Source organism: Microtus oregoni, unplaced genomic scaffold (genome assembly GCF_018167655.1).
Source record: "Microtus oregoni isolate MIOR12 unplaced genomic scaffold, Mior012 000013F_ref0000133, whole genome shotgun sequence".
Classification (NCBI taxonomy): domain Eukaryota; kingdom Metazoa; phylum Chordata; class Mammalia; order Rodentia; family Cricetidae; genus Microtus; species Microtus oregoni.
Window position 1 is genome coordinate 14,119,678 of NW_024543072.1, and position 144,179 is coordinate 14,263,856.

Genomic DNA, 144,179 nt, shown 5'->3' on the forward strand with positions numbered 1-144,179 from the left:
TTAAAACCATTGCTTGGCTGTGAAATTTTTTGTATATGGAATTTAGCTGTTCTCTTGAAATATGCGTTTTGGCTTTCCACACCAATGTACTTTGGATATGAAGATGTACCATAAGCAGACCGTCATAGCACCGTGGTGTCTCAGACACTGGCTAGGGTCAATACCTTACCATATTTTGTTGACCCTTGGACTTCTACAGCTGTTTTGTGCTATGACTTTCTGCATCTTTCTTAAGTGTTGGAAGTCATGGTTCCCTTGTTTCCTGGTAGCTCTGCAAGTAGGACTTCCCTACTACCCGAGTCACACACTCTCAAAATAACAGCAGTCAGAACAAGGTCCAAGTTTCACGGGTGCTCTCAGCAAGTCCTTTCAAGGGCACCTCCCTGGGCTCTGTCCAGGCCCGGATCTAGCCAAGATAATCACCATTACCTGGACTCTGACGGTCTCATATGCACATTAATCTGTTACACACTGTGTTCCTCTTGCCTGTGCTACTCACGTTTGCCCTTCACCTACTTGAGTCCGTCATATATGTGTAAAACGTCAGCTCCAAATTGTCATGGAAATGTAGCTTGCTGCAACTGAAAACAACTGGGAGACAACGTGCTTACGAAAGGCTCACATTGGTGAGCGTGCTGGTATGTGCTATTAATCTTACTTTTGTTTATCTGTCATTTAAAAAATCCCAAATGCAAGTAGTATTTATGGAAGAAGTCGTTTTCACAGTGAGTTACACAGTGGCTCTGCTGGTTCTGTCTGGGCTGTGGAGTCTGTGCTGCGGGAGCTCCCACAAAAGCTCAGGGAGCCAGACACACAGCAAGCGTATTTAGTGTTCCTTTCACAGTAGTGGCTGACATCGGAGACGTGGTGATGCCCTAGAAAACAGCTTCTATAGTCACTTGAAATATTACCAAAGGAGCAACTGTCAGACCCCAAGAGGCTGTAGATGATTTAACAAGTCAAGCTTTAGAACCTGGGAAACAGCAATTCTGTTTATAGTTGAGGAGAGACTGTGAGGAAGTTCCTTGTATCATTTTTACACAGCATAGACATTAAAGGCAGAGTTATGATGGGGAGATGACCCAAAAATGGAGGAAAGGCTCTCTAGATAACCCAAGTCTCTCCTCAGAGATTCGCCTGGGGAGTGTGGGGAGGAAGGTCTTCAAGATGTTAGATTTTGTCTGAATAAGAGGATGAGGGAGAAAGGCATGACCACAGATCTGAACGCCAGCCACAGCAAGACTTCAGAAATGGGATCTGTGGTATGAGGTGGCAAAAGGGAAGAAGGTTTAGAGAGCCTGAGAAACCTGCTGAACTCTGCAAACCTACAGTAGCAAGCAGGATACCATACCATTGTTATACAGCTAAAGAGTTCTTGGATAGAGCTATGCGTGTTTATTTATATTCTTGAAATATATACATATATGTGTATGTATACCCTGTTTTCAGTGGATAATGAGGGCATAATAAATACCAAGAACATACTACAACATCAAACAGAACTGTGTGGGAACTAAAGCACAGAATGAAACAACGCTGGAGTCAATGTAATGTTGCTTTACTGCCGTGTTCAAAGGAAGGAACAGGTCCTGAAGTGGTGGTCTTCAGCTTCAGACAGGGGACCCGCTCAGTCCCGACCAGCAGCCAGCAGAATCACTGGCTTCTGTTCCTTCTGTGGGGAAAGACTGTTTTAGAATGAAAATATAGACCCAAATGCATACGTGAGGGCACTGCAGCAATGCTGCTCACCTGACTGGAAGATGAGTCACTGTAAGCCTGTGATCACTAATAGACCAGAAAGCCTTGAGGGTGAGAGAAAGAGAGCTTTAGAGGCAGCCAATGTTACTGCCAAACTTATTAATGAAGTTTTCCTCAACTCTTTCTGGGACACACGGACACACACACATCCACTTTGGATCAATACAATGGTATTATCCTATACAATTTTTGTATATCTGATTAGGAAATAAAATTTCCATTTTTGTATGCAAAATTATATTAACAAGTTTCTGATTCAAAGTATTTTGTATATGGACTGTTTAAAAATGAAAATTAAAATGTCATTTTCTCCCTTGCACATCTCCCTAAACAAGGTAGTTTCTTCAGATACTCACCAAAGTATTTTCTTTAAGCAGATATTAGGTCAATGGGAAACCAACACACTAGACTAGACAGTGAAGATGTGAATTCGCAGTCCTGAAATTCTCAGGATTAATGGCTTGAGATATACCGTGTATATGGATAAGTTTGTAAATAGATTATCAGAATTTGAAAATGATAGTACTCTATATCTTAGTAGGGAAAGACATTAGAGAAAACAAACTGTGGAAAGACAAACACATTCTTATAATTATGAACTTTATTTTTTATTTACTAAGCCAACACGTTCAGGAAAGAGACTTTACATCTGGTTTCCATAATTCCTTTACAGGCAAATTCTAATATACAGTATGTACTCTGAACTGGATTGTAAAATCAGTGGGGAAAACGACATTGCAGACACTGTTTCCGGTTTTAGTCATGACTAAGTTCTCAAGGCCAGCATTACTCATCATGGCAATGCACTACCAAGAAGAAAGGGGGCACCTTTTACTCCACAAGGTGAAGACACTATCTTTAATCAGTTACATAATTATAGAAACCTCATTATCATCTGTCCAAATGTATCTTCTCAAACTGCTGCAGCAAAAACTTAAAGAAACCTGTGGAAAGACCAACAGAAAATAGAACTCAAGCATCAGAATCAAGAAAACAGCAAGGCCATCATCTCCAAGGGAAACCTTACATATTTATATTACGGCTATACTTCATTTTCAAATGTGTGCATAAGCATGCAGAAGTAACTACCCAAGTTAACTCAGCAACACGGAAGCTACAGTGTAGGATGGAGGGTGTGGGAATGGAGCTGCTGTCTTCCTGGCCTTCAGCACAAGCACAGTTGACCCCAAAGTGCATCCTCAGGGAAGCTGGTCAGACTACTCTGGTGGCAAACAAGAACACCTGTGTCTGGAACACCATCGGTGGCCCGGAACCTTTCCAAAATGACAGTTATGGGGATGAAGTTGCCTTTGATACATTGAGTAAAATACTAAAAGGAACAACGGACATTCAAAGAAAACTTAGTGCTATCATGGGCAAAGTGGCATGCTGGGATACAGTTCAGTGAAAGGCTCTACAGCTTCCTTCCCACAGCAACATTTACAGAGAAATTCATTTCACTAAACAAAGCCACACCCACAGGAGGCAATTTGATATTTCAGGCACAACTATAAGCAATTAAGCTCATTTAAAGTGCATATCTGATATTTTCTTTCATACTCAGATTTTTACTTACTAAAATGCTTAGTAAGTTCCCTAACATCTATATAAATACAGCGATCAGCAGTTGATATGCCTGAAAATACAGTACAAATGAAAAATGAGACTCCAAAAGAAAAATAACAGGTAGATGGTCTAAGATTAGAAATCATCTATAACCCTTTGTTGCAAACCTTGGAATCACCTGTACCTATACGAATAAACATCTCAGCCCAAACTTTCTTTGAACAAACTCAGGGCCACATAGCAAAACTCTAGCTCAAAAATCAATCGTCTGAAACGCACCCTGTTAAAATCCAAATGAACAATTCTATATATTTTCTTCCCACACATGTAAAAACTGCCCAACTTCCCCTTGGCACTTGGAACTCGCCCACTCCCACTATCCTCACCGAAAGAACAAAGTGAGCTACGTTTCTGTGAAAGACAGTTGGCGGAGTGCTGGTTTACAGATGCACTCAAGAGATCAAGGCAGATGTGAGAGTGTGACCTCTGTTTACACAGCAGTGCTGTGCCCTCATCTCCACTTCTCAGTATTACTAGGAGCAGACAAGATATTCTTGCAGCTTTTACAGAAAACTGCAGGCAAATATTCTGTGTTGATTGCAAATGCATCATAGATGTCTTCTCTAGGTAATGTATTTGAAGCATACATTGTGTTTTAAAAGTATACTGATGAGGGATGGGGATGGAGCTCATTTGACAGAGTGCTTGTCTACCACACGAGGCTCTGGATTTGACCTCCAGTGCCACATAAAATCAGGTGTGGTCATGCACTCTTGTAATCCCAGCACTCTGGTGATGGAGGCAGGCGATAAAATATCCAAGGTTATCTTTGGCTATACAATGAGTTAGAGCCCAGCGTGGAATATGTGAGGCTCTTGTCTCAACCAAAAACAAAGGAGAAGAAAAAAATATATAATAATGAGCCTACCTATGTTCTATCAAGACCGAGGCCCAACAACGGTATAGAGGATAAATTGGTGGATGCATATTCCTGCAAATTCATCAGGGAGAAAAAAAATTAAAGGGGCCAAAGATTAAAATAAACAAATTACCGGAGTCAACATTTTCATCTAATAGACAATGAAGACATTTCCCTCAAACCAGAGGGTTATAAATAAATTTAAAAACTGAAACTTTCCCTTAAGGATAAGGCCAACTTGCAAAAGCACTTCACAAAAGTCTATACAAACCTCCAATTTAAGAAACAGACACTAGTATGTTCTACTGCAGGAGCTAGAGTATGATTGTAGCCGATACGCAATGATGAGATTAGCTTCTCTTCCCCACAAGGGCAAAGCACATGTGCTCACATACAGCTGCAAGGAGCCTGGCTCTCTTTCATGAACAAAGAGGTGCTTCTGCCCACAGCAGTGATGACTCCATAGCATCTGGCCTACGTCAGGGTGTCCTGAGCTTGTGTTCTTCTGACTAAAGTGCTGTGGTGTGAGACTATGCTCATCCACTCCCAAACCCAAGAAAGGTTGGCATCTCCGAGGTGAAGACTGCCCCTGGATGACTGAAGCCTTCCACTAACCAACTGGATACCACGGTTCTCTTTGTAACCTAGTGACATTTAAAAAAAGAAGCCTAGCAGCAGCTTAACTGTTTTGGCTACAATTACTTTTGATAGATTTTTTTGGTCAGCTAATCAGATACTGATCCTGTAAGGTTATTTGTCTGAAAAATCTTAATTTGAATTAAATGACCAGCCTAAAGATGGCATGCCTTGGACAAACGTAAGGTAAATTTATCAACTGCTTGAGAAATGGTCAGCAGCAGGGGTACCCGGGTTTCTGTAGCCCCACAGCTACCTTCTGCAGCAATCCTTCAGGAAGAACAGCTTCCTAGCTACAGTTTCATCCTCCCCCACCAAAAAAAAAATCTACTTTTCAAGAAACCTTCATTCAAAATAGAAGAGGGAAACTCAGGAAACCCAGAAAAGCAACTTAATCATGATATTCTTAAATTTATATATATATTTTCTCAAAGTGTTTTAACTCATTTTTATAGAAAATAAGCTTTAAATTCCTCTTATATCGCATCAAAATTTTGTGCAAATATTTCAAGTCCATTATTCCAGTCTTCAGATATTAGCAAATAGTCAAAAATCAATACAATTATTACAATAAAAACTTAACTTTAAATTTTCCATGTATGTTGTGGAAATTAAAAGTAATATGATGGATCTATAAGTTAATAGGGTTTAAAACTCAATTACCAGCAAAACTCTAGCACCAACAGAGGTTACAACTAATATACCCTTAGGCATCTCAAGCTCTCCAAATTTACCCAGTAGCAATGTAAGCATATAGTACATGTGTGTATGAAATAAGGTGTTATAACAACATCTATTTGGCTTACATAAAATAATGAAAACTGTCAGCTTGGGAAATTTGTCTGAAAAAAAGGAGAAACAGTAAGACTATATTATTGATCCTAGAAAGGAGAGATAAAACTTATAAGGATTCCCCCATTAAAAGCCTGGTCTTTATTCATTGTGGAGATTTTGCATAGACCACATAAATGTACAAAACACTTGGCCAGAACCCTGCTTATGGACAATCATCTTCCATCATCACTATGGATCATTAGTTCAAATAGTAACCATATTCACAGTAAGAGTAACCAAAGGGTGAGCTTTTAATAACCAGTCATGGGCCACAACAGGACTAAATTAGCAAAGTACATGTGTTGCCTGGTAAATGGAATATTGACTTTTCTGGTGTGCAGAGAAGGGACTGGATAGTATGACTTAGCCTCTGAGATGGAGAAGTAAACTTGTGTTTACCTGAGACAAGAATGTGCAAATGGTATAAAGTTCAACTAGAATAGAAAATGGAAGAGCCAAACTAGTAGAAGCTTCTGAGTTTTAATTTTAAGATTTGCTGTAATGGAACCTCCAACATAGTAATAAACTGCACATAAAGCTATCATAGAGCAGACTGTTTTCGAAAGACAAATTGGCAGGTGATGGCTATGCACTTAATGTATCTTTGGTTTAGGAAGACGAGAATATCGATTAGAGGCCACACAGTCCCCAGAATGCAAACTGCTGTGTGGATTCTGCAGTTCTTTTGGTCGTGCTAATGGCCTTGGTATGCTTGTCTTGGCCTGGAAGTTTTGAGGCTCTAGTTGGGAATTGCTGATTTGTTTTTGTTTCAAAGTGCCAGAAGGGGGACGGAGTTTAGATGTTTTCAGATTCAAATTGTTTGCGAGATTGTTTTGATTAGACGATGGCTGATGCTTTGAATTACATGGTGCGATTACTGGTGACTTCTTATATGTGGAAGTCCTACGTGGTGATGAATCAGAATCTGGAGGTGCCAAAGAACTCAAGGTGGATGGCTTTAAATGCTTGGACTTGGGCTGAGGAGACTGGTTTCTTCCAACCCTCTTAGTCTGGTCCACTGTACTTGACTGGGAAGGTGTCTGAGGAGGAGGTACAAACTGCATGTCACTAGTTTGATTCTTTGCTAAATGATGTGGCTCTTGAGCATTCACAGCCATGCTCAGGCTCGTTTCAGAAGGTATGTCCTTCACCACATCCACTGTGAACTGTGGGCTTGGCGACAAAGGACGCTCTTCCAAATCATAGCTGTTTTCTTGTTGCAAGCCATGTGTAAAGCTTCCATCTGGATGTACACCATCCTGGCACATGCCTTGGACTCTGTGTTCACTGTGGGCCTCGGTATGTTGTGGCTTTATTAGTTTTCCCTGGGCGTGGTCTGTAGATCTGGGATGGCTGCTGGAAGGCTGTAGTACTTGAGGCTGTTAAAATAAAAAAAAGTCAATAATTTATATTAGAAATTTACTCAGAATGAATGCAAGTACAACTGCACTTATGCAAATTGACACCTATTATATTTTAATATGGAAAATATGATTTTTTTAAAGTAAAGAATGAATTGCAGAATCCAAGCAAACTCATGATACATATCAAATGAAAAGGCAAACAAAAATGATACAGGCAGCAAACACCGAACAAAATCCAAAATTAAATGGGACAAAAGAAAGTCTTTAAATATTTAATGAATAGAAAAATCCCTGTATCATTAGATTTATCATCTTCAACATTATCTACAGGGCTACAGAGGAAAATTTCATTAGTGCTTTGATTCAATGTCCTTAAGTGGCACTTACATTTAATGGTAAACTTCAAGATATTGTCTGCTTTATTTTATGCACATCATTGTTTTGCATGTATGTGTATATGTGCACCAAGTGTCTCTTGTGTCCTTGGAGGCTAGAATGGGGTATCACTTCCCCGGAACTAAAGTTACACATGGTTGTAAGGTGATTGCTGGGAACTGAACCCTGGTCCTGTGCAAGAGCAGTCAGAGCTTTTAACCACTCAATCATTTCTCCAGCTATTATGCATTTTAAAGTTCATTTTTATGCATGTTGCCAAACGCTATATCTCTTTTACCAAGAGATATACAAGGTTTAGTAAAGACTACCATGTTAGTTTATGTTAAATTCTAAAGATTTACACAAAAGTGTCCAATACACTTAATCCAGTACATGCACAGCACTAAATTCAACCCTTAGAGGCCCCAGTCACTCAACAATTTTCTCAGGGACAGCTGAGAGAGCATAAACATGCAACCACCTGGAACCGAAACCAAAGCACAGCAGCCAAGTTCTCAAGGCCTTGCAGCTTTGCGTGCCCTCAACGGCTTAATATGATACTAACTATACAAACTTGAGAAAACATGTGACTCCTTTCTTTGGGTTATCCAGTAAAAAAAAAAGTACAAAGTGACATAGGAGTCAGTTAATAACGATCATTTCTTCTCCCATATACCTACTTCCTATTTAATATTTTGAGCTAAAATGTCAAAAACTTTGAAAATGAAATGTGGCTTTTTAGCAGATCCTTTTCACTAATAAAAATACTTTTTAACTATGCTAACCTACACAGTATCTCTCACATTTCTGCTGAAGGGACAGACCTAATCGACTGCATCTTTGTGTTCTTTTACCCCTTGACTAGCAATAGAAGTGGCTGCCCAGGGTCAGCAGTGAGAGACTGAGTGGCATAGCTGGGAGTCACTGGGAACAGGATCACCACTCAGCATGGATGACTGAGGGCTGACCAGGGCTCTAAAGTGGGCAGGAGGATTTATAAGATATCTTGCCAGTCAACATTCCAGCATGGAGGAAGGAGGAGCTAGCAAGTCCCAACTCCCGAGGAGCTAGCTATGCACAGCTGATGGCTTTGGGAGAGCACTTGTCTGTATTCTTTAAGGGGTATTGCCTCTGACAGTTAGCTAAGCTCCAGTGGAAAACCCTACACCAGGGAGAACATGGGAGACAAAAACTGGATGAGGTTATTTTATTTTTAGTCTTTAAAAAGAATACAATGTTGGGAGGGGATGAAGAGGTAAAAGTAGATCTCGGAGTGCTTAGTGGAATAAATGAGGAGGTGAGAATGGTCAAACCACACTGTATGCAAATAAATTCTTTAAGAATAAAAATACTATATTTAAAAGGCAGAACAATAATCAAAACTAAACTGTACAGAAAAATGAATGTTAACATTAACTCTAGCTCTAGAATGTTTAAAATAAAGCTAGCCCAATTGCTGCCTAATGCTAACTATCCAGACTTCAAAGACAGTGGGCACTTTTCAATACATTACCATGGAGAAGGATGAACTGTCCTTAAAATTGAAAGGCACTAAAATATCATCAGTAACTAATTCAGTAGATTCTACTAAAGGTTTCCCAGTGAGCATGTAAAAGCAATCACAAACACCAAAAATACTGAAGGAAAGATCAAGCAGGGCCTTATTAAGGCAGCAGCCTGGAGAAGAGCAGCACTACCGGTCAAGGGCACCGTACTTGTTCTCTCCTTTCACCTACAGAGTAGTTTTCCCACATCAGTTTAAAAGATCTTAAAGCAATGTAAGAACTGAAACTATCAGTGACAATTTTAAAAGACATTTTTTTTTTTTTGTATTTTGAGACAAGGTTTCTCTGTGTAACAGTCCTAGCTGTCCTGGAACTAGCTCTTGTAGACCAGGCTGGCCTCCAACTCACAGAGATCCACCTGCCTCTGTCTCCCGAGTGTTGGCTGTTTCCCGAGTGTTGGGATTAAAGGTATATGCCACCACTGCCCGACTAAAGATGACTTTTCTGAAGTATGTCTATGGCCCTAGAAATAAAAAGATGCTACTAGCCTGCAAAAACTTTTTTTCTTATTAAGGCAAAGTAACCAGAGCACCAACCTTCCAGAAAAGGCTCACTGTGATCTGAAGGTGACACAGCCATTTGCCCTGCTAATTATTCATATTCTCCACTTCTCATGGAGAAACACAGAATTGGGAAGACCTGCTGCATGTATTCAACATAACAAACTCCATTTACAAGACTGACAATCGGAAAATGGCAAAACTGCTAAGAATATACAATGTTCAGTCTTCTAGCTCCATGTCATGATAATAGGCCGAACCTCTAAACTTCAAATGAGCCACCACAATTAAATGTTTTCCTTAAAAGAGTTGTTGTGGTCATGGTCTCTCTTCACAGCAATAAAACGCTAACTAAGACAGAAATTGGGACCAGGACCGGAGTATTTCTGTGATAAGCCTGATCGTGGTTTTGTTTAGAATAATATAGACTTTGTGTTAGGAAACCAGTGGAATGCTTTAAGCACTACTTAATGGGCCATACTAGTAGGAGCATGGAAGACAAAGGTGCTAAGACTTATTTGAATTGCCAGGGGCTCACTCAAGAAGTTTCAAAGGAGAAGAATTTTAGTATGCTGCCTATAGCTCTTTCTTGTGATACTTGGTGAAGAAAGTAGTTGCCTTTTGCCCTTATCCAAAGAGTCTGCCTGAGGCTAAAATGAAGAATTTTGGATTAATTCTCTTGGCAAAAAAATTCTCAAAACAATCTAGTGCAGACTCTATCGTGGGGATATTAGTGGCAACTCTAATGAAGATTTAAAATGAAAAGAGGCAAGCTGAGTAGGGGTAAACTACAAAATGTAAATTTTGAGAAGAAAAAGAGCACTAGAACATGGACTAGAGCTAACTCTTGTGTTCAAGGAGATAAATGATAAATGTATTAAGAAATGGAATCAAGGGAGTGGTAATATCAGGGCTAGATCCCACACAGCTAAGATTCCTATTTGAGAAAAAAGAAACTAAAGTAGAGTGTGGGGTTTGTCTAGTTGATTTTTGTTCTTGCTTTGGTCAAGTATTTCCTTGGTATGCTCACTTTCCTGCATTTTGGAATGGTAACGTATATCCTATGTCATTATATGTGGGAAGTATATGATCTGCTTTTTGATTGATTTTTTTACAGGTGATTAGAGTTAGATTGCATGAATCTCATAAGAGACTTTGAACTGTGGTCTTTAAAACATGGTTTAGACTGTGACAGATTATGGGGACTTTTGAAGTTGGACTAAATGCATTTTTCCTTATGGCATTATTACAAACTTATGGGAGCCAGGGGGTGGAATGTAGTAGTTTGAATGTAACTGGCCCCACAATCTCATAGGAGGTGTCACTATTAGGAGGTATGGCTTTGTTGGAGTAGGAATGGCCATGTTAGAGGAAGTATGTCACTGTGGGGGTGGGTTTTGAGGTTTCCTATGCTCAGGATACGACCTGGTCAACTTCCTGTTACGTCTGAGTCAAGATGTAGGACTCTCAGCTTCAGCACCACATCTGCCTGCATGATGCCATGCTCCCTGCCAAGATGATAATGGACTGAACCTCTGAAACTATAAGTGGGCCCCCTCAATGAAAGGTTTTCATTTATAAGAGTTGCTATAGTCATGATGTCTCTTCATAGCAATAAAACACCTAAAAAAGACATCATCTAATTGAAAAATAATCAGTTATTTCTATAAGATAAATAATGTAAATTTTATACTTCATGCAAAATTATTTTTAATAATATAATTTTCCTATTCTAGAATGAATTCCCTATGTTTGAAAACTGTGATTTGGAAAATTCGACTGTTATGAAGAGAAAAAGTCTCTTTTAAGGAGAATAAGAAGTTGCTACACTGTGAGGTCTAAGGCAACAGCAGTGGAGGACAACAGGAGAGGCATCCTTCCATGGTCTAGATTGCCGTAAGCAGACAAACTACCCAGTAACTGTTACAAAGCAATTATGTCCATCAAATCACAGGACTAACAGTGAGAAGACCTGGAAGTGAGCACAAAGCTGCCCCTGTGCTTTATGGAGCTTGTAAATAAATTACAAAACCACTTCCAACAACATGGAATCAAAAAGAAAACAAAACCCTGACTGGAGCACAAACATAAATTGTACAAACAATCTGGACTGAAGTTTTAAATCATGAGCAGGAGTTGCCAGGTAGATAGGAAGAGGGAACTCTAAGATGTGAGCTGGGACAAGGCCATGGCTAACAAAGAACTTGATGTTCTGTCATTTAGATGCCATGAGAATGTGGAGAGAACACCGCTGGGAGAACAGGCAAGGCTGGTGCCTACAGGAACTTTCCAAGCTATGTAATGCTAGATTATGAGAGCTACTGAGGAATGCTAAGCAGGTCAGAGGATACAGAGTGCTTCAGGAGCTCACTCTGATGGAACCAGTGAGAAATTCAATGAGGGGAAGAAACTCTAAGGAGATGTAGTAAGCTACCATCAGCCCAAGTGAGCAATCACCAACAGCTCAAATAAAGCTTTAAGTGCAAAATGAACATACTTTGGGGGAAGAAGACAGGACAAACAGATATGAGGAGAGGAAAATTCACAGAATTTCCTGTCATCTGGGCAAGGTATCTGGAAAAGTACCTACTAGTCCATGCATTTCATGGCCTTAGCAGCTTACACGACTCATAACATAAGGTAACAAGAACCATTGGGGGATCCAGGAAGCCTCCTGTAGTCACAAATTAGTGAGGCTTAGTACCCTGGAACTTGTGGAGGGTCTGTTAGGACAGCTCTGAAATCCAGACCAGTGTCCAGTGCTTTAATGGGACTCAGCAACTGCAAGTCTCACATAGGAGTTTTAGATAAATACATGTCACCATACCATTCTACATATTTTCAGGTCACATGGTGAAATGAGAGCAATAGGCACTACTCAGGGACTGCAAAGGCATGATGTTCATCATCAGTGATAACCTCAGATACCTATCTAGACTGCTTACAAGGATAACCCGGACCATGGAGCTCCTCATGCGAGCACACTCACACTTCATTTTCCATTGTAGGATTTGTCACACAGTGGTGATTAAATACACGCTTGCTATAAAAATGAGCAAGTGAATATTAGCTGTGTATCCAAGAATGACTCAACTGGCCATAAACTAGCAAAGAAGACTGGTTAGATCATTAACAGATAATTAATGATTAAATAAAAATCAACCTCTAAAAGTTAAGGAACAAATAATTATGGATAATAGGAAATACACCTTTTCTTAAAATGTTTGATTTTATTACATATGAACTTCAACAGAAATATCTTTCATAATGACCTATAAGCTTAGCCATCAAGTGCTTTTTCTACTTGAATAGGCATTTCTGGCTCAGAACACTGGGAAAACTATCTCAACAGGTATTTAGCTGTTTCCCTATTCCAGTAGCAACAGTATAACTATGCATGCAAACCTCTTAAGCACCGGACTTTTTGACACACATCACCTGTGATAATTAGAAAGTTAAGCATGAAAAGTTCAAAGTATGGCTCTTTTATAAATGGGCCTGGTAGAATAGTCAAGCTATCTATCATATGAAAATGAATTAGTTGCTATAGAACATGAGGTTTCTAGGTCTAAATGCATAGTTAAATAACGTTTATCACGGTTATGTGTTTTAAATCAACAGCAGGCATATATGGCCGTTACGGCGAAGAGACGATTCCTTCAATTTCCTCTGGACAGAAGAACTGGATTTAGAACATAAAAAGTATTAAAACTTTCCAGAGAATTACCAGATGGCTCCATGATAGAGTTAGTCAAACACAGTATTAGATTACCTAGCATCTATAATCAGACTGATCTAAGTCTGAGTTCTGGATCTAATCCTTACAATCAGTGAGATACTAAGCAAATGATCACAGTGCCCTGAAGTGGAATTTCATAAATAATAGCAAGTCTACTAGATCTAGCTAGGCTCAGCAACTGCAAGTCTCACATAGGGTTTTGGCACTTACAAATATTGGAAAAATCACAGACAGGGAAGCAGAGGCTCCCTTCTGCCCAAGGGCAGAAACCACAACTCTAAGTTTGAACACAGGTGGACTACTTTTCCTGAGACTTTGAGTGGAAGGTTTTAGCCTCTTCTTTTACTAAATGAGGGCACAGACACTTAATGAAGTAAAGTTCAAATTTCACTTTCAGCAAGTGGCAAAGGTCCCTTTTAAACCATCCAAAAATTGACAATGCAGCACTAAAATGTATTACTGTTGTATTACTTGGGTACTAGTTATAAATTCCTGGGCTTTCATAATATGCAGTTTAACAGATGATTATCTTAACATTTTATAAGCAAGAAATCCACACATAGTTCCTATGTGGTTCTTAGTTGACTCCCCAACCAGACACCAAGCCCAAGCCTGTTGGTGGAGCAGTCTCTCTGGACAGAGGTGGCTGCACAGTGACCACTGGAGGGAACCCTCTCTCATTCCACCCCAGAGGTCTCTAGAATTATCATGCTGGGTTTCATAAGCATCCTTCCCTTCTAGTCACTAGCAAAAAAGATGGCAGCAAAAATACCAAGTCCTCAGTAAAATGTTTCATAGTCTGTAAAGTAGAAAACATAAAATATTCAAGTATAAAATGCTACTGTTTAACACACATGAAATATCTAAAATCATTTTTTACCTACATATAGGCTTATTATTATTATTAAATACACTTTAATACTTCAAAGGAAGATGGAAATGGAGCTACCTGTAACATGCCTGTACAGATCTCATGCATGCACGCTGACATGCACCATGCAAACTGGGAGAAAACAGAAAAGCAAAAAGTGACCATGAGGAAGGTGGTAGGAAAAAATCTGAAATTGTACTGTACCACGCTTTGTCAGAGAAGTAATGGACTAACTTCTCAACTCCTTGCCAAAGGCACAATGGGAGAGCAGAGACAAGAGAAGAGACAGGACAAGGGTATCAGAGACCAGACAGAACACCAAGGATTGCCATGACTAGGTGGCAGCCAAAGGTATCTGCTCTGCTTGTGTTTTCCTAGGCATTACTCATTTCTGAACATAGTATATTGCAAATGGTAAAGCATATTTAATAAGTTTATATGCCTTTTATTTGTTAAAGTGGCTTACACCCATAGAAAAGTATGTTTAACACATCTTACACTCTTACCAAACACTATACTGAAGAGAACTTTGACCCAATTTAATACTAAAATTCCAAAGACCTAAGGAGATTAGCTCCATATAAATCCCTATGAAGAAAGGAAAAAGATAATATTTTTTAGTAATTAAAAAAACTTCTAGCACATTATAAAGGCAAATAAATTTAGTAATTGCTAGTTTTATTGTTACAATGGCATTAAAGACCTCTTAAAGGTATAATTGGACCTTAATTTAGAAATATTATAAATTATATATGAAGTTCCACACATCACTGTAAAGACAAATTCTTTAAAAAGGCCCCTCTGTGACTAGCTTCAAATGAAACCAATCATCGTTCCCAGTGATTTTTGGAAATCAGGAATACTCTTTTGTCCTTTAGATTTCAAAGCTTAAGGGGACATATGATGTGTGTGTGTGTGTGTGTGTGTGTGTGTGTGTGTGTATAAAACTACAGAAACATGGAATTCATAGATCCTCTGAGCTTACAGCCAATAAACTGCTTTTAAATTATCACCATGTTTAGAAGTGACTGTCCGGAGGCAAAGTCAGTGAGACACAGCTGAATCCATGCAACTATCCCCTAAAGACAGAATCTGTCCTGACCTAGCAGGTGCAGACAGAGCACTCTGGAAAAGAAACTTCTAAACTGCTTAACAATAATACAATTCCACTGGTGCAACCAATAGGCTAGGGCGTGCAAGTGCAATGCCTCAGCAGCAGCAGCTGGCTTAAGAAACATTCCCATCATCTGCAGAGCAGGCGCCACAAACCGCTTCAGACAGCAAACACTAATTGCTGCACCTGCCACAACTGCAGGTGCTGACAGAAACTAACACGTGTCTAGGCTTCTGGAAAGTCATACTAGACCATGAGTTAGGTGCACATTTCTCATTAACCAAACAATAACTATGCTAGATAGCATCTGAAATTGACTGCAAAATATATGTATGTATAATATTACAGAAAAATGACTTAATATACAATTGACTTAGTTCAGTTTCTACAAATTATTCTAGTTTCCATGGCAATCAAAATATTTTATTTTTATGAAAAGTCACTCCCAAAGCAAATTGCTCATAAGAACACAACAGCTGAAGCAACAATGCATATACAATTGATCAAAGTCACATCTTGGAGTCAGTCAGATTGGGCTATGTAAATCAAACCTAGCAGCATGTCTGGAACAGTAATTGCTCCTAGTGAGTGCAGAGGCTTTAGTAAATGATGTCCTTCCAGAGCGCTGCCTGAGGAGGTGCTGGCATGGGGTATACACAAGGATAAGCTGCACTGCAGTACTTTACAAGAACTAGAAGACAAACATTTTATCAGAAACTGCACCCAAGTGATAGATAATACATTGCCACAAAAAGAGTGGTTTCAAGTTATAGCAACTATGGGAAAAATGTTTACATGATTCAAAAATGTCTAGAACTACAAAAGATCCTTATTTTATGAAAGACTTGAAGGAAACACATAAAATTATTTTAGTTTTTTTAGCTTCTCTATAATGTATCACTATATTGTATGTCAGAGGAAATTTTAAAGAAAAGGTCATCTCCAATAAACTGCAAGATGTAGGCTCTGCCTGGGCAAATTACTACATCACTCTGATTTATTGATTTGTTTGTTTGTTTTTCAAGACAGGGTTTCTCTGATTTAGTGATTTATATCTTTAACTATAAAATTAGGATAATAGCTCTGGAGATCAAGTGATAATTCAAGAAAGATGCTTACATATTCAATTCTATCTTTTTCTTAAATATGTGGCTATATTTATAAACTATACATAAAATTTTCAAAATATTTTTAGACATACTTTCCAAAGTGCAATGTTTAATTATTAGATAGTAATTCCTGAGTCAAATGACAATGACAACTCCAATAGTGAGCAGGCTGGTGAAAATAAGCAGGTTAACAGCAGGTGAGGCAGGGACGCCGAATGATCATTATCTGGCTGAACTTAGGAATGGCTCTTGCCCAAGTCTCAGCATCTTCAACAGAAAGCATTCCTGGCAAATGGGTGTAATCCTTAGGGGAAAACACTTAAAATGATAAAGATATTTCTTTAAAAAATGTTTTCTATGATGACATAAAATTTATACAAAGCTGCCCAAGCTCTGTTTTCCTTCTTATTTTTCACATGTGGTGCGTACATATTTGTATATGCATGTTTTTGCCTGTGCATATGATGCTCAAGGTTGATGCCAGGAATCATTCCTGGTCATTTTTCCACGTAATTCATTGAGGCAAAGTCTCTCAGCCAAATCCTAAGCTCATTTATATTGCTAGTCTGCTAAGTAGGTTGCTCTGTGGACCCCTGTGTACTCTTTCTGAGGCTGGAATTGAAGGAGGACCAGCAGACCCACCAATATTTACAAGGGTTTCTCAGTATCAGAACTCAGGTCCTCATGCTTAAGTGTCTTAGCTGCTGAATCGCGTTCCCAGCTCCTGTCGCAGGTTTTTAAGTCTCCATATTTAAAGTTGGTATATTAACCCTATATTCACTCAGACTTATATGGAAGACATATTTAGGGACTTCCCTATCGCAAGCTGCTAACCTTTTTAGAAAAAAAATTAAGTCACTAAAGAAAAAAAATGATTATACTATGTTCTAAAAGAAAGTACTATTTAAGAATCTTCTGACTGACCCTGTCTCGAAAAGCCAAAAAAAAAAAAAAAAATCTTCTGACTGAATATGTGCTTGCATCCAATAAATATATACTGGGCTGGGATGCAAAATAAATTTATCATCACTTGTCAAAATTATGTTAAGTGTTACCTGAAGGTTACACAATAAAAAGAAAAAAAACAAAAACTATAAATTCTGTGATTTCAATGTAATTCAGGTAAATATAATTATTAGAATATAAATTTAGACATCAAGCAACACATCCAGAAATTGCTAGATGGATGGTACAGATGAAGATGGACTTCATATAGTCTGTTTCCTTTCCTTCCCATCTAAGATGTTTCACAGAGAAGTCAGAGACACAGAGAATTTCTAAGTTCTTTCACGTAACATAACCAAGAGAAAATTCTGAAAGGGATGTTAGGCGTAGCAACAAATGGACGTTGTTCTTAAGTATGATTTTGAGGCACCAAGTGTGGCAATAGACTCCTCTATGTGCAAGAAGCAATTCTTACTGTGCCTCAGGTCACTCATCACTCAATCCACTGTAGGTGGACATGAGAGTAGAAGCAGTGACCACTGCCAGTGAACCAAGTCTCCACTGAAAACAGGAAGGTCTCCATATACCTAAGCAGAAACTATTCTCTGCTAGCCTGTAAAAATTTTCCTTGAAATCAGAAGAAAAACAGCACAAAGTAAACATCAGTATTCATTTTTATTTATTTATTTTTTTTGGTTTTTCGAGACAGGGTTTCTCTGTGGTTTTTCACAAAAATATAAATATTTCCAAAGAAAATCATGTAAAAGTCAAGAACTTCTATACTTACCACCATTTCCTAAAGTTATTTTTAAATTTAGCAAGGTGATTTCTGGCCAGTGCAGCTTTGTGAAATGGCCTGGGTTACACACTTTATAAGCTTAGGCCAGGCTATCTTTGCATCTACTCTTACAATCAAACCAGACCACCATTACTGACAGCTCAGCCACAACTCCTGACCTTTGCAGTGATGATCAACACAGTGCACTCTAGTCAACACTCGTGTAGGAATCAGAAAGAACTTTTTAAATGAAACATTATAATGAAAGAGAAACTTCTTAACTCCCTTCTATTATTTATAATCAACTCTAAAAAATTGAGTGCTGGGAACCACACACTACTTAAATATATAAGCAGGCATTATCTGGTGGAATGTTCATTTAGTATACCAAAAAAAAAAACCCTATTTTTGTTGTTGTTGTTTTGGCTTTTTAAGACAGGATTTTTTTTGTATGGGTTTGGATCCTGTCCTGGAACTCATTTCATTGACCAGGCTGACCTCAAACTCAGAGATCTGCCAGCTTCTGCCTCCTGAGTGCTGGGATTGTGAGTCACCATGGCCCAGGCCAAAAAAAAAAAAAAAAAGGCGCTATTCTTACTCTCTGTAAAAATCACTGGATTCACTGCTATGATTTGATGGCCTTACTTCATCACACAAATGGGGGAGGGGTATAAAAATAACTTTTGTTACCACACTGCATCATCTATCCACAGGGTGACTCTCAGACAGTGCATTGTTAAAACATATATCTCTTCCAGAAGAACCTCTTAAACTCAGTGAGGGTTGCTGAAGGATGTGGAACGACCCTGGAGCTCTGGTTCAACAAGACTCCTATGAGCATCTCTAGAGAAAGACACATCCACCCATCCCTGAGTGGCTAGCAGGATTAAGGCATACAACTGACCCCTACTTTTTTCCTAATCTGGAGATGCAGAAAGAGGTTTGACCTAGAAAAATCAAAGATCAGTTTTGATCACAACACTGCAGCACACAATCAGAACCTAACAGCACTGAAACCATGAGGAAGAAGAAAAACTGCCAACAGAAGGCTGTGGCCTGAGGAAAGGTTAAGACTCTAACTGTTCCAGTTAATCAGCAAGAGGGATAATTCCAGATACATGATTTAAAAATATACTTTTTAAAAAAGCTCATTTGCAATACAGGATACTTAACCTTACTTCAGTTTCATACTACAGCAGTGGAGAGATGACGAGGGAACACGTGGTGGGGAGGAGGAGGAGATAAAGGGGCTTCAGTGGGCACAGAGGCAAACCGTCAAACACTGCTAGCTAATGAGGACAAGCCTCAGAATCCATCACTTACTCATCATTTTCCTATTATCACTAGCAATTCTGCATGGTTCCCCATATGCTATGGGTTTTAAACAGAAGAAATGGATGCGGCATCTCTAGAAGTGAAACAGAGAAGACAGTACCGCATTATTCCTCTTCTCTGCTCCATACAAGAGAAACAGCTGCAGAATTACCTGTTATAGTCCACAGGCTCTACAGACTCTTTATTTTTCATCAAAACAAAAATCAAAAAAAAAAGAGGAGAGGCACCAACCAAACCCTGTCTTATCTAGAACTCATGTTAATTATTTACAAGACAATTTTTTTAAAAATGAATTTTATATCCTTAGATAAAAATCCCCTTTGAACTTCTGATATTTCACATAAGGAAAATTAGGGAAAAATGGTATGAATCACAATTAGAATAAATCCATGGAGGAGGTATAGAACTAACTCTGATGACTATTTTACATTAATAATAACTTTTTGGGGGAGGATGTGACTTTTCAAAAAAGATAAAATACAGCCAACTTACCAGGTATACTTAAATACATAATCTAACGCAGTCAACATGTGTGGAAGGTCTAGTGATAACTGAATCATTAAATGTTAGTAAACATGCATATTCCAAGTCATTGCTTCTGTGCTGTGAAGCAGCTAACAAATTATAAAGACATATTAGTGGTTAAAAAATGGGGGGGGACTTGAAAAATTTTAAAAGATTTTTTAGAAGGCAGTTAAATACAATCAAAGCCTTTGATTAGGAAATATTTAAAGAAGTGTGCAATGGTCTAGTAAGCCTGATCCCTAAACAGTATGCATCTGTCCATCAAATGTGTGGATAATGTGCCCATTTTATAAATAAGTAAAAAACAATTTCATTCACATCTTTCATGATCTTATTAGATCTAATTAAAGACAGATGCATGTCAGTAGGTCTAGGGTCACCAGCAGAAGGTTTCAACAGTGTTAAGGTGAAATTAACCTCTGCCAGCTTTCAGGACATAAGTGGAGGTTTGTTTGCATGCGTCAAGGAAGTGTTAAGAGAGCAGACCAGAGGGAGTGCTCCCTAGCAGGTGCCTGCAGATAGCTCAGGAGGGAAAAGAAGGTACTTGGGAAGGACAGGTCATGCAGACGGGAAATACCATGAAGGGGAAGCCAGAGCAGGATGGGAGTGAGAGACACAGACTCACTCTGTCTGCGGTGCGGTGGAACAGTCCGTGGCATCCCCTGGAATGAGCCCTGCCAAGGAGAGAAGGAGGGAGCAGAATACCCACCCTGTGCAGAAAGAGATGGGGTAGGGAGGCATAATAAAGAAGGGAACCAGAGAAACCAACGTCACATTTGTTTTCACTTAAAATAACAAAGCAACAGTGTTAATTAGAATTACATTTCATTTTTAACGTACAGGCAGCTCAAATTATTAACACATCAGAATTCAAAATCTAGTTGTCAAATATTTGTACAGAAAATATCATTCTATTCTTTGTAATCAACACACAAATAAGCCTTTCTGGTAGGCAGTAACTCCATCATCATATATCTTTTAAAGTATCAAATTATCTACCATTTATTTTTCAGAACAAGAATTGTAAAAGGGAGGATAAGTCAATGTATAAAGGATTTACTGATATACAGAAAACATTAATTTATGAATCAGGAGATCAAACATTATCAAAAAAACCTTTATTTACTTTCAAGTCATAGATTTTCAAAAGATCAGAACATAAAATAAAGCTATGGTTAGAAATAATTAGTATATTGTGACAATAAAGTCTTACAAAGTGTGACATGCAAACCATAGGGGATGCATACTCTTTAGTATGGATAACTAATAGAGCCTTTATTTAACTTAATCATGCTTTATCAAAATTGGAAGGCTTCTGTATGTCAGACGTTGAACATCACAGAATCAAAAGCACATTTTGCCTCAACTCTCCACTGTAACCAAACTAAAAGCTATCCACAGATAAAACTACATAACATAAATGAAATGGTTTTGGTACTAGCAGTTTTGGTGCTGTATCTTTTGTTTTCTATTGTACCACAACAAACACTGTTTCTTCCAACAAATATTCTAAAAGTTTCAAAAATATCTTCCATAGGCCTGGTATAAACCCGAATTGAATACCAGACATTTATAAACAGACTAATTAGTAGATAGTTATAATAGCAGGTATAATTTGTAATTGTCCTTGAAAAACAGTTCCACTGAGTTACTGATTTTATATCTAAATACAAAATGCAAAACACAACTGTTTTAAAAAAACCGCATAAGACATAAAAAATCAATTCTTGTGTGAAGACTTTTGCCTGTCTGAATGTGATGTCTCAAAGGCAGAGGTGGCTCCTGCCAGTGTTTATCAATCTAGTTGATACATCCTATATTCACAACTCAATACATAAAAATGATTAATATTATACCATACAAAAGCAATGTGTGACACCTCACAAATGTTACTTGTTCAAATATTGATATGTGTGTGTATCTTCACACACACACCAACCTATGTGAATGACAAATATAAATACAACAAGAAATAAATAAATAAGACTCCTTGGCAAAGAAATAAACCCTCTAATTCTCCTTGATTATCTATCTCCAAATATACACATAAAAATCTGAGTTGTAATATGGCAACTCTCAGGGGGCAGGAAGGTGGCAAATCGGAGTATAAAGTTAGGACAGTCCTGCAGAAATATTAACCAGTGCTGCAGCCCAGGCTCCAGATCAGGAAAGCACATGAGACAGTTTACTCAAAAGACAAATCTATAAAAGACCCTGTTGTTTTAGTTACTTTGATATACTATTTCCCATGCCAAGGAAAAAGAAACAGGTTTCTTGCTAGTAAAACTACACAACTATAAACATTAACTTTTAGAAGTCACATACATTTAATATGCTTTTTGTGATGCAACTTTGGTAGTTTTCTAATTTTACAAAAATATAAAGGGAAAGCTTGACTCAGTAAGTCGACAGCACAAGCACCTACTTCTTAGAGAAGTGACTGCTGAGGGCACCATATTCCTCTTTTTGTTCTGATATGTTATATATGTCTCTACTATATGCAATAATATAAACTGTCATTCGGTATTAGAAATAACTCCAATAGAACATTCTGAAATGTATGCCAGATCTTTTTTGCCATGACTGTCTCATGTGTAACAGCCAGCTATTAATCCAAAAGAGAAAAGTAGAATTAGGTCCAATTGTGAAGAAGTTGTAACATGTACAAGCCTTTCCATGCAACATAACAGTCTGGATTCCCACACTTGGTTGACAGTAAATCAGGTTAGCTGATTATGGGACAGGACACATAGATCCTTTAGACCTTCTCTGTTGTGTGACGGAGATTGGAGGTTAATTTTTTTAATTATTTAAATTAAAGTGTTTAAACAAATGCTGGTTGGTAAAAAGAATTATGTCCTGGTAATTTTGGAATTTAATGTGCAAATGACTTTCTATCATTAAATGCCTTTAAAACAATATTAGAAGTTTCCAGAAAAATAGAATTCAGTCCCTGTCCCATGTTTTTATTTTACCCCAATTATTTTCGCAATTTTTAAATTAAAGATAATCACATCATTTCTCTCCTTCTACTAACTCGCCCCATACGTTCAATTATTCTCACGTTCATGGTGTCTTTTTCTTTTATTGCTATTAAGTATTAAACAATGCTGCTCTTAAGAAGAGGCTAGTGCATGATCAGTAGAGCTGTCTTTAAAAAGAGCAACACAGTCTGCTAAACGCACAGTCTGGCTTTGCAACTGTAGCCATCCTTTCCTGTCAGCCTCCAAGCACGGGGATCAACTGGACTGTGCCAACCACAGCTGGCTCTATACCATATAAATGAGCTTTTGGCCATGTTTGGTGAGCAACCCTTTAATCTCCAAATTTAGGAAACAGAGGTATGTGGAACTCTATCAAGTCCAAGGTCACCCCGGTCTACATCAGGCAGCAGGGCTAAGTAGTGAAACCAAGTCTCAAACAAAAAAAAAAAATAAAATGAACTTTGGTTTCTCTCCCACAGCATTCCTGAGTCATGACAAGTATCTGAATGAGTTGCTTCTCAGTTTTAGCTTCCTTGTGTGGAGGGAAATGAGAGTACTGGCATCTAAGTATACTGTTCCATCACAGTAAGCAGGAACCTGGCAGGTTGATGCTGTCTTTGTACACACTCAGCGAACAGTTTGGCACAGAAGAATAAGCACCTGGGCATCTATCTTGTGCTTTCCTTTTTCTCTCCTCTCCTTCTTTGCTTATTATTTCTTGTGAGTTCTCTATTTCTGATATTCTACTTGTAGCCATTAGATGCCCAATTCCACTCAGACAAATCTCCAGAGGAAATTCACGTCGGCTTCAAAATGTTAGCTTTTCCCCCATTCTGCTGTCACTGGTAGTCCACTACTGAGGTGTCCGTCTATTACCTCCCCATTTCTTTCCACCTCCTAAATAGCTTCAAACAAACCCCAGTCAGTAAGTCTCTCAGGCACTATCCTTTCCCAACTTTCACTGCACTCATATTTCTTCATGTCTGGATAATGTTCAACTAGAATTCTCACAGAAAGCCCGTGTAGATGCTATAATCAAGTGACTGTAGAACATCAAAAGCACTGTAATGTCCCAAGATGTTAGGAGAAAATATGAAAAGACAGATCATAATCTGCAACCTTCTCAAAGGCTTTAATTTTTTAAATTTTACTAATACTAGAATAATTAATTGACTTTTTCATTTTTAAATTTTCTGCCTAAAAAACCTACAGATTGTCACACAAGGACTGTGCTGCACCCCCACATCTGTATCACCTATGCCTGTCTAAATAAGCTAGACTCCTCCTTTAAAAAGAACATCTGGAACAACATATACTTTTTGAATGAAAAGAAAAGCACTATAATTACAGGAACTGTTTCCAACATAACGCATTTCAAGTGCAATCCATTGAGCACAGGAAAAGATCACAGGGTAAATTTGTTACTAACTTTATACTTAAGTATTATTGAAGTAAATAAACAAGCATTTATTTACTCATTGAGTGAACCTCCATTAAACTACATTATTCACAGATTACATTTTCTGACTTGTACTTACATGAGCTTTCACACTAACTTCACTGCTTTCCTTAGTACACATCTGTGCCACACCCTCCTGTGAACTTAATACCGCCAAGCCCTCTCCTACCTCTGCCTTCACCAGCTGTTCTGTACTTAGAGACATTTCATTCCTTCCATTCTAATCTTCAAAACCTCTCATCCTGCATGGCTCTTCAGTGTGCTTTGGGGTAAGGCGCCAATGACCAGTAGTCAGGAGTCTTAAGTTATAGTACTGTCTCAGCCATTTCTTTACTATAAAAACTTAGTAGGCCATTTAATATTCCTTAATTTTTATTTCTATCTACAAAACAAAGGAATGATGTGGCCAGGTGATAACTGTTAAAAAATAATAATGGAGAAAGCTGAAGTCTGAGCTTTTGATAGTACTTGGTTAAACACCTGACCTTTACTTCCCCCAAGATCACTGTAAAAAATTAACTCGGGGTTGTACTGAGTAGGTTCTGCACCAGTTCCTTTTATCCAGAGTAAGGAGGCAGGTTAATATCCTGTTTCCAGAACAATGAGGTTAGGGGAGCCAGGGTGCTTATGAAGTTTAAGAACTTCCATAAAGATACAAAGCGAAGCTTCTTATACTTAACAGCAAAGCTAATCAAGGATGTCTAAAATTACAAACACTTGGGGGCTGGAGAGATGTCTCAGTGGTTAAGAGCACAGGCTGCTCTTCCAGAGGTCCTGAGTTCAATTCCCAGCACCCACATGGTGGCTCGCAATCTGTAATGAGATCTGGCGCCCTCTTCTGGCGTGCAGGCATACATGAAGACAGAACACTGTATGTATAATAAAGAAATAAGTTTTTTAAAAAATTATAAACACTCTGTGGAAAAATTGGAGACCATGGAAAGATCAAATGCCCATGTAGAGGTGCTGGGCATAATACTTTTCTACACCCTTTAACACCAAAGTTGAATTAGGTTATCTTTGCCTAAGTATTTCATTTGCTTTCTTTGAGTTCTACCTTTACCATCCTTCACCAAGCTAAGCTCTTGATTTGCCTAGACTTTCCATAGCCTCCAAACTCCAGGGAACTTGCACTGGTTTATATTAGTGAGTCAGTAGTTCCCTCAGCTATTTAGGAACCAGTGAGCTTGCATTTATCTGTGCATTTCCTTTTCTCATTCCTCACTTTTCCTCCAAGAACCACAGTGAAAGAAGATCTTTAAACAAGCTAATTTCTATCATCATATCATCCCACATACAGAGAAGGCAATTACACATTATATGGAAAGAAACAAAGTAAAAATTTTATAAAATCTAAGTTGAACTGACTATATTTAACCCATATATTTTCTATTCATCTGTATTACTGGGATTCTGCTGCAATTTAGAACACAAAAGGAGTCTCAAAGTATACCCAGCATTCTCTTATTAATAGGAGCCTATTACCTACTCCATATAATGGGATAACGACTGATATTCTAAAGTGAGTTTCAGGTACTCAGAGTGAATAATATGGTACTTTTAGCACTAAATATATTTTGATACATAACACTTTCAAACACAACAAACAATATTTAGATGGTTATTTCCTATTGTTTCAAATAAGTCATACCCTAACTATGTTTTCACAGATTAATATTTCCTAATTTCCTCAACAGTTTATAATTATAATAATAAAACCTATTTGGAAAAGTTTCAGCACAAAAGGGTATATACTACATCATACACCTTCAAAGTGAGACATAATGTACAAGTGGGACCATGGTATTACTACTCCCACAAAAACATGCAATGAGAAAAGAGTAGACACTTAAATAAGATGGGCCACAATATGCAGAATGGAAAAGCTACTACAAGCACATTCACTTGTATAGCACACAAAAGAGCAGCTTTGGAAAACACATAACACCCAGGAGACGAGGGACAAGCAGCTCATCTAAAAAAAAAAAAACATAGCTATGGCAGGTTCAAAATTATTAGTGGTTAGGTTAAAAAATCAAAGCAACACAACAAAATAGCAAAGGACAAAAGCCAGAACAGGTGACTTACAGGGAGTCTTCTCCAGGGCGTCTGGGTGTATTTATCAGCATATGTACACTTTTCCTCTTTAGATTTCTGGTGACAGTTACACCGGGTGGCCTGAACAAAACCACAGATGTTTAAAATGGTTTTATTCTACACATACAGGCAGTTAGAGGCTGTGTTAAGAAGAACAAGCCGTATCACCAAGCTGCACAGTGCAATGCGGTTCTGGCTCCTTCCATCACAGATATGCCTACATCAAACATCAAAGTGTATTCAATTGTCTTCTCTTTTTCAGGGACTAGATTTGAGATAAAGCCAGAGAACTACAATATTTCTCTTGACAATCTTTTAAACTCTCTAAAAAACTCAGCATGTATAATTTCATGCATATAAAAATACATATCACTTAAATATAGAATATATGCAGCAAATAAAGGCATAAAAAGAATACTTTTGAAAAATTATATCTCTTCTCTGATTTATTTTGATCCTGTTGTAAAGTATTGCCCTCCACCCTAACTGCCATGACATTCATCAGATGTGATACTTGCAAGAGAACGTTAAGGATTAGGCCTGATGACCTTTCGTAAGGTGGGGTAAAGGATTCAATAATTCACCTGAGACTCTAGTAACTCTTTCCTGTGCCCTCCAGCCAGCTATATCTACTTCTGCCCTAATGACTGTGGCCCTGTGATCTTAGGGAGTGCCAGAGTTTATGTTCTGTGGCGCAGGAGAACTCCATCTATGCAGCTACAGGATGAGAATTCCTAGTGGCTGAGTGCTTTGGGCTCACCAGCGCTCCTTTTAACAGCCCCTTGCCCATGCTCTGAAAGTAAATGCAGATGCAGTAAATGCGCTGCACTTGTTTGGTGATGGTGCTTTATAAGGAAGAGTATGTCTGTTTCTAACTCTCCATCCAATGCAAGGGTTCCAGCAGCAGGCATTAAAGACTTTCTTAGATGGCTCTATGACAGAACTCTACTGGGCATTAAATACAAAGAGCCCACATACTGTGTCTGTCTGTTCCTCTGTGCGATGCTACAAAGCCTCTTTGATGATTTTTACCGTACTGAACACCATCAGTTGAAAAATAAATTCTCTACACAATTCCTATCAACTGCCTTTGACCCTCTTTAACCATACCCAATTTGTCTGCTCCTATCATTTCTGAGTTGGATGCCTGTAATATGACCTTAGTGGCTCAGAGTTCACTAGACTATATCCTTGACATTCTCAATCAAAGTATATTTTATAAAGCTGAATTTGCTGTTAATGTTGTTTGATTTTGAATAAATATTCCTTTAATTTTTGATTTTATCCAGTATGTTCATTTTAGCCTAGCCTTTTAATTATTACAAACTGTCCTATAACTGAATTCAAGGTACTATATAAACAGTTTTCTCATGAACATTTGAAATCATAACAATTATATGAAAAGTCAGTCAACCCTAACTCTGAGGAATCACTTATTATCATTCACAGAGATGAAGTATTTCCCTAAAATCCCTTTCAATATAACACAAGACTCAAGGCCAAGCACTTAGTGTCACTCTACTTACAAAGAGAAAAGTCCCAGGTACTGTTTCTCAAAACATGTCTGAAAGAAAGGCATTTACTTTGCACCAATAAGCAAAAGTAAATAAAATGGAGAATTTTAAATCCTCACAAAAGAGGCCATTGATAATGAACCAACACAGAATCATTCAAGTGAATACTTTACATTTCATATCAAGGTTCCATCACACCCTTTAAGTGGAACACACGTACCCTAAACACACTACATGAAACTCTGAAAGCCACAACAGAAGCAAGCTCTTCTTCTGCCCAGTCTTAAAAGCAAACACAACTCCCCCATGAAAAGCCTGTTTCCAGTCCATGTTGTAATACTTACAAGTTGATGCTCTAATAGTTGGATTTTTTCATCTTTTTTCTTTATTTCCTCTTTAAGTTGTTTTACTTCATTTAATAAATCTTCATTCTGAAAATGAAAAAATACTGTTACATAAAATATTCTAATGAGAAGGATAAAGTCAATGAAGTTAAATAATGAATGAATTATTTGTTCATCTAAGAGGAAATCTACTAAAATTTTAGAAAGATCTCATGACCTGATGGCAAATGCCATGCAAACAATGGGCAAAATGGAGGAACAGTCACATTCTCGTTTGAATTAGCATTATGCTGAGCTTGGCTACACAGAGATATATGCTATTATTCATTTGCATTAACATAATAAAAAAGGTCATATAGTAAAGGAAATCACCATGCAAAACTAACTTCCACTAAAATTTCAAGGAACACTTACAAGCAGCCTGTCAGAAAATATCAAGTGCAGGGCAGACAAAGCGAACGTTATAATTAATGACAGCATAAATTTTAGATTGGCTCAGAACTCAGCAACAAATAAATATGCCAGATAAGTACCAGGGAGTGTTTTGCAATGAGCCACTTTCCTGACAAGCACTGACCAAATTAAAGTGAAAGGCACTGGCCAAGTTCATTATCCAGACATATTCAATACTCTAACTATAACGTGGAAGCCCTTGTTGAGCTAAACAATATTCTGATGACATTTCCAAAATGGCAAGTACTGTTAACCTATCTTTAGTGTGTTCTACTACTTAATTATCCACACATATACATATACTGAGGAAGTACTATTAAAATTAAAACGTATATTTTCGTGAAGGAGTTTTCTAGAACAAAAACAGGTGAATAAATAATGATTATGCATTGTTACTAAGCAAAATATGTCACTTCCTTCAGACACAAACAAATTTAGGGTGGATAAATTAAAATACATAACATACATGTAAGAAATTGTACTTTTTAATATTTTAAATGCAATTATTTTAATAAAAGATCACAAATAAACATTAAACAAAGGTTTTTTGGGATATGACATAAGTCATCCAAACAACAGGGAAAAACCACAGGTTAATTAGGAAAGACTATAAAAGCTGACTTGAAGATAGTTTAGGAAGAAAAAACCCATAAACCAAGAAGAAAAATATAGAGAACAGGAAAGATACATGAATATACTAAGGACACATTTCTACACTGTAAAAAAATAAAGGCACTAGAATTTGATGTATATATCTCATTATACAAAATCCTAAACCATACATATCACCAACACATGATGAAGAATTTACTATACATCAAGGGCAGTATGAGACCACACTCAAAGCCCCAACAAAAAAGCCTGCCAAATCTCACTAGCATTTAAGTGGTAACTGTCAGTGAAACAGAAAATACTAAGCACTGTTTTACAGACACTAATGAGCAGTTAACATATCCAATCTAATTAAGATTATTCAAAACTGGTGTATCAGACCTAGCAGTCAAGGTACTGTTTGGACATTTACAAGTTAACAATTTGTTTTCCAAATGAAACATGACACACAACTTGATGGGACACTCTGCAACCACTATTTATGTGGATATGACTGGTTTCTACAGTGATCAAGAAAATATGTCCCAGGTGGTGACATTCAGATAAGGTACACAGCAGGACAATACGTACTACTCTATGGACTGACACTTTACATCACAGGTATATTGAGTGGTTCTGTGTGTCAACTGGACACAGCTAGAATCATCAGAGGGAGGAGCCTCAGGCAAGGAAATGCTTCCCTGACACTGTAAGGAATTTTCTCACTGAGTGGTCAGTGGGGGAGGGCCCAGCTCATTGTGGGTGGTGCCATTTCTGGGCTGCTGGTCCTTGGTTCTATAAGAAGGTAGGCTGAGCAAGTCTTGGGAAACAAGTCAGTAAGCAGCTCCCCTCCACGGCCTCTGCATCAGCTCCTGCCTCCAAAATCCTGCCCTGTTTGAGTTCCTGCCCTGACTTCCTTCAGTGATGAACAGCAATGCTGAAGTGTAAGCCAAATAAACCATTTCCTCCCCAACTTGCTTTTTGGTCATGGTGTTTTCATCACAGCAACAAAAACCCTAACTAAAACAACAGGAAAAAAATATGCTTGTCAGGAAATAGACTCCAAGAAGGTCTCGAAAATGAGTAGAAGGTCTGAAGGTAGAAATATTGTAAACATTGGTTCCCAAATAAAACTCAAAGTATCACACAATAAAAAAAGTGAGAACAAGCATCGCACACTCAGAGAACTACATACAGTGGTTCTGCCACACACATGCTGTAGTAAAAAATAAGAAGTAATTTTAGCTAAGAAATTAGGCAATGGCCACCATCAGAAAGGACCACAGCTGGTAAGCATGGCCTTAGCCAGGGGATAATAGATTCGAACTTGAGATAGCTTGGAGAGTTTAGAGGAAAACTTTAACAATGACAAACTAGGCTAGGAACTGCATCCAAGGCATTGTGATACTCCAGATGAGAACAGAAGCCTGAACCAATAAAGAGATCACAGCCTTGAGGAGAGCTGACAATTTACATCAAGTGGAAGATCCCAAATCTGTGTTTTAGCTTAAGTGACATGAAATATGGTTATGAATCAGAAGAAATGGAGAATACAGGACACAATAAACTTCTGTATCCCAGCTTAAATAATATGTAAGCGATAAATGATTTACCTAGACACAAAGGCAATAGGGACGTGAATTAATGTCAATTGTTAATGTATCTATCATGTAATACTAAACATATGGACAAATTAGAAATGAGAAACAGGGATAACAGAGCAATGTAAAAAGCTGAAATTAGTTTTGTCTCTTCACAGCAAATTCTTGAGCTGGTGTAGTGGTGCATCCTTGTAATTCACAGGTAAGAGCAGAAAGATCTGGAGTTCAAGGCTAGCATCAGCAACACAGCACACTACACAGCATCCTGGACTACAGAAGGCCTTGTCTCAAAATTAATTCTTTCTACAAAATCTAAGAAAATGTTTAATCTGTGAGAAAAAATGTCAGTCAGAATGCTGAAGAAAATTTAGATACTCTCTAGGGTCATCTAAATCACTGGTTTTAAACTGCAATCATGAGACGGTTTTCTAAATAAGCCACAATCTTCCGCAGATCTGCTGATGTAGAACACTACCTCACTACCAGTCACATGCAAACCCACAGCCGGAAGTGACCGAGCGATGACAGGTAGACACCAACGGAAAAGGCAGATTGGCAGTCCATTGTAACTACTGTGCTATATTCTTAGGATTATGATCGCTTCGTATTTCGTCTGGTTGTTGGTGAATTACTCAGACACCTATAAGCAGCCTATGCTTCCCTGTCCAGTATTTTAGGCTAGCCACCTGAATCATGTAGAAGCAGCATCTGTCACAGAATTCCTAAGAATTTCTCAAAGTTCTTCTTCCTTTATATGACAATGCTGTGTCATACCACAGAGTGGATCACTCAATTGGGCTCTTCCACTGAAGACCAATGAAACAGAATTTCAGCCGATATACAGACCATGTGCAATTAAGTTAGGTCACTAATGTTCAGAGATTATCTGTTATTGCAATGACTAGCAAACATGGGCAATTACAGATTGAAAATGAAATGTAAATGCCTTATCTTGGAAATATTAAATGAATCAAGAATTTCTGTGTATGTTTGAGAAATAGCTGTAAAAATCCACTAAAATCTACAGATCATGAGAGTTATAAATATTTCCATTAATTATTAAAACATGCATAAATTCTATAATTAGATTTTCAAACATAGAAAGGATAAACACATTAGCTGAATATTTCATCAATTCTATGAATATATGAAGTACCTCCTACCATTCTAATTTTATTGGAAACCTTATTTTGAGAATTATCATTCACTGTTATAAGCAACAGTAGCAACACGGGGGCAAATTACTTTCCAAGTGATAAGGGATAGTTTAAATTTAAGTATCACAGTGTTGACAGAGGTTTCTGTCATGCCTGGTCCTGCATCTATTCAGTCCCAAGAAACACGTAGAGGCCTATATTAGTTATAACTGGTTGGCCTATTAGCTCAGGCTTCTTATTAACTCTTATATCCTACATTAATTCAAAATTCTTGTCTGTGTTAGCCATGTGGCTTGGTACCTTTTATCAGTGAGGCATTCTCATTGTGCTTCCTCTGTGTCTAGGTAACGTCTGCAGATTGAGCCTTTCCTCTTCCCAGAATGATCTTATTCTGGTTGTTCTGCCTATACTTCCTGCCTGGCTACTGGCCAATTAGCATTTTATTAAACCATACAAGTGACAAATATTTACAGGGTACAAGACCATTGTCCCACAGCCTCACAGGGCTAACATTTTAGTTTCATTCAGTGGCAAAGATTTGGAGAAACCTGATTGTTTTCCCAGAATGCAAAGCTCTAGGTTGACTTGTTTTCTGTAGTAGGGATTAATCTGACTCACAACCTGTAGATGTTAAACAAGTATTTGGCCAATGAGCTCAGACATTTTTGTGGCAGTATCTTACAACGTTGCAAGAGCTGGCCTGTTCAAGGGTTCACCACTGTGTAGCACAGGCAGACTTCAAATCAGCCTAGTGATTGATGAGATCTATAGGCATATGCCACTATTACCTGCTAAAAGCTCTAGGTTCTTAATACCTCTATTATTCAAAACTTAAAAAGTTATCACTATATTGTTTTTATAGTAAAAACTTGGAAATCTTCAGCATAACTCCCTAGCCATACCTTATATATCTGATCTCCATCTTCTGGCTCTGGGCTGGATGGCAATGATAGCTCAATATCATGCAATGATCCACTTCCATCATGCTACCAGGAAAGAATGGTAAAAAAATAAATAAATAAAGATTAATACGAAAATCTCCAGCATTCACTTGAACCACAACTGCCTCTAGCTCAAACACTGGACAGAACAAGAGAAAAAATTTCAGAAGTTCCTCTCACCTCTACACTGAGGAAACAGCAGAACACTGAATGGTTAGAGTTAGGAAAACATCCTAAAGACACTTAGAATTAACTCAGAAAAAAAAAAAACCCAAGAAATTCAATTGAATCTTCTTTGATTTAGAGTATAAACAACTCAGAAATAGTATTTTAAAACTCATCAAAACCTGGCCACAAAAATCATTTGATTAAATACTAGATACATGAGACCATGTATCACATGACTCTTCATAAGACATCTAATAAAAAGGCCAAATGATATACAGTGCTGGAAATCAGGATAGATATAGACAAAGGTACTGAAAGGAACATCGAGGGACACATAAGAGGAAGCTGGAAACCTATGTCTTATTGAGATGGTGCTATATAAACTTACATACTAGGTTCAAGCTTATGATGGGTACATCTTTAGTACTCTACTAACTACAGAATATACTTTGGAGAGAAAAATATAAAAAACAAATATTTTGTCCATAAACACCATAATGTAAATTAAGTTCTAGTCTTTACTGAACTGACTTACTAATAAAAAAAAGTCCATGATTCATAGAGACAATCTCAAGAAAGATAAAGCAGTGCAGAACGAGCCAGAGGTGATGCTGAGGAACTGAGCTGGAGGAGCGCAACACAACTTTAACAGCATCAAGAATATTACCCTCCTCAGTTACATGTGTTCAGAGTTCACACGACCATGGACTTACCTGAACTGAGGCAGAAATGCCTGCATACAGAAAGGGGAAACTTAGGCTATTTTTTATAGATCATACTTATACAATCAGAATCTATACGATGGACTGAAGAATGTATATTTTGCAAAGCTTAACAAGCAATACAAATTGCCGTTAAAACTAGCAAGCATTTGCCAGATCCTCAGCACTGGATAAACTACATTTCTACTAGTGATATTACAGACAACAAGACCTGAGAGGCAGTATCCTGTAACCGCAAAAGTTGTCAGAATTTGTGTGTGTGTGTGTGTGTGTGTGTGTGTGAGGGGGGGGGAGGGAGAGAGGAGAGAGGGGGGAGGGAGGGAAAGACAGAGAGATGTACATGTGCCTACCTCAGGAAGGACATTCATTTCTTTTGAGGCAGTCTTCCATTGACCTGCAATTTATCAATTAGGCTAGGGATAGCCTGCTCACTCTGCCTTCCCAGGGCCACCACACCCTGACATTTTGCATGGGTACTAGGGATCAAGGATCCAAGCATTGTGTTTTCAAGACAAGTGTTTGACTGACTGAACCAGACCCCTTAGTCCCAGAATATTAAATTTTGAAAATGGTTTTAAAATAAAGAGAAAGGGAAGAAGGTAAGAATGGAGTGATAATTTTACAAGACACATCTCAATATAAATTCATCTCTACTCTAATGACATGACACATTAAGTCAGGGTTAATTCTTACAAAAAAGTATATCTGAGAAAAAAAGAGGCTCTGAAAATTTAGCCTATTTCCAAATATCTTCCTGCTTCCTGTACAAAACCCCCAAAGAACAGGAAAAAACACAGCGATACTGTTTTGCAGTGGCTGTGAGTATAGTTGTGGGACGTATGCAGGAGGGCAAAATCAGTCAATCAATCTATCAATCCCTGGGTTTCTGGGTGAAAGAAAACAGAGAGCTCAGCCAAGACGAGGGATTTAAAAAAACAAAAACAAAAAACAGGAAAACCATTAAATTGCATCTAAATTCCTAGGTATACCCAGAGCACAATTGCTCTTGAACAGCATAACAAAGTTTAAAAGATAGCCAAGAAACTAAAAGCAGACCCAGCAGGTTCCAACTGCCTCTGCTGAGCACCTAACTGAACTATGGTTTCAATACAGAGCTTGTAGCCTGAAGCCTACCAAACCTTTCCCTGCTCTAGGAAAGGCACGGTGTGTGTTTCACTATAAAACTTAAACAAGATGAAAAACCTCAAATGTCAATTTGAAAAATGTCAGTTCACACAAACTCCAAAGCCTTAAATAGCACAGAATTTAGAATTAACTAGAAAAGATATTTTTAACAAGATATAAAAATTTTCAAAGGTAAAGATAAACTCTTTAAGTAAATAGAAGAAAATGTCTTCTTCCACGAATAATATGATATATAAGGTAAAAACAACTGAAAGAAATTTTTTATTTACTTTTAAGGTTCACTATCCATATAAGAAAACACATCAACAGAAATGTTTCAATATAATCAATGAAGAGCATAAAGGAAGAAGCAGATGCCAGCCAGACGCCGAGGAAACAAAACATGTAGAAAATGAGGTTAATACCATGGTCACGTGGCAATACACAGACTAATAGAAATGGGTTAACTTAGGATATAAGAGCTAGATAGAAATATGCTTGAGCCATTGGCCAAAGAGCATTGCAATTAATACAGTTTGTGTGATTATTCAGTTCTGGGTGGCCAGGAAATGAAAGAGTAGTCTCTGTTTACATTGACAGGAAAGTGGAATGAACTGTCTGCTCAGGGGTGTGTGGTCAATAACTGAAGCTGTCATATTCAGTCACCGACGTCACAGAACAAACAGGCAAGCATGATACACAGGAGCTGAGAGCTTGAGAAGTTCTGCTCGATTCCAAGAAATGAACACACAAACTAGATCCTGCAAAGACAGGGGTTCACCTCAATAACAGGGAGACTCTCAGCAGCTGGAAAGGAAAGCAAACCACTAACCATGCACTGCTCTAAAGAGGAAGCCACAGGTAAATAAGAGAATGATGCCACGGACCAAAGGCTATGGACTACAACTAAAGCAATGCTAAGGGACAGAGGTGGTGAAGAAGGCTGACCTAAACAAACAGGAGTCACACCACTGACCAGAACACAATAAACCAAGGACAACCAAAGAAAAGAAACCAATCAGGAAGAAAGCAGGAAACAGTGAAGCAACAAGCAATCAATAAGACCAATAACAGTTTCTTTGGCCAGGTGAGTGGTGGCAACTGCCTTTAACCCCAGCACCGGGAACAGCGAGGCAGCCTCTGCCAGGGCTATATAGAGGCCCTGTCTCAAAAACAGAAATAAACAAACAAACAAAAATATATAATAGAATATATATTCTATATAGCTCTTTAGAAACTATGAAAGCTTGTGGCACAACTGCCAAAGGTGGACGGGGAACAGACAAGACTAGTGCCAGGAGTGAATATGTAGGGTCACTAAAATCTCCCCGGTGTTGATAATCAAGAGACGATCACCTGCACAGTTCTATGTATACAAATTTGAAAAGTTATATAAAATGGTGAAATTTCTCTAAAAACAGAAAGTTTTAAAACTTATTTGAGATTAAACAAATACCCTGTGTAAGCCTATGACTGCCACTGAAAATGAATTTAAATTTTAAAGTTTTTAAAGTTTAAAGTGATCCTATCAGTCCATATCCCTGAAAAGACAAAAATAGTGTAAGATATAATCAATATTCTTCACAAAAAGGATGCAAGATTCTTTAACATAACACTGAAAATCAGTTCAACCTATCTAAAAAGCAAAATATATCATGAGCAAATGGGACTAATTCTATAAACGCATGGCTAGCTCAATTACTTAAAAGGAATGTAATCACACAACAAAAGCAAAAGATCTCAGCACATGCCCGTTATCCCAGCACATAGGACACTGAAGAAAGGGGTCAGAAGGCAGTCTGTGCTACACAGCAGAACTTTGGGAAGAAAAAGCAATGCTAAGGAGGAAGATAGCTGAGCAGAGATGGAGTGGGGAGACACGTCACCAAATAAAGCAGAGTACAAAGAAGGCAGAAGTTACAAACTGGTGGTGTTATGTAATGACTCCACCTGTAATACTTTTGAATATACATTATAGCCTCAAAAACTTAACTTCTACAGTTGACAGCAAACTGTCAAGCTCCTGTTCTAGGCTACAAAGGTACTGACACATCCTTAAGAATTTATTTCATACCAACACTGTTCTTTATTATTAGGGTAATAAGATTAGAAGTCAATTTAAAAACCAAAGCCCCTTATATTCATATTTTTCCCAGACAGTGCCATGAAGCCCTAGCTACATTCAAACCTGCTACATAGCTAAGGATGGCCTTGAATTCCAGGCCTTCCTGACTCACCAGAGTGCTGGGATCACAGGCAAAATGCCACCACCAGGGCTTCATGCATGGTAGGCAAGCACTCTACCAACTGAGCTGTCTCTCCAATCCCCAAACTAATATTGTAAAAACTGGGGGAAACTAAATTGTGTCTACATCTTAATTTTTTAAAAATTTTGCCTTCTATCTTTTAAAGCCTGCCAGTTTAGATTTAGAAGATTAAAGGGAAATAGGTTTTTACTTAGACCAAAGCACAAGAGATTAATGACCATCTACATACTCTCCACCTGAATTAATTAGTAAGATTATTTCTCTTTTAAATAAAAACACAGTGGTAGTCTCTATTCAACCTTGAGTAAGATAACAGTATCTGGGTCAAAATTAGAAAGTATTTATGAGACATGTAGAAACATAAGGAAGAAAATTATATGTGAATTGAAAACATTTTATTTTTAAAGATGATTTATCAGTAAGAGCACTTGCTACCCAGCTTGATGACCCAAGTTCAATTCCCAGGAACCACATGGTGGAATAAGAAAACAAACTCTTTCAGGTTGTGTTTTGCCCTCTGCTTTCATACACACACACACAACTAATAAATTAATTAATATAATAACTAATACAAAGAAATAACTTCACACATGATTTTTTTACTTCACATTATACACAATAAGGCAGTAACACACATTTATGTCAGACACTGGAGTATTCTACACAAGCATAGCATACCAACTGAACAAAGCACAAGCAGTTCAGTGAACTGACTGCCCAAATATTCTGCATTTTTACCAAGTGAGGTATCAGCAGTTTCTTTAGATTTTGAATTCCAAATGTGCTTATAATGTTAATGTATTCATCAATAAATTATAAAAAAAAGATGTGTTTTCAAACTGAGAGTTGAATACAGGGTCTTGTTCCTGGTAGGCAAGAACTCTCCCACTGAGTTACATCCCCAGTCCACACTGGCTTTTTATTAAAGATGAATACGCCTTCTCATCTAAAAGCATGAAATGGTTACAGTCAGTCAGCCTTCTTCCAGTGTTTTATTGTTTTGAGACAGTGTGAAAGTAAACTTCCAGTGTGATACAGAACTTCCACATTTAACCACTGGAAAACCCAGTAATGCCATCTTACCCAGGAAGTTCTCCCATGAGTTTGCAAAACCTGGGGTCTTCCTATGAGTTCCAGAGCAGCTGCAACAGACATTGATACTTAAGATAGTCAGCAGAAGATTCTGGGAGCTCTGAGTAGCCTCAGAGGACAAGCATCATCAATGATGTCAACAAAGCCGCTTTGTGTTCAGACAAGCTAGAGTCAGCCATGGAGGCATCTCAAGAAGGAAGCAGAGGAAGGGGAAAGAGCTTCTTTTTAATTTCCAAAGTTGCTGGGCCGTTCGTTTGTAAGTTCAAAGCTATATGAACAAGCAAATCACACTGAATACAGTTCACAACGTCAACTAAGAATTTTAAGTACTAATGTCCATAACTGATCTGTGGTATCTAAAAAAATCTAGTAATTCAAGCAACATTTGATAATGCAAAAAGTAGAGACTTTATAAAGCCTGATTTTCAGTTTTTCAGAAATTAACTGATCTTAACAGATGGTAGAAGTAACACATCTTTTTTTTTTTTGGTTTTTCGAGACAGGGTTTCACTGTAGCTAGGTAAAGCATCTTAAGCAGAAGAAAAATACCTAACATTTAAAAAATATTAGAATGTTGAAATGTATGGAACTCCTCATCATAATATTTTAAGAAAAAACTATTCATAAACCTTTTTTAATTTATTTAAATTAAATTTAATATTAAACCTGATTAACGCATCTCTGAATCTGGACATGTCTTTTTCTATACTACCCTCCCCACCACACATACATACACTTAAAAACATTACTTTTAGCTAGGCATGGTCATGCATGCCTATAATCCTAACATTCAGGGCTGAGCTAAGATATGAAGTTCACCAGCTTGGAGCACCTAAGCATTGTTTAACACCAGTGCCCAAAACACTAAGAAAGGAAGGAAGAGAAAGGGAAGGAAGAAAACATACACACACAATTTTTTTCTAATTTTCTCGATTTGGTATTTTAAAAACACTCAGCTCCAAGCAATCTGTTCTATCCTAGTGGTGTGTACTATTTAGTGAACTCAACATTTCCTTTTAAAATTTTTCTTAGTAATACTTCAGTGGTTTTCTGTTTTCCATTCTCATTCACTGTTCTGTGTTAGTACTGTATCCTTCACTAACGGTTTATTTGTTGATTTTTGTTTCTCTCCTGGTCTCTTTTGATGTCCGCAAACCTATTAACATTTTCAATTTTGTACTCATTTTCAGGAGCCTCAAATGCAATGCTGCTAAGATAGTGGTTGCTTTAAGTATATGCCTGTTTACCTAACTAATGTGGTGTTTTCTGTGGGGAGTAGGACATGAAACACAGAATGAAGTAAACTTTCTGTCACGTCCAGCTACTCTACATATGCATACAAGATATGTATGCATGCAGATCTGTACACATAGTAATATGACAAGTTCCACTAAATAGTGCTTATTCTTACTGCATGAAATGATCAATAATTTTATATTGGTTTACATGACTAAAAACAGAACCCATTTCAACACTCACAGCAAGGTTTAACCTATAGTTTTAAGAATAATGCATTGACTTTAACATCGATATTGTCACAGTCTTTGGCATTCAAATAGTACTTGATAGAGTATGGAGAGTGATAAAAATAACAATTAAAATAACCTTAAAGTAAGCAGAGTACCCTCTGGGGACATCTATGTAACAATTTAGGCAGCTCAAGCAAACAATTACAATTCTCAACTTTTCATACTATAACAGGCCCTGAGACCTTAGCACAAGGACGGCATGATGGAAGTACCATTCAGGCCTTGAAATCCAGCATATCGACATTAATATGTGCCAAAGGAGAACAAAGACCTAATCCAGCAAAGACTATGGTTCTAAGAAAGATCCTAAATGTCCCATTCTTGCTTTCTGGCTTCCGTAGTTCTACTTCTAATTAACTATTCTTGCTGAGATGTGTCAACCCAGGATTTGGACTTTGTACTTAAACGCTCAACTTGAGAAAGGCTCAGGACTTCACTTAGGTCTGAACACCCAGCATTGTTTCCAGCCAGCTAATGAAGACTCTATTGGCTTGAACCTGTTATCTGAGTAGTCTTCCCTGGTGTATATCTCACCAGAGCTGCCCACAGCAATCAACATTTTCAATGCAATCACTATCTAAATGCCAGAGACTTCCTTCAGAAAATTAGTAAAATCAACCCTAAAATGTACATAGAACCACAAGTGCCTGGATAGCCAAAGTAATTTTGAGCATATGCTTACTAGTAGGAAATATACTTTAATATTTGGCTCAATGCAGAAAACCTACCTCATGAACTTCAAGAAACTTATCTTAAAAAAATATACTTGAAATTCTAGCACTCAAGATTAAGGCAGATGGATCATGAGTTCAAAGCCAGTCTGGTCCTCAAAGTTGGTCCAAGATCACCCTGTATGTGTGTACACACACACACACACACACACACACACACAGAGAGAGAGAGAGAGAGAGAGAGAGAGAGAGAGAGAGAGAGAGAGAGATTGATTCAGTGAGGTGGGAAAAACAAAAAATTGGCAACACAAACAGCAATAAAACTTTCAGTTTTAGAAGTAAACTTAATAGTTTTAAACTAATCTACAAAAAATTAAGGAACAAAATCAACTTACCAACATATGTTCATGGACATAGAGATATTCTAAGGGATCAATTTTTCCTGAAATGTACTTACTGACTCAATGCTACTCCCATTTAAATCCCAAAATGCTTTCATATGATCTAACAAATGAAATCAATACTTTACAGAAAAGCAAAACACTAGGATTACTTTGTAGGTAGGAAAGACAGCTCAGCATGGAGGACGTGCAGCAAGACAATGAGATGTGGGATTCCCCTCTGTATGCTGTGTTTTATTATCATTGGTTAATGAATAAAGCTGCTTTGGTCAATGGCTTAACAGAGCAAAGCCAGGCAAGAAATCGGGAACAGAGATAAAGAGAGAAAGTAGGCAGAGTCTAGGAGACACCTATAAATATGCCTGAATCATTTGGCTGAACAGTATTGTAATTAATATAGTTTCTGTGTGATTACTCGGGTCTGAACAGTCGGGAAACAAACAAGCAGCCTCTGCCTACAAAGCCTCTGGGTTCAATAAGGAAGAAAGGAAGGAGGGAGGGAGGGAGGGAGGGAGGATTGGTGGGTTGGTGGGCAGGCAGGCAGGGCACTAGAGAGGAGAGTGGCACTAGTCACAAAATCCAAACTGGAAACCTGCTCAATGTCTGCCAACTGTGAAACAAACGAAATACAGCTCTGAGCATGGGTACAAAACATGAACAATGACTCACAAAGAACAGTGCTAATAAAAGAAGTCAGACAGAAGTGTTACATGGGCTCACTTCATTCCAAGTTCAAAACAGGTAAACAGATTGATGTTTTCAGACCAGATAAATGGTCCCACTAGAACAGAGTAATAAGCTGCAGCCAAGCTCATGTCCTGTTAGTGCTCTGCTTCTAGATGGGTGCTGGCTACACAGACACTCATCTGTAAGATAAGCAATCCAGCATGTGTATTACACTCCAACCAAAAGCTTTTGAGGCAGACTATAGGAAATTAAAGGCCATAAGGCATCACTGCAATTTTTATTATAGTCCCCTAGTCTCTAAGTTCGAGGTTTAAAAATACCATAAATATTCCATAAATCATGTAATAAAACAAAATATCAACCTAAAATAATGCAAAGCTATAGTTAAACAATACACTCTATACAGATAGATACAAATACACACACACACACACACACACACGCACGCACGCACGTACGTACACACACACACACACACAGTACCAAGAGACAAATCTCAAGGTCTCCATTTCTGGCTATCAAGATAACATTACAACTACTACCCTTCCTGTCCCACACAACAGTAAGAGCTGAAGAATGAGATGTACAAAACTCCTATTTAAACTATAAAGTAACCCTCAGCTGTGCAAAACAACAAATAAAAGCACGTTAAAGGCCAAATAAACCAGTTACCAATTTTAAACATTTATACAGGAAGGACTTTGTGCGAACTCATAAACAGGACTTTAACAAAACAGATTCCAAGAGCTGGTCAGTAGGGTGGGAGTGGTGGATGGAACACAGGAGCAGGGAGCTCCCTTCACACCTTCACTCCACACTGCCCCATAAGAGCTTTCCTAGAATGTGCATCGGGCCTCAGGAACAAAGACAGTGAGCACCAAAATCCCTGGCTAGTTCTCACTATTTTCTGAGCCTTCTGCTTAGAGAGCTAATAAGAGAGTTCACTATTTTTCTTCAGAATGTACAACCTTCTTATTCTTGTGGTTTTTTTCCTCTCTTACTGTTCTCTGATGTGTTTCACACTTGGGAAGCACAGGCAGGCAGATCTCTGTGAGTTCAAGGCCAACTTGGCCTGAATGTGGAGTTTCGGGAGAGTCAAAGCTACACAGAAAGACCCTGCCTGTCTCCCCACACCAAAAGGATATATTAATACTAAAACTTAATAAAATTCTGCATAATAAATAAAATAAAATATCCAGACGTTACAGACTGACTCCAAAATACCTCCCACAGATTCATATTTGCAATTTACATTCTCCACCTGTGGCTTATTTTAGCAGAGGGTGGAACTTTTAGGAGTGGGGACTAAGAAATGGAAGCCAGTGACAGAGGTGGGCCTCAGAAGTTAGCGTGTCCCTGGTTCTAGCACTAACCTATCATGAGAGAAACCTCTGGCACACAATCTGCTGCCAAGAACTGAACTGCTCCACTATGCCTTCCCTATCATGATGCTCTACAATCTGCAAGGAAGCTGTTAAAGTCACAAAAGTAATTGATAAAATTTCTTTTCTTTTCCTAAGCAAAAACCAGAGGTTCCTTCTATGGAGATGCTATAGGCACATTAGAAAGAAAACCCTTTATCTGTAGCTGAGGACCACTGGGAGCCCATCCACCCAACACCTTAAAATGAAGACCAGCATTGTTGAGGACCATTGGAGCCCATCCATCCAATCAACACCTTAAAATGAAGATAGATAATTAGCATGCCTGACCCATGTACAGAGTCCAAGAGTCCAAAGCCAACTCTTAATTTCTCACTCTGAAATACTAATAAATAATAATAAGTAATCATAATATATTTAAAGAAAGATTAGAAAAGACAAGAAAAATAAAGAAAAAATGATCCTTTTAAAAAGACATAATAAAAAGTACACTCAGAATTATTAATAAAGAAGGCCAGAAAGCTCTTTACTTAGTAAGCTTCTTTAAAAGGCAATAACTAGTTTGTATGAATAAAGAACTGTATACAATAAAGTTTGAGAAACTGAAATACTGCAGGCAGCTGAATAAAAACAGAACTGGAATATAAAATTAGATAAATACACCAAAAGCACAGTAAATTTCCCCAAAATGGTAATGTCAACAAAATAAAAGGTTATGAGATTTTATTTGGAAGTCCAAGTTTCTGATTACTAGCAATTCCAGAAACACAAGAGAAAATAACTGCTGTCATAACTTGTTACACTGTATGAATTCCAAAAGAAATCATTAAAAAAACCCAGTAACTGCTGAGACATGAAATGAAAACCAACTATAACAAATTCACACTGAAAATCACCTTGAAACCACAGCACATCGAAACTAAAAGATCTTCAATCTCTTGGTGTGGGACAATCATCTATATTCTGTCAATTATGTTTTAAATAAATGCTGATTGGTTAGTAGCCAGGCAGGAAGTAGAGGCGGATCAATGAGAACAGGAGTATTCTGGGAAGAAGGAAGCTCTTTCTGCAGTTGTGAGCCTGCCAGAGAAGAAGCAAGATGTGTCTGCCTCGCTGAATAAGGTACTGAGCCATGTGGCTAAGATAGATAAGAATAATTGGCTAATATAAGTTCTAAGAGTTAATAAGAAGCCTGAGATACTAGGCCAATGTAGACCTCTGTGTGATTTCTTTGGGACTTAACAACTGTGGGAACCAGGCAGAACAAGGACTGGGCAGGACAGAAAACCTCAGTCAACAGAACAGATTTTTTTTTTTATTTGAGACAGTGTTTCTTTGTGTAACCCTAGCTATCCTGGAATTTACTCTGTAGACCAGGCTGACCTCAAACTCAGAGATCTGCCTGCCTCTGCCTCCCAAATACAGGGATTGAAGTATATGCCAGCAACACACAGCCAGATTAAAAAAAGACAAAATACAATGAAAATTGGGGTCAGACTCCAGAAGAGCTAAAGCAAGATCTCAGAAAACCAACATCTTCTATTTTTCTTTCTTTAACTTTAGCCAAATTTTTCAAAGTTATAAACTATCAATCAAATGAGTACAGAATAAAGATTTTTCTTTATGAAGTAATTAAAAATGTGTCATCATCATCTGTTAAAAAATAAATTAAGGATATACTCCAGCAAACTGAGGGCATGTATCAAGCAAAAGAATATGTACCATTCAGGAATTAGTAGATACAGCTCCAGACTATCGCAAAATAAAGTCATACATAACAGAGCTACAGAAACTCTGGTCGGTAACTTGTTCATACAACAGACTGACTCAGGTATAAAAGGCACATAAAGATCTATTTCATATTTCTCATCAAGCCTTCACATAGTATGTGAGCTTAACAAACAGTTTATATACTTCATGATGATATTTTAGTAAATTTAAAAGGGGGCAGCAGCAAGCTGGCTCAGGAAGTAAAGATAATCTGAGTTTGAGCTCTGGAACCATGGTAATAAGGACAGAGTCAACTCCTGACAGTGACGTCAGTGACCAGCACAGAGATGTCGTCACACATTCACACCCACAGTCACACGGTTATATACATGTTACTCATACAAATACAATAATAAGCATTTTTGAATTAAAGGAAAAATGTAAGAGACAGTTAAATAAAATCTTAGATGTGGTTTTTAATTTATCTTGCAACTAGATATCTCTAAAGATATCAAAAATGTATTCTGCAATTTTAACCCCACAATTTTGGTTTCACTACATAAGCAACCAGTCCATGTGCTCAATGTGAACACTCTAACATTTGGAGACTCAAGGGAGAGAAAAGAAGTTCTCAGGGCTTCACAGCCTCACGTACATTAAGTTCTTCAGTCCCTAGGATACTCATCACCTCTTCTCTCAGGTATCATCTTCACTTCATTATTGATGGAATGGATCATTAGGACCTGGTCTTATCAGCTGATATTTAATAATGCTTTATCACTGAGGAATATACTCTAAAACAATGACTATCTCACAAAAGGTATTTAGTGTACTTTAGCTATGTCTTATCCTTTCTACCACATTGTACTGTTGGAACTAAAGCTCATGATCAGAAAACCTTCCTCCCAGACCAGCCAGTAGAGAAACCCTATGGAGCAAAGCCTACCTGTTAGTTACAGTTATTTCTTAACATTTCTACCATCCCATCCTTGCATGCATAGGAGGAGTCCAAACATCACAGATTCCAAAAGGATGCTCTCTACCCTCTTTTCTCCATGCTTAGCACATAAAAGCTTCCACAGGTATTGCATAGCCACAATAGTTCAGAAAAACCAGAACCATGAACTGTGAAACAACATACATTGCTTAGAACTGTTACTCTCAGAGTCAGCTGTTAGGAGCCAAGCTTTACTTTCAGCTAGCCTTTACTGAGCAGACAGATGAGTCTGGTTTTGTTGTCCACAGGAATTCCAAGACTTGGATCCTGGTCAATATGATGCAAAGGCATCCTGAGAAAAGCAACCCAGACAGCAAACTGAGAAGTCATGCTGTTCTTTTTCAACTAAGGTTTTAAAATTTGTTTTGACTATCAAATGCCAAAAAAAAAAAAATAGATTTAAAACCACATAAAAGCTATCTATAGTTTAAAATTGGTATTCTATTTCTTTTTTCTCTGTTAACACTAAATATTCACACAAAGAAGGTATTCTTTTATTTATTTTTTATTGTTTTTTGTTTCACTATACATTTTTCTCCAGTCCCCTTCCTTCCTCTCCTCTCTGCTTTTACCCTTTCCCATGAACCCCACACTCCCACGTTACTCGGGAGATCTCGTCTTTTTCTCTTTCCTGTGTAGAGTAGATCCATCACAATCTGAGACTTTCCATCAGTTTATCCTGTGACTTTATTCAAGCCCTATTGCTACTATGGGTCTAGACTTTCTAAAGAAAACATGTACTCAATGTCTCAAACACAAATCAAATTAATCCTGTTTGCCATTAAGTAGAAATTATATTAGTTCCTGAATGGCCAGTATATTTCTGATAACTGTTCAATTAACCACTACAATTCTAATCTTTCAGAAATCTTACAATAGAAGTACTGTCTATGTAAAGCTTTCCTTTCGTCTCTACCAAGAGTTCTATGTTTTTTCTCTTTCGTCATATGGTATTGGAGATGAACTCAAAGCATGTACTATTTATAGGTTTTGTTTCTACCCGAAACTGAACATGTTAGAAACACAAGTAACTTTTTTAGAAAGCCAATCTGTTCAAGTTACAAAGGAGGCGCTGGAATAATCATTACACACTCACCTGATGCAACAGACGCTTGAGTTTGAGTAACTGTGTTTTTACAGCTGTGCAGTCCTGGACCATGTGCCGGAGGGTCATCTCATCCAGTATCACTGTGTTGTCTGGCACATCTACAAACATCTTCTGAGCCTGGAAAAAGGGGGTCCCTCCATAGCTTTCAAAATGACCCAAAGGGGATTCTCTATAAGGAGAGCCTCTGGAAGGGTGGGGAAGAAGGAAGGAAAAGATATACAATATAAGAAGAAAGAAAAAGGAAAGGTACAACATTATTGTAGCAATTTTTACAAATCAGTTCCACAATGCCTTTGTACTCATCTCAGTCCCAGGTGAAAAATACAATCCCTTTAGCTGTTAGTAAAACTGTTATCTTCTATGATTACCTAACCCCACTCACTTCATGTATTTCACACACTGGCTGAATAACGCTTCCTTAAGAGCCAAAAGAAAAAGAAAATACTCTTAGCAAGGCTCTAGCTATTAGAACTATGTAGAGAGCAGCGTGGAGCCACATCTGATAATCAGCTCCTAATTATGGCTAAGACCTGACTTATGCTGTGATCACGCAATGATTGTCAGCTGCTTGCATATGCGTGGACCTATGGGCAGTGCCCACCTGGCAATCCAGGGTTGGTGGCCCGTGCCTTTTTAAGGGCTGGGAGAGGTTTGCCAGGAGAGAGAGGGAAAGAGAGAGAAAGAGAGACAAGGTCCTGAATAAACTGCTGCAAGAAGAGCTCCGGGTGTTGCGTCTTCCTTGCTGGTCGAAGGTGAACGTGACAAAACTATGCTCACCATTTTCTGTAATGGTCTTCTCTTGTGATTTGGGGCGGCATCTTATAAGGCACACTGTTCTAGATCCGCAGCTAAGTCATGAAGCCACATTAGCTCCCAAAGTAAACACACTCTTAAACTATCATCTCTTCAGTGCTCCACCAGTTAAAGCTGATGAAGTTATTTCTTTGTTTTCTAATACTGCCAAAAAATCATCTTTACTAGTAAAAGTTTAAGCAAGGTTTTACAAGAGTCTGATGTATACCATGCATTTCCTAATCTCAAACTACAGTTTAAAAAAATCAAAATCTACACTTTGAGCCATGAATAGAGTACTTGCCCAGCAAGCACAAGACCCTGGGCTTGATTCTCATCACCAAATAAACTGGTACAGTCCTATAATCCCATCACTCAGGAGGTAAAGGCCAGAGGACTAGGAGTTCAAAGTTAAATTCAAGGTCAGCCTGAGCTACAGGAAAACCTGTCTAACTCTAAAACTTGAAGCCAGATGTGGTGTAGACATCTGCATTTGCAATCATGGCCCTGAGCAAGATGAATGGGAAAACAAGGTCTGCTTGGGCTACAAAGCAAAACCCATCTCAAAAACTAAAATATAAAATGTTAAATATCTCTTCAGTTTCATCACATAATATCCATGCAAAATTAGAGAAAAACTATATAATGCATTAACTAAAATTGATAGCTTAAAAGTTACTATATTCACATTGCACATAATTCCAGACAGTTACTCAAGTAAGACAAGCACATGAAATCTACATATTTAACATAGTGCATTTAGAAATTACTTGTCCAATATGATGGCCATTGTCACATATTAGAAATGAAGCTAAATTTTGTGTATTAAATATGTAAAAATAAGTATGTTGGATTTCAACCACTATGAAGAGAAAAATAGGGTATCTACTTAAGCTTCTATTTTTCAGCAAATATTTCCAGAACTCAGAACTCGCCATATATATTGTAGGACATTTTCACAAGATTGTTTTCTCTGTAACTACTAATTCAAATTTCAGGACTGATGTTCTCCAAATCCAAGGCAAAAATCTTCATAAATTGTTAATATATATTGTTTTGTTTCTCTCAAACAGGGTAATAGTCCTGGCTGTCCTTGAACTCACTTTGTAGACCATTCTGGCCTTGAATTCACTGAGATCCACCTGCCTCTGCCTCCCAAGGGCTGGGATTACAGTAGTATAAATAATATCTTATTTGATGCCATGATTATATATATTTTTCATCCATTTTTAATTTTAAGATTTAAATTAATTTTAAGATTTCACACATCAGCAAATTAGTATAATTTACCCACCTATGACTACATTCTAACGAAAAATATCTTACCAGTGAAAAACTAACAAGAATTAAGACAAAAACAGAGAAAAACCCAGCAAATAAGTAGTAGACATGAAAATAGCTGCACTTCTGAGGGAATAAGCAACACACTTGGAGATTGTCCTAAGGTAGCAAAGTCTTAGGACAGACTGTAAAGTAGGAAGTTAAGAGTTTGAAATGAAAGACTAAGGGTGCTTCACAGGGGAAAAGAGAAAAGGGTAACGGTTCAAAGTAAAAGGAAAATCTTCAAAATAGCTTATGACGCCACAGATAGAATCCAGTTTCTTCTTCAACCTCTTTTCCCAACCCCCCCCCCGACACTTCTCAACAGCTATTTACCCTCAATTCCCAAAGCATACTACAAAGTGTCCTTCATTTCCAAATAACATTCTCATCTTTTCCAGTGATCTTGCTAGTCCAGCCATGCAGCCTCCCTCCACTCATGCATCTCAGCAACTACTCATCATCTTTAGTTGCTGATATTTCCTTCTGCAGACACTTCCTTGATTCCCTGAGGTGCTACTACAGGTATGTTTATGGAGCTCAATATTCTCTTAGAGTACACACCCACAATACACAGAAAAATGACTGCTGAACTTGTCTAAAGAAGGTGAGACAATCCTCCAGGATTCCTGCTTCATAAAAGAGTCTGTGAGACATTCTGCAGGACATAGAAGAAAGCAACTGGTGAACTTTGCTATTACAAGACAGAACAGATCTTCAAATTTCCAGCTTCATGGAAAAGTCTTCCAGATACTATAGGCCTGTAGGCTGAAGATGGATGTTTTAACATTACAGAAGAACTCTGGGTGACTGTCCAGGTAGCTAGATGTTTCTGTCAATTCTAGGGTTTTGGAACTTGCTTACAATGCAATTCCTGTTTACTTGGATAATATTATATCCTTCTGGGGTCTTTGATGGAGTTGAAGGCTAAATAGTTACAGTTTTCCTTATTTACAATAAAAGATAAATTATGTGAAACTTTAGACTCACAAAAACATATTTTAACTGTAATTCTTGTCTGATACCTGTTTTGTTATATGTAATTTTACTATGTTAAAATTAAAACTTTCCTTTTTATTTAGACAGAAAAGGGAAGATGATGTGGGATTCCCCTCTGTGTGCTATGGATATGTTTTATTAGCATTATTTAATAAAGAAGCTGCTTCAGCCTATAGCATGGCAGAATACAACCAGGCTGGAAGAGATATATAGAGAGAGTACGCAGAATTAGAGAGACGGCATGTAGCTGCCAAAGGAGAAGGACCGGGAAACTTTCCAGTAGGCCACCACCTCGTGGCAATACACAGGTTAAAAGAAATGGGTTAATTTAAGATGTAAGAGTTAGTTAATAAGAAGGTGGAGATAATAGGCCAAACAGTATTCTAATTAATACAGTTTCTGAAAAGTGCAGTCTCCACTTACAAGGATTAATCAAAACAAAGGGTGCATTAAAAAGCAGTATGGAAGCCCATTACTTTGTAAACATGTGGGGGAAGGGTATGAGTTTAGATAGCGATATTGTGTGTGGATAGATATGGTGGTTTGAAGGAAAATGGTCCCCCAAAGGCAGAGCACTCTTAGGAGGTGTGGTCTTGTTGGAGGACATGTGTCACTGCAGAGGCCAGCTTTGAAGTTTCATATATATTCATGCCACACCCAGTGAGACAGACCACTTTCTGTTGCCTCCAAGTCAAAATTTAGGAATCTCAGCTCCATTTCCAGCACCACATCTGTCTGCACACCACCATGTCTCACCATGACAATGGACTGAACCTCTGAAAATATAAGCAACACAATTAAATGTTTTTCCTTTATAAGAGTTCCCAAAGTCATGGGTGTCTCTTCACAGCAATAGAAAACCTAACTAAGACAGTAGATAATGTTTCCTTAAGAAGAAATGAGTTACTAAATGAAAATCTCAGTGGCAGGTATGGGATATCTCCCTGTGAGTCAGGGAGGCTGCACAGGTTCCCCAAATAATACAGGCTAATAATTACCATTATTCTTGTTTCCACACTATAAGTGATGGCAAGATCCTATTGTTGAAGACACACCACACTTTGGTTACAGAACAAAAAAAAAACCAAAAAATAAAAGCAAAAAACAAAAAACAAGCTGGAGCTAACCTGGAAAGGTCTTCCCTGCTGGTAGATAGGCTTACTAGGGTATAACATTAATCAGTGGACTTAATCAATGGCAGACCCTGCATACCAACATACTGACCTGTCATGAATGATGTGCCCACTGGAGCACTGCCTGACAGTTACAGGGTGGCTAACAGCCTTCTAATTGGAATCAAGGCCTGTTCCACAGAGGAGAATTCATGCCTGGTACAATAAATCTGGACAAAAGCCTATGGCTGTAGAGGTCACAGGGCAGAACCTATTACTATTGTTTTGCTAGATGAGCATGTAGTCAAACTACCTTCTAAATATCTGTTAACATCAATAAATTACTGCTTCTCTCACCCTTGGTCAGAGAAGCTTTTACTGTAGTGAGTGGCATCAATGTGAGACTCACAACTGGTCACAGTGCTGGGAATGACTGTTGAGTGCTCAACTCTAAATAGGACATACACATCAACCCTGCAAAGGCTCAGAAGTACTGCAGAAGAGGAGGCAGAAAGAATGCAAGAGCTGGAGGATGGAGAAGAGTGTTGTGAAATGATGCTGTCTTCTGGACATGGCATGACCACAGCACTCTTGAATTCACAGGAGTATGGTTACCTGCACAAAACCAAACAAGTCAACATTCCAGTATAGACTGGGGAGGGGCTCATGAGGCTGCACCCCTAGCTTAGGAGTTATTTGCAACTGACGAGTGTGGGGGAAGTAAAGTCATTGTTCTTTAGGAGTTGGGCTGGTGTTAAGTTGCCAGTGTTCTAGTGGATGGCTTCACACTCATGCTCATGCCAACAGCACTAACTGGACTCAGAGGTTATTTCAAAAAGAAGGGGGAAAAAAGGAGAAAAAAGAAGACGACAAAAAAAGAACAGGATGAGGAGGAGAAAGAAAAAGAAAAGAAATGAAGTTGGGTGGGGGAGTGTTAGGGGATCCAGACAGAGCAAGTAGGAGAGGAGTACTGGAGTAGATATGACCAAGATACGTGGCACATATGTATAAAACTGTCAAAGGATAAATTAAAGATATTCTAAAAATTATCCCTGTTAAAAACCATACTACAGTAAATTATTTTGCCACATGAGTAAAAAAATAAAGACTAAACAGGATGAATACTAATGGTGACTAATCAGTTCCCTAGAGCATGACAATCAAGTATGATCATCAAGATTACACTGGGCTCACAGAGATGAGAGCCATTCACACATGGAACTCGGGAGTTTCTAGAGTCAAGAAGCATTCATCACTAATGGGACATATGAATAAATATCTGCCATCTAGAAAAGGCATATGAAAGAGTCTTCCCTTGGATTAGGATTCAAATTCAAGCTGACAATAGTCACTAAAAATACTAAATAAAATATAAGCCCTTGAAAAACAGGGTCATATTTTATTTATTCATTTTTAAATGACTTGCACAGATCTTGAGCTGGAAGTCTCTGCTGCTGTTTATCATCTATGTAACACAGGGCGAGTGACATAGTTTCTGTGCACTTCATTTTTCCTGCCTACAAATTCATGAGGATAGTAACATAGTTACTTATCTAGGCTGGACAATGATTAAAAAAAAGCAATATGTTGAAGTGTTTACAATATTACATGATATATAGTAAATAATAAATAAAACCAAGTTACGACCACACTATTAATAATTTCCAACTTCCTTTGGAACACAAACATCAAGTGAGCCACAAGAAGTCATCACACCCCTTTCATTTTACATTTACCAACGGTGAAAATATGGACATCCACAAACTGACTTTATAATTGTGTTTTGTTGTCAAATCATCTGATTATAGCTCACCAGTGAAACATCTGAACACTGGAGGAAAACACAGACATAACCATGAAGGCCAGGAGGCAGCAGACATGGAAGGAAGAGAAAGCAGGCGTGTGATGGGGACGCTAAAGGGTATCTGCAGGGCAGGAATATGATGGTAGTCTTTGGGTTTGTAAACTGTGAGGTGATACTATTTACATATGACAGAGGATCCTGGAAACAGACAGGAGCTAAAACTCACTTTCTAAGAGAAAAGCTCACATTCAGGAGCAAAAGAATAGAGAGAGAAAAAAAACCAGCATGAGAAAAAAGGAAGTTCTACCAATAGCACCACACTGTCCTTCAACAGGTATAATTAATTCTACAGCTATGCACAAGCCAGCCAGCTCTCACAGAGTCCTAGGAGTAGAATCAGACGATAGCAAAATAGAAAACCAGAGACTCTGACATGACCACAATCTCTGCCAGCTGTGTGTCACTCACACAGTCTATGGGCAGTCACAGGGTGGCAGATAATTCAACCAGTAATGATGTGAACGAGGGCAATAATGAGTTACAGAAGCATGGAAAGAGAAATAAATGCCCATTAGCACCAGTACTACTTATTATTTTCTATAAGTCAGCCAACTAAATAGAGAGAGGAAAAGCCTATAGGATTTAGAGAAGCTAGAGAAAGAAAAGCTTTAAATGGTATCTTTGTTTTGGAAATCCAAATTGAATTTGAAGCATTACTGCCATCCAACCCACCAACCTAAATAAAAAAAAAACAATTATATTACTAAAGATTTATTATAAGTTTAAAGTGATCTTCCCAAATTATATGCCATATCAATAATTTAGTTTCTTATTATTCCCCACTTTCAAAGTACCTTGACTATGAGGATGTATAACTTTGTACTTCAGCCTGGCTGGTGCAGATCTGTGTATATGAGTATATATGTGGGTATGAGAGGTTTATTTTTCTTTATTCCGTAAGGCACAATTTTGATTTTAAATTTAATCTTGATATTTTTCTCACCATTAAAAAATTAAAAAAATTTAACTTCCATGTAGAAGTTAAATAAGCATGTTTTATGGTGACAATTTTATTCTTTAAATACTAGACCTGAAACAATCCTAATCAACATTCTAGGGTATTACCTTGTGGATGCCACTAAAATGATCTGATGAGTAAGAAAAGAACAGCCAAAACTGGCGCTTGCCCACTCTGGAGCTTCCCATCTGAAGCTGTGATAATCACAATCGGATGGAATTGGTGAACAACAGGTGAAAACAGGCAAATAAGGAATACAGTCTGGAAATGAATTCATAAATGCAGTCACCCCCTCCTTGAAAAAGTAGCAAAGGCAATTCAATAGGGGATGACGTTTTGAACAAATGAAACGAAGTAACAAGATATCTATGTGCAACAGAAATGACCTTCACAAAAAGTAATCCAAAATGAGTAACAGACCTTAATGTAATATAAACAACTATAAAATTCCTATGGTATAGGAAAAAACCCTAGAGTATCTTGAGTTTGCGAACATTTTTAGACACAGTGTGTGTGCATGCATACAGACACATATTCCAAGGAAGAAATGTACTCAGCTTTATTTCTAAAGGTCATCTGCAAATTTTAGAAATAAAAAAACACCACTTAGAAAATTAGAAAAGCCACAGACTGAGTGAGTGTAATTCCTATACATGTATCTGATACAGGACTAATATATCAAATATACAAAGAACTTAAAATTCAACAATATGAGAATAACTCGATTTAAAAATTGACCAAGATCTGGACACATCAGGAAAGAAAACACATGGATGGAAAGCAAGCATCTGAAAAAATATCATTGGAGAATTGTCAATTAAAACAAGACACTACTACATAGCACATGGTTAATGTCCAAAGCGCAACACCTACAGCTGGTTGAGGATGTGGGCCACCAGGAGCTCCCACTCACTGTGGACAGGAATGCAAAGTGGCAACAAGCCACAGCAACAACAAATCCTGGAGAGGGGAGAGCTGATTTGAGCACTTTGTCTATTTTATGTATTCCTCTTTCAAACTTGTTGTGACAAGAAAAGAATGATATTCATTTTATTCTTAATGTGACAGAAAGTGGGAAGAAGAAGGAGATAATGAGTAGTGAAAATAAACTGGATGATGAGAATTTCCAAAATCTAATGAAATACCAATCTCCATATCTAAGAAGCTCAAGGGGATGCTAAGCTAAAGGAGAGACAATACTAAACACACCATAATCTATCTTTGAGAAGAAATCAATGTGAATGTCCTCTAAATGGAAAGGGAAGTAGCACATGAAATGGAAGAAGTAAGAAATGAGAGTTGAGGGCTGGAGAGATGGCTCAGAGGTTAAGAGCACTGACTGTCCTGAGTTCAATTCCCAGCAACCACATGGTGGCTCACAACCATCTGTAATGAGATCTGGCGCCGTCCTCTAGTGTGTGGGCATACATGGAGGCAGAATGTTGTATACATAATAAATAAATAAATCTTAAAAAAAAAGTCAGGCGTTGGTGGTAGTGCACATCTTTAAAAAAAAAAGAAATGAGAGTTGATTTCTCATCAGGAAGCAAGGGATCAAAATTTGCAAGGGTCAAAAACTTACTAGAAAGTCTATAAACAAAGCATTCTACATCTAGCAAAGCAATCCTTTAAAATGAAGGAGAATTGAAAGGAGAAGACACTCCAAGTCACCCTTCTCTACAAGATACAGTGATGAAGGAGAATTCGTAAGTTTGCCTTCAGTAACAAACATCAAACCAGCAGATCAACAGGGAATCAACGGACTTGGGCAACAATGTACTCTGAGACCTAACAGGCATCTATAGAAGATAAATAGATATTAAATTATTAATAAGAATATTGTCACAAAGTAAAGTTTAGATCTAATTAAAAGTCAGTAACATTCCTTCACAAACTCTTCCCAAAAATGCTAGTGGAAGGAACACTTCCAATTCATTCTAAATGGCCCATAACCAAAACCACATTCATCTCAACAAAACTAAACTAGTTTTTAGGAGTAGATACATAAAACTCCATAACGTATAGTAATGTAAAAATTGTGTACCATAAGTAACTGAATTGTTTGAGGAATGTCTGGTTTGACATCTAAAAGCCATGTGACATACTGTATTAATAGGCATCTCAATGGACACTGGAAAAGCATTAGATGAAACCCAGCAGGCCATCAGGATAAAATGTACAACAAAGCATGAATAGAAGGGAATGTCTTCAGAGTGATAAAGGAAATATGCTTGAAAAAGATGAATGCTTTTCCCCCAAATCAGAAACAAGACAGCTGTTGGCTCTCACTACCTCAACACCATGCCAAAAACTGTAGCCATAGCAATTGTGCAAGAAAGAAAACTATACAGATTGAAAAGGAAAAAGTAAAATTATCTGTTCTCAGATGACATATAACATAAATAGAAAATAGTAAGAGCTAAGGAAAAAGTTAAAATGATCACTTGCAGAACAATAGTGTTATTCATGGCTGTATCAAAGGTTACAATAATGAAGGACAGAAAACTAAGGGGCCACAATTTTTATAAAGTATACACAGAGGAATAATGAAAAGGAGCTGATTCAGCAAAGTGGCCCAAGTCTCAAAAGAGCAACTTGAAAATACTTCATTCAGGAGTGCCAATGAAGAGTGAGAAGAAAGACATGCCCACCTCTAAAGAGTAAAATACTAGGACTCTTAGAAAATAAAAATCTTGCCTATAAAAATGTGACTATAAAAGAAATACATTTAGTTAAGTGTTAGATTTGTTATAATTAGGAAAATAACCACAAGCAGGGCAAGGCTGTAAGTCTCTTAGGGTTGAGAGAAGTTCATATGGCATAAAAGTTTTAGGAAAGGGGAACTCTTGGAGAAAACGGAAATGGAATATTATGCTGGAGTAAAAGAAAAAAGTGGTATTATCATGAGAATACCAGAGAACATATAGATCAGCAATTCTGAACAAGTAATGCCCCAACGGGCCTAAGTTATGGCTAAGACATAATGCTATAATGAACTATGATAATAACCGTGATTAGACATGAAACAAAAGAGAGCCAGTACTCACGTTAGAGAATACCAAGAGGGACTTCTGTACACTTGATATTAAAAAAGACTTAGAGGTTTGCACTTTCAAACTCTTTAACATTAAGGTGAAAACAGAAAATGGCAGTTCCAAAGCTTGCTGTGGAAAGTTTCTTTCTGTGACATACATCATTGTAAATAGCTTTGGCATGCTGGGAAAACCCAGAACAAACATAGAAGCTTGAAGGAAAACTGAACCAGGCATCTATGAGCCTCAGCATTGTCAGCGTATTCAACCACTCCTTAGAAAACTCTGTGCTGACTAAATCAGATTAACAAAAACACTGTGCATCTCTCCCTCACCACCAACTAGAAACTGAGAATTCACAATCACAAGTGCCTCGAAGTTTATAACCTCTGAGGGGGACCTGTGGTCATGTTTTGGGAAAATGTTAAGCTATATTTCAATAACTTCTGCAAAATCACAATTTATAGAAGCAAACAGACATAACGCAGCCACCGTTTAAACAACTTAATTTGTTCTTTCTTGTATTTATCTGAACTGTTGATACGTAGAAAATTAGAGTTTAGGGTTCTGGACTTTTGGGGAGAGGGGATGTCCTTTCTGATTTTTCTGAGATTACACTCAGCCTCAGTTGGATCATTTCTAAGGACAGAGACAATTAACTCCATGTTACCCATTCTATTTCTGATAGGCTGAATAATGTCTCCTTTATGCTGAAATCCGCCTCCCTTTGTCAAAAAAAAAAAAAAAAACACGCAGATACAACAGTTCTGCTTTTTAGAGTTATAGAACCTATCACTCATTCTTCCAAATAAACAAGAAATCCAGTTATGGTAAACTTGAAGGATGGGTGTCTGAAAATCCCAAACTCTAGCACACAATCCCTGCAACTGCCCTTGTGCCAGGCTGAGTGCTCACTCCTCTCCTTCAGACACTACACTATTGCTCCACAGTCTCCAGTCAGTCCTGCAGACTGATTCAAAAGTAACTATTCAGTCTGTGCTTTCCTAGATAAAACATACAAACAGAGAGAGCCACTGCATGCTCATCATATCCCTCTTCCAATCCTTTATTAGGCACACATTGTCACAGCAGTAACGCTGCATGCTAAGCACCCACATGTTAGTCTCCACAGACTGTATACTATGTATGTGACATGCACATTCATGTGACACATGCACAGGAGTCTTTCCTTCACTTCAATGTAAAGTTGTCTACTTAAACTGTATCAATGAAGAATTCTTCCTCTTTAATACAACAGTCCAAGAACTCATTACCAATGCACAACTTTCACCTCTCATACTATCTTCAGTTTCATACCAGCATAAGACTTGGGGGCACTGCACAACACATAGGCTACCAATGAGTATTTATTAAGTGAATGAACTAATTTTTTTTTTCGAGACAGGGTTTCTCTGTGGTTTTGGAGCCTGTCCTGGAACTAGCTCTTGTAGACCAGGCTGGTCTCGAACTCAGAGATCCGCCTGCCTCTGCCTCCCGAGTGCTGGGATTAAAGGCATGCGCCACCACCGCCCGGCTAAATGAACTAATTTTTTTTAAATGAACTAATTTTAAAATAACCATTTTTATAGTCTGAATATGACATATCTCTCACAGGCTCAAGTTGTGTTTCCAGATGGTACTGATATTCTGGGAGGCTGGACAATGTATACGAGGGGGATCTAGTAGAAATAAACCATTAAGGTTAAGTTTTTGAAGGTTACACCTGCTGGTTTGCAGTGATGTGAGGAACCTCCATCACATGCTCCTAACACCATGAGCTACTTTGCCATGACTACCCTGCCATGATGGATTCAAGCTCTCTGAAACTGGGTCAAAACAAACCTATCCTGTGAGCTGCTTCTGTTAGGATTTGTAGCAACAGTGAAGCAAAAGTAACTGGTACTGAAATGCTTATTACTAACTTTGCTTCATACACCTGCCGTAATTTAACTTGTTATAAAGACACAGCAAGATTAGAGAGAGAAGCATGATCTCTACCTACTGCATGAATTCTTCCCGACTGCACAATCTTATCCTTCTATTTATTTACTCCAACAAAAGATTTTAATTGGATCCCATTTTTTTATTAATCCACAAAAGGATACTTTATTACAATAGAATTTGTTCAGCTTAGATAGAAAAACATGATGATGAAGGATTAAGAGAATTACTGTGCCACTCGGGACTCAGTGTATGTCCAAAGTACTTTTCTTAGAACTCGCACGACCACTCCCTCTGTATTTGTCTTGTATAAATTTGTGTTGAACAAATCCAGGAGAAACAAATTCTTCATCTTATGCACACTGTATGTCTAGTAACAACAGGTCAAGCTTTGCTCTTTATTTTTTCTACAAGGACCCTTAGCAACAACTTTGTTTCTTATCTTAGGAAGTACAAAAGATCATGTTTTCCTTATATCATTTCTTCATCTCAGTTTTGTTATTTGCATTACAATACGCTCCAGGATAAACATAAACCCCTTGCAGAATGAGATATTAAAACTTTTAAATTAATTAATGTTATTGCTTACCATAAACCAGGTACTGAATAACCAACTTTATCCTGATCCATAAACACACACAGAAAAGTGTTTTTAAGCATGCTCATAAATAGTGCAGAGGGTCAAATAAGCTTGCAAAGCTAATCTATAACAGGTGAAGCTCTGACCCCAGGTGTGAATGGCTGTGAGCCCATTAGACTCCATGATCTGATGCAATTTCAGACTACTTTATCTCTTAAAATGGAAAGTACTTCTAGTGTCAATTCACATCTCTTAACAGTATTTGTGGAATTTTAATTTATAAGCAAAACAAAACCAATAACTTAGTAGTTACTTTATACAATATTATTTTTAAAAATAATAAACAAGGTCAATATTCATTAATTCCCAAATGATAATCCTCTCCCCCACAAAGTCATATCACAACTTAAAAGTTTTTAAATAGATGCAAATGCAATTTGTAAATCTGCAATAAAGCTACTGAAACAAGAGTCCAGCTAAGAAAAGATTAGTTATTATAATAATTACATATCATGCATACCCTGAACTGGTTCGGTGCCTCGAAAACCAGGCAAATCGGCTTGGAGAGAGACCTATGAGTCAGGTTAAGCAGAGGACAGAAGTGAAGCTGCAGTTAGAACAGTGCTCACCTGCTCAAGTCACTTTTCCCATGGTGATGATAGTGATCAGGGTGGCTAAGGTGGTAATGCTCCTGCCCACTCCACCTCTGGGGTGCTCTTTTCCAAAATCCATCCTGTGACTGTCGTACATTTCTGTCTGCTCGGTCAAAGCGGTTCATATTGTCACAGTCCACTAGACAGATTAAAAAGTAACAGACTATAAATATGTGCACACTCTATAAAAAGTTAACTACTTATGGACTAATAATTAAATGCTGTGAAAAAAAAATTTTTTATTCTAGAAGTACCAGCCATGTAAACTAATCACAAAATAAAGTTTTCCAAAGGAAACCAGTTCTTACAGTGAAAACTGAACTTTATACATTCAAACTGAAGTGAATTATAATATTTCTGGAGCAGCCACTTAAGTGAACAATTAACTGTTAGACTGTTTTAAAACAAGGAAAAACTTCCCTGAAAATGAACATTACACATTTCAAATACAAGCAATCAGGACCGAAAAATGTAGATTTAAGAAGAGCATAGTATCCATTCTTAGAAATAAGTGCCTCAATTAAGTTTCTCAGCCTCAAGAAGCACAAATTAACCTATCATCATAGACGATCATGGTTTTAAATAAAGCTCACAATTTTAAACAGTAAGCTGCTCCAATCTGTCTGCAGCAGAGCTGGTTCAGAAAAACTGAACCGCTGCTGAAAACAAAGCCAGTACTTTGTAACAACAAATATCAGTCCACTCCTGAAATCCAAACACCACAAAACTCGACAAGAATCCCTGAAGCACCCCAGCTTCTCCACTCACCCAAACGCTCTGCTCTCACATCTCGGAGCACTCTCTGAAAAAGTTATTCGGCACAAGGGAGACATTGTGCTGCCGGCTGCCTACTCAGACATAGTTGCACACAAGGCGCCGCTGAAACAGGCCTTCCTTCCTGCTCCACTCCCAGCCCTCCCTGTGGGAAGCAAGCCCAGCCTGCCCTGTGACTCCATCTTCGCTCAGTGCTTACATAGCTACTGAGTTAGGACTGTTACTAAAAATACTTCTAAACACTAACCCAAGCCATGGAACAGGACGGGCTCTCCACTCCAAAAACTCCAAGAAAAAGTTCAAAATTTCTTGTGATAAAAAACTTTACATATCAATATAATCATGTTTTTTTTTTTAAAAAAAAAAAAGACTTATTTTAAGTGGCTGTTATCATGAACCAAAGACTTAGATTTAAAATAGTTAATAGTTTCTTTACAGAGAAGATGGAAAGGCTTCCCACTTATTAAAGGACAATGCAGAAGAAAACAGCAAATGACTTAAGCACACTTTTAAAAGGAAGCTGAAGCTTTGTTTGCATTCATGAGGAATCAGTACTAACAAATAGCTTTCTTTCATTGTAGCAACAGTTTTTAAAAGAAGTCTAACATACGAAATTACTGCCAATAACTTCCTACTATTTTGTTGCTAAAATTAAGTAGAACTGAAGTTGTTATGACTAATACATGGTATGACGACCACTATGCTGAAAAATATCAGTAGGAATTTTAAGTAAATCTTGAAGTTTAAAGCTAATTTCATTTGGTCCCTTTGGTAGCATCATCAACAACTCAGCTGCATTACCCAGGTGCACGGAGCCCCCCAGAGCATCTCCACCTAGCAGCTCAGCTGTTCTACACTCTGCTGCTAAGGGGCATCTACTCTGAAATGTTTTTCCCTAATTTAAGAAGAGAAATTTCCAGAACCAAAGAATAACCTGATATATTCTCATAATAAAAATCAGCACAGTGCAGAGAGTAGGAAGAGGCAAGCAAACCAGATAAGAGAAGTAAATGTTTGAGCAATTACAGAGCACAAGCTGCCACGCGGCTTTAGTGAACAGACTCCAAATCAGGGCTCTTTATTGAAGCCTTAATTCATCCCGAACGGCAGGTCAGCAGGAGAAACAAACATCTGTCACTACTGCAAGAGATTAAAGTTCAAATTTAGACCTAATTTCTACAGATGACCTTGACTCTCCTGGGAGTGCTGCTTCCTCAGGCATCCATCCATCAAGCACATCTTTACAACCTTTGCACTCCAACTAAGATGGTAATATTAAAATATTAGTGGTGGTTACCTAGGGAAGATTAAAGTGTTCCATGACAGACGAAAAGAAAATGGGAAACAACAAAATCTCAAGAGGGAGATCAATAAAAATCTGGTTCCAGGGCCTAAGAAGAGCATCAGATAAGGCTTTACTGGGAAGTCAGTCCTCCTGAATGTGCAAGCTGCAGGGTTGATGGTGCGTGCAGAAACCTCCGAGAAAAACTACGGGCAATCCTAAAGCTATCTCAACTCAAATCTGTAAAAGTCAGGATGTTGACCCAAAAACACCCTTCGGCCAGACCCGACCTTAACTATGACCTGAAGGTCACTAGTTGAAATGCAAAAAGCAGTGTATTTTAGTTCTAGTACTGTAAAAGACAGACAGCATCAGGGTTCTAACACACTGGAGAGGGAAAGAATCTAATTAGCTAATAGAGGTATGGGATATGAGGATACCTGTTATGATAGTGTCATTTTACCTTGTTTGATAAAGGAATAAAACATGATACCCAATGTATCCTTCATTTTTTTCTTTTACATGACAGCTTTCAAGTCCTGAGAGATAATGATGACCCAGACAGTAATTTTAATTTTTATATAAATAACTGCATGAGAGATAGGATGACATTATGACTGACAAGGCCCAAGGAGGCTTTATGTTATTAAGGAAGTTTTCAATGTAATTAAATGTTAAAAATATAAGTGAAAAAAGCATAAACTGAATTACTTAACATGGTACTAGCACAGAAAGATAAATTTCTAGAAAAAAAAATCCAAGTAACTGGAAGCAATCAAGAATAAGATGATCCTCATGTATCTCAATACAAAGTGCATCGAAAATATAGCCTTATGTGTTTAAACATAAGATAATTTAGTCAGCAATTCAGGAAATAGAAAAGCATCTTTCAATGTCTAAAGTCTAAAGAGAATGGCTAAAATGACTAACAGTATACAGAGAAGATACTCACTAAGGCAATCCACTAACTTGAGGATTACACTCTGACGTGCCAAATGCCAGGTGTGTGTTTGTGGGCGATGGCTGGTCATTAGAATTTCCTAAACAAGAGGTAGAGGCAACACAGCTGCGTTTCTGGCATACCAGAAATACTGAGAACCACCCTACAACAGAAAGGACCAATAGCAAATATCTAATAGCCTTCCAAAAAAAAAATTCAGATTGCAAAACTGTTTCCTTATGAAATTCCTTGGTCTACTAATTCAGGTCAAGGTTAAAAAAAAAAAACAGTTTGCAAAATTAAAATAATCTGTTACTAAGTACAAGTCATCCAACTCCCTACTCAAGTCTCAGTGTTCCACAATTCCTTGCCCCCAATTCCACGCCTCTTTGATTTTCCTCTGAAGCACCTCTCCTTTAACCTGTTGCCATTCCTTTTAAATAAAGGCAATATCTGGTAAAGTTAAACACTTTCAGAACAGGGAAAACTGTATACGCTCTATTCTCAGTTGAGAGAGCATGGCTAAATAATTTAAAAGATCTAAATGGCATTGGGAAAAGTCCCCGTGGAAATCTAGAATAGCACTTAGGAATCATAATCTAGTGCTCACAGATCTGTATCAGCTAGCTCATAATTAAAAGACACTATATGTAAAGAATGTGGCAGTGGTTTATGAGCCTATGATGGGAGGCAGGCATTGTGGTTGTGGTGTATGCCTTTAATCCCAGTATTTGGGAAGCAGACGCAGGCAAATCTTAGTGAGTTCCAAGTCATCCTAGTCTGCATAGCAAGTTACAGGCCAACCAAGGCTACATAGTTAGACCCTATCTCAAACAGTAAATTAAATAAACAAATAAATAAATATCAAACAAATAAAAACCTACAATGGAGTGCAAAAGGCAGACAGTATAGAAAAGGAATTTCTGATTAACTCTTTCCTATGAACACAGACTAAGTTCTGATTCAGGTCTGCAAGGAAGAGGGAGAGAGGTGACAACTAAATTCACTGCAGGCATCAGGGTCAGATGAACACAATTAGAAAGCATTCACAAGATTATAAAAAATGTTTCCCCATCTTCCTCACTAGAAGCAATCAAGAATAACATAATCCTCATGTATCTCAATACAAAGTGTATCGAAAATGTGGCCTTACTGAGCTGCCTTACTTTAGCCTCTACATAAGCTTCTCCAAAAACCAAAAGGTACTTTGCAAATGTTTTATTTTTATCTAAAAAAAAAACACTTTATTGTAATAAACTCCCAAATAAAAAACATTGCAAGCTATATTAAGGTAGCCACTCGAGCAAACATTATCCCAGTGCCGCACTCCACACATCGTATGAAAGCCATGGAACTTCATTTAGGGGCTTTTCACTTTCCTTGTCGATTACATTTCTTTTTATGCTTATCCGTCATAAGATAGGAAAAACCCGCAAAATCTGCAAGCTTTTCCTCCCAGCGCTCAGGAGGCAAAAGTGAATGGACAGGCTTCTAAGCTACAGAGAAACCCTGTTTTGAAAAACCCGAGATAGGTAGGTAGGTAGGTAGGTAGGTAGGTAGAATTAAAAAATAAAAAAAAAAATAGGAAAAACCTATGACAGAGTTAAAATTAGAAAAAGAAACCACTTGGCTTTATATCATCTTTCATGATCCATCCATGTATCCTTTGACCTGCACTCTGTCCTTCCACGTCACCTAATATAACCCTTGCCCCTTCTTAGTCTCCTTTACAAATGTTATATTACAGCACTTACAGCTGTAAATATGCTATGTTTTGCTTACTTATCTATCAGTAAGTGATCGAATGTTTTATTAATATGCATAAACTATAACATTATCCTAAACTTCATTACTGCTATATATCCACCCAAGGGTCACCAAAACACTCAGATGTGGATATCCCTAAATTCTAGACTGTAACTGTTCAAAAAGAATTAGACTAACACACATTGTTTTCTCCCCTGGATAGTACAGAGAAAAAGACCTGCACACAGATGCAATTATCAGATAAGCACATTCCTCATGACAACTTCTTTAACACCATCAAGAAAGGAACTAGAAAGGTAGCTCAGTGGGGAAAATTATCACTCTGTAAGAAAGAGGCCCAGAGTTCAGAACCCTCACATGCCCATGCAAAAACAATGGGCTTGGCAATGGGTGCCTATAACCCCAGCACAAGGTGGGTGGAGACTAGAAGATCCTGGTTTCAATGACCAGCCAGTCTAAGGCAAAATGGGAAACATCAGATTCACAGAAGAGACTCTGTCTCAAGCAATAAGTAGGAACACACCCATTATTGACCTCCGGACTCTGAACTGATACACACAGACAAAAAATTACACCCCCACATACATACATGCACATGCTACCCGATAAACTCTTCTTAATGAGGTCATAGTAACCCGTACCCAGATCAAATCCAAATAGTAGGTCTCACTGGTTTGCCCATCTTCTTGGGCACAAACACCAATAATGCTGGCAGAATAAGTGAAGCCGAAACACCTGAGGGTTCAACAAACCAATACAATCTTTTTCCAAACTAATATAACATCCTCAAACAGAAAAAAAAGCACTAAAACCAACAGTCAACGGCATCTTCAAAGAACCTACCAGCACCTCCACATTCTTATCCCAGCCCAAGAGACCTAAAAAGTTGTTCCTGCCTTCCTGTAATAGGAAACATAAGTACTACTTTATTTTGGTGCATACAAGGAAAACTAACTTAGGCTCACTCTCTGCTTTTTTGTTTTGTTCTTTTAGTTCAAAATAGCCAATATTGGTTTATTTTCTTCTAGAAAAACACCTGTACTATATGTGCAATGTTAATGGATTCCCACCTACTTTTGAGACTGCAACAAAGACCTCAAGGACCTACAATTTCTCTGAGGTTCCGAGGTTCCACATCTGTCTAGAATGAGGGTTAACTAGGCTGTGCTCAGGAAATGAGTTCTAAGACTGATTTGATCTGTGCTTCATGTATCCACCCAGAAATGGAATAAAATTTCCAAAATGAAGTTGTGATAACCCTGTCAAAGTGACATGCACTACCTATGCTATGACTTATCCCAAGGAGGGAAATCCCTCAGCCTTCATTACAAGCCAAAAAAAAAAAAAAAAAAAGCAATCAAGCATGTCAAGCATGTCACATCTCCTGCACCATTAGGTCTTGTTATTGCGTGCTCAGTCATTTTCACTGAAGAGTGTTGAACTTGGTCTTCCAGGTCACTAACTCAGACTTCACAACAGCAACTATGATTTCTGTCACCTACTAAACTGCTATACTGTAGTGGGGAATCCTGTTCTATAGCTCTAGAGAGCGGTGGCTCCCTGCACTGCCTTAAGGCTGGCAGTTCAGCTTTCTATTCATCTGGGTGTTGGCTATAATTTTTCTTTCTCAGGACTGGAATTCCATTCTGGCTGCAGAAGTATCCCAAGTGCCAGAAGCAACACAAGAAAGTCTAAGAGTCCCTACTCCTACAGTAACAATGGACAATACAATACCCTCAGCGCTTCATTTCAACAACTTACAAGTCCCTCGTGGCCTCCAGACCTTTCCACTGTGAGTGGTTTCAGCGAGGTATGTTAGGGCAGAACACTTCTGTCATAGGTAGAACATGGAGACTTATGGATCTTAACTTACCATTGTCAAGAGGCGTGTCCTCCGGCAAATCCACATCCAGCATAAGGTCATCATCCTCAAGGTCACATGACTCAAGATTATTCAGAATATCCTGTGAATAACAGCAGTAAAACACTATGACCTCACCCAAGGGATACAAATATAACTATTCGTTTTGAAAGTATCATCATATAATAACTTGGATTTATTCAACAATTATACTATAAGAATAAAATAGTTCTAATTTTTAAAAGTATTTTTAAAACTTCATCTGTACTTATACTTTAAATTTTGGATTCCCTGCTCAGAAAGGGGAACAGCAAGATGCAGGTGATATAAAGGGGGAAATAGAAAAACAAGGAAGGATCTTTAACTCAGGGATAGAAAGGGAAGGTAATACAGAAGCAAAAAGGTGGGAAAATAACAGTAAGCATGTTTGAAAAAGGACATAGAAAGTCACTATTTTATAATTACCTAAAATTATATATAATACATTATACAGTTTGAATGAAGTTATACCGCATGGAGTGATTAATACTCCCCACAAGAACCACAAGAACAAAAGCCCTAGTGCAAACATGAGAAACCTGAGTTGTTGGCCAAGAGTCCAAGAGACTCCCAAAACACCACAGTATATTGTTGTTGCCCTTGGTTACCTCCAAAAGTCGGAAGTAAACCCCAACTGCTGAAGACAGCATGCGTCTTGAACATAGAACGCAAAGGACTTGAGCGGGAAGTGACCCGAAAGCCTCTTTCCTGAGGACGAGGTACTCAGTACAAGGTACCATGGGATCTGCTGCAGGGGAAACAAGCTGTGATGTCTATGAACCACAGCAAAGCCCAGCATGGCAAGTTAAGGTACAGCTGTACCCCCCATACCCTGTGGTAACCACAAGCCATGGAATGGGGAAGGAAATCCTGGTATTGTGACCAACTATTCATACATAGTGAGATTACAGATTACAGGAGAAAGACTGCTGCCAGCTTCCTAAACCAGTATAATTCTTAATTGCATTCTAAATACTTATTCTTTTCTGTTGTGCTCTGTTTGTGTTTTCAAGACAGGGTTTCTGATGGCTGACGGACAAGAGACAGCTGCTGAGAGACAGGAATGAAAGAAAGACTAACAAAATATACCAACCTAAATATTTCAAAAATGCCTTAGCTTTAAAACAGAAGTCAAAAACTATATTTGTAAAATGGAACTTAAAAGATGTGCCGCTTTGGAGAAGCAGTTTTGCTTTTGTTTCCACAGGAAACAAGAGGCTGTGGATTCGCTCCAGCTTAAGATCCTGAAACTTGACAGGTGATGTCTATCAACAAAGGTTATCACTGGTCTTCCCAGGACTTGGTCATTATCTCAAAATTTTATCAGGGACCCTAAAGATATTTCATCCACAGAAAGCAGAAAGCAGTCTGGAGTAAACAACATACACATTCCCAAGAGCTGGGGTGCATAATATGGATTCTTTGGCTATTTGGTAGGTTTTGGATGTTTGTTATATTTAGGGAAATATAAGAATAGAGAATAAAAATACAACTATTAATCTCAGATATTTTGCATTGGCATTTATTTTGGTATAATGATAGAAATTTAAAGTTAATTTTGTTACACTGTAAATATGCTTCTATTCTTGTTTAAAGGATTTTTGTATATTGATACAAATTTAAGGTTACTGTCTTTATATTGCACATCTGTTTCGATTTTTGCTTAAGATATTACCTATACAGTTTGATAATTATGCAATATGAAGTTTTAGTCCTTAAAATCTATTTGAGATCATAAAAAAATACAGGCTAATAGTCACCCCTACCTATAAACCTGTTAATTAGATTTTCAAGGTAATACAGAGATATATTTCAAATAGACAGGTAATCTCAAACATCTCAAAGACCTACAGAATATGGCAATTAAAATGTTCTAAGAACTTAGACTTTTCTTGACATAAGATGCATTTGCTCCTGGCAGCATCAATTACTTCAAAGAGGAAGATGGGCATTGAAGAAACTCATTACAGAGTTTGCCTTCAATATGAAAAAACTAGTCATTTGGGAAACTGCTCATGCCTGAACTGCTTATAGTATGCTGTATAAACAGGACATGCAGATGGAATATATACATATTAGAGTATTATTCAGCAGTAAGAAACAAGGACTTCTTGAATTTTGCATACAAATGGATGGAAATAGAAAACACTATCCTGAGTGAGGTAAGCCAGACCCAAAAAGAGGAACATGGGATGTACTCACTCATATTTGGTTTCTAGCCATAAACCAAGGACATTGAGCCTATAATTAGTGATCCTAGAGAAGCTAAATAAGGAGAACCCAAAGAAAAACATATAGGCATCCTCCTGAATATTAACCTTCAGCAAGCGATGAAAGGAGACAGAGACAGAGACCCACATTGGAGCACAGGACTGAATTCTCAAGGTCCAAATCAGGAGCAGAAGGAGAGAGAGCACGAGCAAGGAACTCAGGACCATGAGGGGTGCACCCACACACTGAGACAATGGGGATGTTCTACTGGGAACTCACCAAGACCAGCTGGCCTGGGTCTGGAAAAGCCTGGGATAAAACCGGACTCTCTGAACATATCGGACAATGAGGACTACTGAGAAGTCAAGAACAATGGCACTGGGTTTCTGATCCTACTGCACGTACTGGCTTTGTGGGAGCCTAGGCAGTTTGGATGCTCAACTTACTAGACCTGGATGGAGGTGGGGGGTTCCTTGGACTTCCCACAGGACAGGGAACCCTGATTGCTTTTCGGGCTGAGGGGGGGGGGACTTAATTAGGGGAGGGGGAGGGAAATGGGAGGCGGTGGCTGGGAAGAGACAGAAATCTTTAATAAATAAATAAATTAAAAAAAAAGAAAAAAAAACAGGACATGCAGGACCCACAGAAAAATGATAACTAAACTTTGTCAAAACAAAGCGGGATGGTCCTTCAGGGTTCCTGCTTCACAGAAAAAACTGCCAGACATTCTGCAGGACACAGAGGGAAATGACTGATATACTGCCAATATAGGCAAAAGAGTCTTTCAAATTTTCTGCTTTGTGGAAAAGTCCATCAGCCTGTATGCTGAAGATGGATGCCCCAATGTTACAGGAGAACTTGGGGTGACTGTTCAGGGAGCCAGATATCTCTGTCATTTCTAGAGTTTTGAAAGTTGCTTACAATGCATTTCCTGTTTACTTAGATAATATTATATCCCTCTGGGGTCTTTGATGGAGTTGAAGACTAGATAGTTATAATCATAGTTTTTCTTAGTTATGATAAAAGATAAATTAGATATAAAACTTTAGACTAGCAAAAATAGAATAGAGTGTTTTATTTAATTTTGCCAAACACAAATAGACTAAATATTGTAACTGTAATTCTTGCTGTATAACCTTTTAGTTATATGTAATTGTACAATGTTAATGTTAAAACCTTCCTTCTTAATTAGACAGAAAAGGGGAGATGATGGGGGATGATATTCTGTATGCTGTGAATATATGTTGCTGTATTGGTTGATAAATAAAGTTGCTTTGGCCTATGGTAGAGCAGAATATAGCTAGGTAGGAAAGCCAAACTCAACAGAGCAAAAAAGAAGGGCAGAGTTGGGGGAGATGCTAGCAGTTGCCAGAGAAGCAAGATGTGAGGTAACAAGTCACAAACCATGTGGCAAATATAAAATACTAGAAATGTATTGATTTAAAAGTAAGAGCAAGTCAGTAAAAAGCCTGAGCCATCTGTCAAACTTTATAATTAATATAAGCCTCTGAGTGTTTAATTGGGAACTGGCGGGTAGGAGAGAAAATTCCAGTTACATGAGTGGTCAGTCTAGAAAAATATATATGCAGGCAACACTAAATAGATTCAGCAGGATACATTTCTGTGTTAATTCATGTGGATGCATATATAACAACAATGGTTACAGAAGAGGCCATGAATTAGGGGAACATGACTTCTGGTAAGGAGAACAGGAAAGGGATAATATAATTAACTTTAATTAAATATAATTAACTTTAATTAAAAATTTTAAATCATATATAATTCTCTATAAAAAACATCTGACTGTGTTAAGTCTGAGTATGTGTCAAACTAAATGACACTGGGTGTCCCAAGCTAAAAATGACAATTAAGGCCAGAGCAACAAATTAAAGCCAATAAAGCATGGTATTCTAAGTTCAGAGCAGGGCCAAATGAGGTATACCCAAACAACAAAAGCAGTACTACCAACAATTGCTAAAATGGTATCTAGCTTTCAGTATTAACAATGCTGTACATGTCACAAAAATTAAAATGGTCAGCAGTAATGGTATTTGCCACCAAGTCTTAAGGCCTGAGTCAATCCCCAGGGCCCATATTGTGGAAGCAGAGAACCAACTCCCGCTAGCAGTCCTCGGACCTACGTACATGTACTGTGGAATATATGAACACACACACACACACACACACACACAAACACACTCTAAATAAATGTGAAAAAGTTTACAACTAAACTATAATTGCTTTATCTGGGTGTTTTTATATAATTTTGTTTTATAATTAAAAAGTTTTTTTTAAATACCCTTAAAGGCAGGGTATGAGCATGCTATAATGAAAAACTGACAGAATAATTATAATATAACCTCGAAGATTTACTAAAGCCTACAAGAGACTATACAAAGTAAAAGTTATATTAGCAGGGAGGGAAAGAAGTATCAACATTTAATGCTTAGCAATTAATTACATAAGCTATTTCTTGAATCTGTTTTGTCTTATACAAAGATGCTCTGTGAAATGAGAGAAGTCTAGGAGGAAATATTGGAGGGGATTAAATATGCACAGATGTCTACATACCTAAAAGAACACATATCTAGGAGAATAAACCATTCTATGAAATCGTATGTGCTTATGTTCTTATTCTCTTTGGTATTTCTGTAGCATAAATATGTTGTTCTTACTAGATTTACTTAAGAGTAAAACTCCATATTAAATAAAAGTTTTCCTCTCAGTGACATGTAAACCCTTGCCTTGCATATGACTACAAAGCATATCACCGATAGTTTCACAAATAAAATGCTAATACATATGAAGAACACAGGGAAACAAGAATAAATGATTGTCATGAACTGAGAAGTCATGATTTGAATCAAAGAAATGTTATTGTGACTACAATACAGAAAATAGACATCAGTGAGGGCTGAGAAAACAGTGCTGTGACCACTGTAGAATCCATAGGACATATGCTTGCCTGCCAGTGCTGATGAGAACAAAGCAGTCCTGGTACACACTGGGGAGCAAAAACATAATATCAAAGTTACATAAGAAGCTAAGTCATGGTGACTTTGGAGTTAAAAACTGATGCCTACAAACTAACACGAAGTGAAGAACCAGCGGGGTGGTGGTGAAACATGCCTTTAATCACATCACCTGGGAGGAAGAGGCAGGTAGATCTCCTGGTCTACAAAACAAATCCCAAGCACCCAGTGGTACACAGAGAAATCCTGTGTCAGAATAAAGAAAGGGGGGGGAGAGAAGGAGGAGGAGGAAGAAGAAGGAGGAGGAGGAGGAGAAGGAAGAAGGAGGAGTAGGAATAAAGAGGAGAAGGAGAAAGAGGAGGAGGAGGAAGAAGAAGAAGGAGGAGGAGAAGGAAAAAGGAGGAGAAGGAGAAGAAGGAGGAGGAGGAGGATGGAGGAGGAGGAAGAGGAGGAGGAGGAGGAGGAGGATGGAGGAGGAGGAAGAGAAGGAGGAGGAGGAGGAGGAGGAGGAGGAGGAGGAAGAAGAAGAAGAAGAAGAAGAAGAAGAAGAAGAAGAAGAAGAAGAAGAAGAAGACGAAGACAAAGGTGAAGAACCATTTTGATGAAACTAGAAAATAAAAGACTGACCCTCCCCCGCCCAAAAAAAAAGGTCAGATAGAGTAGGAAAATAAAGAATTAATATACAGTTTTAGAACTCAGTAATTCTGATGTGCCTATTCCACCTTTGAGAAGACATGTCTCTAGCAGACAAATGAATATAGAGGCCTGTTAGGCAAGAAGATTTACAGCACAGGAGTCATCAACAAATTAATGAAAGCTGGAAGATGTTGAATAATGACTCTGTCTCAGAATTACCCTTTTTACTGTAACAGTCCATGGGAAAAAAGCCAAAAAAAAAAAAAAGATGAAAAAAAATAAGGATGTGCATTCCTCTCCATTATCTGCACAGGGCAAGAAGAACTCCATTTCTACAGAAAGAGAGGCCATGTGTGTGGAGAGGGGTCATAGCTGCTGCAGTCTCTCTCCCTGCACTTGGACTCAGCATTTACCTGTTCCTGCTTTTGTTTATTATCTCCACTTTTTGGTTATGTGCACATCTGTGTGCTAAGAGTGTGTGATATATGAGTGTTTGAAGTCTTTCTCCTCTGAACTCATTATGCACATCTGTCAGAGCAGACTGACTTTGTATGTGTCCTTGTATTTTCTGATGCTGTATGTCATCGTGTCCTAATGAACTGTGTGATCGCTCTCTTGGCTGATACTGCCCTGACTGCCAGGGCTATAAATTAAGGTAGTGTAATTCTTGAAACTCGGTTAACCCTTTTCAAACTATGTAGTTTGTTTTCCCTAATGTATGTACTGACTCTGTCTCTATTCACAAAGGTTTTGGCTGGTATTACTCTAAATGCCACATCACTGAAGTGTAGAATAATGTCACCACAACATGACATCTCAGGCCCTACGAACACCACATGACTCCACTTTCTTATTTAACTCTCTTTTCATTTCTTTGTTCAACCCTGCTCTTCAGATACCCTGCGAACATTCCATTAGATGTACACTTAGGTATCTTTTGAGATACTGATTTTGTTACTTCTAGTACCTAACTAGCTATCAAGTTATAGAGACTTTTTGTTTTGCTTTCTTTTGTTTTAGAGACAGGGTCTCACTTTATAGAGCTGACCTGGTGTTGTCCTCCTGAGAAGTGTGGGTGCAGTGGTATATTATTTGAATTTTGACAAATAAATCTTGCCTGAAGACCAGAGGCAAAGCTAAAGCTACTAGAGGTCAGTCAATGGTGAGACACACCTTTAGTCCCAGGATTTGGGAGACAAAGGCAGACGGATCTCTGGGAGTTCAAGTCCACCCTGGGCTACACAAGATCATTGCAGAAATAAATCCAGGTGGCAGTGATCTACACCTTTAATCCCAGTACTGGGGAGTCATATGTCCTTAATCCCAGCACCAGGGGAATATAAAATAAGAGGAGAAAGAGGGTTAGTCTGCTTAGCTTGTGGTCGTCCAGTAGTAGAGGTAAGACTTTTCTAGTGGCTTCGCTGCCTTGCTATTTGGGTTTTCAGGTTGAACCCCAATTTCAGTCTCTGGGTTTTTATTATTCATGCTACATGTGGGAATTGCAAGGAAAAGGAAAAATAAAAAATGTATATATTCACCTTGTCCTTAGAAAAATTACAAATATTAGTATTCAAAGATTCCATGAGATAGATATGCTCTATAAACTATGATGTCACTTGAAAATAAAAATTTCAATTGTTCTTTGTACCTTATTGTATTGGCAGAACTTTTGTTCAACAGGCATATGCTGCACGAACCATTGCTACCAATGCATATTAATACAACAGAGGTCACCTAAGATTATACTGACTGATGAACTGTAGCCATCTTAGTTTATTTAAATACACTCTATGATATTCACCAAAAAAAAAAAAAACACCTAACAAGATGTTCTGACGACATCTCCCCATCAGTAAGCAACAAATAAGTAAGTAAGAGTGGTGGACGCTCCATTCACTTATTGCCAAATTAGCACATTCTCAATATAACACGTGCTTTCAAACTGCTTTTGAGACCCACAAGGTAAATAAAAGCATAATGAAAGCCTGGCGTTTCTACCCCCATTTTGCATTTGTCTCCCTTATTTTAAAGTAGACTGTTCCTTGTCTCTAAACAGGCATGACAGTCACTCAAGGATAGAAATGACCCCAATGTGGGTCTTCTCCACCTATCTCATAAGCCTCATGGGAAGGGCCAGCCATAACCTGGAGGTCAAGCTAGAGCTGACCAATCCAAGCCTTTTCTATGGGAGCCCAGTGATGATGGGAGCAATACCTGTACATTTGGCTGTTTAAATTGATATGTGCTTTGGCTCTTTGCTTTTCTTCTTCAAAGAACTGGAAGAGCATCACTCTTCCTTGAACCTCTCTTTGTTGTCACCCCTTCTTACAGAGTTATGTGATGTCCCAGAGCAAGACCAGAGGAAGGTGACATTTATGAGAAGCAAAGCGCTCAGAATTGTGTACTGCTCCTTCACTGTTGCTCTCTGTTTGGGCCTCTTGTGAATATTTCATCTGGTCTCCTTCCATTTGTTTGTAATCAGATGTGGGATCAGTACCAGAATGAGTTTACTACTATTAGTTTTGCTTTATGTATTTAAAGTTCTGGTTTAACATTTACACTGTCCTGTGTTCTTGTGAATTGATCTTTACCAAGATCTAATTATCCATCTTTTTCTGTGAGTGTGCATGTGTGTGTGTGTGTGTGTGTGTGTGTGTGTGTGTATACAGGATGAGTATAGAGGTTGGAAGACAGTTTGTGGGAGTCCATTCTCTCCTTCCAGAATGTGGGTTCTGAAGAACTGAATTTTGCTTGTCAGGCTGGTGGCAAACATCTTTACTGCCCCGGGCCATTTAACTGGCCCGGGATGCTTCTTTTTTAGTGAAGTTATGACTATTAAAATTATAAATTGCATCTTGTACTTTAATTAAAATATCTAGCTTTGAATTAGCAGTGTTCAGATTAGTGCTATGATGTTTTTATGAATACTAAGAGATCACAGCAAATAAAATTACCTAACCTTCCTCTTGACACTCAAAGGTCAATGAAGTAGCAGAAGAAAAACTAAAATCTGGATGTAAAAGCAAATATGTAGAGGGGTTAAGAATAGGTTACAGGACAGTCGAGTCTAGAGGGGTTAAGAAAAGGTTACAGGAGAGTCGAGTCTGAGAACACTCGAGGCAAAGACTCAAAAACCCAGAATGTCAGCCTTCTCCCAGCATGTGACGGTGAGCAACAACACACTGTGCTAACAGCTAAAATTCCTAGAACTCAAATTCAAGCAGAACTGAAGTAGAAACTGAAAACAAGGACAAAAGGTGGCTATGCCTTATTGGTTGGCCATTATTAACCCTTACACATATATCTGCAATATCAAGTGATAGCCACATCAAAATTTACACTTTGTAAAACGACCAACATAATGCTACTAAAGAAAAATTACCACCTATTCAAGGAAAATTCAAACCCCTAAAAAGAAAACAATGATGATGAAATAACTGAACTGGCAGAAAGACTTTAAAGTACTTTCGTTAAAAATTTTCCAAGACCAAGAAGGAGAATCAAATAAACATAAGGAATTTAAATATGACCCAGAGAAATAATGATATGAAATCAATTCAAAACACAGACAAGAGGAGCTGCAGAGATAGCTCAGCATTTCAGGACACTTGCTGGTTTTCCAGAGGGCCTGGATTCAATTCCCAGCACCTACATGGTAGTTCACAACCATCTCTAACTCTAGTTACAGGAAACACAAAATCCTCTTCTGACCTCCAAGGACACCAGGCACACACATGATATTCAGACATACATACAGGCAAAACACCCATACACATAAAATAAAAACATATAAAGTTATCAAAGTAAACAAAAGAATCAGCATCTTCTAGGCTTTCTACTATTCCAAGCAGAGAAAAGCACAGTGGATTTGTTTAGATCCTTTAATGCTTCAGAACCATCAAGGAATGTTGGCTGTACACCCACCCGCCCACTGGTGTAACCAACAGAGCAGCATAAAGGCCTTTGTTTGGGAGACTAAAAAGACAGTTCATTCCAAAAAATACTTGTAAACAACTGGATTCCCAGCAAACACATAAAAAGCCAGGCATGGTGGTACACAGTTGCAATCCCAGCACAATGGAGATGGAAACAGGAGGATCCCTGGAGCTCAATGGCCAGCTAGCCCAGCTGGGCACCAGGTTCAGAAAAAAATCCTACCCCCCACTCTTCAAATGCAGTGAAGAGCACGTGAAGGGGGAGGAGGAAAGAAAAACAAGAAAACACATACACAAGCATACCACACACACACACACACACACACACACACACTACACAAGACCTTAGTTTCATACCCATTGATTAACAAACAGCAGTCCCTACAAACATTAGACTCTTGACACTTCTTCTCCCCACCCCTATGTGTTTTTACTAATATTTTTAGTAAATTTTTGACGTCTTCAAGATTCAAGGAAAACTGAGACAGAATGTGGTAAGATCTACGTATTTTGCTTGATTTTACCGAAGTACACTTATGGCAGAAGTGATTCCATACAAAGTGGACCCTTCATCAGCACTTACCGAGTGAAACCCTGTTAAGAGTCACATTCAATAGATAAATATCCCAGTTTGGCGTGACATGCATATGAAATACAACCACTTTATTGGGGGTCTTTCCACTCAGAGCAGAAGGACAGCTCCTTTTCATGTAAACAAACTCTCCAATAGCTTTTATCTAGCCCATCAGTCACTGTCTAGCAGCTTTCTCCAGTCCAGAGCTACCTCAGGAATAACCAGCTATGCTTCTGAATCCTATATAGACACCTATGCTTGCTCAGTAGCAAGCTCTGCCATCTGGGTCCTATATTAACCTTAATATCTCTTCTACCACAAAACAGTTAAAACTTCTAAATTAGTCACCTTCCCATTTTAATAATGATATTTCCGGACACTCATGATACAGAGCTGAAAACTAAGACAGCACCTTTCCAAAACACCTGGCTCCAGGAATTTTCTTAGTTTACCCTCCCACCAACTGCATACCTCCCAGTACCGTCACTGTGACAGTACTATCCAGTGCTCAGGAGTAATCTTTCCCACTGGGGCGGGGGTGGTGGTCATGGACCTAAATGGCCAACATCATCACAATCAGTCCCAGAGCTCTCCATGGCTTTCATTACAGAAGATATCTCAAGGACTGTATACTTCATTTCTTACTAGTCTGCCTTTCATGTTCCACCCAGAAGAGCAATCTCTACAGGAATAAGATCTCAATCCTTTTACCTTTAGTAACAGAGCACACTGAAGCTATAATTTCTCAGCACAGTGACCAGAAAGTCATCCAAGAATCAAAGGGACCTATCTCATCTGCCACCTTTCAGCCTCTCTTCATAAAACACATGTTACGGTGAATCAAGGTTGATACTCAGAGTATACTTTTTCCTGATACCTACTACAATGATTTTTGGCGCCACCCATAGTTAGGAAAATGTTACGAGGCACAGACTTCCACAGAAACTGTACTTGAGATACTAACTGCAAGGTGAAGGTTTCTAAAGGTCTTACTGAAATTTGACAATTTGGTAGAACTCAAAGAATTCAGGAAAGTGATATACTTATGATTAGAATTATGGTCAAAAGATGAACCCACACACACACCCCAAGAAAGAGCCACATAAGGCAAGGTCTGGGATGGTCATGAATTCAAAGCATCCATGTCTTCTCCTAATGAAGCCAGTACGTGTCATCTTCATGGCACACTTACACAAAACAACACACACAGGGCACTGTTAACAAAGATGCCACCCACGACCCAGTGTCCAGGGGCTTTTATTGGAATTGTCTTACAAAGTCAAGGCTGATTAAATTACTGTCCACTTGAATGAACCCTACCTCCAGCACTTTCTCTTTATCTCCCAGAGGCCAGCCTAATAAAGGATTCAAAGCAACTCTCTTCGCAGTGTTTGCTAATTCTGGCAGAGCAGACCTCTAGGACTAAGCTACCTAATTAGCATAAACTCCCAGAGACCACAATGAATTATCAAGCTGGAAATTCCAAAAATGCAGAGATTCCCACACAGAAAAAGAGATGCAAACTGAGGTTCCACAGCTATCCATGACTATAAGACTCTGATTCTTCTAAGTCGATCCAATAAACTGTACAGTCAGTTACAATATTCAGTGGCTAAGAATCATCTTAAAATCTTAAAAGGAGGATCTTTATAGATCCTGAATAACCTATGAGTGTGACCTGCCAATCATCAATGGTGTAGAGCAAATCATTTACCTGTATTTCATTTGGTGGAAAAATAACTTCTGTAGGCTTTTACTGATGTAAAAGATTATTTCTATGAGCCAATGCCTTAGCAGCCACATTATTTAATAAGTTAATAGCCTGCTCTGTTTCAGGTGTTACTTTTTTTATTCATCTATTTATTTCACATCCCAGCTGCAGCCTCCCCATCTCATCCTCTCCCTCATTCCCCAATCCCCTCCTCTTCCATCTCCATCCAGGAAGGGCAGATATCCCATGAGTATCAATAAGACATGGCATATCAAGTTGCAGTACAACTAAGCATGTCCCCATGTATTAAGGTTGGGCAAGGTGAACAATAAGGTTCCAGAAGCCAGTAAAAGAGTAAAAGACAGGCCCTGTTGCCACTGTTACGAGTCCAACTAGAAGACCAAGCTACACAACTGTAGCATGTATGCAGAGTGTCCAGTTGAGTCCCATGCATGCTCCTAGCAACAGTGGATACATAGCCTAAACCGGTCATCTCCTATGACCAGACTGGTGCCTGACCCAACTGTCAGCAGAAAGGCTTCAACCAGAACTGATGGAGGCAAATACAGAGACCCACAGCCAAACATTAGGCAGAGTTCCTTGCTTTAAAAGTAATAATAGCAAAAAGTAAATCTAATCTTATTGAAACATGACAGTAAAGTTAAACCACTGGCACCTCTATCTCTAGAAAACACTAGTGGAAAAAACCTGCTTAGGAGAAAAGTCAGGGAGAGCTGTGGCTGTTTTGGGTAAAAGACAGCACCTATAAACTTCTTAGTCCTAGTGAACCTTCTCATTATTATACCTTCTTTTTAAACTAAGGAAGCAACAGCAAATCGCCAAGCATTTTGGATTAGAATGGATTTTTTTGTATGATGATAAATTCCTATGGTCATAAAGGTACACTTAGGTGAACAAAAATTAAATTAGAGATGTATGACTAAAACTGTAAACTGCTACTCTTATAAAACTAATAACTTTTCATAAGCTACTAAAAGACATTCAAGACATGCAAATTAATGGTCAATCACCCTATAAATAATCAAATCTTTAATATGCTTAAAACTAAGTTTGTAGTCATACAAATATGATTCACTTAAAAAGACAGGCTTTGTCCTTCTATATATGTTTTCAAGGCTAAGCCTAAAACAAGTAACTAAAAACAAATTTTGTTTAAAATAAGACATACTTAATAGATGGTTGCCTGGTCAAATTATGCATCATCCAATTACACACTAGTAACATCAGCAAAATAAGAAGGTTTATATTGTCTTTAGTGATAAAACTTCATTTTTCAATTAATATTTTTGTACAATATAACAAAATTTAAAAAATAACAACTTAAATATACTTGGGATGGATTGAAAGGGAAAATAAGAAAAACTGAAAACATAAAGGTTTTAGAATATATTTTCTGGGCAGACTAGAAAGATGGCTCAATGGTTAAGAGCACTGACTACTCTTCTAGAGGACAGGGGTTCAATTCCCAGCACCCATTTGCCATCTCACAACTGTCTTAATTCCAGTTCCAGGGGATCCAACACCCTCAAACAGACAAATGTGTCCATAACATAGAAAGAAAAAATATTTTTAAAAGAATATTTTTCCTAGATAATATGATGAAAAAATGCAAACATAATTATATGTTTCTTAAATCCCCTTGGAGGCCAAAAGGAGTTTAACCAAAAAGACATCCAGAACAAATTAGATTATTTTGAAGTTTCCACCTACAATTACTTTGGATAAGACCTACGAATTTACACCCAACTGTCTTCAGAATGTAGTAAGAACTGAAGTCTTTGAGTAAGTTCTTTTTCCATGGAACTGTTATGCTTTGACATTGCTCACACTTTTATCTCACCTACAGTATCAGCTGAATAGCTACTTTCAGGCTTGGCATGGAAAAATCCAACTGTTTTCTACTTCCGACTTTCTTTGATTAGTTTTTAGGTAGTTCAAATCTGTAAAACGTAATGAGTATTGCTAAGTAATGAATTTTATGTTTTTTAGTTTTATGCTATCCCTTGTTCTGGAAAAGATCAGACTCTGGCAAGGGAGAAAGTTAAAGGAGTCTCATGAGAGCCTATCCTCTATTAAAGGCAAATTTCATGCATTATTCCAAGCTTCTCACACATAATTAATAGTGGATCTGCTTGATATCTGAAAATATGGCTGTCTATGTCCTGGACATTCTCTGCTGTCAGGTATGTAAAGATCTGTGCTCAAAGTACAATACAGGAATGCACAATATCTCTCCCTAACTATATAGAACACAGCTATATAGAACACAGCCCCAGACATGGCATGGCATGGGGCCCTGGAAACTTCAGTAAAACAACATTGTATCTTATCTGGAACTTAACTTTGTCAAATAGTTCTGTTGTGGAATATTTAAGATATGTTACATTTGTTTATGCTATGGAATATTTGTTCCATTAATGATGCAAAGATATGTTGCATTTGTTTAACTCTGTGAAGCTATGCTGTGCTGCCTGCCTAAAACACCTAATTGGTTTAATAAATAGCTAAATGGTCAATAGCTACGCAGGAGAGAGAAGCAGGCAGGCTGCCAGACAGAGAGGATAAATAGGACAAGAAATCTAGACTTGAAGAAGAGATAGAAGTGAGAAAAGGAGGAGAGAATGCCATCAAGGGCCAGCCACCCAGCCACAAAATCATCCACAGAGAAAGAAGGGAAGAAAGACATATAGAATAAAAAAAAATAAAAGGTAAGGTAAAAATGCCATAGGCAAAACATAGAAGAGAAATGGTTTAAGTTAGAAAAGCTGGCTAGAAAAGCTGGTTAGAAAGCTAAGGCCAAGCATTCATGTGTTTATTTGGGAGATGAGTGGTAGAGCCCCAAAGAGTAAAAAAACAAAACAGGAGACCGCCCCCTAAAAAAAAAACCCTACAACTATATAACTCTTTATACATTTCCTTTCTAGGATTCTCTTACAGTTAAATACTAATAATGGTGCTGTTAATGCTAGTAAATGATCTGTAAAAATTTGTTACAGGGTGAGAAAACCATTCTATTGTGTTTCCTCAAATTCTACAGTCAAATTTGTTTGCTCCTCCTGTTTTAGAACCAATATTATTGTCATTGACTGTCTATTTCTTTCATGCTTTAGATATTATTTCCCATCTTTCTGTGGTGCTTCCCAGCAGGCTGAAAGGGAAACAGACCAGCACAAAAGCACAGTAGCACCCTTAAGTTAAAGAGAAAATCACTGGGGAATGATTAGTGGGACTTCTTGTAGGGAGTTTAGGAAGGCCTAGTGCATGTGTAAGGAGCAGAGTCAATGTCCTGAGTGAATGTGTGCCATGCCAAGGACCCCAATACCTTAGGTCCATGAGAACTGCCAGTCTTCCTCTGGCCCACGTGTGGATGTTCACAATGTAGACAGAAACTATCAACCACAGCTTCCGCTTCTGGGATTGACTGCAGTCTGAGACTGCTCCCCTACAAAGACCCTCTACAATTAATTAGATTCACTTCCTTGTTCAGGTACTTACTATAAACCTACCTCCTTATGCAGCTGTATACAGTAAACTTACCACCTCATCAATTCAGATGGATAAAATAAAGGCACTAAATTTGCAGGTTGCTGATGCTCCTGCTGCCCTTGGAGCATTTCCACCAGAGTGAGCACAGTACAGGTGGTCCCAGTGTTCCTGTGTGCCTGCCTTTTCTTCATTCCCTTCTTGTCCCAGTCACGTCAATTCCTGAAGCCATGCAGCACATAGCAACTAACTGTAGCTGTCAATCATATAGTAGGTTGTGGCCTCAACAATAAGCCGGAGCCAAGTTGTACTTCACTGCACTTTAAGCCTTTCAAAAATTTACTTTAATTTCTACAGGTTTGCAATACTTACACAGTGGATGATAGATTTTAGTTAACACATGCTTAATAAGCTGAAATATTAATGCATTAGTAGCATAGCTATGATGTATATAGTGGCTGTCAAAGTGGTATTAACGACTAGCACTTTTATATGCAAAGACAGAAGATGATATAAGTATCTATCTAAATTACAAAAAGAAATGTGCTCTAAGATGGCTGCTATAGCAATTTATAATTACAAAGTATTAGAAATAATCCTGATAATCATTGTTACTAGAATGACTGAATAAATATGTACCAACAAAAAAATGTAGCATAAGTTACCATGAAAAAATGGGAATTTATCCCTGAAATGATACTAAATAAATACTTTAAGCAAATGAAGACATAAAGAAAGCCTAAAGTTAAATACAGACAGTAGCTAATGAACCTTAACATTATGGCAAATTGCTAACTACCAAGGATAGGTTGAGAACTTAAAAAAAAAGGAAACATGAAAAGTAGTATTTAACCTATAAACTATTAAGAATAAAGCTGAAAAGAAAGGTGTGATCCATACATGCATGCATATAGTTACATTTATAGCACACACTACGATCCTAGTATGTATACATGTTATGGTATAGGTTTCTTAGCTGAGAAGATAGTTAAAAAGAAGAAAAATGAAAGACTACAATGGACTCTGAGCTAATGGGTGGAGTTGAAGGCAACACTATGAATACTAAATAACAGATATTATACACAATTCCCACCTACTTTTAGCATGATGCTTAAAAATCAATGACATACAAAAAGCCCATCTAGTCATTAGTTTGGGTTTCTAAATCTATTTCTAGAAGTGGATATTTTACAAAACAAACCTAAAGCCAAAACAAGGAATGTTCAAAAGTAAGGAGGCATTCAGAAACATACAGAAGCCGGCAAAATCAATCTGAATAACAATACTGCTGACATACAGAGTAACACCTATCAGTCCATAGTGACATGGATCACCTTAACCAGACAAGAAATAGAGATAGCTCTACTTTTTATTATTCCAATTAAAAAAGCATCAACAGACCTAACACTGGAAAAGATGAATGTCTGCACATTCTCAAAGTAGCTGTACAAAATAAAGAGAAACAAATTTGCATTTGAAAATTTGGTGGGTATTATTTCAATCATCTGAACAAAGTATTATCAACAGAGTATCAAATCAGGGAACAGCCAGAGGGATGAAGATGAGTTTGAAATTCCCATTTACCTATTTTAAGACTGTCTCAACTTTCTGTAAGCCGTCCCTCACCTTCCCATCTACACTGGCATGACATTTCTAGTTACTGGCAGCTTGCTATTATGACACGTGAGGCCTTAGAAACTCACTTGCTAAAGATGTTACGTCACAATATGCATGGAAAATACTAAACAGCAATAAACAGTAGCTGCAGTTTAAGAGTTTCTATTTACTTTTTAATTGAATGGTAATCCTTATGGGGCCTTTCATGGTATTCATTTCAATAAAGATTAAACTGAGACCTTAGAACCTAAAACCAAAATGAGCAATGAGGAAAAATAAAGTACCAACCATACTCAAGAAAAGAAGCAGGAAGTAGAAGGTAAAGTGACCAGATTGACCGAAGTAAATGAGAAGAGGTTGTAGAAAATGAAAGCCAGAGGGCAGATTCCATATTACAAAGAGTGGGAAGCCAACAAGGAGGCAACAAGTCTAACCAGCAACTCCGGGTGATCTGGCAGAACTAAGAAAATCAGAAATAATACTTGCAACTTCTAAATCTGAGAGGTGATGTTTCCATCTGTACGATCAATCCAGCATGAAATCCCTCACTTCCCAAATATCTTAGTGTTAGCACACGGGTCATCACAATGCTGTAGTGCTCCTGTTTAATAACCTTGGCATCACAGCAAAGAGAGTCCCACACAATAAAACAAACAAGCTACAACTCATTAAAAGAAGCCAGGCACAAAATAATATGTGCCCAGATCCATTTATATACAGTTTAAGAACAGTACCATTAATCTACAGTGACAGAAGAAATATTCCAGCATCCTTTCCTCTCTTTCTCGTGGTAAGAAGTAACTTTTCTCTGGAATAAGAGGATCAATAAAAGGAACAGAAAAGAATTTTTTGAAGTGACAGAATATTCCCCATAACCATCTGGACAAGGCCACAAAAAGTCCATGGGCTGATTGTCCTTTACTGAATGTAAATTATACACAAGTACTACTAAGCATGTAAACCAACAGCCAAATTCCAGCTAGTGACTGTTTCCAAAGTGCTGGTCTGAAAGTTCTCTGTTTATCCTTGACAACATAAGAACTTGCACCAAGTGTCCTTAGCACTCTTTTACTTCAAATACAAAGTAAAGTCAGTGTTTCGGTTTCTCAGGAAATTCGGGATCAACTTACCCCTGGACCCAGCAATACCACTCCTGGGAATATACCGAAGAGATGCTATTTCATATGACAAAAGCATTTGTTCAACTATGTTCATAGCAGTATTATTTGTAATAGCCAGAACCTGGAAACAACCTAGATGCCCTTCAATGGAAGAATGGATGAACAAAGTATGGAATATATACACGCTAGAGTACTACGCTGCGGTAAAAAACAATGACTTCTCGAATTTTGCATGCAAATGGATGGAAATAGAAAACACTATCCTGAGTGAGGTGTCCCAGACCCAAAAAGATGAACATGGGATGTACTCGCTCATAATTGGTTTCTAGCCATAAATAAGGGCCACGGAGTCTACAATAGGTGAACCTAAAGAAGCTAAGTAAGAAGGTGAACCCATGGAAAAACATATAGTTATCCTCTTGGCTAAGGGAAGTAGACCAAATTGCCGGGGAGAAAATTAGAATCTTGGGGGTGGGGTGGGATGGGGGTAAGGGGAGATGGGGAGAGAAAAGGTAGAAGGGAAGGAGGGGGGACTTGGGGAATCAGGAGAATTGGGATAAAGGAAAGGTGGATAGGGGAGCACGGAACCACAATTCTTAGTTAAGGGAGCCACTTTAGGGTGGGCAAGAGATTTGACCCTAGAGGGGCTCCCAAGTGCCCAAGATGAGGTTCCCAGTTAGTTCCTTGGGCAGCTGAGGATTGGGAACCTGAAATGACCCTATCCTAGAGCAATATTGACGAATATCTTGCATATCATCATAGAACCTTCATCTGGTGATGGATAGAGATAGAGACAGAGACCCACACATGAGCACTGGACTGAACTCCCAAGGTCCCAATGAGGAGCAGAAGGAGGGAGAACATGAGCAAAGAAGTCGGGACCACGAGGCGTGCACCCACCCACTGAGACAGTGGAGCTGATCTACTGGGAGCTCACCAAGGCCAGCTGGACTGTGACCGAAAAAGCATGGGATAAAACCGGACTCTCTGAACATGGCGAACAATGAGGGCTGATGAGACGCCAAGGACAATGGCACGGGGTTTTGATCCTACTTAATGTGCTGGCTTTGTGGAAGCCTAGCCAGTTTGGATGTTCACCTTCCTAGATATGGACGGAGGGGGGAGGACCTAGGACTTACCACAGGGCAGGGAACCCGGACTGCTCTGTGGACTGGAGAGGGAGGGGGAGAGGAGTGGAGGGAGGGGGGAGAAGGGTGGGAGGAGGGGGAGAAGGGTGGGAGGAGGGGGAGAAGGGTGGGAGGAGGGGGAGGGAAATGGGAGGCTGGAAGGAGGTGGAAACTTGTTTTTTGTTTATGTTTTTTTTTTCCTTCTTTTCTTAATAAAAAAAAATAAAAAAATAAAAAAAAAAAGCAGCATCAGCTGAAGGAAACAGGAGCTGACTGGGGATGCTGCCCAGTGCTGCAGTGCTGACACAGCATGCACAGACCCTGGGCTAAATTCACAACAGGGCAGTGGGCACTCTCCTCTAACCTGTATCAGTAGTGACAACTGGCGTACAATCTAGAAACACTTCACTTATATTCACTGGGACTGGAGTTAACATTGTTGTAAGGTCCAAGAACAGAAAGAGCATGCTAAAGCTCATTTGGAGTTAAGTTACAAGAATTAACAGGAATTATTTTATCAAAGAAAAGGAAAATGTAAAAGCAGAAAGAGGAAGACAATGTAAGTAAAAATAGTAAGATGTCAGAGTGAAGTACACCAAAAACGCAAAAGCAAACTCTTTGGTTAAAAGAAAAAAACAAAATTCTTCTTAAATAAATTATTTGCTAAGGATCAAACAAGTTTACTATAGAAGGAAGGGAAATAAACAAATAAACTGACAAAGTATACTGATATCTGCGCAAAAAGAGGGAAAACAAAATGCATCGGCCGAAACAGAGCATCTCAACGAAGACCAAACAGTTAAGAGATGTATCATAAAGGCAAGAAAGTTGAAAATGGTCAAAGCAAAAACTATGAACTTCCATCAAAAACAGTGAATCCACTATCAAAGAACTTAACATGCTTTGCCAATATATCCATCCTTTCTCAGACTGTCTTCCCCTTGGATCAATAAAGAAAAATATTAAAATTGGGCAAGGCGATGTAGACTTTTAAGTCCAGCACTTATGAGGCAGAGGCAAGCAGATCCCTGTGAATCTGAAGTCAGTCTGGTCTACTCATAGAGTTCTGGGACAGACATGCCTCATAGTGAAACCCAGACTCAAAACGAAGCAGAGAGAAAAATCAGGAGCCACCATCTTGTTCTACAGTACAGTAAAGACTTGCTGCTTCCAATCATTATTCTCAAGTGCAGTAAAGAAGACAAGCACTCACGGATTTTAACACCAAGGTCATCCATGTACATTCTAAACTCTGTAAAGAGGGCCGTCTGTCAGTTATGATAATGAACCTTTAAAAACAGCCTAAGTGACCTACGACTGCCTTCTACAGGACAAAATGTTGATAAGAACCTCAATTATACATTTAAAAGCTATTAATAAAGAACATAGTGAAGTCTTAAACTGTAACTTTGACCTAAACAGAGAAAGATACTCTGTAAATTATATATACAAACAAAGGCTTCCTTATGTATGTAAAACTTAAAAATCTCTTGGGAAATATCTGTTTTCTTTATGTCACAGACTTGTATGAATATAGAATGTCATGCTGCCTAAAAAGACAATTAGAATGCTGTATATCTACAAATCAATTTGATTGAATGAGGATTTCTATTTTATTTTTTTTTTTCTTTTTCAAGACAGGGTTTCTCTGCGGTTTTGGAGCCTGTCCTGGCACTAGCTCTTGTAGACCAGGCTGGTCTCGAACTCACAGAGATCCGCCTGCCTCTGCCTCCCGAGTGCTGGGATTATAGGCGTGCGCCACCACCGCCCGGCCGAGGATTTCTATTTTATGACCTAAATAATTACATTGAGCCATTTTAAATACACCAGCTACATTTTATTCATGTGTCATTATCCATGTGACTTGTAATGTCTTGTAAAAGAGTCATGCATTATTGCCAACAGCTCTTCTAGTTCCCTCTTTCCAGAAACAGAGATTACATTTCCTATCCCCTGAGTATTTATGTGGGACCACAGACAAGCTCTGATGATCAGGTTATGAGTGAAAGCACCCAGTGCCACTTGCAGGCCAAATTAAATACTACAAGACTATGACCGAAGATACTGCCTTCTTCTATCACAGGAAGAAGGGGCTTCAAAGACAAGGTCAAGCTCAAGGCCAAAGCAGCTTAGGTCACTAAACACAACTGTCCCAGAGACTTTCCAGACCTACAACAGACTTTGCAGAAACAAAGGCCGAAACCTTCCCTTATATTAAGCCACACTGAGTTGGTGGTAGAATGGTAGCCCATCAACACAACCTAACACAGGGTTTGCCAACAGCTAATTCCTGGTCACAGAGCAACTTCTCCACACTGTCTGTGAAACGCTGCTGTTAAGCACCACCCCTGACCTCCCTTCACCAGTGGCACTTCTCAATACAGCAACTAAAAAAATGTCTACAGGCCATGCATGCCCTTCACCTCCTTGCAAGCCATGTTGTTAGGTTAACCTGACCAAAGCAGTAAGCACAAATACCTGGATGTATTGTGTGTGTGTGTGTGTGTGTGTGTGTGTGTGTTAGTTACACATTTTAGAAGCCATTAGCAGACAGGTACAAATTCCTATTCTCAAATAAGAAAGCTGATTTCTAGGTTTAAAGTATTTATCAGTGTCATGTGTCCCTGTATAACAGAGTAAGAATAAAACTCCAAAAGGGCGCACAAATTCATACATACTATGCTGTTCATTTCAGAGGACTCATAGCTGCCAACAGGATGGACACTCCCAATGGGTTCTAGGCCCTCTTCGTCCCACATGTACGTTCCATCAGAGCTGTCAGATGGAGAGAGTTCAAATGAAGATCCAGCTCTGTAATCCGTTTCTGGTGAAACCAAGTTATTCCCAGAGGTGTGCTTTGCACATTCACTCCTGTCTTCAAATGGTGTTAAAAGAAAGAAAAAAAAAAAAACAGGAATTTACAAAACGATCATTTCTCATTTCTAAAATATAAGCTCTAATAATCCAATGTATCATAACAGCATTTTGTTCAAAAACCCAAACTAAAGCTTGCTTCAAAATTCCAAATAAATGTAACAAAAAAGGAGGCAGAGTTTTAAAAATAAGCTGCTAAACATTCTGTAGCATAACATAAAACTCACTCTGCAACATTTCTTACATCCTCATTCCTTTAATATTTCCCACAATATTTATTTTATTTTGGTTTGATTTGGTTTTGGTTTTTCGAGACAGGGTTTCTCTGTAGCTTTGGGGCCTGTCCTGGAACTAGCTCTTGTAGACCACAGTGGTCTTGAACTCACAGAGATCCACCTGCCTCTGCCTCCCAAGTGCTGATATTAAAGGTGTGCACCACCACAGCCTGACAAAATACTGAATTTTAATCACTGTTCAGGAAATCCTCTCCCTCTCTGTAAACTATTTAGCCTCACAGATGCATTCTTAACAGGAAAAAGAGTGATCTAGTCATCTTCTGTTTTAGAAGAGCTGCAGAGGTTTAGCGCATCACTATAGTCAGTCCCTTGACTAGGCATGCCTTGTACACTCCCTTCAGTGTTCATCTCTCAGGATAGTCGAACAAATAACCTTCATCCCACACTTAGTACCAACATGGCCAAGTCTAAGAAGAAATGTTTAATAGGTATTCTCTCTCCTCAGTAATGAAAGTAAACAATGATCCACTGAAGTTAAGGACTGCTAACCAAACGATCCCTAGGATAGAAAAGTATTCAACAGAACACAGTCTGTCCTCTGACTCGTATCTGCTATGGCTTTGCTCTTAGCGGAGTGCAATGATGGCTATAGTGAATGGTCCTGTTTAACAGGGCAGGGAAGACCATCAGGAAAGCACAGCCTATACCACGTAGGAATCAGCCTGAAGAAGACAGCCCCAAAAAGAACAAAGTTTGAAGAGTTTGGACTGATTCCATCCTAGACAAGGTAAAAACAGGATCAAAACAAGCCAGAAGGCTGATATCCTGCTCCATTTTATCTAGACTAGTCTTCTCAGTGAAACAGCATCTTGGAAACTATCAGAAGACAACCCCAATGTGAGCTGTGCTATGATCGCTAAGAGAAAGTACATGAATTAAGGATATTCATACTTACCAGAGACACTTATATCAATCCATTCGTCAGTTTTACTGAAGGTCTGTTCATTTTCCTTAGGAGAATCCAATCTATCCTTTGATGGTCCATTCTCATGCTTTTCTTCTTTGAGTGTAATCTCCTCTGGAGTTATCCTAGTTCTGTTGGAGTCCTCTAGGTCTATAAAGTCATCGCTGAAATCCTCACTTAGATCATTCTTATCAGAAGATGACAACGATGACAAGGAAATATCATCCACGTCATCACTCAGGTATCGCATTTTAGAATCATGCTTCACGGTCTGATCATTGTCTGTTCGATAACTTTCATTTTCAACTAGTTCATGGTCCTTGTCAGTAGAGCCATCCTTTGCCAAAACTATAGCTTCTTCCTCAACACACATGTCAGCAGGTGAATTTTTATTACTATCAACTGTCACAGTCCCAGAAAATGGAGGTCGGCTAGATTTCAGTAGAGAGGGATGAACCATCCTATAACCCAACGTGGAAGATACACCTGTGCCATTGGATAAAGCCAATTTCTTTGCGCCAGCAGCATAAGACCTATTAAAACCAAACCCCAAGTGTTCATTCCCATTGAGTACTTCTGACTGCCGAGAATTTCTCGTCAGCATACCTGACCGGAGAGACACTCGAACAGGTAGCTGTTGGTTCTGATAAGGCTTTGTCAGGTCTACAGCTCTGTTGAAGGAATGTGATCTGGTTATAGACGAAGGCGGAAGGAATGAATTCTGAATGGAATGTGAAAAACTTTGTGACCTTACCATTTTTTCACAAGTAATAGATTTAGAATTATCTGGGGACTGTGCCAAACTTTCTCCAGAACTGCTCCTGGTGGCACAGGAGTTCACTCTTGGCTTCTGCATGTTACCAGGTGACCGGTTCCTATAAAATGTATTTAAATGTGACTTGGCATTGACTGAAGAATATGAAGTCCTTCCTAGAAATGTGCCTTTGGTGAATTTACCCAAATTAGATGGTCCAGAAAACGATTTTGGACTTAACTCCTCTGTAGATGACAAAAACATGGTAGATGGTCTTGCTAATTTGGACGTCAACACAGAAGCACTTCTCAAACCTCCCTTTACCCCATCCCCATCAAGCGTCCCTGGAGCAGATGCATGTTGCTCAGGGTCAATTAGTTTATCATGTGCGCTTTGAATACTATTAAGTTCTGCTGTATTTTGTGAACCAAGTTGGTATTTATTTGCTTGTCTCCAATTAAATGAGTGGGACAATGAACAATCAGAGCCATTATTTTTGATGTAACTTTTGACACTACTGCTCTTGGAAGCCCCTAATAAAGCCACAGTGGCCCCATTTGGCACTGGCTGCAGAGTACTTCTCACAGATTTCGTTCCATATTTTGGCAGCTTGGAACCCAAAAACGTCTTGATTTGTGTTTTTTCTTCCATGAGCTATAAGATGCATTTGTTCTTAAAACTTGACAGAATCTGTGGGGACAAAGAAAGGAAATGTTGCTAAATAAGTATAATTACATGGATATATAAATATGTATTTATTAATTATATGCAGAAATTATCCATGATTCCTATATAAAGTAAGCAAGATGTAAAAAATAAATTTAATCTTGAAATTTTTATTAAACATAGTACATCAAGACTTGATGGGGAGTGTCATATATCAATCTGTTGATTTCATTGGTTAAGCAATAAAGAAACTGCTAGGCCCATTTGATAGGCCCACCCTTAGGTGGGTGGAGTAAACAGAACGGAAGGCTGGGAGAAAGAAGCTGAGTCAAGGGTCGCCATGATTCTCCCACTCCAGGTAGATGCAGGTTAAGATCATTCCTGACCAGACCCTGTGGATTGCATCTATCCCAATATGGTATGATAGACCACGCCCTCCTGAAAGGTTGCTGTAACACCCTCAAAAAATTACTTCGTTCAACTGCCAACTGATATGAAACTAGCACACAGGTTATACCATGAAAGACCTCATTAACGACGCCCCCATTCAGCAGGAAGCAGTTTGGAGAGAAAAAACTGCGCCCATGTTCCCAAAATATTGTTTATAAATGTTCTTTTACATTTAAAGGGGGATATGATATAGATATGAATAATTTGCATTAGTATAGATTTTGCTTTATTGATAGAGATTTAAGGTCAATTTTGTTATATATATATATATATGTAATTCTGCTCTTGATTAAGGTATTGTGATTGTGTAGTTCATTTAAAATATAATGTATAATTAGGAAATATAGGTTGTTGATGGATAATCATAAATAATAGTCAAGTTTGTAGTCATGTTACTTAGATTTTCTAGATATATAGAGATATATTTCAGATAGGCATTCTTCATATCTCTCAAAGGCTGCAGAATATGGCATTTAAAATATTTTAATAACTTAGGACTTTTCATGACAATGAGACATATCTGCTCCTGGCGGCACCAATCTACTTCGAGAGGAAGATGGGCATCGAAGAGGATCCTTATGGAGTTTGATAGCCATTTGGGCAAGAAACTGCTCTTGCCTGGACTGTTGCATAAAATGGACACAGAGAACCCGCAGAGAGGACTGCTGAACTTGCCTAAAGGTGAGACGGTCTTTTGGGGTTCATGACTCATGAAAGAATCTATGAGACATTCTGCAGGATTTAGCAGAAAGTGACTGAACTGTCTTTGGAATTTCCTGCTTGATGAAAATGTCTGCTGGATACTATGGGCCTGAAGGCTGAAGATGGATGCCCCAACGGTACAAAAGAACTTTGGGTGACTGTCCAGGCAGCGAGATGTTTCTGTCATTTCTAGAGTTTTCTTATTTCTTGTTTGCTTAGGAAATATTATATCCTTCTGGAGTCTTTGATGGAGTTGAAGAATGGACAGGTAGTTAGTTTTCCATTGTTATGATAAAAGATAAAATAGATATAAATATTGTAACTGTGATTCTTGCTTAATAACTGTTTTGCTATATGTAATTTTACTATGTTAAAGTTAAAGCCTTTCTTTTTTGTTTAAACAGAAAAAGGGGAAGTGATGGGGGAGTGTCATATATCAATCTGTTGATTTCATTGGTTAAGCAATAAAGAAACTGCTAGGCCCATTTGATAGGCCCACCCTTAGGTGGGTGGAGTAAACAGAGCAGAATGCTGGGAGAAAGAAGCTGAGTCAAGGGTTGCCATGATTCTTCCACTCCAGACAGACAGAGGTTAAGATCATTCCTGGTAAGCCAGCTGGTGGGCTACAGCAGATTATTAGAAATGGGCTAGTCCAGGTGCAAGAGCTAGCCAGAAGAGGCTAGATAGAAATGGGTCAAGCGGTGTTTAAAAGAATACAGTTTCCGTGTAATTATTTCGAGTAAAGCTAGCCATGGGGGCGGCCAGGTGCCAGGGACGCAGCCCTGCCGCTCCTATTTCAACAAAGACTGAAAAGAATAAAGTGTTTTGTCGACCTGTTCTTAGTAGTGGCTACTTTGAGACATTAGTGTACTAAAAAGACTGAATTCAAATTAGATTCTGCAGTAGAGTCAAGATCAAGCAGTCATGTTTGCCCTACATATCACAAGAAACAGTTACAACACCCATGCCAGACAACTGCTTTTTCTCATTTTTGATAATGGCCTTTATCACAAAATATGCTTCCATACTCACACTTTTAGAATTGTTGTAAGGAAATTGGTAATGAGAGTGCAGCACATGTAATGGTCATTTTCCAATTGCTAAATAACACATAATAAAGACTCCATCATGTAGTGTCAGGGAAAAGACTACAGTACCTCTTATCTGCAGAAGCAGACTGAGGAGACAATGCTAGCCTTTTACTGCTCCATCCTTACTTTCCTGTCTAAAATAAGCACGATACATGTTGTTTTCCAGCAGCTTCTAAAGAGGTGCTCAAAACCAGACACATAAAGTGCTTCAGGGTCTACCAACTGGGAGGGGGAAATATTAGACTCTCAATGTAATTTTTCATGCAATAATATTATGGAGTTTTAAATGTACAAATATTTGCAGAACAAATGATCTGTAGTCTTAGAATGAAATTATTTTGGTGCCTCATGTCAATTTCCTAAACCTGCGTATCTGTGTGAACACTGTTGTTTTCACTGGTAGTAGATCTTCTGTCCGAATGTTCCAGAAACTTTCTCCTACATTTCCTTATAGCTCTGAAATAAAAAAGCATTGTGATTCTGCCTCGGTTCAAGAGCCATGCTGCCTTTGATGTACTTTACCTCGTATGTCTTTAGAATGCAATCACTAACAATTTAAAAAATTTCATGTTGGCTACATCTCTAATGATATAATCTGTGAATACTTTAATAAATACTGTTCTGAGCTTTAATGGGGAACTAAGAATTGCTGGCACAGAGCTTGGAAATGTCTGAGATACCCTGAGTTGATTTCTATATTTTTTAAGTTATACATATTACCGAATTGGCATGACACATTTGAAAAGATTTTCAAAACTATGTAAGCTCTTTTTGAAAGACTAGTAAAGAAAAGCTTCTTGGTTGAGAAAGAGTCTGGAGCTGGATAAGAACTAGGAAGTAGGAGCAAATATTCCTGGGCATAAGTACCATGTTTATCACTTTATCATTAATTACTAAGTTAATTACAGGATGACAGTTTTTTCCCATCTTGTGGTATAGGAGGTCCTTCTGTGTATGTGTTGCTTTCATTGGTTAATCAATAAAAAAACTGCTTGGCCTGATAGGGCAGAACTTAAGTAGGCGGAGAAGACAGAACTGAATTCTGGGAGGAGGAAAGCAGAGTGAGAGAACCGCCATGGAGACTCCATGTTAGACATGCTAAATCTTTCCTGGTAAGCCATGACCTCGTGGTGAACACAGATTAGTAGAAATGGGTTAAATCAAGATGTGAGAGTTAGCCAATAAGAGGCTAGAGATAATGAGCCAAGCAGTAACTTAATGAATACAGTTTCTGTGTGATTATTTTTAGTGTAAGATAGCTGGGCGGCCAGGACGAAAAGTAGGCCCTCCCTCCATCAACAATCTTGCATAGCTAATTCAAGTCTAAAAAATAAAATAATAATCATAAAGCACCAAAGATGATTTGAATTAACTTCTGATTTCAGGGTCAGTACAGACTGCCTTCAATGACAAAGGCATTATACTATACTGGGAGGCATACCTTCATTACGGGACAAGGGGACAAGCGTGAAGGAAGGAGAAGCCTGAAGACTACAGAGCCAGGGTGTTAGGTTTTTCAAGAGAACTATCAAGCCTGTCCCTTTGCAAACTCTTTCCATATCCATTACATTATCCTCTCAGAAGCCACCCATGCACCTTCTATATTTAGTACTGCAAGTAGCTTTTCAGGTTACAAATTGCCTGAATTTTAGGGATTTAGAAGCAAAAATATGCTACTTAGTCTAGGGGCCATTAACTGAACAAAGTTAACAACTAAACAGGCATAAACAGTCATGTCTGAAACTCGTTTTCACATTCAGACTCTACACCATAATTTTAAGTGATTTGCTAGTTTGTTTTTTTTTTAATTTGTATTATTCAGTTGCTTCCCCTCATATCCTTTTTGCCAAGTTTTTCCTAGCTGTCCTATGCAACATAAGCTGATTCAAATGCTTGATTATGATGACTGAGTAAGAAAGGAAGCCTTCAAAGATTTAAAACTGTACATTTCATTCCAGGATCTTCATGGTTTTAAAAAGAATACACAAAGTTCAATACAAAGCCCAAGTATTATTACATCAGCTTGAACTTTTCTTCCTACTACAATATAGTTTTTAGTCAAATGGAACCAAGTTAGGCTCTGGGAATTTGTGATTTAGGAACATTCACCATCTTAGTCAATGTAAAGTCAAACTGTATTACTTGCTGTATTTTGAATTGAGAGGGCAGCAAGAATACTGGCATAGGGAGTGGAATCAGAAGTTCTCCTGCCCAGTCAATGAGCATATTACCTCCCAGGTGTTACCAGAGTTCAGGTGTGCCAACTATGGAGCATGCAAATTTCATTAATATGTTATAGGCTAGGAAAGAATCAGGAGCCACTGAGGGAATAATATTCAAGCCTATTATCTTTGCATTACCTGAATAAGGAGGTATGCAGGCATGACAAATAAATCTAGACTTTATATACACTGGTGCTTGTCAAATCTCAACATGCAACAGTTTAATATTGTCGTCTATATCAGGCTTGCTAGAACGAAGTTCCCCAAACTTAATTAAATAAGCAGTTAAGAGCAGAGCCACAAAAAATCAAGTATAGAAGAGAATAGTAACACGGGTGACTTTAACATGGATGGTTACTAGAATATGAATTCACTAGTGTCACACACACTCTGTAGATTCAACTTAATATATGTTACCCCACTAAGGTTGTTCTATATATTTTAGATAAGTACCTAAATAAGAAACACTGTGAGTGCTGGTGCACACCTTTAATCCCGGCACTTGGGAGGCAGGTGGATCTCTGAGTTTGAGGCCAGCCTGGTCTACAGAGTGAGTTCCAGGACAGTCAGTCAAGGAAAAGATAGTGCTGCCTCCTTGTCTTTGCTTCTCCCTGAGCAAGTGTGTCCATCCCTACTGCTCTTAGCTGACATCACACTCCAGCTTCTTAGCCTTCCAAACTAGACCTATAAGCGAGACTCTCCAAGAGCTTCCAAGCCTTCTGTATTGGACTGAAGCTGCTAAACCATTCAGCTCTGTGGACTGAGCAGTTCCAGACTTCCAAGCCTATCCAGCAAAAAAGCATCATTGTTGAACTATGTAATCCTTATCATGGAATGCAACCTAATAAATACTTTTACAATGTATATACATTCAATTCATCCCATTTACCCAGAGAATCCTGCCAAATTTAGACAGAATACTTTATTTTCACAGAAAAATAAATTTTAGTAGCTCTGACAGGCTCCAACACAGTAAAAGAACACCTAGAGTGAAATCAATCCTGACATGCTGTTATGAATGAAAAGAAATACATAGAATCACATATGAAATGTTCTTGCCTCTAACAATCTGAAGCTACACAGGTCTCTAGACATGTCACCTGCCAGTTTACAGGAAAGGTTAGGAACAGAAAAACTCTAAGCAACACAGGACATAACCAATTAAATATAGTCTGTGAAAATCTTCTACAGGAGACTCAAGTTTTTCCTCAACAGATGAAGAGGGATTGCTACACACTCAAAAGAAACAAATTAAGCAAATGGAATGTGCAGAACTCAAAGGGATCCCTAATTTAAACAAATTCTCAGTAAAAGATATTTTTAAACCATTCAGGAAAATTAAGACTGAGTTGGATCACACAAAAAGAAGGGGAAGAAAAGATTACTTTGCAGCCTAGTGACCACATGAGGGAACACTCTACTTCCCTTCAACAGTCTCTGCATGCCCATCATAGCACACATACTACCAAGCCAGAGGTAGCGGCTAAAGATAAGCATAGTTTATGTAAGAATATATAACTACTTACACTGGTGCTCAACACAAACTGCAAAAAATGGTGACCAGGTTAATCTGAGGTCACTCTCTGAATTCTCACTGGAAGTTTATACAATACATAATTTTTAACCTAATGCTATGGAAATATGGAGTAAGATGTCTTATTTTGTAGTTAAATAATCCCCAAATCCCCAAAAGCAAAGGAAGCAAGAAACTAAAGAAGCAAGAGCATTCTCTATGAATTCTACACATCTAAATTCTAACCCCTACAGGGAATAAAATGTAGGCTGAAATTAAAATACATACCTAAAAATGTACATTGAACAACATTCTCTTTCCTGGCAGAATTACTAAATACTTTTCAAAACACTAGTATAATGTTCCTCATATCACCATACATTTATTTTGCTATTTACTGGGCATCTTTGGTATGTCATTATTATACACAGTACACACATGAATGTCATATTCATAGAGAGAATGATATAGCAAAGAGTGGACATTATAACACACAATATAAATAATGTTATAAAAAGGAGATGTGGGGATATACACTGAAAACTAGATCCAGTGGAAGGACTATAGTATAGTATAGATAGTCATTAGCCCAAGTTTATTTCATCAACTCTTATGTATGATTTATTGGAGTGTTAAGATTCACCCAAATGTCTCTGCACGTATAATATGCTCGTGCCCATATGATGCCATGATCCTTGGTGGCAGCACTTCTCACTTAGATCTGTATGAACTCAGAAGCAGCACTGACTTTGGACACCAACATGGATCCTGGACAGTCATGTGGCCTTTGATGGCAACATGAGTCATGGACAATGACACAGATATTGGTTGCATAAGGACCAAACATGATCTTTGGCAGCAGCCCAGGCCCAGAAGTCATTGTAGCCCCAGCTGGCACCACAAATCACCCAGATTGGCATGACCCCACTGGCGGCATAGTCTTCACACACTAACATGGTCGCAGGTGGAAGCTCAGACTCCAGGCGTCCACATGGTCCTCAGAAGTATCAGGAGCCAGACATCAACAGAGACCCCCAGTGCTGTGTCAGGACCACGGCCCACAACATGGCCCTCGGTAGCATCCCATGCCCAGCAATCACCACACACCTGGGTACAAGCAGGCCATCCATGTCAGCCCGTTCCTCACTGACCTCACCCCCTAAGATCTGCCTCCCTCCCCAGCACATAGATTGCCTCTTCCTCTCTTTCAACTCCCAACCTTGTACTCTCTCACCATAATGGTACCCAAACACTGGTTGATTTTTGTCTGCCCAAGCCAAAAGGGGATGTGGCTGACCTCCTCACGTGCCCCCAGACCTTAAAGATAACTCAACTGATTATACAGTAGAGGAGCTAAGTAACCTGTCCAAGTTAATACAGGAACTGAAGGGGCAACAGAACCCAAGCCAGTGGCTCTCTCCATGAGCTAAATAGAGAGGCAACTGAAACAGCAGTTTATACTTCTACATGTTAACCAATCTAGAATTTCTTATTAATGTATACAAAAATCTTCAAAACTACTGTATGAAATTAATATCTTTACTCTTAAAATGAAGACACTAAACACAGAAAGGCTAAGTAATTTCTATTAAATTAAAGGGCTGGAGAAGTGGCTTAGCAGCTGTGTGAATGTACTACTCTTCCAGAGGACTTGAGTTCAGTTTCCAGCATCTATGACAGATGACTTAAAACTGCCTGTAACTCCACCTCCAAATCTGATGCCCTTTTCCAGTCTCTGCTTTCATGCTTGCAAACCCATACACAGACACATAATTAAACATTAAATAATTTTAAAATCAAATGATACATATATTGGAGGTGTATTAGAAAACATCACAGTGAGGAAACAGAAGTACCTTTGGACAATGAATTATAACATGGACAGAAATCGTATTTCTTTTTATAGACAGGGTTTCACTGTGTAGTACTGGCTGGCCTTGAATTTACAAAGACCCCCTGCTCCACCCCCAAATCTGTATTATAAAACAACTTTTCTTCATGCAAACACATTTAAATATAGTGCCAAGAAACTTAAAAAAGCAGATGTCAACTATCACAAAGGGAACAAGAATTTGTCCCGATACAGTATACATAAAATACTTTTAGCCACCTCAAGAAATTAGATGGCTAAGAAGTCAATAGTAGAAAATGAAAAATAAGTTTCTAAATAGAAGCATGATGTAAGGGCACAACTTACACATGGACCACAACCAGCTGATGTAAGAAAGTTCTGAAGCATAGACTGGAGGAGAAAAGCAAGTCAGCTTGACCCTAAGAAAGAAGTGTGCAGCAAACAAAATACGGTGGCACCTGTGATCCCCAGAGATCTAGCCAGGGCAACCAGTTACATATGGACTTCTCCTTGGGTACTGAAAGTGATGAGACCAAACAAATTATGCAGACCACAGTCATTGGTCCTTAAAGAACAAAAGAGCTAGAAAGTTGGCTCAGAGCTAAGAGCACTTGCTGCTCTCCCCAATACCCAAGTCAGCTGATTTTCCATCATTTCCACGTGAGGACACAGAGTGTGATCCCTGAGAAAGAGAGCTCTCACTGAACAGCTGATATGTAGGAAAATGATCTTGGATTTTCCAAGTCCTAGAACTATAAACAATAAATTTCCATGCATATAATTACTTATCTAAAATATTTTGTTATAGCAACCCTATAACAATTTGGCAACTGTATCAACAAAATTTTATTTTAAATAAACGTTTTTCATTTTGTGTTTTACATAAGAAAATCAGCACAGACCCTAAGACAGTTACAGTTTCAGCAGCTTTACTAATGTTCAGTTGTTTCTTAAAAATAATTTTAATATCTGAAGCAGTCTTTTCTGAGTCCCTGCAACAAGAACTGCCTATAATATACAAAAGGGAATCACACACAGTAAAGCAAGCGTTTCAGTTACACATCTAGGTCTGTGCACACACTGTGGGAAATGCTCCTGAGTCACAGAGTCAGTGTGGGGAGCCTGCAGTGTACCATGAAGTCCAGGAGTCATCCACACGGGCCCCACAGCCAGGCAGAGCACTTCCTGAGGGTGTGGGAAGTGACAAAAACGGCAGGCCGGACTCTGTTCTACCGCAGACATCAATCCACAGAGCTGACTAGCCACACTGTTCAAAGAACAACTAATTCTATTCCACCAAAATTCTCCTTCAAAGTGTGCCCCATTAAACATACTGAGAACTGTAAAACCTAAACACATACGATATAAAACATTTTATATAAATTTCTAAGAAACTGTTTCCTTCTAAGTATTCCTTAAACACAGACCCAACAAACTACAAACTTTTCCAAAAATCAACTAACTAGATGACACTGCCACCTAATGGCCAATACAAAGAAGTGACCGGCCGGCTGGCTTGTTCCACTTCGTATTTCTCAATCAACCTTCCAGATTTAGCTTCTCTAACCTCAGGTTACACACCTAAATCACCATTACACCTGAGTTCACTCTCATGAATAATTTCATTCCACACAGTGTTTTTTTCCAGCATCACCCACAGACAATGTAAATGTTCTATAACTGTTCTATCTGATCCATACATCTGTCGTATCAATGAGTCTACCAATGTAGGTCAGGCCTTGAAACCTACCTCAGCCTCCAAAGTGCTGGGATTCAGTGTATAACACCATGCCAAACAACTCTTCAATTTTAAAGTATTTTAATGTGCAATGTTACAAATCAGACAAATAATATGTAAGCTACTGCAGGTAATCAAATAAAAGTCTCCAGAAACTTAACAGCTTTTCTATCCCTACACCCAGGTTCCAGGAGGATTTCAATGCTTTAACTTCATCTTATGGGTGATGTGGAACTACGATAATGAACGGCACTAACCACCTCTCATGAATCAGGACATTATGTCAAGACCATTCAGGAACATGCAACAGTTGTATACGGAGTTTCTCTTGGTTATTAACCAACAGCTAAACAGCTTCTCTTCAAGGTATTACTCAAGAATTAGCTTAAAATACTCCACACTGAAGCTCACATTTCTGTCTACTGTCAGTCTCACAATCTTCTTACAGTTAATTAATCCTGACCTCACATTAGGGCACTAGAAGCCAAGTTGTTACTTGCAAGCTTCTAGTATCTTTTCCATCCCACTACAGAGACAGCCTGCTAGGGCTGGAGAGATGACTTAGAGCGCTCACTGCTTCAACAGTGGAACCAGGTCCAGCTTCCCAGAACCCCCATTAGGCAGCTCACAACCTCCCATAACTCCAGATTCAGGGCATCCAAAACCCTCTGGTTTCTAAGAACACCTTCCACATGCACAGTGCACATAAACTCACACAGACACACACATAAATACATGAAATTAAAAATAACCTTCTTTTTAATCCTGTTAAGATTGTTCCCAGCAATTCTCCCAATCGGAAATCAGATCCCATGCTTCTTTCTAATAATCTTAGCAAATAATATCCCTATTCCTGAAATAAAATTTCTCAGAAAAAGAAATTATAACAGTGTATCTATAGAGATGTTGAAAAGTAACCTTTTGTAGATAGAGAAGACCTAGCCTTTGGCTCAAGTACTATTCTAGGAGGTCAACACAAAAATACTTTAGCTTTTGGTATTCTGCTATAACCAACACATTTCCTGAAGACAAATTATACAGAAAACCAGAGACTAAGCAGATTTACTCTGAAAGGACATTTTACAGTAGTCTATTCAGAGGCAGTCCAAGGAAATGGAGAAGAAACAGAACCATCAAAACTGAACAACTAATGATAAACGAGAGACCAGAGAACAAAGTCAGGGAGCTACTGAGTTGCCTGCTCAAACTAACCCAAGAAAGTAAATGACCACAGAATTAAAGGCCAATAAATCAAATGAAAAGAAAGGGGGAAAGAGAACTGAGTGATGCCTCTGAAGACAAGGGAAGAGAGGGTGCCAAGAACTAAAAGGTTCACTGCGGATTTGAGAAAGTAAAGGTACAATAGTGGGCGGGAGAAAAGATGACTCAAATAATGGCAAAAGGGGAATAATACAGCATGCATTTAAAAGACAATGTAAAAAACTTTGCTGGCTGGAAGGTTTACAGAGCAGAGCACAGAGTCCAGGTGGTGTTGTTTGGGGACTTTATGCTGTGAAGAGAAGGAAAGGGGCTTTTTTCCCCCAAGAAAAACTGAAGATTGGGTATTTCCTAAACTGAATGACAAGATAATTAAGACCAAAGCTATTAAGAGGACTTAAAATCATGTAAAAATAACAACAAAGACCTAAAAGTGGCAGGTGACAACAAAACTAAAACTTAAGAAATATATGTGAAAGATACTCCCCCAAGATGCCTGAGACATTATTGTGTAATGAGAAATACATAGCTGGTCTGAGCCCTGGGGTTCCTGGCAGAGAATCTCCAGTGATGAGTACTTCTTCTGTGTGCTAATGGAGAGACAGTGCCCTTATATGACCTCAGGACTGAAGCTGAGTCACCAAAATGATGATTAGAAAGTTGGACTTTCAGCTTTTCCCTAAGTTTCCAGAGAGGGGCTAAAGGTCAAGCTGATCACCAAAGGCCAACAATATAATCAATTGTGCCCACATTATGACACCTCCATAAGAAAACAAGGAACACAGTTCACCAAGCTTCTGGAGTGCTGGACATGAAGGGCTGCCTAAGACAGGTATGCCCAGAAAGAACATAAAGGCCACGAGCATCATCCACGTGCCTGCTCCAGCCATCTGATTATTCATCCAACCTTCTGTAATGGCCTTTATAACAACAATAAGCAAATTAAATAAACTCCAGGAGGAGTCAGGGAAAACCAGTTTATATAACCTGTCAGTCATAAGCACAGGCCACAAAAGGCTGCCTGTCATGGGCATCTGAAGTAGGTCTTAGCAGGCTAAACCTTCACCTGGTGGAATCAGATGCTGCTTGTAGGCAGACACTGTCAGACTTCAGGTAAACTGTAGGAGACCTACACGCTGTCAAAGGTTGCCTTGAGTGGTGTATGGGAACCACACTTTGGTTGTTTCCTATCTTCCCACAGTCCCCTAGACGTCCCACTGTGACGCTTTACTATGGGTCACACATGGTACCACAATCATCTGCAGATGCAGTCTTCTCTTATTCTGCCTCTCATTACTAGTACTAACAAGGCAAGACCACAGCAAGCTTCCAAAAATGTCTGGCAAATTCTAAATGAAGACAGTAACTCTGTTAGGGGAGACTGCAGAGAAATCTAAGTGACCTATGAGATGGTGACAAGCACTAATAAAGCTGTTAGGAGGTAGATCATGTTTAAGGAAGGTTTTAAGACAGCCTGAATTTCACAGTGGAAGATGACTAAGGACAATATTCTTAGAAATATGAAGGGGCAAGAGAATGAATATGAATGAGAACAGCCAAAGGAAAATCTCAAACACATATATATCTGACATACATTATAAAAGTCTCAGTAAATCTTACTATTTGCTGACAAGAATATTTAAATACAGAATTAGTTCCCTAAGGTTATTATATATAACTCTGTCTTTAAGAATGTTATTTCAGCCAGAGATGGTTTAGCATGTACCAGCACTTTCTGTGCAAACCTGAACACCTGAATTCCATCCCTAGAACCCAGAGCCAAAGGAAAGAATCAGTATCAGAAGCCCTCTGCCCTACATACACTGTGGTACATACTTGCCCACACTCCCCCCCTTCTCTCTCTCTCATACGCACACACACATACACACACACACACACACACACACACAGAGTTATTTATATTGCTTCTTTCAGTGTAGCACATACAAACTAAACTATATAAATGTCCAGCTAAATGTGTAGTTTAAACTGGGTCAATACTGATATTTTACTTAGTCACAAGACTAATAAAACTCCACCGGGTATACTGGAGCAAACAGAGACCAGTCAGGAAAGCAAACTTTCCCGCAAGGACACCTGTAACTCCAGATGGTGTAATCAAGGTTAACACTGACTACACTGTGAGATCCTATCTCAAACAACAACAAAAAAGGATGCAATTTAATAAGTTATTAAGATGCTGAAGGAATGCTTAGAAAATGAGGAAGGACTAGCATTTGCAAAAGTCCATGGTCCATGTCCAGTGTCTCATTGTCCTGGAACCACAACAGACAATAAGCAAAGGAGCTCACAGAAGATTTTCTGTGTTTACCTTATAATCCTAAAAAGAAAATGGTCCATTATCCCTAAAACATGTGTGGGCACAGAATGAATAAGAGGCATAAAAGAAGGGAAAGTAACATCTGTAGACAAGGAGTCACAGAAGACTCAATAAATAGGACCTGATTAGATTCAGAAACCCTGAAGTCAAGAAAATAGGTCAGTGCTAAGGAGGAAGTGTGGAACCTGGCCCTGTGGAGAATACTAGGAAGCAACTGCAAAGCTGCTCCAGCAGAATGATGACCCCTTAAACGAAAAGAAACCACAGGAGGCTGCAAAGCGTTGAAAGGCGCATGCACCCTGGACAGTTTGAGTTCATCATCCCAGGGATCATCAGGTGGCTATATATGTGTCAGGCATACTAGAAAAAAAGAGGCGGTTAAAAAAAATCATCCCGTTTTCCTCTAAAAAGTCGAGCATTTATTTATACATCAATTAAATTTTGTTGTTTTAGTTTTTAATTTTACTTCTATTTTAAGAGATACCTCAGAGTAAAACCACCACATCAGATTACCAAATCGTTAGAATCTACAACAGAACAAACAATGAACAAAACGGCTGAAAAATAGTCAGTGAATATGAGGCTACCAAGCTCATTCACTATAATTATAAAAATATGATCACCTATGTATAGAAACTAAATTTTGAACTGATGAGAATCAACCCTCGATTAGAAAATAATGAAAGGGGTGGATTTGTCCATCCATCTCTCAGCTAAGTAGCCACTGTATTTATTTTGGGGGAAAAACAACAAGGACATATGCATCGACCTATGTTACAGTTTAGATATAAAATGTCCCTCACACTCATAGTCTCCTGTATTTGACTGCTTGGTCCCTACCAGTGGTGCTATTTTGAAAGGTTGCAGGTCATTTGGAGATGATATCTAACTGAAGAAGTGGCGTGAGATACAGCCCAGCTGAGCTTCTAGCCCGAATTCATTTCCTAACAGGCACAATGTGCCCTGCAGCCTCACACTTGGAGGGCATGCTTTTCCCACCACCATGATGAACTGTAACTTATTTTTTTATTTGCCTCTATGTATGTCTGTGAGGGTGTCGGAACTTTGCGTTAGAGACAGTTGTAAGTTGCCATGTGAGTGCTGGGAATTGAACCCAAGTCCTCTCTCTGGAAGAACAATCAGTGCTCTTAACCGCTGAGCCGTATCTCCAGCCCCCAACTGTACCTTTTCAAGCCATGAACCAAACTTAGTCCTTCCTCTCTTAAGTGTTCTGTCAGGTAGTCTGTTATAGCAATGATAAAAGTCATGCTGGTTCGTTTCTCAGCCCTTCGGCTAAGACCAGGTGTGGTATGATGGAGCTTGAGTGCTTAAATTAACTTCATAAGTGCCTCAAAGAAATGGCTCCTGTATTTTTCCTCTATTGGATCACTCCATTAGCTGAATATAACTTAAGTGCACATACAAATATACTATAAAATACCTACATTTTTTTAAAAATGAACCATTGCTTGATTCTAGATGTTTCCACTGATACTTTTTCAAGTTCACTGATTAACAAATTCCTTTAAAAAACTATCTACTCTGCCATCTAAGATTCCTCTCTGCCAACTGACTCCTCATCAACAAAAATCAAGTCTCATCTCCACCACTTCTCCATAAACCCAACAGTTAAACCTAACAATCATCAATGAGGCATCAATCTGACACAGCTGATCACTCCCTTTTGTGGAATATTATTTTAAGATGTGTTACATTTGTCTATGCTATGGAACATTTGCTTAAATGATGCAAAGATGTGTTGCATTCTTTGATGTTGCATTTGTTTAACTCTGTGAAGCTGTGATTCTTTGCCTGTCTAAAACACCTGAAGGGTCTACTAAAGAGCTGAACAGTCAATAGCAAGGTAGAAGAAAGTACAGGAGTGGCTGGCAGGCACAGAGAATAAACAGAAGGAGAAAAAAAAGAAGCAAGAGAACAGGGGAAGAAGGACATCAAGGGCACTCACCCAGCTACGTAGCAAACCACAGAGTAAGAAGTAAAGATGGTATACAAAATAAAGACAGATAAAAGCTCAGAGGCAAAAGATGGGAAATACACAGGGAATATGATCCTATATAATAGTATGTTGATTTTGAATTTTTTGAATGCTAATAAGCAAAAGACAGCTGCTAGGGGACATGGAATTGAGAACAGAACTGAAAAATTGAACCAACCATGATACTTTAGGGCTATCTTAAATTTTAAAAAGAAGTCAAAAAAGTATTCGTCAAATGCAAATCAAAAGTGCTTGGGGTTTTGTTCCCACAGGGACTAGAGACTGTGGATTCCTTTAAGGTTAATATGGATCAGCTTTGATCAAGGGAGACTTCCTGAATCTTGACAGGTGATATATATCAACAAAGGTTATCACTGGTTTTCCCAGAAGTTGGCCATTATCTCAAATTTTCTCAGGGACTCCTAAAAAATGCCTTCACCCACAGACAACAGGATGTAGTCTAGAGAAAGTGACACCCACATTCCCAATATTTTGGGGTGTGAGTAGTCTTTGGTTATTTTTGTGGGTTACGTTTGTTATCATTTAGAAGAATATAGAAATATAGGATAAAAAAACAACTATTCATCTCATATTTTACATTGGCATAGATTTTGGTATACTGATATAAATTATGTTATTTTTGTTATACTGTATATATGTTTCTACTCTTATTTACGGTTTTGTACCTAGGTACCTCATTTAAAAATGTAAGGTAAAATTCTAGTTTTTGAAAGCTATTATTATAAACTATTTAGATAATCAAGAAACATAGGTTAGTAGTCATTTATAACAATCAAATTTGTAGATATGTTAAGCATGTTTTAAAGATCATACAGAGATAAATTTTGGATAAATGGCCTTCAAACACTTCATAGACCTACAGAACACAGTATTTAAGATATTTAATAACCTGAGGTTTTTTTAATGACAGTTCAGACACATCTGTTCCTGGCAGCACCAATTTACTCAGAAGAAAAGATTGGGCATCGAAGAAACTCCCTAAGAGTTTGCTTTCAATATAGCAAGATTAGCCATTAGGGCAAGAAACTGCTTTGGCCTTCACTTCCTGACTGTATACTGTATAAATTGAACATGTAGAAACCACAGGGAAGTGACTGCTGAATTTGCCAAAACAAGGTGGGATGGTCCTTCAGAGTTCCTGCTTCATAGAAGAGGCTGCCAGACATTCTGCAGGACACACAGGAAAACTGATGAATTTTGCTAATACAAGGTGGGACAGTCCTTCATATTTCCTGCTCTACTGGAAAGTCTGACCAGATACTCTGGGCTTGTGATAGATGTTCCACCACTGCAGAGGAACTTTAGGTGACTGTCCAGGCAGCAAAATGTCTCTGTAACATTAGGTAATAGTATACCCTTTGGGAGGTCTTTTATGGAGTTGAAGATATAGTTGCAGCTTTTCTTTAATGATAGAAAGCAAATTATGAGTAAAACTTTGGATTCACTAAGATAATATAGATAATGGAGTATTTTCTCTGAGTTTGCTAAATACAAATGGGCTGAATATTGTAAATTTAATTCTTAATAACTGTTTTTGCCTGTATGTAGTTTTACTATGTTAAAGTTAAAACCTTTTATTTTAATTTAGACGAAAATGGGAAAATGTTGTGGAATATTATTTTAAGGGATGCTGCATTTGTTTATGCTGTGGAACATTTGTTTAAATGATGCAAAGAGTGTTGTATTCTTTGATGTTGCATTTATTTAACTCTGTGAAGCTGTGATCTTTGCCTGTCTGAAACACCTGAATGGTCTACTAAAGAGATGAACAGTCAATAGCAAGGCAGGAGAAAGCACAGGAGTGGCTGGCACACAGAGAGAATAAATAGGAGAAAAAGAAGGAGCAAGAGAACAGGGGGAGGAGGACATCAAGGGCAGCCACCCAGCTACATAGCAAACCACGGAGTAAGAATGGTATACAGAATAGAGACAGATAAAAGTCCAGAGGCAAAAGATAGATGGGATAATTTAAGTTAAGAAAAGCTGGCTAGAAACAAACCAAACTAAGGCTGGGCATTTATAAATAATAGTAACACTCCATGTATGATTTATCTGGGAGCTAGGTGGTAGGTCCCCAAAAGAGTAAAAGAGTCAAAGAGTGAAAAAACAAACAACTATACCTTCCTCCCTTATAAAACTTCTTACTTGAATTCATGAATACCATTTACTCTTTTTTTTTTCCTTTTCTTTCTTGAGACAGCATTTTTCTGCATAGCCCTGGCTGTTCTGAAACCACTTACTTTCTGCCTTCACGTGTGTGTGTGTGTGTGTGTGTGTGTGTGTGTGTGTGTGTGTGTGTACATGTGTGCCTGTATGTGTCTGTCTATTTCTCAGCACTCTAAGATCTTAAAGAATGTATCTGGACTTCCCCAGCCACACTCATTCCCTAACCTATATTAATCAGTTCTCAGGGCATTAAATGTTATCTGCCAATCACAGAAAACTTGTATCTCTAGCCCAGACCTTTGCCCAGATACCTGCAGAGCCCCCACTGCTAACTTAGCATATTCAAAATTAAACTCATTAATTTTTCCCCTAAAACCTGCTTCTTATGCAGTCTTACTTATCAATGTCAACTCTATTCCACTTTTTCATGCCAGATCTAATCCATCAACAAATCATTGTCTCTGTATTCAAAATAAATGCAGGATATAATACTTCTCCCAACTCCTGTCTAAAATCAATGCCATCACCCAAAGGGATTTATTGTTGCAGCTGGCTAAATGATCTCACTCATCCCTAATGCTGACATTCTCTACTTAGCAGCAGAGAGAATCACTTAAAACAAGCAAAGCCAAGGATGTAACTCTGCAGTTTGCAATTAGGAGAGCCAAAATTTAATCTCCAGAAAAATAAAGTTGAAACTCTTCAGTGGCTTTGAACTTTCAGAGTCTACACAACCACAAATGGTCCAACTCCCCCTACCCAACACACTTCTCAGACACTGTAATAGGAAGCTGTTTATTTGTTCCCGGCTGCTCAGCCGCAAAATAATCACAAAGAAACAATATTATTTGCAATACTGTTTGGCCAATGGCTTAAGGGTAATTTTGGATAACTCATATCCTAAATTAACCCATCTCTATTAATCTGTGTATTGCCACGTGGCTGTGGCTTACCAGGTAAATTTCCATCCCCAGCGTCCACCTCTGGCAGGGCGGCAAGGCTTCTCCTGATCCCACCTTCTTTTTCCCAGCATTTAGTTTAGTGTTCCCCACCTACCTCTATTCTGCCCTGCCAGGCCCAAGACAAATTCTTTATTAACCAATCATATTCACAACATACAGAGGAAAATTCCACATCAAGACATACTTTTTGCCAATCATTCCCTTTGATGCCTCAACTAAAATACCCGTCACTCTGAAAACAGACCAAGTATACAGAATAGGATCTCTGCACCCTGTTCCATGTTTATTCTCTCCAATAAGAATGAGAAGGTGGCCCAGTCAATAAAGCACTTACTATATACACATGAGGCCTTAAAATCAGATCCACAGCACCGTCATAAAAAGCTAGGCATTGTAACATCTATCTGTAATGCTAGTTCTGGGCAGGTGGAGACTGGAGCTCCCTAGAACACACTGGCCAGCTAGTCTTGCTGAACCAATGAGTTCCAGGTTCAATGAGAGACCCTCCCTCAAAAATCAAAGTGGAGATCAACTGAGGAAGATACTCAACACCCACCTCTGGCCTCCACACACAAATGCACACAACATGCACACACATGCAAATAAACACGTCATACCACACTAAAAAATTATTTTTAAAAATATTAATTATAAAAAAGTCTTCTCTTCTAAAGTTTGCACAGACCACACTTATCCTTTAAAATGTCTGCCCAAGAATCAGTTCTGATCAGAGCTTGCCCAACCACCATGTGAAAAACAGCACTATCCCCCACCTCATTCCACTCATTCTGCCTTACCTCTCCCAACAGCACTGCAGCAGCTGAGATACTACAAATATACATACTTTTCTTTTGTATTGTCTCACATGTATGTATGCCCCAAAAGACATATGAATTGTTTAGTTCACTAAATTATGCCAAGCAAGTGCTCACCTATCAATGGTGATGACTGATTCTATTCAGACTTGATCTGTTTTTAAAGTCAGGATTTCAAAAATGAACTATGTAGAAGTTCTAAAGTCCTGGAGAAACACTGACTGCAAGACAGGACACACACACAAGTACATAACTCTAGCTAAGGTCAAAAATAATGCTAAACACACTATGATGAAGCAGAAAGTAGGGAGGGCAAAGAAAAAATGGTTTTCTCTGTTTCTCCATCCCTTGAAAAGAAATACCACCTGACTGTTTCCTGTAAACTGGCCACCAACTCTGTCCAAAATAATATCAACCCCATTCTACACACTTAAGAGCTGTTATGAAGAGTTCCTGCTTTTATAAGCTGTGGTCTGAGAAAACTGGAACTTTCAAACCTAACATTGGCTGCCAAGACATAATGGTCTGAGAAAGCTCTCAAATTTCTACAAAGCACTCAGGCTGCAACCAAATATCATTAATATGATGACAAGAACTAGTCAAAGAACCTTTGATGGCTGCCTCTCTGTTGTCCCTAGTGTATACTACCAGTTCACTCATCAGAGATCATGATATCTTAGTGTGGGGAGGTGGCTGGGCAGGAAGGCAGGCAAGCCAAAGCCATAGGATTAGAAATTGTTCTTTTTGCATTTTAAATGGTGAAGAATGATTGGAATAAAACATCTGGCAACACACAAGGCTACCATAAGCACATCTGGCCTTTTCAATGCTTAACGTGAAAACAGGGAACTATGGACCACCATGCTTCTGCTTCACCAAGCAAAAAGTAGAGGCAAATAGATCTCTGAGTTCCAGGCCAGCCAGGGCTACATAGGAAGACCCCAGCTTATTAAATAAAAAAAAAGGAAGTTAGGAACTAACCAAGTAAACTTAAAACAACCTGTCATGCATAAATTTATTTAAATGTTCATATAGAGAAAACAGAGATTCTTGATTATTTGCAATAATTGGTGCCATTTTTAAGGCCAATAGTTTTCAAAAAATGATCCACTAATATTCAAATTAAGATACTAATCAACAAAAAAAAAAATAGGGGTAGGGGGATTCTCGTGGATGTAGTCTTTAAGACTCCTCTAGCTCCTCATAGCTCCAGGTGTCAATTTAAGCAACCACAAATCTCTAAAACCAAAGATTCCCTCTGAGACATAAAGCAACTAACTCACCAGACAAGAGCTAAGCTCGAAGACTACACATAATGTTTTCTGACTGGTCAAGTCACCAAAAAGAAAGAAGCATTCTGATTGGCTGATCTCTTAATAGGCTGAGTCACACCCCAGCATCAGCACCCTGGCAATCAGAAGTTAGAAACAAAAAGAGACAGGAAGCCACAGAATGCTGAGAAAATATGGGGGTGGGAGAGCTGTCAGCAGCAAGAGAACTGTCACATGAACTGACTACAGCCTGGGATGGCATTTCAAAGGAGAGTGTGCCAGTATGTCCTTGGGCTGGCTCACTTGCACTTCCTCAGTTCTGCTATGGCTGTGATATTCCAGGGCTTGCTTTCTTGGTCACTCCTTTCAACTGGATGATCTGTTATTTCTTCATCCAGTGTCACATTATGCAGTCTTCACTCATACTTGCTACTCAGCCCTTACCATTGACAAGCACACAATCAGATAGGAATTAGATGTGTCACAGGATGAGGTACAATTTATCACAGAGCAATGGAAAAAGAACACAACAAAGCACGATGAGGGCACTCCAGCTCAGCTCTTTCCAATCACCACTCTACATTCCCATCTCTTATAGAGGGTTACTCAGTCTTTTCTCTCTCAAAAAATACCTGCAATCTCCACTTCTACCTCAGACCTTATTTCACATATGATCTAGTTCAATAGCCTTCTATAAGAAACACAGCTTAATATATTTCTATGCTGCTATATCAGCCAATTCTCTAAGAGATATTATAGGGTATTTTTAAGACCAACAAATCCTCCAACTGTATTCAAATTAAGCTACTAGTCAACACGAAAAGGTAAACAAAAAAAAAAAAAACTTCACCTGTCAGGAACTGTTGGTTTGGTTTTTAAAATTTATCTTTCAAATGCCCAGAAGAGAAAGTCCAATCTTTAGCACAGCAATAAGATAATACACATTTGGAACAGTGTCTTCTAAAGACAGACCAGACCCTGTCCACTGCTTGCTAAAGCTACCTACACTATCTTCAGCAGATCCCTTTATGTGTCATCCATAAAACGAAGCTACCAAGATCCTACCTACCTTCTATGTGGCCAGTGAATAGAAGTAAGAAACACTGCCGTGCCAGGTATTAGTGTAGTTTATCTGGTAACTATTGTTCTGGGCTCTCTTATCTGTGTAGGTTAAATCACTAACACCACCACAGACACACACACACCCGCCAAAAACAGAGCAGATAACAAGGTTTTGATTTGTAGCTTTTTAAATGATAAACAGTTCAAGTCAGAAATGACCTTCTGGTCAACCCTGAATAAACAAAAATGTAAACAAATACACTACATTTATGAATGCTTTGGTCTGCTTAAAATTTATCACAATTTTAATATATGATAGATTTGTTACTTTAAGCAATCAATAAATTTATATTTGTACTTTGATAAATATCAAAAACTGTAATTCATATAAGCAAAAGTCCATTAAGATACTCAAGAATATTTAAAAAGTAATTGGGATATAAGTCTAAAGAGTTGAGAAGCATCCTGTTAAATGTCTAATAAATATTTGTTCCCATAGTTCATCTTTCAAAAATAAGCACCAAGCAGAAATATGGCTCAGGCCTATAATCCCAGCGTATGAAGGGACCTGAAATAGGATGATGGCTCTGGAAGTTAAATAAGCACCATGCTTCAGATGATGGGGATCATCATACTCAGCCCTCACAATTCAAAGACAAATTACCAAGGTCATTTATAGCCAATGGGTCTAATAAAATTCTAAAAAGCTACCAAGTCTTCAGTACTAAAAAATAAGACAAGTATGTTGGTACATGCCTATAATTCATGGAAGGCAGGGTAAGAAGGATCAGGAATCAAGGTCAGCCTAGTTTTCATGAAACTGTCTTAATAAATATTTAAAAAATAACAAAAGATAGTATTTCACTGTTAATGCTAACACGAAAATTTCCATGAATTTGTGGGCAAGAACAACCTATTCATGGAGAGAAAAAAATAAATTAAAATAAAACTTGTATGTGCCTTTAAATGTTAAACAGAAAGAGTACCCTTACCTTCATCTTTTAAAAAGATAAACTCAAAACAAAAGATCATAAAAGTATTGACAAAATTAGTCAACTGAATTCTGCTGGAAAAAGTACAAATCTTTCTAAAGTAAATCTAGCAAGAGCTTTTGAGACTGACAAAACCATCATATCCTCTGATGCTGTAATTCCTCCCATGGGCCTTTAGTCTACAGAAAGAAAAAGATGATGAATACACGGCAATATCGTAACTGCAGACTTCCGAACACGACTAGGAGTGGCATTCTAGTAACACCACCAAGGACCCTAAATATACAAACCATACTACTTACAAAATGATAAGCAACTTAATGTCCACTTAAAAATAAGTAACTATATCATTGTATAATAATCCAAGGGTATAAAAACTAGCAAAAAGAAAAGCCATCAAATATGAAAGTACAGAGTAAAGATTACATTTATACACCAATCAATCAATGGTATAAAATTACATGGAACTAGCAAGAAACAATGAATGGTTTCTTTTGATTTTATTTCTCTGACCACTTATAAAACAAAAAGCCTTTTGGAACTACTGATCAAGCCCGCTACACTAAGCATATAGTTAAAAACTGACGTTTTTGAAACGTAAATCTACAATAATCATTTTTTGTTCCTAAAAAACTATCAGAGGAGTAATCAGAGCAGCTCTTCTCACAACACACAAGCTACACATGTAATTTTAGCCATGCTATTTCCCGTCTGTCACCCAATTCCATCAAGACCTCTCTTCTCCATCAGAAGAAACTGCAGGATCTCCATATGGTAACCAGAGGCTCCCAACACTGAAGTGAAAGCTGCAGCCCAGTTTCTCCCATTTTCCCAAATGAGGTATCACGTTTCTCAGTCACTCAAGGGCTTTAGGTCCCTAGGAGTGGCAGCTAAGGACTCAGAGGAGGACAAAAGCACAAGCAGACCTCTCCGCAACGCAGAGAGAAACACTCAAACATGAAGTCAGGAGCCCGAATAGAGACAGGGTCAAGCTACTTGCACTTTCAGGCTTTAATTGTGCAAAATGAAAAAGTTTTCTTAGCACTCAACCAAATAACCCGCAAAATCTTTCAACTTTAATATCTCCTAATACCTCTCTCATAGCTCATCATGTGATGGGAAAAGCTCTGCTAAGATTTAGAGGCTAGGCACTGATGGCTTATTTTTGTTATCCTAACACTCAGAAAGCTGAGACAGGAGCTGCAGAGATCTCAGGTCAGCCGGAGCTCAGCAACCCATTGAGTTCTGGGCTACCCTAGGTTACAATGAGACTCTTTAAAAGGGGGAGAAGGGAACAAGATGGTTCAGTGGGTTAAGGTGCTGCTTGCCAGTCTGACAAAGCTCTCTCCCCAGCACCCACATGCTGGTAAAGTCGCTACCACAACCGACCTCCACACACTCTGGCACAGGAGCATGAGTATGTGTGAATGTGAACGAACACACACGCACTCCCACACAATAAATGTACTTTTTTTAATTGGATTTAGAATTAGGATAAACGGAGTAAAACTGAACTACTATGATGAACAAGACTTAATTTGTAGTCCCAGCTCGTCCCTTTCTACCCATACGACTGGGCAAATCACTGTACCTCAAAATGAAGTTCTAAACTAACCCTTACTGGGCATGACCTTCTCATTCCTCTGTCTTAAAGTAGGCTGACTTTTTTCCATCATAATTAGGGTGTCATGCCTATCCAATATCAATTTTTACTTCATCCTTAAACAAATAAAAGTAGTAATGCTGGCACCAGAGGGATGGGTCAGCAGTTCGAAGCACTGGCTCCTCTTCCAGAGGATCCTGGTTCACTTCCCAGCACCTACATGGCAGCTCAGTCTGTAATTCCAGTCACAGGAGTTCTGAATTCCCTACACAGACACTCATGCAGGTACAACACCAAAACACATAAAACTAAAAAAATAAGGAAAACATTTTCAAAAGTAATAATGGTATTCTTTTCTAAGTTTTCTAGTACTGAGAGAAAGGCTAAAAATATTTTGCTTATCGTGACTCGGCATTCAAGCCTGGACCCTTTCCCCAAAATGCATTTAGTATATAGGTTTTAGTAGTATGTGCTATTCCAGCAAACCTGAAACCCAGAAGCCTGGGGCAGACATATTTAAGCAAACCGTTAACTCCCAATTGACAACATTAAGTGTGCAATGGATTGGTGCAACTGGATCAGGAAAAACAAGAAACAGGATGCCTGTACAAATTCAAACTCAAAAAAAAAAGTCTTTCTCATAAGGTTGTAAGGGCAAAATGTTTACTAGGAAGACAATTCTGGACAGAGGGGACAGGGAGAGCTATGGTCTCCTGTAAGCAGTCTCATGGAGAGGACACACATATTTGTAGATGAAATGAAAATGTAGACAAGCACCAAAAATTGGGAAAGACTGGATTTTACCAACACAGACCATGATGTCACTCAAGGACTTCTAAGCATGACATTACAGTTCTCTTCTTCCCCAGCACAGAAAAAGCAATGAGGCAACAAGCGAGAAAATTCTACCTGAGGAAAGGTAGAATGAAAAAGTTCCTGTTGTCAGGATGGCTTCGAGCTTTCTTCTTACGGCATATTAAAGGAGCAGCACAAATTACAGGTTAAGGGTTGGAAGTATTTTTAACCTGGAGAGTGAGGTCAATGTTGTTCAGAACAAGAACAAAACACAACCATAACAACAATGCGCTTTAACAAACTAAGAGACACAAACATCGATAAAATCTGGAAAGAAGACTGACTTCATCCATGCAAATCACTCATCAATGTTTACATCCTTATCAATTATAGATTACACATTATAAGACAAATTTTGTACTTATCTTTCACATTAAATGTGATTTAAGTTTTTTAGTCTAAATGACGACACATTAATCAAACACCTAAATACATATGTCCATTAATGCCTAATGTTCTCGACCAAAAAAAAAAATGATTTCGGATAACTACCCTGAAAAAAATGTAAATGCTCGTCCGTGCTCGCTTTCTCTCGTTTGTGAGACCGGATCTATGTAGCCTTGGCTAGGCTCGAGCTTGCTACGTAGACCAGGTGAGCCGGGAACTCACAGAAATCCACCTGCCTTGCTTCCTGAATGCTGGGATTAAAGGCATGCACCACTATGCCTGGCTTCCCTCTCTTAAGTGAAAACAGGACATTCCAACCTGGGACGGCAAAGAGTCTGTGCACCAGTAGTTTCTACTGCTAAGGCCTACTCTAAGATCAGAAAGCCTAATTGGCTAGGTAGCAGCAATGATGAATTTGCAATTATTGAAATCTAATGCCAGGCTTTAACACCAATGACTCCTCAAACAAATTACCCCCTTCCTTTAGTTTGTCAAAGGGGGAGGGGGGGTACATTTAAAACTGCATAAAAATAGATTTCAAAAAAAAAAAGGAGAGGAGGGAGAAAAGCATCTGAACCTATAGCTATATAATATCTATATACCAAATGTAATATACCAAAGTTCTTTCTCAAGACGTTTTAGGGCGTGTCTTTGTTTTGACTCGCTGATTTTAAATAAATAAATAAATAAATCCCACTCAGCCCGGGCTGTCAGGTACTTTCCCTTACCAACGCGAGCATCCTGGCTATGAAATCCTAGGGCTTCTCAGCCTCGCCCTGATTTCCCGGTGCAGGAAGGCTACAGCCCCGCTGTCCCCGCGGCCCCTTCCCGTCACAGCACCGCCGGGCAGGGGCGCCCGGCCTGCCCTGCACCGCAGGCGGCTCGGCGGAGGGGGCCGGGGCTCCGAGGGTCGTCCCGGGTCGCTGACGGCCAAGGACGCCCGGCCCTCCACCCGCCCGCGTCGCGCCCCCGAGCCGGGCACCCTCGGGCGCCCCCCGCGACCCCGGCCCTGACCCCCGGCTCTCACCGTGCGGAGGTCGCGTTGCCTCCTCGTCCGCGGCCCGGATGCGGGTCGCCCAGCGACCTGCCGGCCCGAGGATGGAAGAGGGGCCAGGGACAGTCCCGTCACCTCCCCGTCCGCCCAGCCACCCGCCCCGCGGCAGCCAGCATCGCCTCCTCGGCCTGAGGGAGCGCCGGACTTCACGGACGCCGCGCCCCCTCCCTTGGCCGGCGCCCGCCTGGACTCCGCCCTCGGGGGCCCGCGCACCACGCGTGCGTGGCTCCGCCCCTCAGGTAGTCCGTGCGCAGGCGCGAGTCCAACAGGGCTAGGACACGCCTCCTGGCCCGCCCCGCCCTCGGGCCAGCCGTTCCCAGGCTCCGCCCCGTTCCTCTGACCTTACTTCTTTACCTGCTTTACACTTCTTTTAAGATTAAGTAAATCAATAACTCACGGCTTTCCCGGGGTTAACCTTTCACTCCCGTTTCGTGGCTGACAACCTCGAGATGGCCCTCTGCTTGACCACGACCAAACCTGTCAGCTCCCTCTCCGGACTAATAGAGAGTGATCTGAACACTGGAGCAAGCGTGACTTCTCACCCTCCTCTGCCTACGTTTTGTTTTGTCCGCAGGCGTGCAGTCTGAATCTGGCTGAGATTAAGATAAGACACAGAGAGCTGAGAACTCAAGCTATCCTGTGACGCTTTGGACCTGAATACCATTTGCCAGAACCAGGTCCGCCTTTCCTTGGGGGCTTTTGTCTTTCACCTCCTTAGTTCCTAATGGCTGGATGTCCTTGACAGTCACCACGCTGGCCTCTGGTAACTGGTGTCTATTAAAATCATTGAAGGTGCTCTTTATCTGGCTCTTGACTATATGTTCTCCTTGCTAGCCCCAACAGCTCAAACGAAATTAATAACACTAAACGAGAACTTGAAATGTCATCCCAGCTACTCCTCCAGACCACTGAAGAAACCACCCTGGTAAGGGAGGAGACGTGTGTGCCCCTCCCTTTGACCATCAGACTGTTGAAACATTATACTCCAAAGAATTAGAAATTTGAGGCATCTCATTCTGGGGAAACGGAAACAACCCTGAAAGCCTGGTGCCATTCGGAGGCGGAAACTGCCTCCCAGGATTTCACACAGTTAACTGACAACCTCTCAGACTGCGGTACAGAATAGACTTGAGTGAGCTGAGAAAATGATAGGTCAGTGATGGGCAAGAAAGGCCTTAACTAGGCAGCCCTGCTCAACTTTCAACTTACTCTTGCTCTCATTTAAACGTAAACCTCTCGTCAGTACTCCTGAAGGTAGACTTGGTGGTCAATGGGCCACTTTTGCTTCCTCCTCTTCCCTTCGTGGCTGTATTGAACAAGTCTCCTGTCTCTGGGTTTCATTATTACTTGTCTCTAATTGGTCAGTTGAATAATGAAAGGGAGATTAACTGTGTGGATGATAATGTGCACATTCAAAATGCTGGCAAACATTAAGTCTGCATGCAATACACTTCTTTTAAGATTAAGTAAATCAATAGGAAAGCAACCGCCAGACCCAGGTTTCTGAAATACCCCTCTCGTTCATGAGATGAGGTTACTAAATGTGCTTTGGGGTTTATGCTATAGTCTAAATTGAGAGATGGGAAAGAAGTGGCTCTCCACAGCCTGTCCCTGGGAACTGGGCAAAAGGCTCCATTTTCATCAGTCTCTATAAAGAATCTGGGAGGGGCAGGGTGATCTTCAGAGCTTCGTTTCTCCGAACAACTCGGTTGTTGTCTTGTGACTCCCTGACCGTTGAGGTAATTCTGTGTTTTCCTCGGCAGTTTGCAGTAGTAGGTCACCACTTCCCTTTCTTTTACGAAGATAGAAGCCTGGCTGAGTGCTTGGTGCATTCCAATTGTTCCAGGCTTCATCTCATTTTCTGCATTCCTATTTTGTCTTTGTCCCAATCTTCTCACTTCCTTGATTGTCACGTTGCTTCTATTCCTATTAGGCCCTTGTTTCAATGTGGTCCCACGGGACTTTGATTCTCGAGATGACTGTGCTGACAGAGAGGTCAGTGTGTTGAAAGAAGATTTTCGTTACTTCCATTTCTTGAAAGATGGAATGCAACGTCAGGCAGGCGCACATGGAGAAGCATTGGTTTGCTTGGGAGTGAAGGGAAAGTCCAGCCCAAAGCCTTTATTGGGCTTTATGTGAGAAAGGAAGAGAGAGAAGTAGGAACAGCTTGGGAATGGCTTGTGCGGATAATGTGGGAGAGCTCTAGCCCACAGACACCTCTCCAGTTGTATGATAGCTGACCATGAGTTATTTAGATCAAGGAGACTATGGGCTTGGTTTGTGAAAGTTAGACAAAGGGAAGATTGTAGTTGTAAACTTGTGATTGGCTGGAGGCTCTCGGGATTTTTTTTCATGTTCATGAAAGCTGAATTGCCTGTTAGCGTGCTAAACAGACCACTCTAAGAAAACATATTTAAACACCATTTTAGAAGTATGTATAGGAAAAGATTTAAAAAAAAATCTGAGGAGCTAAAGGCTATACATGATTGAGGTTAAGGGTAAGAAGACAAACCAAGATGGACATTTGGTTCACAAGTTTTAGCATGCCTCAGAATCCAAATAACACAGACTGCTGGCCACCAGCCCTAGAATTTCAAATTCAGTATGCCTGGGAGGGGCACAGGAATTTTCCTTTCTGCCAAATTACGAGAGAACTACAGTGCTGCTCTAGGGGTCAAACCTGGAGAGCCGCATGACTAGAATGCCTCGCCAGCAGTCAGTCCTACTGGCGGGACACACACTCCAGTTCCCGAAGGGTTGATAAGACACAGAGGTCTAAGGGTCGAAGTGTAACATGCCATATGCAAAAATACAACTGTGGCAACCTTTGACCAGAAAGAACAGCTGAGAGAGCCAGGGTCTGACCAGAGCCCAGGAGCTGGGAAGAAAGACTGAGGGCAAAGACTCAAAGGCAGATGGCACAAACTGAATGACAGGAATGTGCATGCTTTGACCCACCTTCCGTGTGTGTGTGTGTGTGTGTGTGTGTGTGTGTGTGTGTGTGTTTTCCCCAGTGTACTGGGTAGGGTCAGAGCAGAGATGGTGAACCAGGTAATCCTGCAGAGCTGTAGCATGGAACTGCTTGGGGTTTTTGTTTGTTTTGTCTTTTTAATCTTTTTTTAAACAAACTTTTTCTCATTTTATATAGCAATCCCAGTTCCCTCTCCTTCCCCTCCTCTGCCACCCCCACCTTCCACCCACCCGATCCCCCATCCACTCCTCAGAGAAGGTAAAGAAAGAACTCCTTGTTAACAACTGGCTTGAACAAGGATGCCTGGGCCAACTCAGCAGGGAAAATCACTTTCTACCAAGCCTGGCAACCTGAGTTTCCTCCCAGAAATGACATAGTAGAAAGAGAGAAATGAGTCTTATAAATTGTTTTCTGGCTTCCATGGGGCATGTGCCATGGCATGAGTGTGCCAGTATACATGCATATGTGTGTACACACGTGTAATAAATAAATGTCAAGAAATTAAGCCAAAACTTTAGCTTTCAAATCACAAGATAACCCAGAATGTATGCATCAAGTCTGGTAGGCGCTAATGGGAATGAGGGGAAATAGGGAAGAATAAATTACAAAGATCTGTGCAGTTGAGTCTAGAGATGAGTCGATGAGCATATTCTACAATTTTACCATAAAATTTTCTGTCAGATTGAACATAAGATATCTATATGTTATATTCTAAAGGATTGCATCTTCTCAAATACATATGTTGAAGCCCTTCCCCCGTGAGTCTCTAGAGGAAGGATCTTCAGAAACTATGAATGAGTAAGATCATGGGGCCCTCATGGAGCCGTTAATGTTCTTATATAAAAAACATTGGGCTGGTGAGATAGGTCAGCGTGTAAAGGCACTACTGCCTAGTCTGACACCTGATGCCCTGAGTTCGGTCCTAAAAGCCTCATGGTTGGATAAGAGAACTGACTTCTACATGTCGTCCTCTGCTCTCAGGGTGAGCACTGTGGCATGCAAATGCATAACAAACAACACAAAGGAAGGAAGGAAGGAAGGAAGGAAGGAAGGAAGGAAGGAGAGAAAGAAGATATATTTACAAGATTAATAAGGGGAGACACAGACTCTTTATTTCTGCTCTCCACCAAGCTGAGATCCATCAAGAAGATAGCTAGTTCCCTGTGTGATGACACATGCATTTAATCCTAGCACTGAAGAGGCAGAGACAGGTAGAGCAATGTGAATTTGAAGCCAGCCTGATCTATATAGCAAGTTCCAGAACATCCGGGGCTACCTAGAAAGACCCTGTCTCAAAAAGACAAACCCCAAAAGAAGGTGATTATCTGCACCAAGGTAGATGCTCACCAGACACCAGGGTACTCAGCTCCTTGCACACCTGGCCATTCATGTGTTAATTTGGTAAAACTATAAATTTTACAAATAAAGACAAAACCTCACTAATTAGTGGTTAAGTAAGTTTTTCTACTGGCCCTCCAGAGGTCCTTGGGCATGAGGACCCCTTAAGACATATAAACACATTCTCTGCATCGGCTGATGCCTCCAATTTTGTGATTCATCATTATAGGAAACAACTTGATATCTCTGTTTTATTCATTATGTCTACAGAGAAATTACTAAGATGTTGACCTGGGAGGTGCCATGTGCATGCTTCTTGCTCCTTTGCTTTTGTGGAGGTAAATTATTTAATTTTTTCTTCTGCAGAAATTTGTTAAGGCTTTTTTCTCTACTGGGTAGTTGGTCTTTTTTTTGGACCGTCAACCAGAGGGGGACTTATCTAATTAGATCCTAAAGCTTGCCAAATTCTTTGAGTGCTTAGTCATAAGCTCCTCTTTGGGGAGTGGGTAGCTTATGAGGATGCAGACTCACAAAGTCTGGGTTCCAAGTAGTCCTGTCAAGAGGCAGGACAGGGCAGCACTGTCTCCTCTAGGGCTGCTCCGTCTGCTCTATGAGCTACTAGTGATCCCCCTCCGAGATATCTACCAAAACTCCCCGTGGAGCCGTCTAGATATTCAGATCTAGTCCAGACTACATGGCACAGATGGGACCTCTTAAGGATGGGCCAGGATCCAGGGCCGCTCTCATCCTGTCTCCTTCTCCCAGACAGTTCTTGGCATTCCAGTCCTAAACCTGCCTGACACTGGGCTGAAAATGGTCAGTTTGTTTCTCCTCTCTCCTAAGGCTTACAGTCTGTTCAGGAAAACTTCCTCTTAGAGGATTTACAGCTATGAACACAGAGGAAATGTCTTCAAAGTTAAGGAAGGCTTCCCAAACAAGGTGGCCAACCTCTCCTAGAAGGGAAGAGGAAATGCCTTCACTCCTCCCTGTGAGTCACTTACTGTTCCTAAGAAGGGACAGAAGGCCACTTGCTAAAACCACACAGACTTCAGTGAGGCTTTAGATTTTAAACCTACGATAAAATATGGTATTCCATTTGGCTCTGATAGCAGATGCAATAGGCAAATGTGTGCCAGCACAGAAACTGGGTATGGTGACATAAGCCTATAATCTTAGCATTCAGAAGACAGAGGCAGGAATGAGGGTTGTGAGTTCAAGACCAGTCTGGGGCAGGACGAGGGGGGGGGGGGGAGAACTTTTTTGTATCAAAACTAAGTTTGCTGATTGGGAGTGGGGGACAACCCTCAGGCTAAGCTTCCAGTCCCCTCTGTCACTTGCCATTGAAGCTTTGGGCAAGTTGCTTTATTGCTCTATGTCCCAGTTTTAATAACTTCAGATAAGGAGTAGATGAAGCTGCTCTATGATTTCAATAAGCAAACATACATAAGCCCGTGGAACCACGGCTGGCAAGTAGAAAGTTCAAAGTGCGAAGTAACATGCTCCCGTTGATATAAAAGATGTAAAACAGAGAGCATTTCATTTACACTCCTAGTCAGATAGGCATCTTAATTTGCCAGGGCTTCCATAAACAAGCACCCCAGGCAGAATGATTTAAACAGAGATGAACATTCTTGTGGTTCTGGAGGCTGGAAGCCTGACATTAAGATGTCTGCAAGACATCTGGCGAGGTGTCTCAGCAGAAAAAGACCCTTTTCACACAAGCCTAATCACCCAGATTCGATCCCTTGGGACCCATGTAAAGGTAGAGGGAGGGATCTCAGTCCTAGAAACTGTCCTCTGACCTGCACATGCATAATATCTTTAATATATGAGCAAGGCTGGAATAATTCTGAAGCATCCCTTCTTAGCCTGTAGATGCCACATGGTCTTTCCTTTGTGTCTGTGTTCTAATCTCTCTGTATAAGAACACAACTTGTGTGGGGTTAGGGCCTGTGCTGAAGACCTTATTTTAATTTTGTTATCTCTTTAAAGCCTCCATCTCCAAATAACGTCACATTCTGAGCAGCTAAAGGTTAAAATAACAACACAGTTTTAGGATGCAACTCAGCCCATAGTGGCACAAAAATAGAATTTCCCTAATTTGATATAGTCAGCCTTTATTTTCCTCTTGAGTTTCTACTGCTGCTTGTGTTTGTCTCTACTTGCTGGTTTGTTTTAGGAAACATTATGAAAATATCAATCAGTTTCTAAACTTGATTATAATAAACTAAATTATTCAGGTGACCTTCTGAAGAATATCTTTAAAGAAGTCTGGAATTATTATTATTTTTTATTAAAAGGCTCAGTGTCCATGGTTGCCCCACTTCCTGCTTCTGACTATAGGATGGTATCTGGCTCTATAAGACAATGGCTGTAGTTTTCTGAGTATTGTAGAGGTGAGGCGGAATTAGCGTAATCAAGAACTGTCTTCTTCCTTTTCTGATAGCTGAATCCTTGCCTATCCTTCCAGGTGGAAAACTCCATCAAGGTGACAGGAAACACCAATCTATTGACTTGTCAGCTCTCCCTGGACGACTCAGCATCGCCTCTGTTCTTGAAAACAAAGGAGACTCCTCTGAACCCTGGCACCATACTCAGTCTTGCCCTAAGCAGTTGACTCAAGGGTGCGCCAGGTAACAAAGAGATGATGGATAATCCTTGGGTAACTAAGAAGCACTCAGAGCGCATAGTTAGGGGACCAGCCAGCAACCAGAGAGACTCCTCGAAATAGGTCAGAGGCTATCATAGCTCTGGAGTAGCTTGCTTAGCATGACCATGTCAGGGATTGATGCCTGCTACCACATCCATGAGAAACAAAAGTGGCTACAACCTAAAACCATAAGAACTACATCCACCTTTCAGCTAAGTCAACAAACTCATGCAAACATTGACTAAGGCTGGTGCTAGGGACAATGAGCCATCGAGACACTGACCCTTGAGCCACCTTCCTCACTTCATCCCAGCTGAATTCATTGCCTATTCTATTAAGTCAGTTTGTCTAGAATCCTCCTCAGCCTTAGTGCTTTTCTTTCAATAATTTTCAATCCTCTGAAACACACCCTGATGCTTGACTATTAATTCTCACTTTTCTTTGTTGCTACCTACCCCTGTTTTCACAGTCCAGAATAAAGTCTGCCTTACCAGTTTCTCTATTGTGGGAGCACATCCTCATCCCAGACCCCTGACCAACAGTCAATTCTTCTGAAAGAGATTGGGAAGGGATGTGGATGTGTGTGGCTGCACAGGTGAAGAGGGATACAGAGTCTATCTCTTATACCATGAGTCCAGCAGGCATGGGGCTGAAGTTCTATTGACATGTAAGTACCCAAGCTGTCGCCCAGAACCCAACCTCCTATAAGATCATTTCAAGCTCCTTTGTTTCTTCTGCACAACTCCCAGCCCCAAAGGGTTGAAGTGTCACGTTGAGTGATTTACAGGTAAGTCGGAAAGCCAGGTCCCAAGATTCAGTGACAAATTTAAATCATCAACATGAATAATGTTATTAGGACTTTAAAAGCATAATTCAAGAACAGCTGACCAGAATTAATTTCTCCCCTATGGAAAAATAAGAAGCACAAATCTAAGGTTGGAATGGGGCATTAGGTTCCCTTGAAACTTCCAGCATCTCCACGGTGTAGCCCTTTACAGTGTCCTTGTCCTTGTCAAACTGTATTGTGACTTCTCTGAGGCTTTCTCAGTTAGGCCAAACTCTTAGACTTCCCTGATTATTCTTTCATTGTCCAGTGTAGGCAGGAATCCTGCTACCAACTGGTGGAGACAGAAGCAGACCCATAGTTAGGCAGTAGGCAGAGTTGGGAAAACCCTACAGAAAGACTGTAGGAACCAGAGGAGTCAAGGACACAAGAAAACCCACAGAATCAACTGACCTGGGGTTTTAGGGGCTCACAGGGACAGAACTGACAACCAGGGAGCCTGGATGGAACTGACTTAAGCCCTCTGCATTTATGTTACAGTTGTCTAGTTTGATCCTCTCGTGGAACTCCTAACAGTGGGAACAGGGACTGTCTAAGACTCTTTTACTGGCTTTTGGGACCCTATTCCTAATACTGAGTAACCTAGCCTAACCTTAATACCTGGGGAGGTACTTAGTCTTACTGTAACTTGATATGCCATGCTTTGTTGATACTCATGGGAGGCCTGCTCTTTCCTAAACAGAAACAGAGGAGCAGATTGGAGGGCGGTAACAGAGGGATGTGCCGGAAGGACTGGGAGGAGAGGAAAAAGAGGAAACTGTGGCTGGAATGTAAAATAAATAAACTTATTAAAAAGGAATCCTGCTAGGTTGGTTGGCTAGACTCCTCCATCCACCACATCTCGTCCCCTTCTATCCAAGCAGTTCCTCACCAGCACCATCTTCCAGGTGCTGTCTGAGCTCCAGGACTGCCTTGAGCAAGAATCCTGTTAGGTCAGTTTACCTGGAATCTCCCTTGCCTTTGATGTTTTAGCCAGGTAATTTTCTAGCCTCTGAGCTCCACCCTTGGCCCTTGGCAGCAAATACCCGCTGGTTCGTGTTTTCCATACTGTCACGGCGGTCCTACATAGAGTCTATCTTGCTGTTTAACATTTTGCATTTAACAACATTTTCTTTCACAGTTTCACCTCTGGGAGCCAAGTCAACATCTGTGTCCCAGGAAGGTAATGAAAAAAGACAAAAGATACCCTAGAAGTTTCTTCAGGATTGCTCCCAAATATGGTCAAGGGACATTTCCTTTTGTATGTCTTCTGCCAAACTTTAGTCCATAAACAGAAACTGGTGAATGTGTTCTTTCGTCTCTTCAGCCCTATGCATAGAGACAAAGCCCATCTCCATAGAAGAAAGGGACACTGGATATTTGGGACAGTTTCTCCCTTGGCGAGTTCAGTGCAGTTCAATGCTCAATTCCCTTCCTTTTTACCTTCTTTGAAGTAAGCCAGGGAACTTGAGAGACTTTGCTTAACACAGGATCTACTGTAAACAGACATTTCCTGTCCCAACAATCTATTCCCAAATACCTAGCAGCCACTTCCCAAATACCTGGCAGCTGCTTTCCAAATAATTGACTGAGAGGCTTAATACAAATTACAAATGCTTGGCTAATAGCTCAGGCTTTTTACTAACTAGCTCTTACATTTTAATTTAACCCATATTCCTTATTTCCCCTCTGCCATATGGCAATACCTTTATTAGCATGGCATGTTCATTTCCTATTTTCTCTGCATCTGGCTGGCATCTCCTGACTCTACCCTTCTCCTTCCCATCATCCTCAGTTTATAATGTCCCACCTATACTTCCTGTCTGGGTACTGGCCAATCAGTGTTTTATTAAACCAATTCAAGTGACAAATCTTTGCAGTGTACAAGAGGATTATTCCACAGCATTAATGATGTAATTAAATTTTAATCTCATGAAGAAAAAAGAAGAAAACTAACTGACCTAGCCAAGCATATGTGACCATTAAAAATAGAATAGACTGGGGGGTAAATGCTTCTATACCTGCTGTGGGATAATCTTTTGGTGCACTGTGAAGATCTGTCACTCAGATTGGTTTAATAAAAAAACTGAATGACCAATAGCTGGGCAGGATTTGGGGGGGGCAGAAACAGTGCTGGGAAGAAGAAAGGGATGCTCCATGAGGAACAGAGGAAGCAGAACATGCAGGGGGAGCAGTAACAACCACGAGCCACATGGCAGGACATAGATTAATAGAAATGGGTTGTTATAAGAACTAGCTGGAAATAAACCTAAGCTATTGTCTGAGCTTTCATAATTAATAATAAGTCTTCATATTATGATTTGGGAGATGGCAGTCAGTACAGCAAAATCCACCCACAATCTATGAAAAAATGTATGCAAAATTTTCTATCCTTCCTCTTGATTCCTCTTCAATAGAAATACACAAGAAGCAGTGTGTGTGTCTATCTCTATCTGTTTGTCTGCCTGACTGTCTGTGTCTGTGTCTTGAATCTTTAGGAAGTGACATTGTAATAATCTGCTAAGAGATTCAGTGCTTGGGGCTCCTACACATGCTCAAGAGGTGGAGAAATGAAGCTACTGTGTAGTCCTGGGCCCTGACTGCTTCTGGTGTAAAATGACCCCTTATTTGTACAAAAGGAGAAGCACACATAGAAACCAGGAAGCATTGCTGATTTGATATTGCTGAGCCTTGCCCTAATGGTGCAAATGCCATTTGTTTGATATGGCTGAGAAAGTTTTGTGATTCTGGGCTCATTGCCAGGCATCAGCATGTCATTGCTGAAGGTCCACAGATGCCCTTCCAGAAAGAACCATTTCCCCATTTAGCTCAGCTGTATGGTGGCAGGAATGAGTGTTCTATGGGCAGTGCTGTCTCATTCTTCTTTACAGGCAGGAAGGTCAGACAAAGCCTAGGTGTGGTGCAAGCCTCTGAAGGTGGGATGGACAGCAAGTTGTTCCTCCATTGGAATCTTTTTATTTTAAGTTCATTGGAATCTTTAGTATAAGAAGCCAAGAGCAGGTTTTGCTGGGGTAGTGTCCCAGAGAGTGGCCCAAGTCATTTCCAAGAATCAAAGATGAAGAAATATCTTTAACAACAACAAATGTTTATCTGTGTGTTCAAGTAAAGCTCACTCTAAGTCTCGATAATAAAGATAAAAGCCAGGTACAGAATAAGTTGTATATAGGAACAGTGTGCTGCAATGAAGAAGTATGGATGGATATGAATATTTATAAATTCAAAGGTGAGACTATCTCTAGGGAGACTCTCAAGAAACTGATAATCACAGTTGCCTTTTCATAGGGAGATTCTGTTACTATTAGATATGAAATTAAACTTGACTTTCCTCATAGGTATATCCTTGTGGAACATTAAATCCCGGTGCAAAATATGAATCAATAAAAGTTAGAAAATGATGATAATAAAACACAACTGAAACCAGACATCCTGGTTACATGTACAACCTCAGCACTCCCCAGGGGTAGATCAAGGAAGATCAGAAGTTCAAGGTCTGTTCATGGACGACAGAAGACCTTGTCTACAAAAGAAGAAAGGAAGAGAGGGAGGGAGGGAATAAGAAAGGAAGGAAAAAAGGAAGAAAAGAGAAAGGGAGGAGAAGGAGGGGAAGAGAGCACGACTGAGAAGTAAAGTACTGGAATTTTAGAATTGGTGTTAGGAAGAAAGCAGGATGGAGAAAAGTAGCAGAAGATAAGATTGAAAGCCACAGCCATGAAATGCAGAAGAACTGGAATCCAGGACAACAGTGTAACATTTGAAAGCAGACAGAATGGGTGGATTGGTGAACATCAGAGAGGGGAGCCACTCTCTCAGACTGAGTATTCACGGAGAAGAGGTATGGGGCAAGACTCAAGACAGCACATTAGCAGCAAAATTTCACAACTCACTCAGAAGGGTCCAAAATGTGGTGCTGTAAAGCGTGAGCATTGATGTCCATGGGAGGTCAATGAGATGAAAGAGTCCAGACAAGTCTTTATAGTCAAGACGTTCCCTTGGCTATATTTAATGTTACCTGTGACGTTGTTTCTGTGTTTAATTAAACCTGAGAAAGGCTCCTCAGTTTTGTAAAGAATCTTGCTAAGGCTAAGTTTAGTGAAAATTTCCCACTGGCTGGATATGGAGCCATGTTTCTCTTCTGACTGCCAGTCTCTTAGCATGATACGTGCTGTTACCATGCAGGAATAATGTTGAGTTAGTGGACAAGAAAGTGGAGAGAAGGAAACATTCGTGCACTGTTGGCGAGCATGTAAATTGGAACAGCCGTTACAAAAGTAGCATAGATGGAGCTGGAGAAAAGTCACAGTGCTTAAGACAACTGGCTACTCTTTTAATTGCCTGTAACTCCACTTCCAGGAGATCCAATGCCCTCTTCTGCACCTATATGGTGCATATGCATACACATACATACATCACACACACACGCATACACCCAAGATTCATTTCAGGCACACATGTAGGCATGTACAACCTACACACATGTGTAGCTGCACCCACACAAACATGCATCCACACTCCTACACACGCACACGCACACGCACACACACACACAAAACTGTAGTGAGTATGTACATAGGCTACTGTTTAGCCTTTCAAAAAAATAAAATTTTGTGACGACAGAAGACCTTGTCTACAAAAGAAGAAAGGGAGGGAGGGAGGGAGGGAGGGAGGGGGAGAAAGGAAGGAAGAAGGGGAGGGAAAGAGAGAGAGAGAGAGAAAGAAGAAAGAATGAGAATGAGACAGAGAGAGGGAAAGAGGGAGGAAGAGAGAGAAAGAGAGAGGAAGAAAGAAGTTCAACTGATATTGCACATATACCATATTCTCACTTCAGCATAGTCAATGGACAGCCACTTAAATAAAACTGAGCCCTTCCCTAACCCCACTCTTGCCAGAAGCTATCAATTATAAAGAGCTACACTTCAGGATCCCTATTACAACCTTTCAAACTCCTACTGACTCCCTATTTCTTTTGTGGTGGGGGTTGTCACAGAAGACTTCATTGTCTCTCATTCTCCAACCATGAGTCTGTAGTCATCAACACTACTGCAAAAGAAGCTTCCTTGCCCTTTACAGTCAGTGGCAGCACAGATCATGGACTTCCACCTGGTCTCTGGTGGCAGGACAGACTGTGGACATCTACACAGCCTTCAGTGATAACAAGTACCACTAATATCAACATAACTTCCTTCAGGGGCACATGCCAAGGACATCCACACAGCCTCTGATGGCAGCATGAACCCTGTACCTCAACATGATCTCCAGTGGTAGTATAGATCATGGACAATCAACAGAGCCATCTGATGGCAACAAGAGATATGGACATCAACATGACTTCAGGCAACAGCCAAGACCATCTCTATGGGCTTTAGTGGTAACACAGGGGTCAACACGGCCTCTAGTGAGAGCCCAGAACATTGACGTCCACACAGCCTCTAGCTACAGCAGAGACCACGGTTGTTTTTGTTTGTATCTTTGGTTTTTGAGATAAGATCTGGTGCAGTCTATACTGATTTCAATCTTGGTATTCAAAGGATGACCTTGAACTCCCACGGGCTTGCCACCACCACACCTTGTTTGTGAAGTGCTGGGGATCGAACCCAGATTTTCATGCATTACAGACAAGCACTCTACAGGCTGAGCTTTGTTTCAAACCTAAAGATGTTTTATTGTATGTTAAAGATGGTGACTACTGCAACTGGATACACGAGCTGGGAGGGAGGAAGGGAGATCTCACAACAGTTCCAGGGCGTACAGTCTGGGCCGACATATAACAATCACACTCTTCAGCTCGAGTGGGAAACAAACCAATAAAACCTTCCATTCAAGATGCTAGCAGAAAAGTGTGGCAGGATACACTTTTAACTCCAGGAATGTGGAAGCTAAGGCAGAAACTTGTAAATTTGAGGCCTGTGTGTCAAAAAACAAAACCAAACAAGTCTAGCCAATAAAGACTAACAAAAAAAATGTCTGAAAAAGAAAATAATCTAAAAGTGATGAACATATTGGTAGGAAGCCAGAACATGCCAGAATAATTCTTTGGGAAAAGAATTCTTTTGAGATGATCTGTGGAAGGCAGGGTTATGGCACCCTCTGGTAAGGGGAGTTTAGTTTATAGAGGAACTTTGCATTTGTAACAGTGTCACCGCTGTTCCAGAAAGAGGAGAGCCCTAAGTCTCAAGAGAACTTCATCCCTGAAGGAGGCCCAACTCTTCCTGAGGTTCTTCTGGTCACCATTTCCGAGTCTCATTCACATTAGTCTTCCTTTGTCTTCACCAAAGAAGGAAGTTGAAGTGCAGGCCACTTCTAGTTACCGTCCTGTACAAGAGTCTGGAGTGTTATGGTGGCCTGAATGTAATTGGCTCCCATGAGCTCATAGGGAGTGGCACTATTAGGAGGTGTGGCCTTTGTGGAGTGGCCGTGGCACTGTAGGAGGAAGGGTGTCTCTGTTCATGCCCTGTTGCCTTTGGATCAAGATGTAGAACTCTCAGTTCCTTCTCCAGCACCACATCTGCTGCCTGCATGTTGCATGTCCCACCATGATGATAATGGACTAAACCTCTGAAACTGTAAGGCAGCCCCAATTAAGTGCTTTCCTTTATAAGAGTTGCCATGGTCATGGTATCTTTTCCCAGCAATAGAAACCCTAACTAAGATAAATGTATATGAGACATATTTGTCAATTACTGTTTGTTGATCTGTCATTTATTTTAAAGGGCCCAGATGAAACCTAGGAGGATAGAAGATTTTTTTTTCCAGGACTGGATGGATGTTCAGTGGTTAAGATCAATGGTAGCTCTTCCAAGAGACTCAAATTTTGTTTTCAGCAGTCACATCACAGTTCACAATCATCTATAACTCCAGGGGAACTGGTGCCCTTTCTTGGCCTCTATGGGCGCCAGGCACACATTTGGTGCACAGACAAAACATTCATACATATAGAATAAAAGTAAAACTTTAAAAAACATATTATCCCATTTCCTATATAATGAAAATAACAAAATTATTGATCCTGAAACCAGGAAAGAGTAGAATTAAAAAAATAAGCACAAAAAGACAAACTTAATGAATGAATGAAATGAAAAACCACAATTACTATATGTTTCAGGGATCATACGTGAAATATTACACTAGGTATTCTTAACAACAATTTTTTTAAATATTCCCTAAATTATTTTCTTCAGCAGACACCCCACTATTAGAGCCCCATCAAAGTAGCCAAATGTCCGCTGAAGAAGGGAAGCATTAAGAATGAAGTAATAGGACAGGAGAGCTGGCTCAGCAGTTAAGAGCACGGGCAGCTCTTTCCAAGGACTGGAGCTTAGTTTCCAGCACCCACATGATGGCCGACAAGCATCTGTAACTGCAGTTCCTGGATACCACTGCTATGCCTCCCTAATAAGAACAGCTGTGGGGTTCTTTCCGTAGCCATTTGGTGTGTGTTTCATACTTTTGGGCTCACATATAGCTGTGGATGATCTAGAGGATGATTCTGCTTAAGATATATAATATTAACGAACAGAAATAATACAGGATACTTTTCATAGCTCAAGGACAGTCATTCACACATTTAGCTAATACCTCAGGAGATTCAGAGCAGGCTGGTTGCCCCTGGAGGCACATACATATATGGTCATTTCCCCAGGTGTTGTTTACTGACTCAAAGCCAGAGTTTGAAGCAACTTTACTCTGCACATACTCCTTACCACTCAAGGTCCAGCTAACTAATTGTTATTGTTAAGTCTTGATTTCCAGTGTCATTTTCTGTCTGGGAACCCTCACCAACTTAGAGCTACATGCATGGGTCACTGGGACACGCCTAGCCTGAGAGAAACTATGTGACTTGTGTTCTGAGTTTGGTCCAGAGTTTGGCTGTGAGAGGAGGGGACAGCGGAGAGGAGAGACAGCAGAGTGTGGTAGAGAAACAGCAGAGAAGAAGAACTAGGCAGAGAGCAGCAGGAGAACTGGACAGAGAACAAATGAACTGGACAGAGCTGTAAGTAGCAGAGACTGTGTAGGGCTGATTAGGAAGCTGTAACAAACTGTGTGGCAATGCGGAGACAGAGCTTCTTAGAGAGGATTTAAGATGAAGGAAAAGAGAAGTTATCAGAAAGCATCTGTGTTTCTTTACTCTTCCCCTCAGATAAAAAGGTCTAATTATTAGATCAGTAAGAACTTTCCCTAAGCTATCACCGCTTTTACGGATTTTCTCTCACACCCTGGTGCTGACGGGGGACTGCCCCCCTCCCAACTCAGCAATAGTTGATGTTTAGTGTTAAAACAGGAAAGGACGATGGAGAAAAAATACTCCTTCACATCAAAAGTCTGAAGAATGGGAACTTGTGCTTTCTTACTTGGGGTTTTGGAAGGTTTGTGCTTACAGCTTGCAGAACAGAATGGCTGGGGGACAGGCAAGAAGGCTACGGAAGCACTCTGCTGGACCTCAGGACCCTAGAAGCTTTCAGAAGCTCCAGTGATGCCTACAGTAGCCAAGAAGCAGTGAGCCAGTCATATCATCACCCGGTGAGGATAAAGTGATCCCATGGCCAAGTTGAAGCAGGTACTCGAGTGTGGCCTTTGGACCTCCTCACCTATAGTTTGTGGGAGGTACAAACTCAGCTCCACTCTATCTGTGGGCGTGACCAGCAGTCTGTTCTGACAGAGCCCTTGAGTTCAAGCCTGCTGAAGTTGGAAGAGCACCGATGCAGGCACCCTGGTGAGGAGGCTGACTGAGGAGGAATAGACTAGACAGCCAGGGCCGACAGTTCCTAGGAGATGCCAGGGGCATTCTCTGTGTCATGCAGGCCAGATGTGACAGGTTCCACAGCTGGGGCCTGTCTAAGTACCTACCTACACTTTCACATACATGTGTTCTCATTCAGCCAGAGCCCAGCTTCAGAACTAGGAGACAGACTATGTCTCTCAAATAAGAGACTTAGTTAGAAGAGGTCTGAACTTTCAAATAGCAGACCTAAACTTTTATCATTGCCCATTACAGGACAGAGACCTTCCTGTGACCATTGCAGAGGGATCTGAAAGCTGTGGTTTTGGACCTGAATAAAATTCATAGTTCTTAGTCCTACCTCACACAAAATTTAGAGGAAAAAGACATTCAGTTTCTGTTTGTTTTTGGTTGTCCTTGAATACATGAGGATTCTGAACATAGGAGTAAAATACTGTGCTTTTTTGTTTTTAGTTTAAAGATATATCTTTATTTTAATTATGTGTGTGCATGTGTGTCTATATCTGGGTATGTCTATGTGAGTTAGAGGCTGTGGGACCCCCTGGAGCTGGAGTTACTAGCAGCTGTGAGCGACCTGACATGGATGCTGGGAACCGAGTGTGGGTCCTCTGTGAGTAATAAGAAACTCTTAACTGCTGAGCCATCTCTCTATCATTGAAATGTTGGGTTTTTATTTGTTCATTTCAGTACTGGGGCTTGAATCCAGGATTTGTGCGTGCTAGGAAAATATTCTATTACTGCCGAACTAAAACCCCAGCTCTCAAAAATACTTTGTGGGCCAGCAATATGGCTTAATGAGTGTGGTCATCCGTTGCCAAGTCTGATGACTGAGTTCAGTTATTTCACATGCTAGAGAGAAAGAGAGAGAAGTGATTCCTGTAGGTTACACTCTACCTCCACATGCCTGCTGAGGCACACTCACACACACACAAACACACATACACACACATGCAAACAAAATATAGTAAAGTGCTGCTTGTAATAACATTGGGTGCTAACAAAGAATGATATAAGCGTTAAAGGAATAGTAAATATCCATTAAAAATTCAAATTATTTCTCCCCCAAAAATGCCCTTACTTGATAAGAAGAAAATTAGAGCAGTTTCACAAAATTCATTTTTGTAGAGTTCTACTTTTATGCTTATGTTTATAAGTATGGGTGTGTTTGCATGTATGGGAAAATATTTTAAATACATATGCCAGATACATTCATTATATTGATCTTTGGATGTAAAATGAAAACTATTTATCTTCTATTTCCTATGCATTATTACTATCCAACGAAAAGGAATTATCTACATGTGGTGGTTTGAGTAAGAATGACCCCAATAGACTCATATATTTGAATGATTCCTATGTCTGAAGTAGTACCATTCCATCGGAGAGTGTCATTACTTGAGAAGGATTAGAAGATGTGGTCTTGTCGGAGTGAGGGTAGCCTCACTGGAGGAAATGTGTCACTGGAGGTGGGATTTAAGGTTTCAAAAGCCCAAGTCAGCCTCATGGCTCTCTCTTCCTGCTGTCTTGAGGATCTGGATGAAGACCACTCAGCTGCTTCTCCAGCACCATGTCTCCCTGCATGCTCCCATGTTCCCTGCTGTGATGATAATGGACTAAACCTGTGAACCTACAAGCCAGGCCCAATTAAATGCTTTCTTTCATGAGAGCTGCTGTGGCCATGGTGTCCTTTCACAGCAACAGAACAGTGACTAAGACACTATACAATTCAGTGGAGGTTTTGGTGCTGAAAACCGAACCCACTGCTGGACACATGCTCTGTCACTGAGATATATACTTGTGGTGTATAATTAAATCCTGGGAAATTATGCACAATATTACCCAGTTTATGAAAGTGAATTTTTGGAAAAGGAAACCCTATATTTAAAGGAAGGATGAGTAAATTTTGTTTAAAAAAAAGCAGCAGTAGCTAGGATTTAGTGAGTGCTTACTAAGTGGAAGGCCTGGTTTTACACACTTTGCATGTATTCATTTCTCTAAGTCTTGCTAAAGTACATACCCTGTGGCGTATGTACTTTGATTGTCTCATTTTCAGAGACAGAAACTGCAGTTGTGGCCCTAAGTGTCCAAGTTGGAAAATGGCAGGGCCAGGACTCCAGCCAGAGAAGGGGACTGGCACTTCACTCTGAACCTACACAGTATTCTGCATGTAGATTTGCCACTGATGTCACAGTCACATGGGACCAGATGTCATGAAGAGCAAATTTTCAAGGTGTGTATTATGTAGAAAATGTCCAGAGGATACTGTTAACTAGAAAGGCCATAAACCGTGTACACAGATGTGCAACTCCGTGCTCCGTGTCTTTCCTCTAACATGTGGCAGTAGAGAAAGGTTAGGGTTTTTAATGTTAAAAAAAAATGTCGTGTGTATGTGCAAGTGCAGAATACTGTGTAGGTTCAGAGTTATGTGCAAGTGCAGCCATGCTTATACATGGAAACCGCAGAAGGATGTCAGGTGTCCTGTTCTGTCACTCTGTCATATGCCCTTGAGACAGATTCTCTTAGCCTGGAGCTGGATTGGTGGCCAGCAAACTCTGCTGATCCTCCTGTTTCTCCCCCCCCCCCCCCGCCACACACACACTTCCAATAGTACTGAGATTGTAGATGTGTGATTAGGACTGTACTTGACTTTAGGAAGGTTCTCCATGTTTGTATAACAAATTCACTCATTGCTTAGCTTTCTCGCAAGCTGCTGGGAAGATTCTCATCAGCGTCTCAGAAAAGGTCTTCATCGTTAAAGATCTTCCATGGCCAGAACTTCCTAGATCATTGGCTATGCCAATAACCAGGGTCTGAGTTGTTTCTCACCCTCATTGCAGCACACAAACAGTGAGCACCTACCCTTCCACCTCCTGTAACCCCAGGACACCATCTCTCAACAACAGCCATACAGCAAGGCCAACTTCCATGTTGTAGATGACTATTCTTCATTGATTATGAAAATTTTAGTGACGATTCCATACAAACGCAATAAGAGAACTAGGGGTACATACAGTGATGATAAAACAGACCATGTGCCAGCTCTGAGCACATCTCATCTTGTCCAAGCCATCACTTGTAATTTGTGAACTTTATATATTAACACTTTGCAGTCACTGTGGTGCTGTGGGATTCCCTCTGTACGATGTGAATATGCTTTATTACCATTGGTTAATAAAGAAGCTGCTTTAGTTTATGGTAGGGCAGAATATAGCTAGGTAGGAAATCCAAACGGAGATACAGGGAGAAAGAGGGCAGGGTATGGGAGACGCCAGCAACCACCAGAGGAGTAAGATGACAGATCCTTCCTAGTAAGCTACGGGGCACATGACGATACACGGATAATTAGAAATGGGTTAATTTATATGTAGAGCTAGCCAGTAAGAAGCCTGAGCCATCCGTCAGACTATTATAATTAATATTAAACCTCCTAATGATTATTTTATAAGCAGCTGCAGTGACTGGCAGACGGGAGAAAAACCAGTCCATCAGGACCAGGCGTGACAGAGAAAAGTCTCCAGCTGCACAGTAGTGTAGACATGGTTTGTTTCTACCAAAGCAGGCACTGAAATTGTACTGCCAGTGGAATGGTGTTGTGAAATGTTGGGATCTTCAAAAACTTATTAAGTCACAAGGCAAAGGTCAGTGAATGGGGACGGGTTCTTGTACTCACTGGGCTAGGTCGGTTGTTTCAAGAAGGACTCGCTGGAGAGTGAGGGCATCTCTCATGATTTGTCTCTTCATAGATGCCCGCTTGCCCTTCCTCCCTCCTCTAGGAGCTGAATCATACTGCCTTCTCCGGGTACAGCTGCCTGATTTGGCACTTTTCAGCCAAGAGGAACAAGAACCAAAATAAACTATTTTCCTCCATAAATTGTCCCCTCTTAGGTATTTTGCTATAGCAACAGAAAATGGACCATCTTCCTGTGGCTGGTCTAGTTCTTACGTCATCCTTCTTTCCCTTTTCCCATTATAGCTCCATTACTGTTGTTCAAATCAATCAATAGAGGCTATCTAATTATGTCTACATCAACAATGTTCTTTGTAGAGCTCGCAATATGTCATGACTCCCATCCCTTTCTTCTACAGCTCTTGTCTCTCCTAGAGTGAATCCTAATGTGTGTTTTTTTCTTTTCTTTCATTAAACAAAGCCCACAATAGCAAGATCTTTATACTATTCAATTTGGAATTAACCCCGTTTTCTCCTAGGAGAGAAAAATTCCTTCCAGTGACACCTATCTTCCTATTCTGACCTGGCTCTGCTACTCTGATGTCATCCAGGGGCTTTGACTAAGTCAAAGAAGGAATGTTTGACTTATAGAAGATTATCCCAACCCCTAACCCCCAGTGACAAAAACTACAGTGCAACATGCGTCTGGAAGGGCTTTGATAGTTAGATGGATTTTAGCAACGGGTCAGACTCCCTGTGTGTGTGTGTGTGTGTGTGTGTGTGTGTGTGTGTGTGTGTGTTCATCCCCATGCATGTGGGTACATGCATATGGAGGCCAGAGTTCAGCCTCAAGTGTTGTTCTCCAGTTGACATCTACATTCCCTTGGTGTTTGAAGCAGAGTCTCTTTTTTGCTAACCAGCAAGCTTTAAGGGTCTGCATATTTTCCTCAAAGCACAGGGATTACAAGTGCACACCCACCACACTTGACACTTTTGACATTGACTCTGCCATTCAAATTCAAGTCCCCATGCTTCCACGGCCATCATTTTACTGACGGAGCTATCTCGCAGCCCCTGTGTAAGATTTTCTGTGCAATATCTCCATTTATGTGAGCCTCGATTCTGTTTCCTTGGTTAGATACATCAACGCCTACATCTCCCAAGGACACATATTAACACTAATTGTCAGCGATGGAGCCCCAAGCCTCTGTAAACAGGTTGTTCTTTCCTTGATGGCCACATAATCAGTCTACACCTCCCTTTTTCCTGGAGTCAGTTTCTGCACTGCCAGGCTGTGTGTTGTCTTTGGTTTGTTTCCGCTGGTTCGTAATAAAGCAGCCACTTTGTGCTTCCGTGGAGGCTCCCTTGGTTACCCTGGAGGGGCTACAAAGCCACCCTTAGAAAAGGGCTTCATTTCATTCTTAGCCAAGAGCTTTTGTTCCCTTAGTTCTTTGGAAGAAAAGGGTAAGGGGACTAATTCTTCCTATTGAAAGGATGTAAGGATGTGATATATCTCCAAAGGAAAGAGAAGAAAGGAGATCGGAACAAAATATATCAGTATGTTAGCAGTTTTATTTCTGAATATGGATGTAAAAATGATAATTTTATTAGTTTTCATTCTTCTCTCTATATTACTTTTTTGGAATCTTGTCTCCTATGAGATACTGTTTAAAATATGTTTTGAATACTTAAACATGTGGAATGAAAAAGGCCATCTTGGAATTGGCATATCTCTGAACACATCTGGCCATGGGGATGGGAGAACAGAGGGTCCTTTTGCAAGAATAGGTACCCTAGGATTGTCACAGCTGTGTTCTCAACTCCTACCCTCACATCTGTATATAACAAGCATGGGGAACATGTCCTTGAATGAATGAGTGGGCAGCAATTCCTGAGAGCTGGGTCTGAGCCAATCAGGAACTTGGTCACGGGGAGGAGCCCACATTGGGCATCTTTTAGCTTTGTCTCTCAGCACAGCATGCAATGTTTGAGTCCTGGGAGAGCAGGATGTTGGAAGGAAAAAAACGGAAAGAACTGTCAATCTAACAACAAACAGCTTCACCTTAGAACTGCACAGGGAAAACGTACCGAAGAAAGCAGGGAAACATCCATTCCTCTGCTTCTTTGTGGATCAGCCACACTCTTTGGCAAGGGTGCTTGTGCAGGAAACAGAAGCCAAAGCCATGCCCTTGCTTGGCCAAGCCCCAGCACAGTGGCCCTTCACTTAATGCTCCCTACATGGGCTAAGGTTCCCAAGTCATCTCGGCACAAGATGCCCTCTTAAAAATAAATGGACCAGGTGGGAAGGGTGGACTGTTGGCCATTTCTCGCTGTGTCCATGACCCCTGTCAAATCCGCAGCTTGTCCCTGAGGTTCAGAACTGTGCTGGGAGATGGAAGTCCCTGTCCTAGTCGTCCTTTAGTGTCAGGTCCAAGAACCACTCGGAGTGAATGCTGCAGTGTCTGTAGTGGCATTACCAAGAATTTTTGCCATGTTCCAGCTTCTCTGGAAATGTCTGATTCTTCGCTGTTTGCATGCAGACTTTGTCTGGATACAGCTTCTTCATGTGAGATCCGTTCTATTTCATTTTCACCTCTATCTTATAAAATTAGTGCTGGGGAGGGGACTGCGAGGAACCTGATCAAAGGAGGCCATGTAGCCATCTCTTAATTTTTTTGAAAAAAAAATATACATACTTTTCTTTGATCCCATGAGAGTTAATTTTATATGCCAACATGGCCAAGATGTGTTAGCCAATTGTATGATCAAACACTAGTCTACTTGTTTCTGTTAAGCTATTTTGTAGGTATGGTTAACATCTTCTTAAAATAGACTACAGGATCCTCCAGGAGGTGAACCAGATCCAGATCCAATCACTGGAAGACCTTAAGAGCTACCACTCAAGGTTTTCAGAGAAGAATGCATTCTGTTTCAAAACTTTAACAGAAATTCAGTCTCAGAACTGGGAAGATGACTCAATGGTAAAACTCTTGCCTTGTAGGCATTAGGATTCACAGCACATGTAAGTGCCAGGTGGGCATGGGAACCTATCCATAACTGCAAGGGTGGATATGGGTATTCAATGTCCGAGTCCTGAGAGACATTTGGTGAACTCTGGGTTTGGTCGAGAGCCCCTGCCTCAATGAATGCAGAGGGAAGCAATTGAGGAAGATCCGTGGCATCAGTCAGCCTCCGGCCTCCATACACATTTAAAGATACATGATGCAGGCCACACACATAGACACATGAAGAAAGAAAAAGACATTGAGAATGAGTTTCTGGACTGCCAGCTTGACCTGAAGGTTTTCAGAATCTTGTCTGACTTATCAAAATGTGTGCAAATTGGCCTGTGAAGTGTGATCCTAATTAGTCTTATCAATAAAAAGCAGGAGTCAGATATCAAAGTAAATGATGAAAGATCAGAGAAGCAAAGGAGCAGCCAGTCACCTCTTACCTCTAGGAATCCTCAGATCAGATGGCTTGCCAAGATCCTGTCTCCACCTACCTTATATTCCTGTCTCCACCTACATAGTGCTGGGATTAAAGACATGAGCCTATGTGCTGGGATCAAAGACATGAGATCTCAAGTGCTGGGACCAAAAGTGTGAGCTTCCCCTGGCTAGCTCTGTTTCTCTTATAGACTGGTTCAATCTTATGTAGCTCAGGGTGGTCTTGAACTCCTGATCTTTTTGCTTCCTTCTCCAAAGTGCTGGGATTAAAGGTTTGTGCCACCACTGCCTGGTGTCTATGGTTAACTAGTGTGTAGCTCCACCCTCAGATCTCCATGCAAGCTTTATTTGTTGGAACACAAACAAAATATCACACAACAGATCTATCTTATGTATGTCAGGCTTACTAGTACCCCCACTCTTTCCAACTACACCACAAATACATATACACACACACACACACCACCTACATATACACCATATACATACATACTACACATATACTATACACATACACATATATACATGCTATACCCACTCTCTAGTTACATACATACAATACACCTCACATGTACATAGTACACACACTGTACACATACACCTATATACACACTGCGCATATGCACACACCACATGTACTATGCATACACCTCTCTCTCTCTCTCTCTCTCTCTCTCACACACACACACACACACACACACACACACACACACATCCTATTGCCCCTCTGGAGAACTCTGACTGGTCACTAACAGTGACCACCTTTTCCTTCTAGATCAAGCATCAGCCTGACTCTTAGAAGGCCATCCTCTCAATGAGGCCTCTTGCTGAACCTGCTAAGCTCAACTCTACACAGCTCTGTCGAGCTAGATTCTTGACACCCTTCCCACTGTGTGCTCAGGTTCTCTGCCTGCCTCTAAGCAGTTCTTCTTAGCAGCTGCTGTCTCACTTTCCTTACAGTGGCTGTGCTTTGAACTGATAGTGGCCTGGCCACTAAGGCCATAGCCTGGGGGAAATACTGTTCCCCCAGACTATGGCTCTGTTGCTGCCACTAAATGCAACTTTAACTAAATCTCAGTCTAATAAAGCTTGAACATCGAAGACAAGGGTGAAAGCCTGCAAGTTCAGAGAGTTAGAATAGCAAACTGACTTTCTCTCTTTGCTGCTGCTCCCAAATCTACTCCCTCCCACACCCCCCAACTGAAAAAAACAAACAAAAAACCCATGAAGCTCCTCCCTGCTACTTCCTGTCAATTAGTTGCTAACCCCACTTCTCTGAGCCAAGGTTAATTTTATTTAATTAATGCAAATGCAACATATCTTTACATAGTTAACAAATGTAACACATCTTTATATCATTAAGGAAGGCAGTAGAAACAAATGTAACACATCCTTACATTGTTAACAAAGGCAACAGAAACAATGTAACACACTTTCACATAAAGTTAATATTCTGCAGCACAAACAAATGTAACATATGTTTGCCTAGTTACAATAAATATTTCACGACAGCAGCTGTGTCCAGTGGCTCTAGTTCCCACTTCTCTCTTTCTGCCTTAGACTAGCTGTGATGCTGCCACAGACTACCGTCACTTGGGACGCTTATAAACATCTCGGGGGCTTGGAAATGTCTCTGAGAAGTCCAAGAACAAGATACCGGTGTCCAAAAAGGACCACATTTCTGGTTCATGGACAGCCCTGTCTAGGCGTATGGAAGGGGGGAAAGGAGCCCACAGGCCTCTTCAGTCTCCCAGATAGAAACTGTGATCTTATGAAAGAGGACTCTGTCATGTGACCTACTCACTTACAACAATCTCAGCTTTTAATATTACATTTTAAATGTTAGATTTCACCATGTGAAGGGGGAGAGGAGAAGCATTCATATTTCAGTGAATATGCAATATTCATATTGTATCCTTTCCTACTACAGTCGCCTAGAACAAAATCTGTCTTGTGATTCATTTTATTTATTTATTTATTTATTTTTGGTTTTTCGAGACAGGGTTTCTCTGTGGTTTTGGAGCCTGTCCTGGAACTAGCTCTTGTAGACCAGGCTGGCCTCGAACTCACAGAGATCCGCCTGCTTCTGCCTCCCGAGTGCTGGGATTAAAGGCGTGCGCCACTATCCCAAGCTGGCCTCAAGTTCCTGTGTAGTTGAAGATGATCTTGAATTTATAAACTTTCTGTTTCCTCTTTCTCGGTGCTGAGATCACAGATGTGTGCCATCATGTCTGGTTTATATTGTGCTAAGAATTGAAGTCAGGGATGCCTGCAGGCTAGGCAATCTGGCAACTGAGTTACACCCCACAGTTTCCTGTTCTGCCATATTTAATAGGAGTCCAACGAGGCATTCATTATCTTTAACCATACAGACCCTAAATTTTAAGACAACATTTATAAATATTTAGTATGTGGCCACTGGATCCCATGTTTCTACGGTAATTAGAAACACTGAACTGAAAACCA

General features: G+C 39.5%; 1 protein-coding gene across 7 annotated transcripts; it reads right to left on the minus strand.

The window, feature by feature from the left end:
• Window positions 1-2,352: 2,352 nt before the first annotated feature.
• Window positions 2,353-118,264, minus strand: Ccser2 (coiled-coil serine rich protein 2). 7 transcript variants are annotated; one of them, XM_041662496.1, is made up of 12 exons: window positions 118,034-118,264; window positions 90,321-91,773; window positions 88,934-89,130; window positions 66,821-66,911; window positions 60,161-60,323; window positions 46,922-47,117; window positions 33,036-33,119; window positions 28,332-28,418; window positions 26,465-26,554; window positions 20,559-20,643; window positions 14,332-14,371; window positions 6,881-7,092 (listed from the first exon to the last, which is right to left on the minus strand). In XM_041662496.1, the coding sequence occupies exons 2-12, from the start codon at window positions 91,732-91,734 to the stop codon at window positions 7,029-7,031; spliced, it is 2,511 nt and encodes an 836-aa protein (XP_041518430.1). In that variant the 5' UTR covers window positions 91,735-91,773; window positions 118,034-118,264; the 3' UTR covers window positions 6,881-7,028. The 7 variants fall into 7 exon arrangements, with proteins under 7 accessions (XP_041518427.1, XP_041518432.1, XP_041518433.1 ...); XM_041662494.1 differs by having other exon boundaries at window positions 20,511-20,643; XM_041662497.1 differs by lacking the exon at window positions 14,332-14,371 and having other exon boundaries at window positions 6,854-7,092.
• Window positions 118,265-144,179: the final 25,915 nt, after the last annotated feature.

Coding starts and splice junctions, on each gene's coding strand:
- Ccser2 (XM_041662493.1), bottom strand. CDS start 91,734: ATGGAAGAAAAAACACAAATCAAGACGTTTTTGGGTTCCAAGCTGCCA. Junction 60,324..66,820: donor GGACACGCCTCTTGACAATG/GTAAGTTAAGAT, acceptor TAATCTGTCTAG/TGGACTGTGACAATATGAAC. Junction 26,555..28,331: donor AACTATTAGAGCATCAACTT/GTAAGTATTACA, acceptor GGTTTTGTTCAG/GCCACCCGGTGTAACTGTCA.